The sequence below is a fragment of the Oreochromis aureus genome, linkage group 11 (genome assembly GCF_013358895.1).
Source record: "Oreochromis aureus strain Israel breed Guangdong linkage group 11, ZZ_aureus, whole genome shotgun sequence".
Lineage (NCBI taxonomy): Eukaryota > Metazoa > Chordata > Actinopteri > Cichliformes > Cichlidae > Oreochromis > Oreochromis aureus.
The window spans coordinates 33,210,380-33,352,622 of record NC_052952.1 but is presented as its reverse complement, the minus strand read 5'-3'; the positions used below and the strand labels follow the sequence as shown (position 1 = coordinate 33,352,622).

The following is a 142,243-nucleotide window of genomic DNA, read 5'->3' as shown; positions in this document are numbered from 1 at the left end:
TTTTGTACACGCATATCAAATTTCACACCTCCAATTTGTCACACTTGAGCTTTGAGTTTTGGTCTACACCCATCCAGCCGCACCACCATCCAACCAAATTTTCTCACTTGAGCTCACTTCTTGTCACTTCCAGGCCCATGCTTCAGTATATTCCCATCTTCTGCCTCTTCTCTCAGCATCTTGCTTGATGACATCCTGACACTTCAACAATCTCTATCCTCAAAGTCCACATAGATGAGTCATCTGAACTCTCAGCCTGATCACGTTTGGATAGGACTCAAATTACAGTTCTTAAAACCTTATTAACAGCTTGTTCATCGAGTTCTGCCCACACACTGCAGAGGCGAGAAGCAGCAGATAGAGAGAAGGGTGGTAAGGCTGTATAATACAGGGATAAATATCCAATTAAATTGGAGGCTAAAGTGGCAAAAACCTCTTGGAGAACTTGATGATGCTCCTCAACTTGACAGCGCTGTGATAAAAGGTTGATTGAACAAAATTACAAATCATTCCCTACTGGTACAAAGTCAGTCATTTTAAGATTTCAGCTTTCACTCCAGCATTATGGAGAAAGGAGTTTACTTTTGCTTCTCACAGTATTTCTATAAAGTCTTGTCAGTCCACTGAACTGTCAGAAGTTCTCAGAAGCACTGTTTCTCCAATTGTAGTAAAATTTGAAACAATGTATATTTTAAGATATTCCTGCAGGAGGTAGAACAAAGCACAGCCACATTTTTGCATATTCTCAAAGGTGTCCGAAGGAATTTTAAACAAATTGTCATATAAAAATATTTTGCTGTACAATCAGTTGCATCAACAGATATTACAAAAAAAGAAAAGAAAAAAAGAATAATAGATAAATACATATAAAGTACAAAATATTGCCAAGCTGTTATGATGTGCTCCGTCTGAACTCATGTTAAAAATGTGGATAAACCAAATGATTCACACCGCATTATGTCATTTCTAGTATACTAATTATACACTAGTTATGTATTTTACATCATGTAGTAAATTATTTCCTCAACTAATGTATAAGCTAAGTAATAGTTGGTTCATCTTTCGATTGGCTTTCAGAAGACGGGCAAGAAAGTAACTTGTCCATAGTGTTGGCAGCAGAATTGAGTCCAACAGCGCGGAAAAGTAGAACTTAAAGAATAGACTAGAATCCCAAATACAAAAAAGACATGCAGGCAGACAAGTGAATATAGATCATCACTGAATATGTTTTATAACTTTCCAGATTGAGCACAGTCGGGCCTTTCAGCAAACACTGATTGGTGTTTCTGAGACAATTCCTGTGAAAAACAGTCCAAAAGTATAAAAATACTTCATCACAGATTCTCATATTTGAAGCTTCTGCCTTTTGTACCTGTATGTTTGTGCTGCTGCATTCCCTCATGGATTTTTTTTATTACATTCTGGAGTTATCAGCTCAGGCGTATTGTCTATATCTATCAATATATCCACTTATGCAGTAAAATATTTTTATTCAAGAATACATTTCATAGTTATTATAAGTTGAAAAATGTATCCGTTAAAAAAAAAAATTATGTGCTTTGTTCTGCTTCTGTTGGGGTTTCTCTTCATTTCTAGAAGCATTGCACTAAACCTTATTTACTTCACTGAAATGCTTCAACTCAAGTATTGATTTAGAAAAATAAAACAAAAATGATTTTTTAATATTGCATCCTCATCAGCCAAAGGAAAGTCCTCCGAAATAAAAAAAAAAGGTCTATAAATCTATGACATCTGAAGGAACTCAGTCTGCTGATGAAGTCTGATTGTTTATTCGATCAACGCCTGTATGACTGCTAGTGAAGGGACTGAGACTGCAGCTTCCAATGGCACAAATTCACTTGAACAAAACTGTCGATATGGATAAATACAACTTTTTTTTACAACACATATATAAAGCTTCCCATATTTTAAAGCTTAATCTTCTAATAATCTTTGAGTATTATGCTCATCATTAGAAATTCGTGACGTTTTCTGTTTCTTGTCGATATGCCCCTTTCATGTTAAAAAACACCATTACCGACAAAGATGAGTGGCATTCTGCTCTTGTCGCAGCGAAGCCTCAAGCTTTGCCAGAAAATCCTCAAACAAATGTTGGTCCAGGATGTGAGTCACCATGTCACATTCTGCTTCGCTGGAAAAGCTGTCGATACACTTCATCCAGAAAGTTAAATCCGAGCCCTTTGATGAAAAGTTCAAACACAAAATGAATATTGACCACAGTTTGTGATTGCAATCTTTCCGCTGGGAGATTCTCACTCCTGACCTTCCACTGTCAATCAAGCCCACCAGATGATTCTGGAAAATTTATTTATGTCCAGGGAAATAACTTGAATCATCCTATGGAAGGAAGTTTCTCCCTCTCTGACTGAATTAACATGGACTTGTTACTGGTTCTCTGAGCTCTCCCTTTGAACAGGCCTTTTTAAGTGGGCCAGAATCTCTCTGGTGGTTTTCTTAGGAGAGGAAGTTTTGCAAAACTGGTCACTTCGCTTGGAATGGTATTCATAGCAGAGGGCCTTCCTTCAGTGGGTTACATCTTCAGTGAACCAAAGGGTTGTTTGGTTTCAGTTTTCAGTCTAAGAAAGCAGCAATTTTCACTCAAAAGCTGAGCACCAACCACCTGGGCTGAAAAATGAAGCCAACAGAGAAAAATGCAGTACCTCAAATGGCCATGTGAGGCTCACTCTAAACAACACGATTAAAGACTTACAAAAAGAGTTTTGGCTACTTGAAGTGAAGCAAACGTTCTTTCTTTTTTAGTTACCCCTAACAGGCAGCAGGATGAACTACAAAAAGAATTCCAGTTGTACTGAAGTCTATACTCACTCTCAGTGCTTACTTTCATGATGAGTACATCGTGTCAGTTGTTAGTTTCAAGCATGGCGTTCCCCTAAAGAACAGCAGGGTTTGCTTTAGGGGACGGCTACTTTGTGATTGACAGTGATCATCGGATGTCTTCTGAGTTAGAGCCATGTCTCGCTCCTCACATCAGGTTTGTAAACCCAAAGATGGTGACAGCCAAAATGTGGAACTCATAGATTCTCATAGAAGTTCTCTTTTGAATCTGCATTCCTGTCTAAATACTGAAAAATCACTCCACGTCATGCCTGAATTGATTCCCTGGATCCAGTCCATATTAGCCTGTGATGTTTTCTCAAGAACTTATTTTTATTTCATGTATATTTGTGAAGATATGATAGAAAATATCAAGTTTGTATCATGTATTGATAAAGGAGTCTTCCAAATTTGTGCATTCAGATCTAGAACAAATGTATTGTTACATTTTCATGCAAATCAGTCCTTCAAAAACAGCTTTTTTAAACGAACCACTATCAATATTGTAGCAGGTGAAACGTGAAGGTGATGTTGGGACTGGTTTTTGTATCTACAGATATAATGCTCACTTCTCTGGCTTCAGTGAGGTACATTTCTTCTTGCCTAAAGACGTCAAAGTTTTTAAAACTGAATTTAGCTGTCAACCTTTTCACAGCAAAAATCACTTTGTGAACCATGTAGGATGTGACTGTCTGCAGATTTCCAAAGTAGTAAATAAAGAAGAAGTAAAATCTTGGCCACAAACCTAAACAACATGTATTAAAGACTCTAGAACTCCACTGGCCCAACAGACGTACTAGTTTTTAGTGCTATCTGTAAGAATGTGAACTGATTGCAAATGATCCAAATCTGGCCCGTCATATTCTTTGGCACTGCTCCTAAGGTGGAAATGGAAACTACTGTTCCATTCAGTAACAGGGAAAACAGCTTCTTCTTATTTATTCAGATAATGGATTTATTCAGTGATGGATACTGGAAATAAAACTCAATTTGAGTGTAAACATTTAATTCACAAGTGCATTAAACTATGTCAACAAAAAATGTGTCTTTTAATGAAAACAAAGAAATGCACATATAGTTTTACTTTGTTCACCAATTTACTTTTTAGCCTTTGAAATGGAAAGCAGCAAAATGAATCAGAGAAATGTATTTAATAAAAAAAGATCAATAATCAGTGGAAACCTTGCTCCACAATATCTTAATGTTTAACTTCCCTCAGTTGAACATCTCCAGTTAAATTTAAAAAGAAATGTCACATAAAACAACCAAACGATCTTGTATCTGAAGGATGAATGTGGGATTAAAAGAAAATCTTGCTGATTTAAAAACAGATCGATCCCCACACCAAACGGCTTCTATATAAGCTTTTTATTTGGTGTCTAACGTTTAGAGCACAAGGCCCACCCTTAGACGTCTCTGAAGTCTGTTCTTTTGACATTTCATGAAGGGAAAAAAACACTTCAGAGAGGCCAATTTCAGGACCATATCTGGTAATCACAGCAAAAGTATGTGATCTGGGAAACAGAAAAATCCACAGCTCTCATAGGTATGTCCATCCCACACAAATGATCCTGTAAATGATTGAACCTGTTATGGTAATTTTCAGCTCCATCTATTTTTATTCTTTCTCTCTAATAGAGTAGCTTTGGATGATTCTTCTTTAACCATACGGAAAAAAACCAAACAATTTTAGCTCCCTTCCCTCCTTTTAACTTCCCTGCCAGAGATGACTATATCTAGATATAGCTGACTTGCAATCATCCCTCCGCATATGCATATCTTATTATTTTAAACCATGTTTATTATTCTTACAGATACCAAGAACAACGACAATATCAGGAAGAAGAAACATGAGAAGCTCAAGAAGTACCAAGGGCTGAGAGAGGAGCTAGAGAAGATGTGGAGTGTGAGGCAACAGTGGTCCCCATGGTAATCGGAGCACTCGGGGCGGACCCCCAAACTAGGTGAAAGGCTTCGAGGACAAAGATTCCCTTCAGGGCCAATGGGGAATTATACAGGTCTGCAAAAGTATTTAGCACACAATATTCATACATCAACTCGTTTTGTTTTCATTCAGTTAGCCACATGCAGCCTTTCTCCCAAAATATATAAAAATATTTTTCCAGTTCATCTTTTACCACTTTCATCCAGTACTGTCTTTCATGCTGGTGACCATGTGGGGGCAGCAATGCACTGTATTTATTTGCCATTATCGTCAGTCCACACATCCAAAAGGAACATTTGAAAATAAATACATTTACTGCATTGATATTCACTTCAGAGGCAATCTGTTTTAGGATACATTACGTCTGTAGTTTTTAAGTTGAGTAATTTACCGGAGCAATCACTCAACATTAGAAAGTCAACAAGTACCTGCAACGAGTTCATTTTTCACAAGACATCTGAATTTATCAATAAGTGAAAAGACAGTATGATCATATTGGGAAATTGCACATAAGTCCAGAGGAACACAAGTCATTGCATGTCCTGGCTGCACTCATGGAGCAGGACGGTTTTGTCTACTATGTGTAGGTAAAGAATAAAAAACGATAGGCAAGTCTATTTGGTGCTGAGCCCAAGAGAAATCGGCCATTAAATTAGTCAGTGAGTTTGTTTATACAAGCCATAACTTGATACCGGTTTAGCAGCAACTTTGATTGACTTTGATTATTAACACTGTATCAAATATCACCTTTTGGTGCTATTGGTGTTTCCAGAAATATTAGTTTTCCCAGGGAAAATGTTTAGAAATGCAAAAGCTTGATGCCCTGACTGAGGCAACATTTTCATTAAACCGGTCACTGCAGTGAACAGCTAAAGAGAAATATGAAAATGTTATGAAATATAATAGCAACCTTTTTCACCTTTTCCTGCCAATTAACAGAAATGTCATCAGACAGGAAACATCAAAGTGTTGTTTTCTTGCCCGCATTTCATATGCTGAGGCAGAGCACAAGGTGAGACCTCCTGAAAGTCACGGCTGTTGCCTGCTGTGATCTCCATAGCCGACGGCATGCGTCACCTGTCCTGGCTGTCACCGGTAACCCCGGGATGTCGCCACGGTGACAGCCTCATTACAGTGATAACTGTGCTGACTGAAAATATTTCCGTTATGTTCCTGGTGATGTTGTGATGTGCAGTGTTCCAGTGATGGCCGGGAGGGGCACTTCTGCAAACTTTTAAGTCCTCGGCTACAGGCTGTGAGATATTTCATCCACGTACAACCTGCAGGCTAAAGAGGGTGCAGACGAAACCGTTACCACAGCGACAAACCACAGCAGCCCCGGCTCATAAGCGCCTGTGGTTTATCACTATGTGGATAGCGCTTATCTAATCCACCCAGCTCTCCAGTGTCTCCCACCTTGGTTACACACGGGCCACACGGTGACATATTTCCATGCAAGGAAAAAAAAAGTGTTTCATAACGAGACTGATTTGTTCTACCCGAGATAGAGTTTGCAAAATGTGTTCTGTCATAAGCTGAGATGGGTTTGGACAGAGTTAAGGGTTTGAGAGATGGAGAAAATGTATATATTATAGAGTACTTTTGAGAGATACATTTTTTGGTTTCTGCTTTAATTTGAAAGATGGCAATTGAGAGAAACTGTCATGATCGTGGGATTTTAGATTCTGTTAAAGTTTAGATTTTCCTGTTTTGGTAAGCTGAGTTATGGGTTCCTGTTTTGATGCCTTATCATTCTATTACTCTTCAACTTAAGTTGAGCTTAAGTTTGATTATTTCTCTAATTTCTCCTCCTCACTTCACCTGTTTCCAATCGGCAGTTAGTCCTCAGTGTATAAATAGCCCTGCCCTCCCCTTTTGTCTTTGTCAGACCTATCATCGTGTTTCTGATCATGGTCCTGTTTCTCATGGTTATTGTATTTTCATGAACTTTATGTTTCAAACTAAACAAACGTGTACTAGAGTCCTCTTCACATCACTTCATAACAGAAGCAGGAATATGGTTATAAAGGTTATGTCACTTTATGGACATGGCATAACTTATTGCAACCATGCGCAATAACCTGTGATTTGGTCAAGATGGAGATCACATTACCACCACAATAATGATAATAAAACTGACTCAGTCTGCTATTATTTTGAGATTTAATGGAGTCAAGCTGCCAAATACACGCAGTCAGTTACAGTCAATATTAGCAAGCCCAGCCAAAGTTAAACAGCGCTGGTAAGTTTGGCTAAGTTGTATGGTTGGGTAATGGGTAATGCTGCTAAACTGTGTACATACACATTCATTCATACATACATGTTATTAGCTGAAAATTTAGTTTCATCGAGTAAATATAGATTTCACAATTAACTGTGAAGCTAATTAACATCCCTCCCATCGGGGAGGGGCTCAGAGTAGAGCTGCTACTCCTCCACATTGAAGGGAGCCAGTTGAGGTGGTTCGGACATCTGACAAACATTCCCCCCTGGGTGCCTGCTGGTGAGGTGGTCCGGGCATGTCCCACCAGGAGACCCCCAGGTACAGATACAGGGCACGGTGGAGAGATTATATCTTTTGGCTGGCCTAGGGGTTGGTTAGGGAGAGGGAGATTTGGGCTTCTCTGCTTAATCAGCTGCTTCTGTGACCCAGCCCGATCATGTAGAAGAAAATGGATGGATGGATTAAGTTTATCTTTAACTTTTAAGATTTAATTTAAAATGTAGACTGAACTGAAAAATTTAAATTTTTGATTTAGACTGTAAGACTTTGAACAAATATTGCTGTAAAGTTAAGTAAAACTTTGGACCCAAATGTGATCAGATGTTCCAGTAAATTATTAGCATGCTTTGGTTTACAGTCTGCCCTGTGATTGTTAGGGTTCGCTTATTAATATTGTAGAGTCTTTGACCTAAAACATAAAGCTAAGAACTGCTACCTGATAAATAAAAAGTTTAAAACTAAACTTTGGACAGTGGAATAACTGTGCTGCCCAATGACCAAATGCCCCAAAAGGTTATTTCTTAAGAAACAAACATTGTTAATGACATATGCTTTTTTGCTAATGAAGCAAAAAAACAAACAACAACCCATAAGCAGATTGCTACCACTCCCACACCTGTGACTATAACTTTGTGCAAAACGAAGTCAAATTGTTTCTTGCTAAAGACTGAAAAAAAGAAGAATCGGTAGACAAGATATCAGATTTTCACTTAGTGATTATTGGTGTCAACCATTTTTCACAGTGATACTGGAGTATCTACAGGACTTTTGAAAACCAAATGGCTAGCTAACCAAAGCTAACCATATAAAATACATTAAAACATAAAAAATACTTTACTGTTCCTTATAAAGGAAAAATGCAGCATACATTGGAGATAAAGAGAGCTGTGGTTATTCAGCCAGACCAGCCACAACCTGCAGAAACCTGAGATTACAGACACAACTCACAGTAGCTCTCTTTAACAGAGCAGCTAACCTTAGCTCGGAGAGTAGAGGCAGCAAGCTGACCACAAATGGGTTATTAAATTAGCAATTAAGTTCTCAACAGTTCACTCAACTTCAGTGCTTCTCTCAACAAGCCTAACTGCACCTCTGTCACTCAGTCAGGTTTAGTGAGTTTGCTGTGGGAAATGAGTCTCTCCTGCTGTGTGAGAAAAGTTGCTGCAGCAACAGAAAAGTGGATGCCTTTAGTGGTAATCGCTTTACTTTAGTCAACCAGAAAGTGTGTAGAGAAGCTGAGGGTGCACTAAAGTCTTCACTGAAAGAGAAAAAGACAAACTAGGAAGATGAGAATTGTTGACATGTGTTTATTAAAATTCTTTAACTATCACAATTATCATTAATACAGATGTATTATAACAAAGGCGATGATATAAAGCAATCTTTGCTTGTTCGATCGTCAGAATTTTTAAGGTAAGAGACACTGAAAGATTTAGTGTAAAGTAGGTGCTACTATAATATATGAACACCAGAGTAAAAAGAAATACAGTGGCTAATTGCAAAATATTAATTCCCTCTTTAGTGGCATTTTTATTAAGCAAAAACAAGACCATTAGTGTGAAAATTCTTTTGTTTTCCCAAAGAAATCTTCATTCAGCAACAACATCTTCAGGTGTGTCTGTAAGACTGTATAACGGTTACAACTTAATGTCCACTTTTACCCAAAACTCCACAAATTTGAAAGATGAGTACTCACTCCAGGAGGAATAAAAGCCTGAACTCTGAGAGCTTTAGTCCATCTCTCCACCAACTGACCTGACTGAAATAAGCTCCATAAGCCTTACCAGAAGATAAAATCGCTCTCTAAGCTGAGCTGTTTTCACTCCGCAGGAAGGTTTTATTAAGAGATTGTAATCTCGCCGCCACCACCCGCCACTGCCACCTTGCATAGTACCAGTAGATCTTTCATCAAGTATTCCCAGCTCCTTAACAGATACTTTCCCTCCATATGGGCCAAATTAAATCCGCTAATGTCTTCTACCTGGGTGCTTATTTGGTTCCTTGAGGTGAAATGGAGCAGTGTAAGTATTTATACCCATCCTACAGGCTGATGTATGAGCCAGTCATTGTCATGAAAGCTCTCCTTTTACTAGTTCCCTGTCCTTGAAATTTATAGCACCTCGCAAATGTGTTCATACACGACTGCTCATGGTCGGACGGTCAGACACACTCGCCGTGTGTTTATAGCTCTGTTATTCATCAGGGTCAAAGTATCCGTCTCGCTTGACTGACATCTGCTTGAGCCAATTATTAATGGCTTGATAATTGATGTGCACATCATATAGGCAGGGATATTACTGAGGGGCTTAGGTCACTCAGTAATGCACGCTAATGGTTACCAAATAACCTCTGCAGTACTTGATACTGAATACTCAGGCATCCCAGAAATGATGACTGTTTCATGTTGAATGGAATAAAATAGCCTTTTATTGTCATTGTACATGGACAATGAAATTGTGGATTCAATAAATCATTGAATCATGTCAAATAATAACTCTTTATGTTCAACACTGAAAGCCATGAAGGACTAAAAGTGATAGGCTTGATTTTCAGTAATTTGTGATCATTTACTTTGAGTACTCATGCCATAACTGCAGTGTACCACAGATAACTCCAACTATAAACGCTTCATTTACTAAATTCCTTAGTTTTAAAACAGTTTCATTTGATATTTTTCCTACTGCTTGTGATTGTGTCCGTGATCCAGAATATCCATATTTAGATGAAAGGTTGGGATGCAAAGCTGCCGCTAACAAGCTTAGTGACCAACGTATTTTTTTTAAACTGACGGTGCACATACACCATCTTACTGCGTCCTACTGCTGGTGCTAAGCAACGGTCTAATAAAATAATATAATTTCACTCATCTAAACTGGAGCCCAGACTTCCTCGGACAAACAAGTTCACAGGAAGTCATATTATTCATCCAATAATTAAATTACAAATAATCCAAAAGATATCAAAACCAAAACACAGCCAAGAGTTCGAGTTATCTCCCACTGTTGACTCACATGTCTATTAAAGTAGCCAGGTCCCTAACTTTTACACTTAACAAAACCAAAAATCAGGAAATCGAGACGATCGGTGGTTTGAGCACTTTCTCCTCCAGTCCACATGTGTCCTCGGGCAAGATACTGAAATATCCAAGCTGCATCCATTGGAGTGTGTCTCTATGTGGATAATTAAAGTAGAAAATGCTTGGGTAGAAAAGTTCTTTAGAAGTGCCCGTCTATTTACCTATAGAGAGTAAAACTGTGAAACTGTCCGTTTAATGAATGAAGCTGGAGATTGCGGGATCTTTGGGGACTGATCTGGTGTTGTTACTCCAAAAAAAGAATATTTTACATATTACTTCTTACTTTTTAGAAAATTAATGCATTGCATTCATGACTTTAGCATTGGTCTGTTACACAGCCTAAAATATATTGTTAATTTCTAGTTAGCAATATAAACCCAGAGGTAAACTAGCACACACTGACACAACCTCCTAAGATAGTGTATTAAACTATCACTATTGTAGAAACAGATAAAGGTAAAAAGGAGGCTACAGTGTTACATGTGACACGGTCCCTCTGTCATCGCCAGTCGAGTCACCAGTCTTTCTCTTTCGCTCCTCTTGTCACTCTCACTCTTCCTGTGTGTGTGTATCCTGGTTTTGGTGCAGAAGGGTTCCCACTGCTCTGCCTCCACACACCTGCTTTAATCATGCACCTGTTCCAGATAAGCTAATTATGGCCTCTTCTAAAAGGAATGGCAGATCTTCAGTCCTCACTGGATCCTTGTCTCACAACAGTTAGTGCAACCTGGCTTGAGTTTATGTTTCCGCTTCCCTGTGAGAGAGATCCTTACCTGTTATTTGAGATTTTGAAAACTGTGGAGAGCCACAGGCGAGTCTGGGAGTGTGACAGCTGCTCTGATCATTTGGAAACTTTTGTTATTAACTGTAAATAAACACACTGCACTTTGACTCGGAGCCCCGTGTGTGAGTCCTACCTGTGTGTCCAATTCTTGATAACAACACTGACTCCTCATTACTGTTTCCTGTTGAAGATCAGGTTCTGGCTGTTTAGCAGGGTTCAACATACACTGAGCTTTAACGTCACTCTGGGTTCTTTGCTAACTTTGTTTTTGTATACTGTATGTAGTTACTTTAATGTGGTGACGTCCAGTAAAAACAAAACTAATGCCTCAAGTCTTCGAAAGTTGTAGATTGTTCTGTCAGCTTCCTCCTCCCAGTGAGCTGATTGTATGTGTAAGGATTTTTGTTTCTATCCACCCATCCTGCAGATAATTAAGTAAACTTTGCAACGCAGGTAATAATCTAGCCTTGTAACCGTGATGTGATTACTGATTTTAGCACAATAATGGATTATATTACTGTGTTGTAGCAGTGGAGCTGAAGCTGCCTGTTAGAGAAGATGATCATCTGCTTGTCCATTCAGGGGATAACAGTTTGTTTAATGACCTCCTCTCCACCACAGCTTCATAATTGTCCTGATTGAAGCCAATCACAAAGCCCAATCAGTAAGGGTGTTCCAATCACCAGCTTTGTTACATTGTTTTGTGTGGCACTTCCTACTGAGGGACCTCATCTGGACTACTTGGGTCCACTCTCATTAGCTACAAAGTTACCATGCCTGACATACATGTGAAATGAAATCCAAGGTAAAATTTAATAAATAAATAAAGTTTCTTTAGACAGTTGTTGTATGGTGTAAGTTCAGCAGGCATTACACACACACGCAGGTAGGAACAGAGGATCACCGGAGATAACTCCTTTCTTTATTTTTTCTTTTCTCTTCTTCTCAAAAGCCACAACAACAACAACATACTCACTAGCGCCCTCTAGCGCTTCTGGTAAATGCATCACAGAACAAATGCAATAGTATGTGGACACAACATCTTCCCCCTTTGAACAAGGATTTCTTACATGAACCTGACTTCATCATTCTGATGTATGTCACCTAATACACATTTAACATATTTCACAGTACTCTATAACATTCACTTCCCCATGACAAAGTCTTGGGTCCAGCAAGGTGGATTCCTCATCCTGGTGGGCCTAAGCCTACTATCAGACTCATCAGAGTTAGATGCTAGATCAGTTCCTGGTTTATAACAGTCCATTGTTGTGTCAGATTCAGTACCTGTGTTCAGCTCTGACAGAGCAGATAAGTGTGAGGCGTTCCAGGTCCTTCCATCATCCAGCAAATAAGTATTTGGTCCTTTCCTTGTCATGACAGTCCTTGGTTTAGAAAACTTTAACTCGCCTTTCTTTACCTTCCATGGCTTCCTAACCCGTACCTTGTCACCAGGCTGGAAGTTGGACGGTTTAGCGTGTCTCATGAGCATCGGTGTATTCTTTCATTTTCCTTTGCTTATTCTTAACTGTTTCGCACATGGTATGCCTCTCTGTCTGAGGAACAGGCATATCCATTACCTGTAACTTTGTTCTCATTCGTCGTCCGTGGAGCAGTTCTGAAGGGGAAACTCCAGTTGTTGAATGAGGTGTTGCTCTGTAATCCATCAGGTAAGTTCTCAGGAACGACTTCCAGGGTTGTCCTTGAATTGAAGCAGTCTGTAGGCAATCTTTAACGCATCTATTAAATCTCTCAACTTCCCCATTAGCTCTTGGGTAATACACTGAGGATCTCAGGTGTTGGATTCCCCTGCTTTTGAGGAAGTCAGCGAACTCAGCAGAGAGAAATTGGGAGCCATTGTCACTTATCAATGTCTTTGGATTCCCTTCACGAGAGAAAACTACAGAAAGGAACTGAATGATAGTAGCTGCATCAGCTCGGGGAGCAAAAGCTACTTCAGGCCACTTACTAAAATAGTCTACCAATGTGATGGCAAATCTACAGTCAGAAGGGGCTATTTCAAAAGGGCCTATGATGTCCACAGACACCTTTTCCCACGCGGCAGCTGGGAAAGGAATGGGTTGAAGTGGAGCATCATGGGTGACAGTGGACTTGTCATTCTGTCTGCATGTTGCACAGTTCTTTATCATTGTCTCTATGTGACAATCCATTTTGGGCCACCAGTACAATTCCCTCAGGCGTTGTTTGGTACGTACAATGCCTTGGTGAGTTTCATGAGCTATATCAGTGAGTTTTTTCTGCAACGACTCAGGCACTAGCAAGCGATGTGTACCTCTGACGATGCACTCGTTCATGACCGCAAGTTCATGGCGGATTGGGAAGTACGGCTGTAAGTCAGGTTCCAGTGACGTCTTCCTTGCAGGCTAGCCTTTCTGTATCTGCACACGGAGCTTTGTGAACACTGGACAGGCTTTGCACGCTGACTGGAAGTCATCCTCAGACACAGCACTTAGATCAGTGAGGATGGCTGCAACTGACTCCACATCCCCTGCACATGCCATGTCTGTCTCTGGAAGCGGGAGCCTAGAAAGACAGTCAGCAACATGGTTTAACGACCCGGTTCTATATTCCACTTCATAGTCAAACTCCAACAGGCGAGCTGACCATCTGGCTATGCGTAGACCAGCTCTGTTATTGCCCTTAGTAGTCAGCAGTGTTGTGAGTGCTTGGTGATCTGTTCGTGGGAGGAATTTTCTGCCCCAGAGCCATGTGCGCCATTTTTCAGCAGCCCAGACGCAAGCTAGGGCTTCCTTCTCGACGATTGAGTATTTCCTCTCTGCATCAGACAGGCTCCGAGAGGCAAATGCAACAGTCTGTTCTGCATTATTACCATCAAGTTGAGTCAAAACAGCACCTACGCCGTAGTCTGAGGCATCTGTCGAGACTATGGTTGGCTTACTGGGGTCAAACATCACCAGAGCAGGGCTGTGCACGATTAAGCGCTTGACTTGATCAAATGCTACTTGAGCTGCTTTGTTCCAGTGGAATGAACAGTCCTTACGCAGAAGAGCTCTCATAGGTTCAACAACAGTCGCATAATTTGGCACAAACTTGCTGTACCATGCACTCAAGCCAAGAAATGAGCGCAGGGTTGCAGGGTCAGTAGGGGGCGGAGCATGCAGGATAGCAGTGACATGAGAGTCATCTGGCAGCAGACCTTCTGGACCAATCTTTTGACCCAGAAAGCTCAGAGTAGTTTGACGGAGTTGACATTTGTCCACATTGAGTTTCAGTCCTGCATTGTTGATTCTGTGTAACACAGCACGCAGGTTGGCCTCATGTTCGGCTTCTGAAGTCCCATATATGATGACATCATCAAGATAGCATTGCACCCCTTTCTGGTCACGTAGGATTTGTGTCATCATCTTTTGGAACACTGCAGGCGCTGAACTCAACCCGTGGGGACTCTGCAGTACTGGTACAGTCCTTCATGTGTAATAAAAGCAGTGAGCCCTCTACTCTCTTCATGTAGTGTCAGCTGATGGTAGGCGGATTTAAGATCCAGGGTGGAGAACATGACAGCCCCACGCAGCTCAGACAGTATGTCCTCTATCAGTGGCAAGGGATGACTGTCAACAACCACCGCTTTGTTAGGTTCTCTCAAATCAACGCACATGCGTATTCCACCAGTCTTCCTTCTAGTGACTACAATCGGGAGACCCATTCAGATGCATCAATTTTCTCTATGATGCCATGTTCCTCAAGGTTCTTGAGTTCTGCGGAAACAGCCTCGCGGACTGACAGGGGTAAGCGTCGAAGTTTCTGCTGTATTGGCTTCACTTCAGGTCGCACCTTCACTTTATGTACAAAGTCCTTTGCACATCCAAATGCAGATGGAGACTCACATTCCTGTTTGCAGTGAGCGGGCAGAGCAGAGGTTTGCTGAAGTGTAGCACAGACCTTGGGACTCTCAAGGACTAATTGTCCCCTTTTATGTGTAGCTGGAGGGCAGTGACCAAGTCCATACCCAGTATGGGTGTTCCTGTTCTCACAATGTAGAGATCTGTGGAGGCACTCTTGCCATTGTAAGTAATGTCAGCTCTAAGACATCCTAATACATCCAGTTTCTCTTTTGAATATGTAATAAGCTGAACAGCTGGATTACTTAACTTAACTGAGCCAAAGTTTGTGCTGTAAACATGTTCAGGCAGTATAGAAACACCAGATCCTGTGTCTACTAGTAGTTTAACAGTACATGCCTGTGCAGTATTTGGTACAGTGACAGTAACAGGGCACATCAGTTTAGCTGGATCACTACTGACACAACTGTCAACAGTTAAAACACACATTTCAGGCACAGTCACTTCATTAACAGGCTTATGGGAAGATTTACACACTCTCGAAAAATGTCCGATTTTCCCACACGTATTACATTTGCAGTCTTTTGCGGGCAGGATTTATCATTGGCTTTGTGATCAGCTGAACCACAACGGTAGCACGTCAGAGCTGTATCCGCTTTTTTAGCTGCTTTGTATTTTGGCTTGCGCATCTTCTTTTGTACTTGAACAGCGGCAACAGGCTTTGTTTCACCAACAGCAATGGCCTTTGCATCAGCTATTGCAGCCTCTGTACGCCTAGCAATTTCCAAAGCTCTATCAAGGGTCAAATCCTCCTCCATTAGCAGTCTTTCACGTATCTGAGCATTATTTGTCTTCTCTACAAGTTGATCCCGCAACATTTCGTTTTCCATAGCTCCGAACTTACATTGTTTTACGAGCTCACGCAGTGCTGCGACGTAGTGATCTGTAGACTCACCGACAGCTTGAGCTCGTTGCCTGAAGCGGTATCTCTCGGCGACAACATTGACTTTAGGATGAAAGTACGTTTCCAGAGCCTTTACGGATCCCTCGTAATCATCCGTAGCGAGTGGCAAGGCGCTGTAGATTCGTTGTCCCTCCGTTCCCAAGCAGTGAATGAGCAGGGCCCTCTTCCTCTCCGCAGCAAAGTCATCACCCCCGATCGCAAGCAACTAGTTATCAAACAACTTTTTCCACGCAGTAAATGGAATTTTCGGTTCGCCTGGACAATCCAGGAACACAGCCGGGGGTTGCAAAGAGAGCAGAGCCATGACTGAATCACCACTACTCTCGTCGCCACTTGTTGTATGGTGTAAGTTCAGCAGGCATTACACACACACGCAGGTAGGAACAGAGGATCACCGGAGATAACTCCTTTCTTTATTTTTTCTTTTCTCTTCTTCTCAAAAGCCACAACAACAACAACATACTCACTAGCGCCCTCTAGCGCTTCTGGTAAATGCATCACAGAACAAATGCAATAGTATGTGGACACAACAACAGTCCAGTCATGTTTTTTTAATGGTCACAAAAAAATCAAACAACCATCAGTTTTAAGTTCTTGCACTGGGTTTCTGTATGCCTTTGGTTCACCTTCAGTAATTATAAATTCTGAGAGTCTGAATTGAACATTGAAAGATCAACAATATCTGGATCCTGCAATTCCCTCAATTTCAGCTCAGGTTCAATTTTTGTTAAAGCCTCTTTCCTGGTCTCTATCTTTCAGCTCCACATTATATCTTGTTCTTTCTGTTAAAATTTGATGACTCCAAGTTGAGATTCCTCAGCGGAGTCATTCAAGTTAGGCATCAACGGGTAAAACATTTCCCTGTCATAAGGTTCGCTGATTGGGTGAATCAGTGCCCTTTCTTTAGATTTTTCTCAGTAACCAGAGCAGCTTAGAAATAAAATCGTATGTTTTTCTATAAAATCCTCACACGGATGCATTAGCTCTGGGGGAGCTGGCTCATTCATTTTCCATTTTGTAAAGATCATATGCTTCTCAGTTTTATTTCGTTCCTTTTCCAGCTGGATGCCATTGTAAAGTCATCACTAAGAACTTCCATTCAAAGTCAGGAAGAATTCAACAGCAGCATTTGGAGCTGTTAGAGGATTTCTCATTCACTGCCCTCAGCAGGATCTGTGCAGCTCTTTTAGGCACCTTCAACATTGATTCACAGAAGAGCACAAAGCTTTCTTTACACTGCCGTGTGGAAAAGATCTCGTATGTGCTATGCAGCCATCATTGGTTGATTCTGTGCTATTATGAATGTATAGTTCGTGGGCTGCAAACACCACCAGAGTCAAAGGGAGGAACGTGGTTACCTGTGTCAGTCACAGTAACGAGAGCAGGCAATGCTGTCTATATTCATGAGCACTGTGATAACATAGCTGTCAGACTAGTCCTTGAAACTTTTTTGATTGCACTCGTAGTGTTCATGTAGCTGCGTTGTCAGCAGAGATTTTTCAAGAGCCAAATGGAAGGTAATATCCAACGGGGAGACACTTCAGTACCTGTATGTTATTAAATTTAATCTGCAAGTCGGGTCTGTTTTTCAGTCTGGTTACTTTAACCAAAACACAATTGAGTTCATTTTAATTTATGCTAAATGAAAACAAACAACACAAAACAAAACATTTACACTTTCCTGAGAGCAAATTATAAAATTGATACAGGGTTAAAAAAAATTATGATTTTGGGTCAAAATGTGTAATCTGTGATCATAAACATTTGTAATCTGACTGATTGTGACTGATGAAAAATAGAAGTATGCACTGCTGACTTCTGCTTCTTTCTAAATTTATATTTTCCACATAAACATTTATGTTGTGCTTCGTGTTTGAGCGGTTGAAGTCACGAGAAGCCAAAAAATCGTAAATATATCATTAGTTTTTAAGCTGATTGCTTCTGGTCATGAATTATTAAGTTTTGCTTTTACAAAGTTGAGCAAACCCTGTCAGTGGGTCATTCAAATGAACTCAAGCATCATTAACACAGCCTATTTAAAGCAATCAGTGATACAACTTCCAGCCCTAGAAACAAATGTAAACACTTCTCTGTTTATAGAGTAAAACTGAGGCTTTGTCAGTGATGGAGAGGTTGGAAAGCCCCTGGAGTCAATGATACACAGCAAGGAAACCACACAAAAACAGCAACTATGCTGTTCATTGACAGCTTGGAGGCTCTCCTCTCCAAGGACATTTCCAGGACTTTTTTTTTTTTTTTAAATGGCATGAAAAATGTTTTGTATTGAATACATTGGCAAAGTGGTGCAGCAAGTACAGTGTATGCAGGCACAGTACACAGGCTTTAGCACAGACATATACTTAAATGTACACTATTTCAAATGCAAGGATGAAAACACTTCAAAATATACATAAACATAAAGAAACAACAAACTTTGTCATTATGTTCAGGCTAACCAATCATGTTATTATTGTGCGACAAAGACATAAACAGAAGTTAACAGCTAATCAGTATCACCAAAGGTTGTGCCTGATTTTATTAAGTATGTATGAGTGTGATAAACTTTTCTTATCCTATAAGCGTGGTGATCTGTACATGACGCTGCTCCCTTCTACAACTTCTACACCAAAAAACTTTGACAGCAGTGGCCTAAATTAGCTTCTTGGTACCATGGGAATTTGTTTTCATGGAAGGCTGGTGAACCCAACTCAAAATGAATGTATATAGGATGTTCTTATTGCAAATCTACCGTTGAATACCGCAGGTGCTGCTATTAAAAATCATTCCAGTGTGACTGTGTGTGGGTGGATATGGATGGGTAGATGGTTAGTGTGTGTGTGTGTGTGTGTGTGTGTGCATGTGTTGTGCATTTCTGTGTTTGTACAGTGTGAGTGTGCGTATATTAAGTCACCTACCGTTTGCACTGAGCCTATTTTGAGCTTTAGTGAGTCTCTTGAAAAAACTGCAAAGGTGCTCTGAAAGCAAACCTTTCAGCGACTCCTCTGCACACCTCCCCTCTCGTTAAATCTTTATCTTTTGTTACTGGAGCCTAAAAGCACTCATCAAAAACACACAGGACACTAAAACCAGGGCGCTTTTAACGCAGGTGTTCTTTCAAATTCACAAGCGGGACCGTGTTTCAAGAGGATCGCTGGCCGGGAGCGAGTCTCTTTGTAAACCGTGAATGTCCAGATGAAGTAAAAATGTCAAAGCCTTAATGGACTGGAATGTTAATTGAGGCATTTATCACAATGTTGAATCAAAGCTCTTACACGGACATGGAAATGGGCTGCCCGGACCTGCCTGGCCCTGCCTGGAGTCCTCGAGGGATTGTCAGCGCAGCTCATTTTGAGTATGTGTTACAACATCCTGAGTGCTGTGGCCTTTAGGGGTTCTCCTCTCAACCAGCTGCAAATGAAAAATGAAAAACAATTCAATACAACTAATGAAAAGTAATGAACTTCTTTCGTGTCGGAGTGACAGAAAAACACAAAGTGATGAATCTGACAGCGTAACCTGGCCAGCGAACGCACTCCAACTGTGCCAAGCAGGTAGCCTGGCTATAAATCACTTCCCTGTAGAGAGAATTGAAATAAGAGCTGAAGACCACATGCAGCTGGAGATGAAATCATCAGTTTAACAATTCCAAAAACCCTGAATGTTTAGTTTGAAATTTCACTGTAATTAGTACCACCGATGTGATTCAGTTTAACACTTCCCTTTGTCATTATTAACTTATGTTTATTGTTAACTTTGTGTTTTATTGCCTTTCTTGGTGCCCCTTCTGTATTCCTGCTGTTTTTGTGCCATGACACTTCCTGTTTTATTTTGTGAATCCCTTTATGTGGGCATCTTTGGTTGTTTTCTTTCCTTTGTTTTTCTGCTCCACCCTAATCGTTTCCTCGTGTATAAATAGTCCTTGATTTTTGTTCGCCAGCTATATGAACCTATTCTGTGTATACAGGATGGACAAAGCTAACATGACAACACCCACTGGTTTGTGAAAAGACCATTGAAAGCAGGGGTGGGGGAAGTCCAGGCCTCGAGGGCCGGTGTCCCGTTCTCACTCCCGAGGCGTAACATCCCGACGATTTGTCACGTCCCGTGGCGTACCCGAGAAACGCGAAAGGTGACCTTCTGCGTTCTTATGCTATGCGCCGGGTTATGGGTGAAATCCAGTAGAATGACGGTCCCGCGGTAATACACGTTCCAGGCATGTATTACAGCCCTAACCACAACCTTATCCCTAACCTTAACCAGCACTTTAATGATGTTAAATAGTGTTTTCCAAAGCAATTTAAGTAAAATGAATGAACATGTGTAGATTGATTCCAAACGGTTGTCATGATTCCTCTTTTTTCCGATCTCGTCATTTAGGGACGTGCTGGGTGCCTGGAAGCGTCATATGTTGACGATTTGTCGCCTAGCGTGACAAATCGTATTACACTTTGGGAATGAGGAGGTGTTGGGTGTCCTGCAGGTTTTAGATGTGTCCTTGATCCAACACAACTGATTTAAATGGCTAAATTACCTCCTCAACATGTCTTGAAGTTCTCCAGAGGCCTGGTAATGAACTAATCATTTGATTCAGGTGTGTTGACCCAGAGTGATATCTAAAACCTGCAGGACACCGGTCCTGGAGGCCTGAAGTTCCCCACCCCTCATTTAAAGCCTCAGCTTTGCTGCTATGACCATCACCACTTTGAACAATGATTGACTGTTGGTACAATTAACATCAAAGTTACTGTAAAAATGTTTTTCATCAGATATTTGCATTAAAATTCTCCAAAAGGGACAAACACGGTAGTGAGATCAACTTCAGTGCCTGCTGCTGGCTTATCTGTCTCCTTGTGTGCCGCATTTAGGTCGTCTGTAAAACATCTCTTTCTGCTAAGATTTGTGTGTAAAAATACTGGGCAACAGATAACTGGTCAAGTTATCTGTTGCCCAGTATTTAAAAACCAGATGTCTACAAACTTCTAAAAGTTACTGCGGGCTTGTAACTTTGGCGACAGCCATAAATAACTGTGTGGTTATTATTTTTTATAGGCTGAGCAGTCAGTACTTGTTGTAATTCAGTCATAAGCAGATAACCAAGTCGATGAGCTGATTCTTTAACTCTATTGTTCTCTTTGTATGACACTGTGAATACGGAAATGTCAAATCTATCAAGGATAGCACTTTTTTTTTTAATCACAGGAGCTGAAAATGTCACATCATTATGACTCAAGAGCCATGACAACAGCCTTGCTGGAAAAGAATCCCTTTTATATTGTAGGATCATAATGAGCTGTGTGTTTTGCCTACAGCTTCATCAGGCCTGATGATAATGACATACAGGTTTTGCCCATTAAAAACTAATGAAACAAAGCAGATTTTTCTTTGCCAGTTCAGTTTTTCCAGGTTCTTAAGCTATAAATGTTCTAACCATTCTTGTTTCTGGTACCAGCACCTTATGGCTGTTAATTTCTGCATCAACGAAAAGTGAAAAGTATATTTACCTCAACTAAATGCCAGTCATATTTTTAAAAACTATAATTACAGCCAGATAATCAGAGCAAATTACCATTTTATTTCTACCCAGTAGTCAGCTGACACACAAAAAATCATCAGCAGCAGCTCAGAGGAATATAACAGTTTGTGTTTCTTTCTATTTAGTGACTTATTGCAGCGTTGTTTAAATTTAATCCCATGCACTTTGCTGTTTTTGTGGCATTTTGTTCTTGACATTTTTGTGTGCAGAAGAGAAAAAAGATGTCCTCATTGTTAATGCTCCAAACAAAGCTCAGACTGTGCAGCACAAGCCCTGAGGGGCAAGTTCACAGGCAGGGTTTCCTTGTGTTAGCTGGCTTAATACAACCTAAAATCAGAAGTAATGGATATCATAGTTTGTGGTTATCCCCGTCTTTGCTAACCCAGGCTGTCTGTTCCAGGCTCTGTTTGTGGTCACATGTAGCGACGCACAGTGCACCCTGTGCTTCAGCTGAGAGGAACACGTCACACTATGAAAAATCCAAAACAATAATAATATGTCACAAATAAGGCAAGAAAGCATAATTTATTCATACTTTCCCCCTGAGTGCATGCTCAGTGCTGCTGTTCTAAAGCTGCCACGTTAAAGCTCTGAGACTTTAAACTTGATACATTTGAATTTGTTACTCCAGAAGTTCATTTAAGTCTGGCATTGTCCCAAAGTGAAGAGCACCCACAAAATAAAGTAAAATTAAAGTGAAATCAATTTTCTGCCCCCTGTTCGGTTTGCTGCAGTAAAAGCGTTGTATTGTTATCAGGATGAAGCATAGAAATCTATACAGTACATGCATTTTCTGCATAATTACTCAACACATGTGAATTCCTGCAGCAACCATTTGTGGTGTTGTGCTGAAGTCACCAATCTGTGTGTAACATGGGAGACTGGTATCACCTGCAGTTTGACTCCCATGTCTTTGCTGCGGGACATTGGCACTAAGGCTACGTCCACACGTACACGGGTATTTTTGAAAACGGAGATTTTCCGTTTTCGTTTTAAAAAATAATCCCGTCCACACGTAAAGGCAGAAATGAAGGAAAACGCTGCTAGGAACATGCCAAAGCAGCAGGTGGCGCTATATTCCTAACCGTGTAGAAATGTTGGCCAATCAGAAGTCTAGAAGCCTCGGTGGGAAATAGTAAACAAAGATGGGGCATAGAAGCAGAACCGAGTGGTATGTGTGGAGGGACAGTAACTGTGTGTGTATATGTAAGCATTTAAACACTGCAGAGAGTACAATTAACAGTAACAGTATTGTAGAAATTCATTTCACCGAAACAACAACGTGGCGCACACTGTGACGTCAAAAAGGCGCACACCTTTGACGCTGCGTTTTCTCCGTTTTCTCGTCCACACGTAAATGCAAAACGGAGTTTTAGAAAATATCCACCCTAGCCGGAGTTTTTAGAAATCTCCGTTTTCAGTGACCGAAAACGGCGTTTACGTGTGGACGAAAGGTGCAAACGCATAGAAAAATCTGCGTTTTCAAAAATACCCGGGTACGTGTGGACATAGCCTAATATGGCTGTGATTGGTTGGGTTAATTGAAGGCAGGTGTATTTAATTGTACTTCTACTTATATTTCACACAGGAAACACTGCTGCTACATTTCCCTGTCTTTCTGCACAGGCCAGGACCTTCCTCATGCTGCCGCCTAAAGGTGGAGTTGGCGGCCTGCTCCGAATGGGGTGTGGGAAAACAGCTGCTGATCCCTGTTGCAGGTGTCAGCGTGTTAGAGAGCATAGTTGACCTGTTGCATAGCTGATCCTTGCCTTGGACTGTGTGTTGTTCTTTTTGGAAGTGGGACAGTGAAGTGAACTATTCTGCTTTTCAGTATCAAGGCAACTGTTTCCCCTTAATGTCAGGTGTTCTCCTGAATGTTGGCCAGGACTAGAACCAGTGTGTTATCTGTGGGTCAGCTGGTTTTCTCATAAGGTAGTGCAGCTGCTGACAATCTATCCCACTCTATATAGGGGCCACTCTTAAAGCATACTGACAGGACGAGTATTAATGAAACGCTGGTGCTGATTTTAAACTCAAACAACAGCAGGCACTGGAGCAGGTTAGGTGTTCAGCATGGGTTACAATGGTGATTAAACCAGGTTAATACAGAGACTTTGTGACATTCAAATCTAGCTTTAGGCTCTAAATACAAGTTGGGTCACCTGCCACTTTATTAGGTACATTTGTTCATCTGCTTATTCACTTAAATATCTGTTAATCTAGTAACGTAGTGCATGTAAACATGCAGGATGAAGTTCAAACTGAGAATCAGAATGGGGAAGAAAAGTGATTTAAGTGACTTTGAACGTGGCATGACTGATGGTGCCAGATGGGCTGGTCTGAGCACTTCTAAAAGTGCTGAACTGCTGGAATTTTCCCACAAACCATTACTGGGGTTTACAGAGAATGGTCCGAAATGGAGAAAATGTCCAATGAGCAGCAGTTCTAAGTTAAAAATGCCTTGTTGATGCCAGAGGTCAGAGGAGAATGGCCAGACTGTGTCGAGCTGATAGGAAGGCAGTAGAAACTCAAGTAACCACTTTTTATAGTCAAGGTATGCAGAACAGCATCTCTGAATGCACAACACGTTGAATCTTGAGGCAGATGAGCTACAAAAGACCACACCAGGTGCTACTCCTGTCAGCTAAGAACAGCAGACTGATGCTACAGTTCACACAGATTCATCAAAGTTGGACAATGTAAGACTTTGACCTTTTCCGCCGAAACATTCAGAGTTTGGACAAATAGCATTAAAATGTGGACCCATCCTCCCAAATTGTGCCATTCTTGGCACACTTTGGGCTCCTTATTTCTAACTGAGCGTTGTTTAATGCCATGATGGCTTGGTGACCATGCAGATCCCTCTATGACCACAGTGCACCCACCTCCTGATGGTTGCTTTCAGCAGGATAATGCACCGTGTCACAAAGCTCAAATCATCAAACTGGTTTCTTGAACATGGATTTAAATCTCTGAGGAATGTCTCCAGCACCTTGTTGCTGAAGAACACCATGAAGAATTGAGGTAGTTCTGAAGGCATAAGGAGGTCCAACCAGATCCTAGCAAGGTGTACCTAACAAAGTGGTTTTATGATCTTGTGGCTTCTGTTATTTTCAATAATTTATTCTGTTTAAGTTCTCCGACTTTCAGGCAATTAAGTGCAAAAATAAATAAAACATGTCTCCTGCAATAGTTAGTGTAGAAAGGATCATTTGGGATGCATTAAATTTAATTTTTGGCAAAAATGGAATTATGAGTAATGTATTGTTTTATTAAAGATAATATTTTATAGAAAGTTTAAAGGTATGAAAACTGGAGAAACTGGTTGATTACTTATTCCTGATTTTCTTTTTTGACATTGAATAACAAATAAAAACAATCCCGTTGCTGGGTTCACTTCCTCAGCCTGATGAGAAATGAAAATAAATAGATGCCGAGAGCTTGGATAAAAACAAATACAGAGGATGTTGTTTTCCCATTTTTATGCTAATTATAGAGTGTGCAGTGAATTATTAAAAATTCACTTCATGTCACTGTTTGTTGCTCATTATTGAATTCATTGTCTTGAAACAAGCCTTAGATAAGGTTCACTTGGTTTCAATCTGGTCATCAGCTAGAGCAGATTTTCTCTTTTCTGAGTCACACTCAGACCTAATCTACATTCCAGTGCTCGCTTGGTTGGACATCCAGCTGTTCGCAGCATTTTCCCCGCTGACAGAGAAGGAGCCAGGCGCTGTTTTCTGCTGATAGCTCTCTCTTACAGCAGATAGAAAAGCTGAGCATCCCACTTACAGATGTTTGTGATCATCGCTCCAGTGAGATTAAATGGAAGCGAGACGGTGGCCAGAGATTCAACTCGCAGAGCAGCGGCCGGGTCCTCAGGCGGCCTGCTGTATTGGTTTTGGAGGGCGAGCAGAGCTTTGGTGAAAAGAAGCTCCCTCGTCTGGGTAGAGAGCCAGTTTTCATGCGTCAGGGAGTTTGGGGCTAGATGTGCTACAAACGAGGGGTGAACGAATGAGCTTATGGGCCTATGGAAAAGTTCACACACTGAACAACTGAGTTTAATACCTAGTGCAAGAGTTATGGTGTTGTCGTGAGTTGCAGTCTCTCCAAAATGTTAAAACTCTCAGCCCTGCTTTGGCCAGTGATTTTGTTTCTTGGATGGAAGAAAGCCATCGGGGCTTTGAGATGTCAGACCTCATTGGTGTATTTATGGTGTGTGTGCATGCATGCCACGCTGTCTGTGAATTCTGCACGCTCACTTGTTAATGTTTGTCTGCCACGTCTATGAGTTTTTATTAAAGGATGCATTCATTTTTATCACGCTGTAAAATGTATTTGCCATGTTTATTTTGACAGAACCAGATTAATGTCGGCAGAAAAATGTTAATGGCCAGTTACTGTGGCTTTTAAGAACGTTGCAGAGAATAAAGATGGAGAAGTCTTGTCCAAAAGGAGAGATTTAGCTCAGTAAGCCACAGCATTGCACTGGCTGACATATTCCTTCATTACCATAAGCACGCACACTCGAGTTTGTTTTGACTCATTCCCACATTCGCCGCCCTGCTGCCACTAATAGTTAGCAGAGTACCAAATGTCTAATTATTCATGGCTGACAATAGTCCCTTAAGGTGTCTGCACACAGTAAGACTTCAGAATTTTGCTTAGTTTACTGCAAGCTCTGTGCGGCACAGGTCTGATAAACTTGTACATGTAGGCTGCACAATGATCATTTCTACTGAATGCTAGACTACGATGACGTCACACAAACATAGCTCCTGCTGCTACAACTCAACTTTTTTTCTTTTTTAAACATCCAGTCCGTGTGGTGTTGTTTTGGGCTGTTTGTTCTCAAGACCATTACAAATGACATGGGCTCAAAGTGGGCTCTGGCAGGTGGAGGAACCAAGATCAGTTTTCAGTGGGGAAAAAAATGAGTCATCTCAAAATAACTACCAAACTTGTGAGCTCCAATTCACCCAGACTCTGAACAGGCTGTAGTCAGCTGACCTTTGCTGCTCCCATGGATTGGCTGCTGGCTGGAGGTTTAGTTCTCTTTGTGGATTTAGCCAAATACATTTCACGATATATAAGCAGATGTTACATGAGCTATCGTGGCTACTTTCCGATTGGCAAGTACTTCTTGTGAGCATCATCAGTTTAAATTCATTCTGACGTCTGCCGCCCTTGAACTAACCCGGTATGAGCGACACCAGGCTGTGATGGCTCAGACGGTCGAGCAGGTTGTGTGCTAATTGGACGGTTTGTGGTTTGATCCCTGAGTGTGATTTTTCACAGTGCTTAAAGGCATAGAACACATACATATTTGTCTGAACACGGCTTATTCTCACACAGCATGAAGTTATTATCATTCAGTTTGCTGTGTATGTGTGAAATAACCAGCTCATTTTAGCGAAACATATGCAGAGCCGTGCAATATATGCTTGGTGATACTTACTGAGAGAAAAGTTGCGTGTTAAATTACTTTGTGCTTTTGCTCCTGTGCCCTATCTAGATGCTGAAGTGAGCACAACTTTATTGACAACTGAATGAACACAGAACAAGTATGAGGGGGAAAAACAGATGTGTGTATAGCTTGCAGGTGGGACCATGAGATGAATTTACTTTCTGATCTCTATGACGTCCTAGAAGGATGTCTGAGTAGAAGCACATACAAAAGGAACTCAGTTTATATTGTTATGTATTAAACTGCCTGATTTGATTTATTTGTTATTAATTCATTAATTGCTCCCTTTAACTCCAGACAGTGATCATTTTTTACCCTCATTCACAGTATTCGTCACAGCCAAGAGCATCACCAAGATCCTTGCGCGCCTCTGGACTAACCAAGAAATTGCAAAGTGTATACTTTGCTTAACACGTCCTAAACTCACTAATGTTTCATTAGCATTTTATCTGAACTACAGTTTTAAAGTTTTAAAGTTTTCCATTTTAAATGACAAGAAATGGCTCTGTGCCTGACTGGCTGGACTTTACATAACTACATTCAACTAATTATCAAGATCATGAGCTTTGCTGTGTTACTAGTCCAATTAATCATCTGTCAGTCACACCATAGCAGCCTGTTTGGGCAAATTTTTGCACTGAATTAATAAGTTTCATGTCACTTAAAAATAAATCAACTCTGCTTGCTAACCCTGGATAAAAGCAGCATTATATTTCTGATATTTCAGCAGAATGCAAATGTGCCGGTAGCATATTTACCCTCAGGATTATAGATTTGTGTCTGCAGTAACATGCTGTGATACAAATAAGGTGAACAAACATTCTTCAGAAACATATTTGTTTTTTGTGGGGATGGTGCTCTGCGATGAATTTTAATTCTATGTTTTCACTTTGATTTTTGTATTCTGACTGTGTATGCATGTGCATTACTGTCGCTCTGTGTATCCAAACCTTGCAAAAACTAAACAATAATAGAGTGAATATCCTTCATTGCACCAGAGTATATATGTGGTGTTTGTTTTTTAGGTACAGTGATTTGGGATTTCCATTTACTAATTTTTGCTGTCTCTAGATCATGTGTTCTGAACTTGACCTTTGCTCAGAAGAGATAAAAATAAAGCGTAGAATTAGTTTTAAACAGCCACAAAGTGAAGCTTAGCCCACAATCCCAACACATAAGGTGATGACAGTTCCAACCAACATCAGCTCAAGCTTCAGGTAGAATATTTTTTTGTTGGTACATTTAATTCAAGGCATACTATTTAAGCTGTTTACCCTGCCTACAGTTGCTGCGGCAACCGCAAGCCACTTTGTAACCCCACTCATCTTCTTCATGTTGTGTTTGGATCTTCTATGCTCTCCAAGCCTTGCACACTTTTCACATAGAATTCTACTGCAGCCAGGCTACTTGACACCATTTCTCTCGCAAGCATCAGTCAGCTGCAAGATGGAATCAACTTAGCAACACTGTTGAGTCTGACAACATGAAATAGCTGCATTTCCTGCTTTGTTCCTTAAAAACTGTTCGCTGTTTTTCAGGTTTCTCCAACACTATCGGCTCATAAATAACCTCTTTATGTCCCTGTAAATTTTAATATGCGCACTATACAGCAGTGGCTGTTCTGCCAGAGCCAGAATTAAATTTTCCCCATTTTGTCACCTTGAAGTTTAGCATGATCTCATATTTTAGTTCCATGTCTCCAACTCAAATGTCCAATATTCTTGATCTTCAACGTGGGTGGGCGTGTTCTCGACTCGTGCGCATAAACTGCAAGTCGCTGTCAGGACCGCGCCCACTGGCTCTAGCACCACTCATCTCACCCACCTGCTTTTTATTAAAAATGAATTAAATGCTCGTGACACTTTCCATGTGAGAATCCCATTATGCTCGTATGTGTGTGGAAGGCCTGGAAGGTCTCAGAACAGAGCCATAGCAGCACATATAAATTATTGCACATGGAAATAATCTTCTTTTCACTTTTGTGGTGTTCTTTAGAAATGTTTGAAAACTGGATGAATATTATTGAAATTACCCAGCTGTACACTGGTTGATCAAATATTGTTAAAAATTATTCAGAACTTGCTGATGTAATTCAATGTTGTAAGCTCATATGAGTACCATGACTGTAACACGTGTGATTTTATCCAATGAATTGGTCATGGCCACCAGCATTAACAAATTAGGGCTCTTTTATTTGAAACTGTTCACCTTTTACACATTGACAGTTAACACAGACAAGCCTTTGTGGTCCCTCTGGCCCGAGACATGGTCAGTGACAACGTGTGCTGGATATCGACTGGGATGGCTTATGGTGGATGGCAAGCTTTCTCTCTCTCTCGCTCTCTCTCTCACACTCACACACACTCACTCACTCACTCACTCACTCACACACACACACACACACACACACACACACACACACACACACACGAGGACGGATACAAAAAACACACAGTACGACATATACTAACCATCTAACATAGTCTAACCATCTAATGTAGACATCAACGGAGGAGGGGCTTAAAGTGCATACAGGAACAGAGGAGGGCTTTGCTCACTCCTACAATTTGTAACAACCTTTTAAATTATGAGTGACAGTAATCCTCCACCAAAGCAGTGATCTAAGTGCCACGCTGCATCTTTACAGAAAGCATATCCCCACCATATTTTAGCTCAAACTGCGCCTCGCTTCATGAAATAATGACACTGCATAGTTCACGGGGTTAGTCTTATATATTATTGCGGTACAATGTAGGTTCAAGTCCGGGGGCTAGGCATGAGCCATGGGCAGCAGGATGGCACAGAAAGCATGTAAAGTCCAGTGAGATTAGAGAAATCCAGCATGAGAAAGCACCCGGTGCTCTGTATGGAGGTTAATCCACATGAGGAGAGGTGAGAAACAGTACACGTCCGATCATGACACGATGATGTTCAGTATTCTGGATGCATAGAAGGAGTACGGTTGCCGAAAGCACTCCTTGGCCTGGTCTGGGTGACCCGTATGGTCAGTTCCTTGAGCAGAGGCAGAGTAGCTCCAGCTGGGTCGAACGGGTCAATAAGGGGCAAATAGGACTTGCGGATGGGAGGTCCTGATAGGCCCGGGGGCTGGGCGGAGCAGTGCAGCAGGCAGGGTTTGTGTCTGAAAGAGCGCAGGGGTCGGGGTGTGATTAGTGGCGCTGTTCGTGCGGTGCGTGAAAGAGTTGCCGATGGCTGCGGCAGCTGCTGCCACTGCCGCCAGGTGAGCAGGTATGATCTGTGTGGTCAGAGGCTGACACTGGCGCTCCTTCCCCAAAATCAATTTTATCTGGTGGAGACAGGGGAAAAGACAGTTAATACAGCCTTATATGTGCACAGGATTGAGAGAGCAATGGAACGGTATAATCAAGACATCTCTGCAAAGCTGTCACACAAAGTATACGTATACTTTAAACTTAATTGACATACTAAGAATTGTATCTGAAGTTCTAGATTATATCCTGCCTGGTTCAAACAGCGATACAAGAATGTAATATTCTTTTATTTTAAAAAACAAGATGGCTTTTGAATGTGATCTTAAGTTAGAGCAAATAGGTGTCCAGGACAGGAACATAAATCTAAATTAAACTGCTAAAATCAAGACAAGTTTTGGTGTTTGTAAATTAGACAAACTACCAATCCTGCTCGGTCTGCTTGGACCGACATTTTGCAACGTTCAAACATTTTATTCAACAATCAACGGAGCACACTGCGGGATAATTAAAATACGTCCTACATACTACATCAGAAACGCTTTGAAATGATTTGTTCACTGAACGTACTACATTTACTTTTTCCTGCTTAAGTTTGTCTGTTTTCGTTTACAAGTTGGTTTTGAGACCAGAGGCCTTTATTATGAAACAGGATTTTCTCTTCTCCAGGTAACTTTAGGGTTAACCCGGGATTTCCTGTAATAGAAGGGGGTTCTAGCCCCAAGTTACATTCCAGATTAATGATAGGTATGAAATCATGTCCTGTTGACTAATCAGTTCTCCAGAAAATAGCATCAATTCTCAGATCTCTGTGCATGGATAGTGGATGTTTTTTCACAGATGAAAAAAAGTACAAATTTATTCCTTGATATTTTTTCCTCTGTTGGCTGGAAATGATTTTTTGTTGGATAAACATGAACGTGATCCCAAAGCCGGACATCTATTTGTGCCTCCTGAATTTGCACATTGACTAAAGTCTAATTATTTGATGAAATATTCAGTATTAATTAGATTCTCCCAGAGTTTAATGATAGAGTTGTGATATTGATAACTTCCACATTCAGCATTTATGCTGGATTTCTTTTGTGGCTTAGAATAGGGCAAACCTTATCAAGCTAATAGAGCTCTTCCAGTGTTACTGACCAAACTGTTTAAAGGTCTCACACATTTATACAGCAATAGGCTAAATAAACTAAATGTGCAGTGCTTTTCCTCTCACACACTCACACCGCTGTTCTCTCTCTGTCCTTTCAGTCTGTATTCTGTGTTTAAGCTCTTTATATTTTTCTAATATTCCAGTTTTATCTTCCTTTGTAAAATCAGCTGCTTTGCTGCCAGGAGGCAGAGCTGAAGGTGGCTTGAGTTGAAGATGCTAAGATTCTAGTTGGGAACGACATGGAGAGACAGGATTTTCAGAAATGAGAATATCAGAGGGGCAGCTCAGGTCGAACAGTTTGGATTTAAAGTTAGAGAGGCAAGGCTGAGATGGTCTGAACATGTACTGAGCAGGGAGAGTGGGTATGTTGGGCAAAGGATATTAATTATGGAGCAAGGAAGGTTCATGGAGCTATAGCGATGGAGAACAAGCAGAGGGGCAGCGCAACAAAAAGAGAGGGTGAGATGGAGGCAGATGATGTGCTGTGGTGTCTGCAACATACTCAAGCTCTAAACTGGGATAAACTTAACTGTAGTAAATAAAACACATAAGCAGAAAACTGACAGCACTGCTCCGGCTGTGAGGTGGGGCAAGAGAGTTCAATGGGGCATCAAAGAAGTGCCAGAAATCAGCTGCTAATTGAAACAGTTTTGTTTGATAGGCATTTGTTAGGCATTTGCCAGCTGAAATGAGAGTGTGTCCAATATTATTGAGCAGCATGAGAATAATTCAATGGCAGTGTTTCATATAGTAGAGTTTATGTCCAAAATGAGATAACTGCTTTAATAATATACTCTCACAGTTTTAACAGAGGAAGGAAAAGGCCAAAAAAAATTAAAGACAAATGTAAAACTCATGATGTGACAGGGACACAAACTGTGCCTGACCTCCAACAAAAACCTAAAAAAAAAAAAAAAAAAAGGTTTAAAGGTCACCAAAGTTATCTGGCTTAATCTTCTATATCAGTATTCTCATGGCACCAGTATGGCAGCACTTGTCATGGATTATCAATCACTGATTCAGGCACCGAAGCCCTGTGGGATGCATTCTTTACTCTGTGCTCATCAGAGAAGCTCCTCTCCGTTAACTCAGTCAATGATGGGTTTCAGAAAAAGTCATTTCCCCCACACTGGTAACCCCCATGCTTCGTCTCACCAAACAGTGGGTGTGATGAATGCGCTTTTCTGGTGCCTCTTTTGTAAGATGAAAAGTTCGGCTGTCCTTTATCTTCCCCACTTTGATTCCATATGGCTCCTTATTGCATGCTGCTAATCATGTGTCATATGACACTCAAAAATCCTTTAGCAGTTGTCTCAACTCGCCGGGAGTGCGAGAGAGATCGGGTTTTCTACAGAACGCCAGAAAGTTAAACAATGACCTCAAGAAAGTATTTGGAAGTTTTCTTTTCAATGCATTTCTCTTGCTCTGCGGTTTGTCAGCTTGCCTGACTCTAATATGAACTGCTGTGATGCTGAAGACCACAGTCTGGGGCACTCCAAATAAGTTAAAACTGACATTTACAATCAACTCTAAACAGCGTTCAACGCGAGCCTGCATTCCACCTCCAGCACGCTGGCTCAGAAAAGCCTTCAGCCGTGCCATTTTTGTCAATAAAATATCAAGTTTTCAAATTAAATGGCATTGCACACTGTCACAGGTTTTTAATAAAAGCTGGATAACGGGTGATCCGGTTATGAGAGCTGACATTTTACTGAAACAGGTACCGTCGAGTGGACTGAGCGTGCTTAATCAAAAAACACTTTAGTAGAGATATGCAGGATTTTGTGCTGACAAACAAAGAATTTCGGAGTGTTGATTTGTTTTCTGTTCTTTCCCACAAAAACAAACTACGACCACTAGAAGCTGCAGCACCTGGAAGAAGCAGGAAAAGAAGAGAAAGACAAAGGATCTACAAACTGCTGCGCGTGGGTTGATGAGTCTGTCTTCCAGGAGCCCATTAGCTGTGAGTCACTTTGCCTGTTGTGTTGATACCGATGGCCTTTACAACAAAGCAAGATCAACATACCCCGAGGGGTTAGTTGGAGATTAATGGGGTAGTAAGGTGTGCCGAACCTAAAGCCAGAGATTTCACGATAACAGCTTTTATTTATTTGCCTGGCTAGGTCGCCATGGTGACCTATGTTAAGCATGTGACATGGTCAAGAGCAGGTTCTGCTCATAGTTTTGTGTGATATGTTTTTTTTTTATTTTACAGGGAGCTTGGTGGGCTGCATGTTAGTAACACTGCTAAATAAAGCCATGCAGTAAAATCTGTGCAGCGCAAACTGTCTGGAATTTGCATGCATTCGGCTGGTGATGCAGAAAATTCCCAATCTGCTGCCACGTCTGTTCTACGCTGCTGAAGTCGCAGCCAACAGAGCACAGATTAGAAAAATCAATTAGTCTATTATTTGTTGCAGAGAACATTCAGTCAATAAAATGTATTTCACTTTAATCTTGGGAGAAACTAGATGAAGTGTTTTGACACCTTTGTCATTGGGCTAAAGGAGTGTGTCAGACCTGAACGCACAGTGTAGGTTTCACACCTTTAATATGCAGCTATCATGTATCAGAAATAAATATATTCTTTATACACATATATATATATATATATATATATATATATATATATATATATATATATATATATATATATATATATATATATATATATATATATATATATATATATATATATATATATATATATATATATATATATATATATATATATATATATATATATATATATATATATATATATATATATATATATATATATATATATATATATATATATGTGTGTGTGTGTGTGTGTGTGTGTGTGTGTGTGTGTGTCCCAGCTAAGATACTGCGCAGGACCCTCAAGTTCCCAGGCCTCTGGTAGAGGACCCGAGCTTGTAGGATAAACCGCCCGCAGGGGCGTGCTGGGTGGTTTTTTTTTAAAAATATATATCTCTCTCTCTATATACATATATACATATATAGATCTCCATCACTTGTTGCTCTATGTCCGAAGCGAGCAACACTTCAGTCCATTTTTACAGAGACTGAAATGACACAACAAACACACCTTTTTTTAAGGTGGATTAACAAAGCAAGCTGATAACTGCTGTAGTGATAACCACAATCTCAAACTGGGGTTTTAGGTTGTTAACACAAAGAAAGCTCCGTTGGTCAGCGTCAGATGTATCGGCCTATAAGCTGAGCTTTGAATGCTGCAACCTGCCATTGTTACACTTGGTAGTAATGTGCTGTGTAAACACCTAAATCGATATAAAAAAAATGAATGGCACACAGATATTCCATAAAAAACATGTAATACATAATAGTCTGTTAACGTCAATGCAGAAACATTCAGTTTCTGCAGCTCGACCAATTTGTGTTTGACCTGCGTCCGCTCATAGAAGACTTCTGTTATTTGTATTCCAGTAATTTCAGGTACAGTAAGTGTTATTCAACATTTATCAGCTGTAACTCTGACATGTTCTGTGAGGCTCAGTCAGTAACACCACCACAGAGTAGCAAACAAACATGTAAAGTATGTTAGATCAGTTAGTTGCAGTTACTTCTTTTCTGCTCTGACCATTAACCAGAATCAGTTTATACTGAGTTTTGTTTGAGTGAGAATGATAAAAGTTCCTCTAACCTGGAGCACAATTGGAGAAAAACTGATATGTTATGACATGATTAGTGTTTTACTGTGAATATAAATTAGAAATTCCCACAAAGAAAAGAATAGTGTACGCTGTAAGTTATATTTCCTAAAATTAGAATCGGCCCAGAAAATTGAAATTGGTGTATCTCTGCTAAAAAACCCAGGGCTAAATCTGGCTAAATCCTGCTTTGTAATGCAGCAGTCTGGACTCATGTTGCTGATAAGATAACCGAGGTGTGCAGTGACTCACCGGCTGCTTGGTCTGGCCTTTCTGTGGTTTGCTGTAGGGGCTATATTTCGGTTTGGCTGGTTTACCTGCTGCTCGGTCTTTATGACGCCGGCTGCTGATGTGCTGGAAATGAGACACAGATTCAAAACGAGTCACACTTTAATGTTGTTCTTTTACTGCGGTTATTCCAGTATGAAATTTCTGACATGAAAATAACACAAACAGATTGATAATTTGGGATTTCTAACAGGGAACTCGTATAAATGAATTAAAAAAAATATGTTTATGCTACAGAGCAGTTTCGGTAAGACTAGTAAGTCATTTGTTTTTCTGACTTAATCATTAAACCACCTCCAACACAGAGCAGGGAGTCCTCTTCATGCTCTACTGAAAAATATCCACATTCAGTTTCATAACAATCTGTCTGAGACAGCCTCTTACCCTACAACTGCAGTACTGCAGCAATAAAATGTGCAAATGTGGTAAAGTGTTTTGAATGTGTGCAACAATCTGTTAATGTGAATACGGTTTGTACAGAAACAGTCAAATCAAAATAGATTGGGAGGCATCACTGAGATGGAAATGTACATTTATTTTTTTCTTCTTAACCCTGTAAAGTCTGAACCATGAAATAGTTTCCAGAAAATTCCCATTTTTAAAAACTGGTTTGTTTATTGAACCTCCTGACAAATGTAGAAATCTAGAAACGGAATATTAATTTGCATATATGTGTTTTAATTTGTCATCTGGCATTTATTGCTTATAGTTTATCTAAAACAAACAAAATTGAACCCACACATAGGGTTTAAAAAAAAAAAAAAAATCACGCTAATGAGATAAATGTAAATCCACGTTTAAAGGTTTCTGATGTGTGCTCAGAGTTGAGCAGACGCTTCGAGGTTTCTTTACACCTAAACAAACCAGACAACGCACACACAGAGTGCAGATTCAGAATAGGCACACAGTTGCAAATGATACTGCTACACTAATACCCCCATAAACGGGCCACTGCTCAGAAAAAGCTAGAAAAATTGAGCTCTTTTCATCATCATCACCTCTGTTTTTTTCACATCCTTTTGAACCGAAGAGTGAACACGGGGAACAGAAAAGGAGGTATGAGGACCAAAAATATATCTCTTGACTCATGGCAAAAGATCTTACAGCTTTATGGTTTTCACACCTGTGGTGAAAATGTCTGCACTTCTATCGCTGCAAGTTACACTGCAGAGCTTTTTACTAAATGCCACAGTATATTCCATTGTTAAATACAATTCATTTTGAATGCCTCAGAGCATCGGGCGTTCAAAATGAAATAGAATAAAATAGAAGACAGAGAAATACAGTCTGACCTAAAGCCAGCAAATTCAGAGTGGGTACATGCTGACAACAAAAGGCAAATTTCTGGCTGTGTCTACATTTCACAAGTCCTTGCAGTGGGCTTAACAATCACACGTTTCTTCTGCTTTCAGCTCTAACTAAAACGTGTCATGCTGGATTCTTTTCACAGAGAATTGCTGCTGTTCAGAAGTACTCGGCAAAAGTCCTCGCATGAAAAATTCATACACATCCCATCTGTCTTCAGGGAGAAACTCGAGGTTAGCTCAGACAAAACAGAGTGGTCTTCAGCTACTGTAGAAGACATTCCCCCACATGACAGAATGATCAGCACTACAAGAAAAGAAGATTTGCACAGTGTCCCGCAGGAGCTATAAAGATACACACGAAGCTATTTCAGTCACAGTTACATCTTTGTCACCTCTTATCGTACCTCACTTAATCTTGAATTAAAACAGGCAACTCCTTGACCGCACACTTCAACCAGCTTTTTTTAAGGATTTCTGCATTCATAAAGACCTCAGACAGATATCCAACAGGAATAAAGGTAAAACTCATTTCTAGTTGCTCTTTAAATCCAGTCTGGCTCTGACGTAACTTTAAATAAGTTTGTTTTCAAAGATGAACAAAATACCATTTTTTTTCAGATTCAGACAGTCAAACATCACTACAGAATCTAAAATAATCCATAATCTAAAAAAAAAAAAAACCTGAAAGAAACATCCATAAGAGGCAGGTTTATATCTCCAGGCGAGGATTAATTTGCTCTCCCAAAAGCTGCAGATAAATGCGAGTTTTATAGGAATACGTTTAGTATAATAATGTAGGGTACTGTGCTTTTCTGCCTTCAAAAACAGGCACTCATACCTGCGGCCAAGTTAAAGATCACAAATTAACCAAACAAGGACTTGTTATTTAATATATTCAAGTTCAAGATTGGTAGATGGCAGGACTGCATTTCACACCAAGACATACCAAGCATATTCTGCCTGTTGATCCCATGCTGCCTGCGTTGGTTGGGGTATGTTTGTCACATGGAGGATAAGAGGCTACCAATGCTATGTGGACAGCTAGCTCAGAGCATCAGAAAAGTCAGTCATCCCACACTATGTTTTAAGGAGAAGGACAAAGGAAAAGCTCTTGTGCTGCCTGGCGATCTTTGGAGAGGTCAGATCGCTGCAGAGAGGACGCGTCCTTTGGCAACCACCGAAACCAGGACCTCCCAATTGATTTGTACCAACTGCAACACAGACTTCATGCGTCAGCCTGCAGTGCAGTAGCAGATGGTGTCAAGGCCCAACCACCTGAAGACATCTCGGTTTCTTAAGACTGAGATGCCAATGGTAATTACTTTGTAGTCGTAGTTTTCCCAGAGTTTCTCACTCTCATACTGTGCTCATGCCTCGGTCCTGTTTGTTTCCTGTCCTCGCATATGTTTGTTTAGAGTTGGTATTCATGTCTTCTTTGGTTAGTTCCTGTTTTCCTTCATGTTTGGTGTCACTTTTGTTTCCTTTCTGCCTTCCCCTGATTCCCTGACTGTTTTTTCCTGTTGTTAATTGTGTTCACCTGTTTTCCTCTCCCTCCTGTTTCTCATAAGTAATCAGTCCACTGTGTGCTGTATGTAAAGCCTCCTTTCCTTTTGTCCTTGTCGAGCTGTCTGTGAACGCTTCTCCATGCTACCTTGCTTACTATTTATAATCTGAGTTCTTGTGTTTATCTTCTAGGATTTTCTGCTCTTGTGTTGTTCTTTGTAGTTTGGTTTTTGTTTGAGTTATCTGCATTCTGTGTTTCAGATCTTCAACAGTCCATACGACACTGAAGGCACAAGGAGAAAATGGAAACTACACACAAGCTCACCAGGAGAGTCAAACCACTGACAGTAACCACAATACTACTGTGGTACCCTTAGTGAAAGGCAGTCATAGAAAAATTGCACTTACAAGTTTAATGTTTGTGTCAGTTTTCCAGTCTAGCCGTTCTACTTTCCCCTATACTGTGAAATGACTCATTTGAATGCATTTATTCAATCAAACATATTGTTTTTACTTTAACTTATTATATCCCCCCCCCAGTCTGATCTAATAAAATCACAATGGCCCAAAACAAAGTGGTAAACCTCCAAACAGACCTTTTTAAATAATAGCAATGCAAATATGAAGCTAAGCTTCATTTAGCTATTGTATGTCAGGCACTGGGTTTTATTTCCATTTCCAAATGCAGGGAATGTGGTTGACAGATATGGAAATAAAATCAATCCTTTCAATATTTTCCAAAAAGCTAGACTGCTCCCTCAAAAGCCAAATGATTCACTGAATAATAAAAAAAAAAGTTAGATGATGACTTTTAATTTTCTTTGATATTTATAATGCACGATGAACATGAGTAAAATGCCACATTATTACAAACATCTTGATTTTATGTCAGTCTAATCCGTATACGGCTTTGCTTGTTTAATAAGATCTTGTGACCAATTTTACACAGAAATCTATTTTCCAGTTTACTTCTGAGTGAGTGTCTCGGTCTCTGTTTATATCTCTCACCTGTTTTAGCTGAGTCTCTGAGTTGACGTGCACGTCACATGTCTCACAGTAAAACGTTTTGTTCTGCAGGCCTGTGGATGATTTGGAAGATGTAGCCAGTTTGCTTTTGACTCCTGCTCGAGGAAAAGACTTGATGGAACCCACGCCGCTCCTGGCCTCGAGCATCGTCTTGTGCTTCGTACCTGCAGGTTCAAATAGGAAGCAGTTTGGTCAGTACATGAATCTGACTCAACAGAGGGCACCTGAGGGAAAAGGGGTCAAATTTTATATTATCCTTATGTCACAGATCAAAGTAAGTGAACAGTCCTATTAAACTCACTGAGGAAAAAGTTGACCTTTTGACCAAATACTCTTCAGGGCAAGGGAGTAAGGGCCCAATTGTAGGTCACTTCCTGGAACGATACCTCCCCGAGCACTTAGCTGCAAGGGCCAAGACTGGTTCACTGGTTCATCCAAAAACTCTGCTGAACTTGTTTCAGTTTCACTCAAACAGAAGCTCAAGTCACCAACATAGATGTCATAGGCGTACCCCGCCTCTCGCCCTATGACAGCTGGGATAGGCTCCAGTGCCCCCCGCGACCCTGAAAAGGATAAGCGGAAGCGAATGGATGGATGGATGGAAGATTTTTGGGCAAACTTCAGGCAAACGATGCAACTGCAACTGCTAGTTGAAAGCCATTCGTTTAATCCGGATATATTTAGGTCCAGCTCTTGTAGCACCATGGTGTAATCCAACAGGTTGAAGAGCTAAAGGAGATCCAAGTTTATGCAAAACTGTCACTGCCAATTGAACTCAAGCACTGAACCCAAAGACGGACTTTTCCCTAACTGAAAGCAAATGGAATATTTTAGCTATTACAACTGCTTAAAAAAATACTGCTGACAACAATGGGCTGCAAAGCTGGTCGAATGTTTATGAGATGACCAAATACTCTGTAATGAAGAAGCTTGATTTGTGTGATTTCGTGTAGAGCTTTGTGGTCACTTGCGAAATCCAGCTGCCTGATGAGTGTTTCAGTAGGTGTTCAGTGTTTTTCATGGTGGAAAAACGGTTTAGAAATCTTTATTTGACTGTTTTATGTTGTTGAAACTTTAATGAAAAAGTCAAAACACAAAGATATTGCGGGCAGAAGCAGAGGAACAACCTCAGACTGAAAGCAAAGATGACTCAGTGTACTGTCATTTCCCTGTGTTATGTCTCTGTGTGTGTTTGTGTGTGAATGCAGTATGAGAAATTAGTTTGAAACAATGACTGCTTTGTTTTCAAAAGCAAGGATGTCTCACAATACCTGATCAAAGTTTGATAAAAGGTTCCTATGGAAACTACCGAAGGATAATTGAAGAATTGTGTTTTTTCAAGCCCCGGAATGATTGTTGAAGACAGCGGAGATAACTCTACAATAATGACAAACAAACGCTTGAACACTGAAGGAACCCAGCAGATAACAACCTTCCTCACAAAAAGCACTGACTCACTGAAAAAATCATTTCAACACAGATGCTGTCATGGAAATTGCACAACATGGAATGAAACAATCATGCAGAGTCCGTGTTCACTGAGAAAAACACAACCAGCAGGTAAACGCATCATTCGTACAGCAGAGCCAACCTTATTTCTGTTGTTTTGTTTCAAGTTGGGGGAAAAAAAGGTCTGTCATCCACTCAAACTCTCCACATTTGCGGCAAATCTTGGCACACATCTCTCACCGCTATTGTGAGCCTCCAGCTGTGACGCGGAGTTGACTGCCACTTTGCAGAGGGAGCAGTAGAGAAGACGACGAGCTTTCTCCTCCTCCGTTTCTGTGTCTGTCTCCGCTTCGGGTTCGGCATCGGGCTCCGGGAGGTCGGGTTCTGACGGGGAATTTAGCTTCGAGTGCCCCTCGTCTCCCCCAGCAGCTGAGGTAGTCTCTGGGGCTGCGGCCGCCGTGCTGCTCGGCACTGTCAGCGAGGCCACAGGTGCAGGCGTTGGCGTGGTAGGGGTCGCCAAGGATGCCAGGGGTTGTGCTGTTCTGAGCACGGGGGAAAGCACTAGGGGCGCTGTTCCAGGGAGGCCATCTGTAGGGAAAAATAAATCACACAGAGAAATGCATTTGATTTGAATCATATTGCTCCATCCATCATTCACGGACAGAAATGTTTTATTCATGTGTTCACCCAACAGGTGGCTTAATGTGTTTTTATTGAGACTTCACAGGATCATTTCTATTTTATTTGTTTGCTTTATTAAAGAACATAACATGAAATATTGATCTAAAGTAAAAGAGGTACTGCTGTACACTGTCATGCAGCCCATGCCTGCAGTGCTGCCCTACTTGTTTTGCCTCCGTCTCTCACTCTTCTCCTTTCCCATGTTCATGAGCTTTGTTTCTTTTCTCTATCCTCTTGCCTCCTGTCCAGCCAGAAATCAGTCTCAGTGTGCCATCCTTAAGGATAACACCCCTTGCAGAATATACACAAACTAGGGATACATTATTAGAGTATCTCCTAACTCCAAACAATATTTCATAACTCATTAAATTACCACTGAAACTGGTTCAGCACTAGTAGTGACTGATACTTGAAGGCAAGGCATCTGTATCATATTGCAAATGGAAAAAGCTGCATCTCAAATAAAAACCACAGTGGGAGGGGGAGTCTGCAGATATGCATTCATGAGCTGTTTCAGGTATTTAAGATGATCAGCTGTGTAATCAAACTGTCTGCCCTTCACTGTTTGTGTGTCTAGGCTATATGTGTGTTTGATAAATTAAGAGCATGAATATATCATAGCTCAATCTTCTTGTCACAATTAGCCACGCTGTGAATTTCATTCACTGCAGGCCTAATTATATTCAGACATGAACTGTGCTACTCACAGTGGTAGATGAGCCACACGTCATATTTAATAGATTCACCTGAATCACTTTAAAATGATGTCTGAGAAGCTAGCACAGTTCGTTTTGTTAAACGCATTAAAGCTCGACTCCTCTCTCCTTGCATCTCTTCCTCTACTGAGTCTTTGGTGAGAGGAACTAACAGAAATGGAGATGAGGTGAGGAAAGGAGTCAAGGATGCACAATCTGAGAAGGTAGGCTAGTGTTTGTGTGCAGCCCTGGGTGTGGCCTTCTCCCACCGGCACTAGGACTGTCGCACATGGCTTCAATCAACTACTCATCAAGCTGCAGTGTTTATATTCCTTTCACTCACTTCCTGCCAAACTGTTTGCATCACCGGTGTGGTAGCAACTCCTGGCCCTTTTATAAAGATTTTCTTAGTTGTAACTTGGCTCTGTCCTTCTTCACAGCTCGCTGCCCGCTCCAGTCTCACACCAAAACAACACCGTTCATGTGCCCGTCCACTCTCCACCAGTTACTCCAGCTTCTTCCCCCTACTTGCTCCTGCTTTGCCAGCTCAAGGCTCCAACATGGTCTGTTTTTGGGGCATGCTAGCTTTTAGTTATAAAACCTCAAAGTATATTCAATTTATGAAAGCCGAGATTTGGAAATGATGGCTGGATTCAGATCAAGTTATTTTTTTCGATTAATTATGTAATAAAGCTGAACGGTACAAACTATATACAAGCTGATCCTTGAAAACCAAACATCCAAAAGCTTTTCCATCCAGACATGTTAGTTGCTTAGGAGCAGACAGACGTCATTTTGCAAAATCAGCACATACGGAGCGGTTGAGAAGCTACAAACACAACATGTTTTGTTGCTAAAACTTGGAGAGACAAACTGCACTGAAAGCAACAGCTCCACAGTCACAACAGCCTTAAACATATACTGCAGATAAACATGGCAACGTCACTTTGGCAACATAAACCCTGCTCGGTTTCGAGACATCTGTCATGAAACAGAATGGAAACGTGCACTTCCCAACACTTGTGCGAGTTGATGCATGTGCATCACCATCCAGTAACACACAGAACGCAAGTGCAAGAGTTTCAAATGGCAGCCATCAGACTTGCTCATGTCACTTGTTCCAGTGTTTCTCTCAGAAAAACACCATCACACTCACTGGAGACTCTGACATGATAACACAAATAGTGCCCTGAAGGATAAAACAAAAAGAGATTTTAACTGATGAATGAAAGCGACAAGATGTGAACTTCATAGCTGAGGGAATGTGTAACAGTTTACAAGGGGTGTCAACCTCAGTTTCACTACAGGCCACAGTGGGAAATAAGAATCACATGAAGGCACAGATGTGCACAGACGTTTGTTGACTTGCTTTAACTTTATCGAAAGAGTAAACGCAACTGAAGTCCTAAAGCTTGTTATACAAGTTGGCTACCATACAGCCAACTCATAACACACAAGCCTGGATATGACTCCTGGGTCATTTATTAAACCAAAATGCATCCATCCATCCAGGTGTAAAGCAAAGCAGAGAATCTTTTCATTTTGTTCCTGCATGTGTGTCTGCAAGTTTGTTTCACAGGCCTGAACATGACAACTCTGTGTGGTAAATTTTATTTAAAAAAAAGACCTTTGATAACATAGATTATATGTACCATGCAGCCTTCTGCCATTAAAATAGACTGCTCATAAAATTTAAACTGCCTTTTGCTCCATCGCTTTATTAATCTGAGCTGATTGTCATATTGTGCTGTAGTCAGTTTTTTTAAAACCTCGAACATCAATATGATGGCTCAGACTGTGTTCCTGCAAAACAGAGATGTGTCATACAAATACATCACTCTTTCAGCTTCTCAATGGAAGCTTATTTCCAACACTAAACATTTGTTCTTGTTTCTTTCTTTCCTTTTTTTGGTCAAAATTTGGGATTATTGCAAAATTTAGACTTTTTTGTGGATTTTGTGTTATTTTCTCAGCATTTGGAGTGAGAAATTTTCAGACCAACCCTAACACTATTTTGAGGTAATAACCCAAAACGATCAAGCGTTTACTGAGGTTACAGATCAACGGAGCCGTAGACTTCTTTATGATCCTTATTCTTTTTGCAAACACAGCAGTTATCCACTGCTGGCAAATGATTTCACTCCTTACATGTGGAACTGATATCCATTTCTCATATACAGGGTATGCTTACAATTAGGGGGACCAAAACATAAAGTGATATACAGACTGGATTAAAAATTTTCAAAGGGCTGAATTTAGCTCTGAAGGACTAAGTTTGATGTCTCTGATTTACACAGTCAGCTCTTCTGGTTGTTTTTAGGTTAGCCTCTGTAAAGAAGGACCTGAAACACTGTCATGATTATGGGTTTTTAATAGCACTTTCACAGGTTGAGTCTCTCTGTTCGTAGCCAGTCTCAGCACACACACCTCCCACTCCAGTCTCTGGCTTCACTATAAGAAAAGAGACGTCTCATTAAGCAGATCGTCACCACCTGTGGCCTCACCTGCCTTCCCGGCACCGCCCCCTTAAGGTCTCTGCACCACCCCTCCCCTGCAGCTGAGCCAGGGACCACAACTCCACCACAGTCTCTAAGCTCAGTAACCAGGAATGTAAATTTTATTGTTATATATTAGTACAGCCAACACTGTAAATATATCACATTCTTCTAAACATGGAAAAACTTAAGTAGAAAATGAAGACTAAATCAAAAGAAATAAAGTACTAAAGTTTTAAAAAATGTTTACTTCATCGGCACAAGAACTGATTCAAGCCGTACAATCAGACTCAAAAGAACACACATGACTTTCTAGACCAAAGGCAAGAAGGTCTGATTTCTATCTAAGGTGTTGAAATTGCTCCAAGATGAGTTGTTCAGGCGATTACTGATTACATGCCAGATCAGGCACATAAATATGAAACAAACTGTGCAAACAGTCACACCTCTAATCTGCTATTTGTATGAGAGATCACATTAACGTGTACAAAGAGGCTGCTGAAAGAAATGTCTGATATTTTTAGGAACAAACACAGCAGCAGATCAATTTATTTGACTCCTAAAACAACACCACGTGTCACAGTATGGAATACAGAAGACTGCTGCCACATCTGCGAAAATGAAATTTTGCCTTGGCGGCTCCGTCTGATCGATGCCAATGCCTCACAGTTCCCCGCACTCCAGTGTCACAAAATGAAGATCAGCCAGCCAGGAGAGCAAATCAATAGTGAATTATGTCATGCTATTTTTGTGGGCCATTATATATGGTTCTTATTTATCCCAGTGGAGATGTCGCCAGTCGGCGCCACAAAACCCTCCGAAAGTACATCGTGACTGAGATCGCTTCAGCCAAAGGTTACAAAATATATCAGAGTTGAAAGCAGCAGACCTCCAGCGACAGAGCTTTATATGCTTTACATCTAAAATGATTGCATCAGGTGAATACTGCCTATAATTGGTGAGTGCTGAACGGTTTCTAACTGTATATTTTAGACAGTACACTTTTGTCCATTAAAGTATTGATTGGAAACCACACTAATTTTCCTGGCATTGACTGTATTCATGCAGCATGTCTGTCTTCTCTGAACCGCCAACAAAAACACAGACCACTCCATGAATCTACTTCTCCACAGCCACAAGGAACATCTATTTTTAAAACTGTATTTTTTTTTTTAAATAAATGCTTCATCCAACCACTTTTCTCCACATTTTCACAGTTGTCCAGAGTGGCAGCCAGCAAAGCAAAGTGGCCAATATTTCCTTCCCCTGAGCCACATCTCTCAGCTCTTGCTGGGATGTGTAGCCCTTCCGGTGTTTGCTGCCTGAAGGATTTTCTTCTTCTCCTTGAACATGCCTGGAATACTTTTGCAGGAAAGCATCCGAGAATCCGCTCGATCCTGAAGCACCTCAACAGATCAACACGAAAGGGCAATCTCCCTCCAGATGTCTGACCTCATTACCTTACTAACAGGGTTTTTGCACACCGACTCAACACTGTGCAGAGAAAAGCCTCTAATTTTACACAGGCTGTGTTACATTTCCTCCTAATTTTACAGAAAAATGAACAAAATGAGGGGATTTAGAGCAAAATAGGGGATTTTAGAATTTATAAAACGTGGAAGTTGTTGATCTTGCTGAAGAAAGAGAAGAAAAGTTAATTTTATGTTTCTGGATTCAGAGTTTTAGAAATCATCTTTCCCATTTTACAAGGAAAAATGCTTAGTGTAGGATCCCAGTCAGCCATTTTGTGCTGGTGTTCAACCTCCACGCCATTTCAGTATCCTACGAAAACTATCGGCTCATTCTCGTTTCCATGGTGCCAAATCCTGCCATTCTGTAAAAGCTGCTTGTGTCTTTTTAGCATTGTTCCTGCACAACAGTGCACCGTGGGTAAACATGTTTTTTTCCACTGAGCAGATTTAATGTCATAAAAGATCACATTTCAACCTGAACCACACACAGCCAAGCAGCTTTCAGCGCCTAAAGATAACCAACAAATGACAGTGCAATCTTCAGTCACATGCCGGGGCGGTATTTGACGCCGTGAGATGAGAACACATTGAAGCTATTTTTTCTCGGGCGTCTGCTCTGAAGCCGTACACTGTTTGAAACTCATTACAGCTGCTCAGACCTTTGATCTCATTCTTTGGTTTTGATCAGCTCGTGACGGACAGATTGACACTGAAACTAAAAGCTTTGCCTGAGACTGGATTTATTCTTTACCCCGGCAGTCTAACCGAGCCGCTGACAACTCAGAACCAATCTGCTTATCAATCTCACACTCCTCAGACTCCTTCGCGTATAAATAAGACCCTGCAAAATTCAAAGCAGTCACTCATTTTTAAAACAGTGTTTTCCAAAAAGCCACGCAGAACATCATTTAGATGCGCATCGTTAGCAGCTTTTGCTGTTAACAAATATCTATCCATTAATTTCTGTGAACCAGGAGGATGGGTGATGGGTTGAGCTGCTATCATTGGTACACCCAATCCATCACAGCATTAACAATTAAATGATAAGAATTTTACTTTTTTATTTCTATTTAATTTTGTATACTCAAATTATTTTAGGAATTTCATTTTGTAGTACGCCTTTTATCAGATCTGTTAAGAAAGAATAAGAATTACATACAAGCCTGTTCTCACTGCATGGGCCTCAGATAATACTGTTAGTCGATGGTTTAGTCAAAGCTCTGTGCGATTTGCACAAAGTCGTTTGATGCAAGTGTCACGGAATTCTGAGACCATTGTCATGACATCATATGAGTAGTTAAAAACCAGCCAACCAGTTAGTAAACCGAAAGAAAGCAATGAGTGAAAGTCAAACTCAACATGAATCAGTTTCCAGGTGCACAATTGTGTGATTTGCATCACTGGCACATAGGGCTGGGTATCGTCACTGATTTCTAGAATCCTTGATTCCGATTCACAAGGTTTCGATTCGATCCACGATTCGATTTAATTCAATTCGATTCGATTTGAATCGGGGAAATTTAGCCTCAGACAGTCAGAAATATTATAATTCTGATTATTTATGATTACATATCCATTTTTCTATATCTATGAAACGAAAGCTGACACTTGTAAGACTTCATCAGAGATGTAAGCATCACAGCAGATGCCTTTGTGTCAAAGTAACAGAGCATAAAACACAAGAAGATTTTCCTGTTCCAACTTTATTTTTACCCTTCAAATATTTGTTGAACAGTTATCCATCCATCCATTCATCCAGTTCCAGTGGAGCCTATCCTAGCTACCGTTAGAGAAGTGGGGCACACTCAGGATAGGTTACCAGACTATTGTAGGGCCAGCACATAGAGACAGACAACCATTTACACCTACAGGTAATTTATAATCCGATCCCACTAACTGTGGGAGGAAGCCCACAGAGAACCCACACATGCATGGGGAGAATATGCAGCCTTCACAAGGAAAGGCCACAGCCAAAAGGTGGATTCAAACCCACAACCTTCTTTCTGTGAGGCAGCGATACTAACCACCGTGCTGCCACCACATGCTTGTTAAACATGTGTACATCGTATTTTAAACATATTTAACAACTTTAGACATCAGCTAACAGTCTTATACAACCAATACTTATAAATTAATAAACAATTTTTCATGAATAAAGTTTAAATGATAAAAGTGCTATTGATTAATTATAGCTATTATAAAGTGATACAGACTTAAGCTGCTGATTTTCAGCATTTTAATCACTTTCGTGTTGCTGCGGTTCTTTTATCTGATCTGTCCTCTCAGATCTCAATGGATACCCTGGTTAGAGGCTATTGCTATTGCTTACTGACTATACTGACTTAATATTTTTTGAGCATGGCACAGTGTGCACGTGAGGATATCTAAACTCTTCTATTATGTCAGTAGATGCTTTGGATGCCTGCGCACTGATTTAAGGAAGAACATTTGGCATTAAAAGAGTATCATATCCAGCTTCTGCAGTTAGAACCATGACTGAAACATTTACTTACTTTAAACTCAACTTGATAGGGGGAAATAACTTCACCAATTAGCTGTGTGTAACTTATATCCTATTTTCATTCGCGTTGAAGCAGACTTTCTACAGACAAGGGCGAGAAAATCTACCCAGTCCCGTCAATCACAGCACAGTCAAAACACCACCATACCTAAAGAAGTAATTAATTTGTCAAAGAAGAAAAAGTCGATCCTGGAAGGAGACAAAAAATCCCTTTGGAGTAGGGTGAGTAAGGGCATCCGCTGCTAAATTAAACACAAGGAGCTTCAACTGGTTTAACAGCAATTTTCAGCATGAATGTGGCTTTACATTGCATCCCATCAAGCCATTACTACAAGAACAATAATTAATCAGTTAACTATTTATGATACGGCTGACCCTCCCAGTCCAGATAAGTAATGTTTATGCCACAAGCAGAACAGAAAAGCGACCTCTTTGCCCCCTGCAATTACCCACCACTTTCTCCCAGTCCGCTTGGGTTTGCCAAGCGTCAAAACAACCTGAAATCACAGCGATTAACTCGGGCAGCCTCGCTGGGCTCACCAGCCACCAAAAGTCTGCCATCACACCTGCTTCTCTGGGCAGATTTTCAATGGCGTGGTGAGCAGTTTCAAAACAAGTTCACGTAAAGGTTTTAGTATTCTTGCGAGCCAGCAATTCTATGCCTGTGAGTTATCATTTAACTGATTTTGGCAGGCGTTCTCACAATTAGAGAGCTGAACTGGATGCACCACCAGAATCAGAGATTCTCGGGTCCATACTGGGGATTTTCTGTCCTTTGTGTATCAGAAGTAACATCGTAGGAGAATAAATCTCTGTATCAGTCAGAAAACTGACAGGCTAATGAACAGCTTTGCGGGGTGCTTTTGTTGAACAAAACTTCAACATTTTGGCAACATCCTTGTTTTTTGATACCTCAGAGAGACATCAACGAATTCTCTTTGTGAAGTTGGTAAAGAGACAGATCTGTTTAATATAGTTTAAAACAGCGGCTGCAAGCAGAGGGAAATAATTAGCTTCCACGAGATAAAGCGCTCCTTTATAGAGTTACAGTATTATGAGGTAGTGAATAGTGAGTGTCAGCTTGCTAACATCAGTCAACACCACATTAAAGAACTACTAGGGGGGTTATTCAGATGAAGGAGAAAAAGTAAAGCCAAAACGTCCTCATGAGGTGAGGATGCTGATGTTCAGTGATTTCCACAGATGTATTTGTTGTGTTTCAACATAAACTAGTTCTCCACCTGGTGCAGGTTCAGGCTGGTGTGGACCTCCACTTAGAGAGACTTTACTACATGCAAGCTTCATTCAGGAACAGTGGCTTTGGAGTGCAGCCCCAGGTTAATGCTACCACAACAATTGGTAGATTAATACAAGATGTTATTGGCCAGGACTATCTACTTAGCAGCAACTGAACTTTCAAAATAAGAGTGTTTTCAAGTACATAAATCACATACAATGTTATTTTCTCCATAGAAAAGGAAAACAATGCTAAAACATACACCAATATACTTGAGTGGCCATACCTGGGGAAACATAATATCTCATTAAGGATTTTACTTTTCTGAAGTAATTTAAAGCTTTGGGTTGGCTCATTTCTGTGTACACAGCTAGTGAGCTCCAGAGATGTTGTTAGGCATATGTTTTAATTTGCACAGATGATAGAAGTTTCCACCTGCTTCCAGTCTTTACGCTAAGCCCACTTAATCAAATCCATTGATACATTAAATTTTACTTAGCTGTGTGAATTATAGCTCGTGCATATATTTAACCATTAATGTTTGATAAAAATGCAAAGGAAATCTGTGAGAAGGTTCTTCTTCATCTGCTTGCTATAGAAGCTGGTTGGTGAGCCCATCTCATGTTAAGTCATGCATGTATTTGCCCTTGTGTTGGGGTGAACTCATCTACCACGGTGTCATTAAAGAGCCATTTGCTGTTCGAGGGGCAGGTGATTAAAGTGTACTTTGGCTGGCCTAGGACGCCCTGCTCTCTGGGAAGCCTCTTGTAATCCATATCCCCAGTCAGTGTGACCTAACTGGCTGTGCAAGGCCCAGTTAAGAACTCAATCCCATCTCATTAATGGAGGTAATGACTGTGATCAATCTAAAGTTGGTATGGGCGAGCTGGGCAGGGTATGTGGGAGAGAAAGAGAGAGATAAATATTGAGGGCCAGGTAAAAGGAAGAGAGAAGAAACAAAAGGGCTGAAGACACAGAAAGATTGAGTTGAAGCGAGAGAAAAATAAGTTAAATAAAAAGCGAAATGAGAAAAGTAAGCAACCTGTGAGACCAAAACAATGGGAGACAAAGTGTGTGAAAGAAGGAGGACGAATGACAGAAGGGGGTAGATAGAGGGGCGTGTGAAGGTGAGAGGAAAGAGATAACATTAAAAGGGAGCAATCGAGTAAAGGACACAATTAAAGCGGGAGAATCTGAGAGGCTGAGAGTGGTGAAGGCAACAATGATAAAGAGAACTGAGCGAAAGGCAGATGGGGAAAGGAGCCGCGACCCTTCGAGACAGGACACAGCCTCTTTTCTTTCCTCTGTTTGTACCCCAACCTCTCCCGACTCCCCTGACATTTCCTGTGGCGATAGAGGAGAAACGTGGCTCGGAAAACTTTCCGCCCTGTTTAAGCTTCCGGGCAGTCACAAGACTCCCCAGAGATCTGATTACCTTCCTCAATGAAGCTGGATTAAGCTCTTTAATTAAAATGATTGGGCCTTATTATATGCTGTCACAATTTAAAGGACATAAATCCCTCATGGCCCTTAAGTTCTGTCAAATTTCATTTGACATCCATGATTTTTTTTCCTCCCCTCTTGTCAGTATTCAAAGTGAGTAAGTGAGCAAGGCTGAATATTTGCAGCACAGAAGACTGATAAGATGACAAATTTGCATTTACAAATAAGTGTGCGTCGATGCTTGCAGTCATCTTTTTTTGTTGTTTTTGTCGAAGGGGAAAAAAGCTGCATTATCTCAGACACTTAAACACAGCAGGGGTTATTGATTTGAATTCACACAGATTTATCTCTTTCCAGTTTCATTCCAAAGCAAATGATCCGTATCTAATTTCTATTGGGAAGTTCCTGTGGTTACACGTTGGCGCGCAGAAACCTCACAAATGAGAACATTTGCAGCACTGCGCAGGTATGGAGCCAATCTGGTCACACGCTCATCAGGTATGCTGCTGCCTCTGACGTCTGTTAGAGGCTTTTTCCGAGCTTGCGCGTGTACACGGACGCACAAAGGCTAGAGCGGGGTGGGGTGGAAGGGCGGTGGAGGGTGTCAGATGCCGGTGGGAACTTGAGGAGAGAGAGCCTGTAGAGGAAAAATGCCTGAGCTAGCCTCCTGCCTCCCTGCAGCCTGCCCCATTGTACAGCTGCTGTCAGTGCTGGCATGGCTCCCCTGACAATCTGCTCTTTAATAGCTAATATCAGGGTACATTTCCTCAGGCACTGGACTGGAACTGAGAGATGGCGGGCTGTGCTATGGGCATTTCTCTCTCTCTCTCCCACGTTGCCTTTCTCGCTTTACCTCCGCTCTCTCTGGTGCTGGTGTAAGGACGCGCACAAACACACTTGACAGGCAGCGGCTGAGTCATCTGGCTAATCTGCTATCTTACAGTGTCCAGTTGCACATTCTTCTCATAGAGCACGCAGGTACAGTAATATTATGATGTAAAGAATTTAGATGCTATAAATGTAAGTACACACTTTGAAGCAGACCCATAAACGATGGGCTGATGTTCTTTGAAATGTATTTTTTAAGTGGTGTTTGTTTGCAGTGGTTATTAGAGAGGCTTTCAAAAAGCCTGGAAAATGTTATCCCTAAACTGCAAATACATTTAGCTAAACCAGTGAATTATAATCACTAAATATACAAACATGCTTTTGCAATTTCACAGTAATTCAGTGTAATATTTAGAGTTTTTAGAAAGATCTAAACATTGGTTAACCTGACCTAATTTGAAATTAGCAGTTGAATTATTGCACTGTTTAAAAAGAATATTTTCTTACATGCTGAAGGATGAAGAAACCCTATGCTCTCAAGGTTTAGTGCGTACAGATTGATGACAGAATTATTGTTTTTTGCTGGATAACAGCCTCCAGTCGTCTCACACACGTCTCCTGAACAATCCCAGCCCATTCTTCTCTGGCAAATCTGAGCTCCTCCACATTTGATGGTTTTATAGCATGGTTCTTTGTCCTCGGTTCAACACAAAGACTTTCAGAAGGATTAAAGTCAGGACTTTGTGCAGGTCAGTCAACAATGTTTCGGGTCGCTGTTGTGTTGGACACCAGAACAACGACCCAAAGCCAGTTTGGGTCGTTGACTTCTTTCAGGTTTTCTTTCAGAATATTTACTTCCTTGTTTCTTTAGGATTTTGTCCACCGTCATGAGATTACCATGTTACAGAGGCACTGAAGCGTCCCTGCAGGATAATACTCCCACCACCGTGCTTCACTGTGGGGAAAGTGTTCTCTGGGTTGTATTTCTCTCCCTTATTTCTCCAAACATTGGCAGTGTCTCTGGACAAAGAGCTCTTGTTTTGTCTACCCAAAGACCAGCTTACATTATGCATAATCATTATGCATTTTGCATAATCCTTCTTCAGGTTGTTTTTAGCAAACACTAGTCTAGCTTGAAGGTGTCTCTTCTGCAGATGTGCAGTTTTTCTTGGTCCAGGGTTCTACTTATTCTCCTCTTTTAAGATGACAATTCCTGCCTTGGCTGTGTCATTCACCGGTGTCTTGGCAGTTGTTCTGGGGTCTTTAGACACATCTCTCACTAGTTTTCTTTCCAGAATCTTTGAAATTTTTCACATCCTTCCTCTGCCAGGTTTGTCTGTACAGTGTGGCTCTCTTTGAGTTTATTGACGATACTTCTTACTTCTTAACAACTGGAAACGCTGTTATTACTTTGCGTCTCCATCTCCTGCTTTGTGAGCATTAACATTTTTTTCTTATGTTTAAACTCATTTATTTCAAGTGACAGCTCAAACCCTTTCTGAAGTTTATATACAGTTAAATCACAGCAGTGGTTTGTGCTGTCGATCAGTAAAAAAAGTTAATAATACTGATTATGTTATTTTTTGTTTTTCTTTTATAATTCTGTCATTGTGTGCAAACAGAAATAATTTATGCTTTTAAAGAAGACTAGTGTTTTTATAAATGTTGTCTTAAAAATCACTTGCTCTGTTAAAAAAAACAAAAAACAAACCAGGAATGTTTTGAAAAATATTTAAATTTCATAGGGAGGCTAATCATTTTATCCTCATCTGTTTGTAGAAGGGAGTTATTTACTTTTATTTACTGATAAAATCTTAATTCACATAACACAACTGAAATGCTGTTAACTTCATGCAAAACCAGCAGGTAGGGATGAAGCCCCTTACCATGTTGGCCAATCAGAAACACTGACACTTTTGGTCTTAGTCACGCCCACCCAAGAAGCACAGGAGGCCAGGATGAGATAAGAGGAAAGCGGAGCGTTTACTGCAGTGCCGTCAGTTTAAATCAATGTCAATTAAATGTGATGTGGACCACAGCTGCATTACCTGTTGTTTTGTTAAGCCTACTGCTGCTTATTTTTAATTAAATCCACAACATGGCAGAATGTGACGGATATCACAGAGTTTTTGTTTTAACACCCACCCACACGCGCACCAAAGGTGAAGGGAGAAAAGTGTGATTTTTGCAGTAAATGATGTTAATAGCAAAAACAGCTTATGAATACAAATGCAAAGCTTGTTCGTGGAGTCCTCCTCCCACTATTATTTGTATATTCCAGCTGTGCGTGATGTCTTTTGTGTATCCACACTCATAGCTCCTTCAGCATGCCTCCTCTATCCTTGAGAAGCATTTTTGGATTTGAGATATCCTTTGAGATGAGCAGTGAGATCAATTTCTGGGTCAGAGGAATCCAGAGAAATGGGGGCAGAGGAGAGAAATATCAAGGAGGGAGAAAACTGAAAATGGACTTTTTTTGGAAAATTCTTGCAGGATGAAGATTTTCAGCTCTGACTCCTCATTTTCCTGCTATTTAAAGTTTGTGGGCAACAGGCAGAAACATGAAGAACAGGTGCTGTAAAAATAACCCGGTGCATAAGTCGACAAGTTTAACCAGCTTCAAAAGTTTCATATTGTATTCGCAAACAAAACAAAACAGCAAAAAACACTCGGGATTAATTAAATAGTCACCCAACTGCAGAGCTCTCATTACAGAACACTCTCAATCAGATGTATTTCTACCAAACACAAATGAGCAATCAGATTACATTGTTTCCACCATGGACCTGTTGTACTGAAATTATAATGGAAATCATATATTTTTTCACTTGTAGTTAATAGAGCAAAACAATCTAATTGAAAGCCCACTCTGCAAACGTGCACCGAGCTCTGCCTCCCTTTTTTCCACCGACTCTCACCACGGCCATTACTCTTCTGCGATCTCGGCATTTCATTAGTGCCAGCTTTGTGACCCTGATATACCATCAAATACTTCAGCCTTACAGATAATGCAGCATTTACCCGCCTCGACAATTAATTCTTTTGACATCTGAGTACATTAATATTCATTACCCCGTGCCACTTGTGACAAACCACCACCCCCACAAGCTGTAGATATGATAGTGAGATGCTGTATAGAAATATAGTTGTTGTTTTTTTCTCCTCTCTCTTTTTTTAAGGGCACTGAAATGATTAATAGCCATTTGTCTGTGTGGTTATGACAGCTTGTTGTTTAAGGTCCCAGAGGTCTCTGCCTGTGTATAATGTGTTTACAATTTCCCCCAGGCATGAGTGTAAGTTTAATGTCAGAGCTGTGTAGAGTCCATTACAGATGAGTATCTCAGTTCAGGTGCAGTGGGAGGAGGTCAATGTCTGAGCTCTACCTTTGTTGTTTGGCCTTTTATGTTTTTTTTATCTCAAGAAAACGTGTTTTTCCCCCTGGCGTGCGGCGCTATTTCGCGCTTTAAATTGTTTCAGTGTCAGTTGCCCAGTTTTTAGAGATCCCTTTCTTCCCTTAACTATAATGCAACTGAATGATGTTTGCCTTGTGATGTTCAAAGCATAAAATATATAAGTTTGAAGAACTTTCTGATGACTACCAGCTGCACACTTCTTTTCAGCCAGCGCAAAAAAATGTACAGCTGGCGAACATTAGTAGGACAACTCATGTCAACGAGCCATCATCGATGCTTTCGTCGTGTCTCAGTGTCAGGAACATGAGACTGTTGATGCACACTTTCTTTTGCACAGCAGATCAGCTCTCACTGTAAGGTCGGTGGGGAAAATGGCTCATTGCAGAGATTAAGACCTCAAAAATCTGCGAACTTTGTGGCTTAATTGTATCAGCAAATGTTTTTTTCTTTTTGTTTCATTTTACTACTGTTGCAACTTTAAGCACCGCAACACAAACGATATTTAGTTTAATCTTATTCAAGAGAAGGCGGCCATTTTTACAGAGATATCTGCAAAACTGACATCAAAGCAATCCAGATGGCTTTTCAGGGGGAACTGTTCCTTTAAGGTCTGAATGTCTTCACATCTATCAGCTTTTTCCACTAAAGGCTGTATGATTTTATAGAAAAATATTCAATCACCGTCGCTGCCTAGCTGACTTTCATAGTTACTGTATCTTTGGAAATATTTCAGTCAGATTGAGTTATATTGGTTTGATATGCTGTGTAGCAGGGCTCTGCACTGAGATTGAGGAGGTAAATTAGAAGTCATCTTTTCATTTCAAACTTGCTGAAGAAAGAATGAATCACAGACGTGTCACTTCTAAATTACTTTCTACAGGCTCATTTTCTACTTCACAGAAAAAAAACACTGACTTTGATGATGTTAGACAATGATGGACACAAACGCACAGCAAGGAAACGGGCTAGTGTGGCTAAAATGGTCTTTAGCAAGCATACGTGAAAAATATTACGAATGGTCAAACTGCTCTTACTTCAAAAGGCAACTTTTACTATAAAAAAGTCCTTTTTGTTTGTTTTTTGGAGCCAGTTTGACCAAAAAAATGTGTTGGAGCCACAAAATTTATTTGGGCCTTATAATGAAGGTGATACAGCCTATTAAGTATGAATTAGCCTATCACCATCACTAATAGGTGTAAATAATTAAGATCATTAACCACATGAGACTACTCTGCAGTGGGCTATTTACTACTGAACTACTAATGTTGAAGGCAAAGCTCTTCTGTTTTCCTCAGCTGCACATTGCATTCAACCTTTAGGTCTGTAAAAAACGATATTCTGCTTGTTCTGGAAACGTCTCACCACATTACTTTTTTCTGTTGTTTGCTAATTTCTCATTGTGGGTCAAGCGTGAGAGTAAGTCAGCAGCATTAGCACACAACTCTGTCCAAACACACTGTTAAAGTCTCTGTTTTTCCTCCCTGGATTTTCTTTTTGTGGATTAGGAATCCACAGCTAGAGGGACTCAGGACCAGCCATTTATTTGTATCCATCCATGCGATCCACCAGTGTTGAGGTATATCAAACCTAACAGAATGTGGATAGCTATGGACATTTCAACTGACAAAATATGAAAACAATTGGTAAAATTTAGGCTACATGTTTTTACAGCTGGATAAACACGAGGAGTCATGTACAGAGATGATAAATAAAGTCAAGAGATTGGACTCACTGAAAAGATTAGCATGTCTAAACTTTTGGATGCTAGTGTATAATACAAAAAATAAATAACAACTTTTCCACAATCACATGAGCCAAAGACAGCTCCATAATCACAAGTGGTCTATGGATACAGTCTATTAAAAATCTTATTGTCTAATTAAAAGAGCAACATAAATAATCAGTGTTTAAAGACAATCTCATCTTATTTCAGTCCAACATTTATTGTTTCATGTTGATTCCAGCTGTGTCTATTTTAAAATTCCAAATTGTTTATTTTACAGTTTAATTCTTCCTCGGTGGCCATTACATTTCAGAAGACACGTTTCATTGTGACATTTCATCAACGGAGCTTTAGTGCCTCTGTCTGCTGCTTTACTCAGATAACTCTCATAAACGCGGCTGCCATGTTTGTCCTGAATGACTGACAGAAATGCTCAAGAGGAAAAATTGTGTTGTGAAATAAAAGTGACAAGCAATTAAGTCGAAATGTTTGTCACAATTACATGTTGATGAATTCATTATCTAATGTGGGATTCGTTCAAGATGATATTTAAAAATTCAATGGAAGCAAAAGATGACGGGAGATGTTTCGGAACATAACTGTGTAAACATTATTTTCAAACATATCTGCTATTAATCACAAAAACTCTACTGTAAAGCCTGATGTCTTACAAGCTGGTTAATTACTGAGTCCTAAATGCTCAAAGGTCTCACTAAATATGAACTTCCCACAGTTCACATGAAAAGAGTAAACAGTGAATAACTATTTAATTAAAATTTAATTCTCAGCAGCAGCCGGGGGGAAAAAACACATTCAGTGCATTAAATATTTAGGAATATTAGATATAACATGTTCCTATGTTGGTCAGAGTGCGTCGACTCTTTTGTGACATAAATACACGAGAAACTTATATTATGCGCTAAGTAAATTTACTTTGAGCTAAAAATCTAAGTATTGTAAATTTAGCCATAATTTCTGAAATGCATTTAAGATTTAATAACTAAGGTCCCTTCAGATGTGTGACCTCCAAAGTCATAGCTCGACTTAGCATTACATCACATCACATTCCCTCTCTTACGGTAAATGTCGATAGACTGCAGTGTGGGTTGGCTTCAGGGAAGCTTGAGTGCAAATTGCTTCTGTTAATGGTTTGACATTTGTATAGTAGCTAAGTAACTCTGCGGGGTACGAGACAGACTGCAGCCAGGTGTGAAGCTCTTAATATAACTTAAAGACTAACACATGATGTGCACAATGTGAAATATATAAGATTAAATTGCCTGTTTGTTAATGCTCTTTTATGATACTGTTTTAGGGGATACAGAAGAAAATTGTTATCCGGCTTATTTGAGCAACCTGGATATTCCACTCATCCATTTTCTTAACTACCCATCCAATTCAAATGCCACGAGGGGGTTGGAGCTTACGCAGACTATCATGGGGCCAAACGCTAGACAGATTCACAGGATATTCCCCCTGAGAATTGACACAGCTTTCAAACACTGATATATAACCTTTCACCTCAAGTATTCTTTAAAATGCCCATATGTGGCTTTACAGGTTCATTTTTTTGTGAGTCTACTATAATATGTGCAACAAAAACATTGCTGCAGCTCTTTTTTTTAAAAAAATTTGTAATCTCTTCCTTAAATGCTCAGTTTTAGCTGTTGTGCCCTTAAGACCTCCCTCTGCTCTCCATGAGCGCAGTCAACTCTAATTGGTCAGTTGGCCAAGTAAAATTAGGTGTTAGTTTCTACAAGGTCTAGTCAGTCAGGTCAGTTTGAACTCAAATCAGACCCAGAAAAAGAAGAAGAATCCTGCATTCATGTAATCCTTACATTACAGATTTTACAAAGATTTCATTCAATACTGTTTCTGAAATTACTTATTGTGACCGTTAAATCTGTATTTCTTTGTGTTTATGTTGTTTTGAAAAACAACTTAAATTTCATGTGACCTGGTTGAGAGGCAGGAAGGAGCCACTAAATTTAAATTAAATGTTCTTCTTCTAGTTTTTAACATGTACCATCAACGAATGCTAACAAAAAAGTTAAAAGGTTCCACAATTTGTGGTTGGCCCTAAGCATTACAGCTTTAACTCACCTCTGATGTGTAGGAAAGGGATTCAAATTGGGGTTGGGTTGTGGCTGAGATGTAAAGTTGAGGAAATGGCTCTGTCAAGTCATCTAAGGATCTTGGAAAAAAGCTGAACTGGACTTTTCATCTTTTATCTGAGAAGCTTCTTCAGTTCTACAACCAAATGGTGGAGAATCTCAGGCATAAAAACCTGGTATAAATAGAAGTCCAGTCACTGTCCCTCCAAGCTCCTTAGAACACCATGACCTCGATGAATGAGAACCCACAGACTCTGTCAAGTAACCAAAAATGATGGGCCGTGAGGAAGCTTCTTTTTGAGGGTATCTCAAAGTAACTGCAAGTTAGATGCAGATGTGTGAGGCAGTGATGAGGCAAACTCTGGGCTTTGTAATTTTGCAAATCTTTACATGCTAAAAAACAGACTAAGGGAAAAACCCCAAACATGTCACATGGGTGCTTTAAACTGCAGGCGTCAGGGCTGTATAAGGTTCTACATATGTATAGGTCACAATGCAAAATGCACTCCAGAAATGTGCTCCTAATTTAAATACTTTGGAACATTGGAAGAAGACATGGTTGGAGTTTGAAATTAATCCCAGAGCAGAATAGCTCAATGTGTTTCTAATTACTCTAAAAAACTTCTATTGTTACAGTTGAAGGGGAAGACTTTCATTGGGCCAATTTTATGACATAATAATAGGCAGCTTAAGGAATATTACGCTTCAGAAGACAGAGAGGGCAGGGCTCCTCGGCAGTGCTTTCAGGTGCCAAAAACGTTATCCTCCACAGGACCAATATGGGACACAGAAGATAAAACCATTTAATATATTGTGCATCTGGTTTCTGTCAGGCGCTGAAAGTTGCAGTTAGTTTGTGTTTACCTTTTAAACATGTTTTAAGCAAGCGAATACCACAGAGACCCAGAATCTTTTTTAGTAAACACCTGGCCAAGATAACTGGATTTAGAAAGCCACCTGGCTGCAACATGATGAATATTAAGATACACAGAGTCAGCACACAATAATGTGGACCAGAAAATTGGAATTAAAAATGGAGTAAGGGCAGATGCAAAGTAGAAAGCCAGAAGAGGAAGATGCAAAAAAAGCAACAGGGTGCTTTGTACCAGGAAGTGAGGTGTAATCCAGAAATTATAGTCTAGATTCATCTATTAGAAGTGCCCAAACACCTCACATCTGTTTGTAATGTATCAGAGAGGATATTACAGCAGTGGAAAGTTATGGTGCAAGTCATTTCAGCTTTGGTTAATATATTGCCAGGTAAACAGCAGGAATACTGGTGTGCACGTAACAAAGCGCCTGAGCTTGATGTTTTCTTCTTTTCTTTTTTTTTTTTTGCCAGATTACCATGTAATGATTTCCAGTTGCCCAGCACGTTGCATCAATGGAATCATCTCATGCAAATGAGCGGGCATAACATGTTTTGTCACAAAGTGTTGTTGCCTGTCAGCACTAGATAACACAAAAAGCACACTTAGGCCCTACCTCATCCCTCCCATTGCCAACCCAGCCAACACAGGGCTGATATAATCAACAGTGAGTCTATCCAGGTCCTAAAGTGATTACAAGTTGACTGCAGCAAATAAAAAATGCCAAACAGGAAGGCTTGGAGGTTTAATAACGATTCCCAACAGAAGGGCTCCATCTACATAAAGAACAGCAACAAGGTTCTTGCGTTAGGAATATGCAGGCAGGAAAATACAAACCTTTCCTCTCAGTGTTGTTGGGGACCTGTGAGATGTTGATGCCCTTGGCCATCTCCTGGTTGGCGGTTTCCTTGGTGACCACTGAGCCTTTGAGCTTACTCTTCGGGGTGTCCAGGGCTTTTAGCTTCTTGGCATGTTTGGTGCCCTTGTAGTGGGCCAGGGCCTGGCTCTGTGAGAAGAACAAATAACAGGCTGTGGGAAAGCGGCTACAAAGTCTGGATGAATTAAAATATGAAAACTAAAAGAACACAGTCAGGGTCAATGAAGCAGACAAAACATAATTAGCAGGCTCAATATCCCTTGCAGTCCAGCAAAAAGTGTTGATTTTGTTTCAGCCAATTTTAGAAAATAAGTATTAAAGCTAAATGTTTAATACACCCAGGTACCACTGACTTTCAAAGTTATTTATGTGGTTTATGACTGACTGAATAGCTACTACCTTTCCTCCACATATGCTAGTAAAGGGAGCATTTTTGGATCAAATGTTAATTTGTTGTTCCACAGCCAATGACTAGTTTATAAGGCCTGGATGTCAAATATTTTTCCTATAAGAGGAATTTTGCTAAATCAGCTCATTATATCAACAATATATTTGCTGTTGCACCTCCTGGATAGCTGCTAAAGCTGAATTTTTCTGGCTACTCCAGCTATAAAAGTTTGCATGAAATGATCATTAAGTCTAAATATGAGGCTAATTTCTCCAAATGGGACCTGTTATGATTATTTCCAGCTCCACATTTGTATTTTGAGGAATCTACTAGAGCAACTTTGCACAAGTCACAGATCAAAACAATTTTTGTTTATCCTAAACTGAGCCTTGCTGCAGCCCTTTAATTCACCCTCTCTCCGAATTCAATTTCAGTTCAGTTCAATTTGTTTATAAAGCACTAAATTCCAACAGTGGTCACCTCAAAGTGCTTTATATAGTAATGTATACAGAGAAATCCCCACCAATCAAACAAGCCCCTGTGAGCAAGCACTTGGTGACAGGGGGAAAGAAAAACTTCCGAATAACAGGAAGAAACAAGCTCAGGGAAGGGCAACCATCTGCCATGATCGGCTGGGGGGTGAGGGGAGGAAGACAGGAGTGAAACAAGATGTTTTAGTTCCTCTGCTCTCCCTTGGAGCCATCTTTCATTTGATTTGCTGGACTTGCAAACAGAAGGTTTGAACAGCAGGTGGGTGGGGCTCTGTGCTCAACCACACCTGTGTACCTAATATGATCATATTCGGGACATCCATTTTCACTGACATATAGAGTCACAATGGGGAGGAAAACTGGGCATTTAGATCAGCTATTTATATCTAAATCCATGCATTTACATATCTACTCTATATATTTTCAAGAATAATATCTTAATGTCAGTGATTAAGAAATCTTTGTGACCCATGAAGTTTAATTTATGCAGTGGCCATTTGTTTTGAAGTCTGAGCACGTAACGCCACCAAGATTCACCTTCACAACAGATTCATCAAGTCGCACAGAAGGGGGACATATGCAAAGACTTTGAGCTGCCCTTGTTTACCTCTGCGCACTTTGCCTGTGGCAGGAATGAAGGTTTCAGGACGGATCCAATTGGAATAAATAAATACGCCAAGCATGCATCCCCAGAAGACACCGGTAAGCAGTTTTATTTATGCACCGCGGTGGGGATATTTACCAAAGACTGCTGGGATAGAAAGCCCTTTCCAGGTAGTATCTCTGGATTAGCATATTGTTTCTTTCTGTCCTTTTCAGTAATTAGTGTGCAGCGGTTTGGATTATTTTTAAATGAAAGAAAAACAAGAACTCGGGATCACATAACAAAGTTCTTGTAACATGGCTTTTGGGCATTCAGTATATTACCTAAAATGGTCCACAATATAGTGTGCAGACTGTGAACTTTGGCGAATAACACGAGAAGGTGCACTAGAGTATGTGACAAGTTAATAGGATGAGACAAGTAAAGAGGTTTCATTACACTAGGTGCATAAAGTTGCCAAGAACTCATAGTTCAGTAATTTTGTTGGCAAAGGAAATTGCTGGAGTGCCTCGAACATTCCCCCTTCATCCTAGGAACCACTTTTGGATGAAGCCTCACTTTTTCAAAGAGCGTGTGCATCTTGTTCTGGCAAGAAACCATTCATTTTAGCCCGCATTCATCACCCTCCAGGTATCAAAGACATAAGTTACCGTTTGTCATGAGACACAGCTGATATGGATGGGTATTTAATGCAACCACAGAAATAATTCATCTTTCATTAAAGCAATGAAGTGGAAGAATTGCCTGAACTCCGAGTCTGGCACATGCATGATTAAAACTAGAATGGAAATCATTTGTTTCCCTTTCAGGTGCTCTGCGAGGGGTGAAAACACATCAAACAAACCAGCGTTGCAGGGTTTCTTTAGGATTTAGAGAGGCTGCTGGAAACCGAAAGGTCACAGTTTAAATTCCAGTGTATCCATCAACAGCCATGAACAATTCAGCCCCCTTGTGCATCATAAGTAAACCTCAATAAAAGTGCTGGCAAAATAAAACGGAAACTCTAAGCTTTGTTTTGCCGTGACATTAGGCTGGCATGTTGCCTTTTGTCTACATAGAGCCTGAATAAGGTTCAGAGTCACGATAGGAAAAGTTATGACGAGAATTTGGCAACTTTTCTGTGAAAGGTGCAGGGGCGGATCTAGAAGGGTGGCATGGGGTGGCAAGTGCCACCCTAAAATGATCCCTTGCCACCCCAAGTGCCACCCCAGTTTTGCATATGACAGTGTTGTTTATTAAAATAAGATAGCATTAACAGTTTGAGCGTAGTTACAGTCAACAGTGAATATAAATGCTAAAACTGAATATATTGCATAGTGTCCCCCCCTCCACCAGTAGCAAATGGTTCAGCCCATAGCAGGACGGCTTTTTTCTTGTTTTCAGTAGCAAGCGATGCTTATGATTGTGCCAGAGCACATTTTGAACAACACCATGGGAATTTCGGATTTTACACAGGTGGTTGGATGTTACACTGTGGAAATGGAAGGAAGGTGAGTGTTATTAACCCTCTGTGGTCCACGGACACGCTGCACCTCCAAATCACATGACTGATGTAAGCTGACATAGCAACAAGCTGCAGCCACGCTGAGTCTCTATTTCAGCCCACATTGAAAGTTCGGACTTCAAAGTTTTTACATTTTAATTACAGCCCAGTAAATCCAGAGTTATGATGATATATATCAGCCACGCTTTTTTCTAAATACTGTCGTCACGTTTCTGTGTGTGTGTGTTTTAAGCGTTTTTCTAAGGACAGCGCGAAAACAGTAAAGGAAGGGGAAAAAGCCACCTCTTTCCTATCGGTGGAAAAATGTACCATGTCGACCAATTTAAAAAAAAAAAAAGTCAACATGTGGGATTTGGTTGTTTAGGAAGAGGGGAGAGTTTTGGGAGCGACGGTAACGGCAGCGAGATAGAGCGAGTGAGAGAGAGGGAGAGAGAGAGTTTTTAGATGTGGGAGATTTGTGACGTTTAGTGTGGAGTGTATAGTTAGTGTGTTGTGTTGTCTTGTGTAGCTGTTCTGTTGTGTAGTTGTTGTTTTATTTTGTGTGTCAGTGAGGGCACTAATGAATGTGACAGAGGCACATTTGTAAACACTGTCACTAAGTAGAAAACCAGCGGAGTGATACACCTCCTGTTGTCAGGCCTGCAGGTTTCTCCCTGTGCTGCTCTCCTCTGTCTTTTGGTGGACAAACTTTTTTTTTTTTTTACTGGCACACATCATTTGTGGGGCATCTTATTGCGACACCTGATTGTTCTCTCATTTTAGTTTTAGTAATATTTTTAAATGGTTGTTGAAAATGAAAAAAACGGCAGGTGTATTGGCTGCATTTTTAGATAAATAGTTGTATATGTTTACAAAATGTACAATTTATATTTGCATTTCAAGTTATAAAAATTTACTCAACATGTCTGTGGTTTTTTTCACAGTAAAAAAAATACCACTAGGATTTTAAGTTCTTTGTGTGATTTCAGATCAGTAATACTAATGCAGTATGTCAGTGAAAAAAACAACTAAATTCAGTTGAGCTGGAAAGAATGATACCAAACAAGGCAAGGGGGAAAAAATAAAATGAAACAATTTGAGGGTGAAATACAAACGTAAACTCAAAAGGAGTCAAAAATAGCCGGTTGTATTTCAGACCTCAGTGAATTCATTCAACAAATCATGAAAAATTTGGTTTAAATTTTTGTTCATGACAGTGCAGATTTCTGACATTTCGTGTAATTTAAGCTGTAACAATGTGACTGTTTTCTAACAAAGAACAGTGTGAAACTTAAGTTAGACTTGTGTTTGTAAATGAACCACCCCATGTTGTGTAGCTTTCTGGATTTTATACTTATTGGGCTACATATTTATTTATTATACAGGCTATACTGTACATAAGATCAAAACTCACATGTTTTATGTAACTAAAGTGTGTAATTATGTGGGCTACAGACAATAATTAAGTTATAGACTATAACGTGTATACTTACTGCATTTGAATCATTTTAACCATATGTAACCACCTGCATATGTGTTTGCGGGGGGGGGGGCGCTTTTATTTTGCCACCCCATTTCATTTGTTTGCCACCCTCATGCCACCCTAAGAAAATTTCTCTAGATCCGCCCCTGGAAAGGTGTGCAACCATATTAATGGAAAAACCACAGCAGTAAAGGGTCAAAACACAAAGACACATCACAGTACAACTACTTTAACCAGTGTTTACACATTACACACGTTTTTCTTTTCTAAATATGTATATTTTGAAAAGTACTCCTTCTTATTAAATGCCTTGTTGACCCAATTAAGGGCAGCTTGAATAGCTAACTCACACTAATGAAAAGCCATCTCATTGTAGTTGTATAAAAGATCTTAATTTTACTTAGTTTTGGTTTATTCTCAGACCTCAAATTAGTTTCATTTCCAGTTTTATTTTTACTCCAATGTAAAATTCCCATTTAACTTTAAATGGTGCATTTAACCTCTAAAGGCCCAATTATCTCCTTTATTTGTTAGTGTAGTGTAAAATGAGAGTGAATATCGGTCCGGGTGACCAGAAATGTGATTTAAGATAAATGTCATTGCTATCTGTAGCTACTAGATTTGTAGCCTAAATAAGAAACCAGTTGATAAAATTTTAGAAACTTTAGAACAGTTTTAACATTCCCTTTGTGAGGAAAACAGACAAAAACATAACCCACATCTCAAAGATACTATAAATGTTCTTTTCATTCCCTTTTTGTGTTATAGTAATGCTATTTTGATTACGTGTATGTCTATGCATTTAAAGCAATTTTAAATAAATCCTATGACGTAACTGTTATTTCAGCTACTGCAGTGTTTCAGTCATGTATGGGACATTTAAAAAGTTCAGTTGATTCAATTAAACATTTGTACAGAAGTCAGGAAATTCAAAGGAAAATAACCAGAATCCTTATACTGGCCACTGTCTTGCTGAAGAAGAAGATTAGTTGGTTTTGACTTCACAATTCAATTAATTTAATATCATTTAAATAAGACTATGACCCATTTCTTCCATAAACAGAAAAGCTGTTTTTGGTTATTCAGAGCAGATGAAACTTTCAATACAGGGGAAAGTTCACAATCCAACATTAATTTAATATTTAAATAAAATTATCTCCAAAGCCCAAAACTGATGCAATGGAGAGTAAATCTGCTTATTGTATTTTTTTCATATGTAGATTTCTTTTTTAATGGAGATGGAACCATCTACCACTTTTATATGTAGTATTAAGTTTATACACCATTTTTAGCCTGCCATAAATCTTTATGATTTACACAGTGTGTATACAAACCTTTCTAGCCAGTAGTATCATGACAGTGCAAGCTACGGAAATAGAACTCAGAAAGTCTGTAGTGATGTTGTTTTAGGGGATTTTAAGTTCTTATTTTGAAAAGATCTGAGTCTCTTACACAGTCCGTCTGCATGCAACCAGAAACCCACCCATTCACATTCCTGTGGATGAGTTAAGACCCCAGTAAATGACTCCAAGTCACAACAAAGAAGCACCAGTCGTTGTTTTAACCCATAACAGCCAGTGTGCGGGCCTCAGTCTGATGGGGAGCAAGGGCAAGTCTCACAGCAAGAAGCGGCTCGCAAGTCTGATTCATAGTGTGACTCAAATGTGTTGTGACTTACGTCAAAACCAAATGAAAATAAACACATTCTTAAAACACATTTTCATCTGGTACCAGCCTGCAGCCAACACCTGGTTGCTGTTGAGTTATTATTAGATTTCCCTCAATAAAGTTAAATCCAACTCGATGGTTCCTGCACAGATTGTTGCTGTAGGGTCATAAATTTCTAACGATTAAACTGATTTGTGAATAAATGTTTAATCCAAAGTAAAATATCTGTATGACATTCTTATGTATTATTTACTGTACTACATGTACAGGTCATCAGTAACTTTAACTACTGAAGTTAAACTTTTATTTTTGTAAGAAAAAATAGGTTTATGTTAATAAATTATTCTAATACATCAGTAAATTGTGTTTCACTCTTGTAGCTTGTAACTATGAAGCCGTTTTTTAAGACTAAAATAATGACTTTTTCCTTAGACACCAACTCATGTCAACCTCGGCCCTCATGATGAACAAAATGTGGCTGTTATTACTGGTCTTAATCAGGCAAAGCAAGATCAATGAAAAACAATGACACCCAGGATTATTAATATATATATATGTGAGGGAGTCTCTTTCCAGTCATATATGTCATACATGAAGAAATCTGTCCAAAACTGTGCAGATGCTGAGCGTGACTGAATGAAGAGTTGTCCCAATCAAGATGTCCAACCAGCAATCCAAAACAAATCCCTTTTTTCTTCCCAACTCTTAGAACAACTCCTGAAGCTTCTTCATTTGTTCGCTAAGCAGAAGAAGCTGCTTCATGTGTTTCCTCACCAAATCCTGGGCAGCTGCAGTTCTTGATTTCACTCCCAGTGCTGCTGGAGCCAACACCATGAAGAACACTAAGAGCAGGTCCAGGAAGAACAGAGCCAGCAGGCAATGATTCTCTTGAATCACTCCACACCAGCCCAGGAGCCAAAAATCAGAGTCACGGCACCAATAAATAACTCAATGTTTATGGTGTGGGTTTTGGGTTGTTTTTTGTTCTTTACTCCTGATATGGATTAACACAACCCCCGGGAGGAGACACACATCCCTTTCGTGTTGTGTCAGAAAGGACTTTGGGGTAAAAATCTCAAACGGGTAGATCTACCCGCTGTGGCAAACTTTGTGAATAAGGAATCGACCGAAAGCAGCAAAGTATTGATAAAGTACTGAAACGTAAAGTTGAAGGGGGAAGCAGGTATTTTATGACACATTGTATAAAACCACTTGAAGCCAAAGTAAGTCAGCTACTGTTTGATTAAAAACAGGTGTTCACCTGTTCCACAGGTGGGTCTTGCTTTGTGTTTCTGATGTCCTTTTTCTGTGCCCGTTTCTGTCAGTGGATGCAGTCAAGTAGTCAGATTTGTTGTAGAAGGTTTTTAACGGAGTGATGTGACCTAAATGTATCTGGATGACAGTCATAGGAAGAACTGCTTAAATGAGCTAAGTACTAAGGAAAAGTGCTTTAATGGTTTCTTTCTTACGTCCTTTAGCACTTTGTTTACAAAAACAATCAGCATAACTGATGAGTGGCACAAATCTAATCTATAAATATTAATTAAAGGTGTGCTTTCCATTTAACTTGTTGACAGGTTTTAAATTTTCACCGGCAGAATGTTAAATCAGCAGCTGAACTGTGAACATTATGCTGCTGTAAAAAATCTCCTTCTTATCAAGGCGGTTTCTTCATTGCCTTCTCTGTCTGCTGTTGTATTACCGGCCTTTAGAATTATCATGAAATTAATTTTTACCTCAGGTCAGCTGGGATGAGAATAAAATGCTCTATTGGGATAATATCATACTCTCAGATCTCGCAGATATGATGGGTCTGATGAGTCAGGATTTTGTATGTGAGAAGAAGGATTTTAAATTAAATTCTGGTTTCAATATGGAGCCAATTAAAGACCTCTGGTACTAACTAAACCCCCCTACTGCTAGTTAGTACTTTTGCTGCAATGTTTTCAGAGAATGTTTAAAACAGCCAGATAAGAAGGAATTACAATAATCTACCAAAGAAGTAACAAATACATGAAATTGTTTTTCATTATCATTCTGAAGAAGGATGTTTCTAAATTTAGGAATATCATACAGATGAAAGAGTGCGTCTTGATTTGTTTAATGTGCCCACCGAAGAGAATATGCTGGTCAAAAATAACTTTAAGATTCCTCATACTGTTGCTGTGGAATGCCAAAGTAATGCCATCCGGAGTAAGCATGTGGTTGGACACCTTTCTGAGGTTTTTAGGGCAAAATATTATAACCTCAGGTTTAAGTACTCAAGTACTGCTCATCCTTTTCTATTTAATACATGCCTGATAGTAGTTTAACTAACTGATCTCTGTCATCTGGCGTCATTGTTTCCATTGCACAGCAATGGAAATGTAAAAACTGTCTTTTTTCATGCATCCCTAAGAGAAGGAAAAAAAATATTGGTCCCAACACGGAACCCTGTGGAACTCCAAGAATAACATCTGTATTCAAGGGAGACTCCCTTGAACTAGTCAGATGGATATGACTCAAAACAGTGCAACGTGTTTCCTTTAATACTGCGTCATTTAGTCTTTGTAGGAAAATGTTGTGAATAGCACTATCGAATGCTGTATTAAGGTCTATGAGGACAAGCAGAGAGATGAGCCCACTGTCAGTGACCACAAGAAGATCATTATTTCACTAGTGTTGTTTTTGTTCTATGATGAACTTTAAATCTAGACTGAAAGTCTTCAAATAAAGTAATATATTTATATACTTATCACTGATTTGGGAAATTCTTTTGTTACAGCATTTAAAAAAATAAACACAACAAATATAACAATTAGCTTTAAGAAGCAGAATGATGTATGTCAGTAAATAATACAATGTAGCAACAATATCTGAGTCAGGTAACAACTAGTCAGAAACCAAAATAAATATGATAAAGTAAACTAACCTGGGTTTAAATGACAAATATTAAGTGTATATAATTAGCTAAAAGAGCTGGAATTTAAGATCCTGTGCTCCGCTTTTAGTCGCCATTCTGTTTTCCACCTCTCACTATTTCCAGTTATATTTCATTTGGTTTTTATCAGCCTTCTGGAGTTTGTGTTTTCTCTGACTTTCTATAAGTTCAGTGGGCTTTGTATTAAAGCTCACTTTTTGTTAAGTAGTCTGCATTTGGGTCTTCATTTTGGTAAATTATAATTGCTTTCCATTTTCCTGAAGCTACATAATAGTATTTCTTCAGGCGTTATGGCTGCTTGTTATTCAAACTACGGAAAAACATGGAAGGGGAAAAAAAGAACAGGCTTGAGATTATTAAGCAAGGTCTCCGGAGAGGAAATTATTTCTCTTTTCCACAAAATAATGCCGATACAACTAATAACACAATAATGATAAAAACACTATTAAAGTGGTGACAATTCATGTTGCCAGAGCAGTGAATTAAAAATGTCACTGATAGCTCAGAGGCTGCATTACTGATAGTTTTTTAAAACTTGTTTTGCCATTAAAGCCTTAATTAATTGTCATCATGAGCACAAGGAACATTAAGCCGAGTTTTAATTCATATGCTGTGTGCAAAGGTTTTTGGTGGATTTGCAATAACTTGCAAAAAAAGTAAAAGCAATAAGTAGATGTTCCAGATTTCCTGTTTTTGTCTTCTTCTGCTATGATGGGAATATTATTTTTATTCACTGACGTGATATTCAAAAAAGTCTTATACCAGTTCATTCACATCTTTTCACCAATATTATTTTTGTTGTGCACATGCATGATAAAATGTCAAATAAAAAATCCATTGTAATAATAATCACAGAGAACCATCCAAATTGTAGAGTTGTATTTCTCTGCATTTATTAGAACTAGCACAGCTGCAGCTTTACATTAATCTGAGAGAGTGCAATTCCATCTCATCTCCTGCTGAACTGCTTATGGAAATATTATTATTGTTGTGTTGCACCTAAAGAGACCACGGTGTTTATTCCAACATGAGACCGACATGTTAACTTGTCATAATATTAACATGAAAAGGTACATGTCTAAAGATGAAGTCAGGGTTTGTCAGTACTAATTTTGAAGAAAACAGTAGCTACACAGGGTGGACTGAAACGCTTTGTCCTTCATACTCAGAAAAGAAAGAAGATGCCATAATTATTTAAACTCTGGGATACCACACATTTTCAGACAGCCTCTTGATGAATGCATTTATAGTGTTGCTTCGGGTTTAATAAAAAATGAAAACGTTAAGATCAAAACACAAATATAAAGCCTGACTCATCATCACAGCTGGACTTTCATGGCATGGAGTGAGTGTGAATGTCGGAGCGTTGGTTTCTGAAAGTGACAGATGATGGGCGACACAGGCTGACCATACAACACGCAGTCCAGACACAACAACAGAGAGAGCATCCTGCTTAACCCTCTGTTATAAAATACCAAAAGCACAAACCCAAATAGACTTATTGGGGAATTGGGACAGCACCAGTGCTGAGTAAAAAATCCCAATCAATGCCACTCACAGATTTAAAGAATGAAAATGCACTTGATTTAGCAACAGCATATTCTTTGGCTAGAGTCCATTGATGATGCTTAATTTTCTGCATCCAACTGACACATTATCAGTTAAAACTCATTTTCAGTATGCCTCATAAACCTGGGAAAAGTGGTATCGTAATAACACGACAAAACATTAGGTTTGTTCTTTAGAACTGTGAAAGCTGTATTCTGTACACCCAAGGCTTTAGGGCCTTGGGTGTACAGAATACAGCTTTCACGAGATCAGGGTCAAAAAACAATCTTCTGTTTACTTAAAAGCAAGCAACACAGAATCACTGTGTTGTCTGTGAAAAAAGGAGAGAAAAGAGCTCCAGAAGTGGAAAATAAGAGTGACCTCCACAGCATGACTATTTAATTATGCTTTAGGACATAAACGCTAGGAAACAATGGGCTCATCAGCATTTCCTAGCCTTTTTCTTCCATGTACTGATTTTGAGGAATATGTGTATACATGTACACACATCAGCACACCTTTCTTGCAGGTTATGTCTTTGTGCTTGTTTCCTAGGTTATATATTGGCAACCTGTCCAGACAACAACCTCCCCAAAACCCCGAGATAGATACACTGTTAAGAAAATAAATCAGTGGATGCATGAATGAATGTCCAAAAATGTTTTTTCCCCTCACCAAGGCCTTCACCTGGTTAAAGAAAGGATTCCTTTTCCAATCAAATAAATCATTCACAACCTTTACTTCAGTCAGGACCACTTTAAGAAGATTGTGGTTTCCATCATATGTGTGCAAAGGCAGAAAGCTGGAGGTGAGGACAGCCAGCACAGAACACAGAAGAGTACTGACTAAGCAACGGTTCACATCAACAGGGTTCGAGGTTTGAATCCTGCCTGCAGCCTGTCTGTGTGGAGTTTGCATGTTCTCCCTGTGTCTCTGTGGTTACTCTGGCTTCCTCCCACAGTCCAAAGACATCCATGTGGTTAACTGGGGATTTAAAATTGCCTACAAGCAGGTGGACTGCTTGATTTCCTTGCTTCTCATTTTTTTAAGGCTTCAAGGAGGCAAGCTCAACATATCTTTTGTATTACATACGTGAAGCTCTCATTAAAAGAAACAGCCACCCTTATTCAAATGTTGCTCAATGTTTGTGTTTGACTGTTGAGACAAAGTTCTCAGACCATCAAATCGTATGATGCTGGCGCCCAATAAGTGAATTTACTCTGGTTTCTATGTAGGTCTGTTCCTGAGTGACTCCTGCTTTTATCTGAGCTCCCAAACACAAAAAGTCACCCTGGTCACAAGGCAGGCAGGCAATGAGCGAGACAAGAACCTAATAATTATTAAAACAGGCCATCCTCAGAGCTTGACAAATAACATTTGTCGTGTGGTCAGACAGATTTGGGTAACCTAAATGGAACAAATTAATCAAAACAAGGAAGTAAAATGTACTGTGCACACAACAGCATTCGTGCACTGTGTAGTAAAACAAGGTCGCAACATACATAAAGTGTTTATTTCTCCTTAGTGCAAATAGCAGGATTTATAGATGTGAGAACGGGTGTGTGTGTGTGTGTGTGTGTGTGTGTGTGTGTGTGTGTGTGTGTGTGTGTGTGTGTGTGTAGCTGTTCTGTAACAGCCTGCACATCATCACTTGCACATCACTGAAAAAGGTAAACAATGTGGAACATCATGTGTAATGTTACAGCACTTTGGCATGACACTTCTCAGGCCAGAGGCTGCAGACTTATCAACATGTGTTCTTCAGATGGCTGCAGGAATTTAATGAAGTAAAGGAGAGCGGTTTTCATTAAGCAGCAGTGGACAACAAATACCAAAATACCAGCGATTCTCTCTTCATTACCTTATTTGATTAAACCTCCCACCCCTTTGTTCCCTCCCTTTGCACTTGGCACCAAAATTCTGCACAGGTTGGCAAAGCAATTTTCAGTGGAAATTTTTTCTGCTTATGTAAACACCATCATCATATGAATTAATAATCAGCAGCTTCTCTCTGTGTGTGTTTGGCTCACATTCTTTCTCGCTTGCTCTCTCTGTATCACACACACAAAACAGTAACTAATGTCACTCATGATCATTTTGGTCTCAGCCTCTCCTGATGTGCTTACTGTGACGTGTACATTTGTTCCTTTGTGTTTCAAGAAAGAATATTGAGAAAGAAAACCTTGTAGCTTGTAAAAGGGCTAAAACGTTAACTGGATAAAATCCACAAAAACAAAAGTCAAGGTAAATAAATGAAGGACTTATTTGAAATGCATCCGATGTAAACTGGAAATAAAGTGTTTCTTGTGATGGAGAAGATGAGACTATCTGGTGACTCACTCGCACTTAACAAATTGCAGACTTGAGGCATGTTTATGACCCTAACTCATAAACATGACTGCAAAGTAAAGCAGGAAGATCTTAAAATCCATTAAAGCTGAGAAGTGTTTTTTTCTTTTTGAGATCTCAGGCCATTAACTGGTTTTTAACCCGACTTTCTTCCCTCCTCAGAATGTTTCAGTATTGAGTATGAAGGACAGGTCGAGCTTCCCCCCTGCATCATCTCACATTTATGATAAATGATCACTGGAGAAAATTAAAACAATTCCCTGTTGTATCCTTGAATAAAGTAGAAGAAAACAGCCCCTGAGTTCATTTTCAACCCCCTCTGTCTCTCACAGTGCTACATGTCCACTGACAGCTAAACACAGGCTCTATTTCTCTAATGAAACTTTAAATTAGCAGCTGATGGATAGTAAATATATACTAAGGCAGATTTCCCCATGTAAAACATAATAATCTCATTCTGAGTAATCACCTACCCATTCAGTGTTTGAAAAGGATTGATTACTCATTTAATCATGGAGCCACGACACTGCTATTTGGGGATACAGCTGATTTAACGGCATGCAGCAGGAGCCGTGATTTTCCTTTTAAATTTTTTGATTACTTTGAAAATGGTATGGAAATCAGGTGCAGGAAGAACTGAAACCCATCTGCCTGTCCGTCATTTAAATTTAGCGAGCTAATAGCATTGCCATGCATTTCATTACAGCATATTAGAGCGAGCACATATAATCTAATAAAGGCAAAAATACATTCAGTTTGGAACATATGATATATATTACTGAAACTCAGTGTGATGATGACAAATGTAAGGACAAGAAATCCTATCATACTGAAGCTGTTATGAGCTTTGTAGAGCCAAAGAGAGCTACACGGCATTCTGAAACTCCTCAAAGTGTAGAGACACTAAAGTTTTGTATCCAATCTCTCCTGATGATCTGGAAACACAAATTTAATGGCTACCCGTTTTAAAAAGGACCGTTCCTATCCATATTTCTAATTTTGTGTTGATATTTTTTGGACCACAAAAACTTTGCATGAATCACTTTAAATTATGTACATTACTTCACCCTCTGTCCATTAAAGCTATTTTATTTCACTTTAAAACAACTTTACTGTGACTGGCCATAATAAAGATTCCTCTGATGTTATTAAGATCCAAAAACAGAAAAAAACAGTTAGAAACCATTAGCACCTCTGTAGCCGGATATAGTTAGATCCATAATTAGATATTGATGCAATTTTTGTAATTTTACCTCTGTACACCACCACAAAATATTCAAGATCTGATTAAAGTGCAGACTTTCAACTTTAATACAAGAGTTTTATCAAAAGTATTGAATTAACTGTTTCACAGGCTCAAAAGTAACTGAACAGTTGACTGATAGATTGTTTTACAGCCAAATGAGGCCTGTTCCCGTGTTATTCCATGACAGATAGAACAGATTCAAGATTTGAAGTTTATTCCAAGTATTAAATTAGGCATTTGGCATATTTTCATTGGGCTTCTTTCTATGAGTTCTAAAGATATGTTGATGTAAGTGAAGTACGTGAAGTGAAGTGAAGTACGCTGGAAAACCAAAATAAACTATCAGAGAGTCAGCAAAAACTTTCAAAATAACCAAATCAACAATCTGTTACATTGTAAAAAGAAGGAATGCACCGTCCTGCTCAGCAACCCGGCCACAACAATCCAGTTCAGCGACATCAGAAGACCACAGAAAACAACAACACTGAATAATCACAAAATCCTTTTGTTGTTAACAAAGTCTAGAACACTTTCAAGCAGGTCCAGTTATCATTGTTGATGTCTACAATTAAAAGATGCCTTCATCAGTGTAATCACAGAGAGTTTACAACAAGGTGAAAGCCACTGGTTGCACTCAAGAACAAGGTTGGATTAAACTGTCAAAAAACACCAAAAAGAGCGCCACACTTCTCAAACCAAGATTGACTAGTACGAGAATGATGGAAAGAGAAATGCATGAAGAAACGCCAGCCTGGTCTCATAACCAAAATCAGTCCATAAAATGAACACAATTCTCTGTTAAATAAGGATTCAACTTATGATAGCGATCATGAACTCATTAGGAAATGTTCTTGAGGCAATAATCAAGTGTTACCCTCTGCTGTCGCCCTCTAATGTTGGCTTCACTTTTTAGATCTATGTGCAGTCTATGGGCCAGACTTACTAACATGTTACACCAGTACAAACTGAGTTTTGGTGTAAAAAAATAATGGTCGGTATTTACAAAAAACCCCACAGTGACAAGGTTGTGTGTCCGAGGTGAGAGATCATTTTTGCAATGACCTTGTGCAAAATGTAGGAAGGAGAATATTTAAATCAAGCGTTGAGACTGATTTACTAATGTTTGCACCCATTTTATTGATGAGAGCACTGATATTTAAGGCCAATGAATGTCAACTGTAAATGTCCATGACAGTTTTATCTGTACATGTTCTGTTTCATAGGTGAGCACAATGCTTTTTTCATTTTTGGTTGGCATACAAATTGTTTTCTCTCCTTCTCTTCCTCACTATTTCTCACCTCTCTCACAACAAGGTAGTGAGGCTTTTAATTGTGTTTTTCAGTGGATAAATGGAGACTCTCCTGGGGTGTGAAGAGGACATTTCCTCCACCAGGTGTGCCGTGGATTCCAGCAAGTTTTCCCCACACAGGAGACAAGCCTGACAGGAATTATTATCAGGATTTAATCACAGGAACTCAGCTGCAGTTTTAGCTGCTGAACTGTAGGTCAAACATGATCCAGAAGAGTGTCAGGTGGCTCTGACTCCGTGTTTCGAGTGTGTTGATTTTGAATATAAATATGCTTTACAAAACATTATAGGCCAACTGTTGTTGTTGTGGATGGTACACCCTATTTCAGCTGACATAGGACAAAAATCACCCCCTGTTCTATCAGATTTAGAAATATTCCATAAACCCTTTAAATTCATGCTCTCCATAGAGCTAAAGATGATCCACTGATGCAGGCTGTTTGTAAAGCAACGACGTGTAGATGTAGCTTTTTTCTGTTTTTTTGCAGAATTAAAGCCCGGCTCAGAGAGTAACACTGGACTATGATTTACAAAATAAATGCCATGTTGTAGAAAAAAATAATGCTTACAACTCTAAACTCATCCTGGTAGGCATTAATTAAGAGTCAATTTATCATAGACAATCTGGGCTCCATCTGCAAACCAAGATGAAACCTCCAGGGCTGAAAAATGAAGAAACATGGAAGCAGAAAAAAAAGCAGTTCCTCTTGGTGCAACTTGAGGATGACTTCAAAAGACACCATCGAGCTGTATGTTAAAATGCAACTGAAATATTTACAGCCTGGTTAGGAGAGTGGTTGCTTCAACTGATGGGCAGTTGTCGCCACCTGGTAAGTCTCATCTGCACTAACTGGACTCACTGACATGGACCTTTCCACCATGTTCGTCCTATTGATGCAATTAATATCGCCTGCTCTGCAGTACCAACTATACAAGAAGCTTGTACTTTCTCTACTATAGAGAAAATGAGAAAGTACAGTATGATAAGAGGGGCATCTTAGTGCCAGCCATATATATTTAAATTGAGCAATATACTGGAATAATCATAATTAGAGCTATTTGTATCTATTAGACATGTTTTGTTAAATTTTGTAACTTTATAATATATTTTATTATTTAATATGGTTCCGTTAGTTTCTGTTCTTACTGTCATGGAGATACTGTGACCACATAATTTCCTCAGGTATTGATAAATTATTCTGATTTTGATTGGTGACATGACTTCACTTGTACTGCATTGGACCCATACAGTTCATGCAGCTTGCTAACCCAGCGGTTCCCCACTGAAGTGCATTTAAAAGAAAGCAGGTTTTAGGCACACCAACACTGACTTCACTTTTCAGACCCTAAGATCAAGGCCATCTTTTTATATGCAGTCTATAATGATTTAATAATAAGTACGCAGTGGCTTGTAAGGTTATTAGAAGGCTGAGTTCCTGTCATTCTGTCCTGTTTCATTCATTTACATCACAAAGATATATTTTTATATCTATCATCTTTTTGTCTGGTTCACAGCTAACACCAAACCCTAACAGAGCACGAAATGCACACACATTTAATGCACTGCTAAATCTTCCTTTGACTGTCCCCACGCAGTGAATGAAGAAAATTCCACTTTTTCTCTTAAAAACTTCCCTATTACCCTTTAATCTTACCCTTTAGCCACTGTGACAGTATGTGTTACCGTGTGCAATAGAATACCTTCAGCTTCAACAGAGCATTAAGAGAGTATGGCTGACACCAGGGCAGGAAGAGTTTTCAACTTTCTCCTTTGCAGGTTGTGATGTGATGCCATTTTTCTCATTTCTTTCTTTTTCTTTTCAGTGTTCATCTCTTGCAGGAGTACTTGTGACTTTTGAACTTTCTTTCCTCTTCAGAAGAAAACTTCCTCACCTGTGAGTTGAACCTCAGCTGGCAAACGCTGCAGGAGACATGCTTCCTCTTGGCGGTGGGAGGGAGTCCGAGGGTGTGATGGAGGACGGCTTTCTGCACCGGGTCCATCTGGAGGATGGAGAGAGACACACAGAGAGAGGATAATTAAAACAGTGCTAAAGCCGACCTGTAAATCAGCTTCATTCCGCTCGCTCGCTTGACTGTGAAAAGAAAACAGGCTGCCTGGGGCTTTCTAGAAAGCCAGACATCCATCTTTCCCTTCAACAGGTGATTTCTGGCTCAAACATTAAAACAGAATTAATGGTCTATTTGCTTACTTTAGGCATACGCCACCACTCTTTACTAATCTTACAGTAATGGCTTTTGGCAAACTCCCTCAAGGGAACAGTTAAAGGACACCTGTGGCTTTTTTTATACTATTTTTAACAGCATGTTCTCACCTGAAAGCACATTAAATTTAACTTGCTAAAAGGTGAGTGAGATCTTTCCTATGCCTACCACATCTCAGATAATGTACTGTCCAGTGGCAGGCTCTCTTGCAGTTCGTTGAATGGCCACTTGAGCTTGGCTCCAAATTCAAGCCAATCTCTGTAGATGATCATAACATGCACAATTTATAAGCAAAAATAAACATAGTGGCTGTGTAGTGGTTAACACATTTGCCCAACAATCAAAAGTCCCAGGTTTGATTCTGGGAAGAGACACAAATACCTTTGGCGCTGCCTCAGGAAGAACATCTGGTAAAATAATCTGCCAAATCAAACGTGGAACTACCTGCTGTGGTGATCGCTTGAGAATAAAGGAGCTAACACCAGAAATAAACATGTTCACAGCCTCCTGGTCTCCATGGGTTATTTCTGCCTTTATGACAACTATTCACTGTGTGATGACCCTGCAGTAGATTTGCGACCTGTCCAGGGTATATCCTGCCTCGTGCCCTACAACAGCTGGGATAGGCTCCAGCTTCCAACATTGCTGCTGCTTTCTCTACTTTCCATGTACTGTACACATGTGAAAGAGACCAGAAAAAAGCAAATCGCTCTTTCACTTTCAGCTCAACTCATTAAACCCCAAAAGCACTGTAAAAACAAAGCAGTGTGCGTTACTCTCTGGATACTGGAAATGCAGCTGCTCTATTGTGAACTGCAATTCTTTAGTGTGTAGGCATAAGTTATATCAAGCTGTGCACAGATAATAACTGTTAGCATGATCAATTCTTTGTACATTTGACAGAAGATAGAATACCGGTGCCCAAACCCCACAAATATGAGCAAAAGCCCTTCAGCTGCACAGCGACTGCGAACACTCTCCGCTTTAGAACTTGCACAGCTTCGTGTTGCTTGTCTGTTTGGTGTGTGTGTGCCTCCCTCCGTGTGCTGACAGAGCTTTGGGGAATGAACAAACACATCTGCCTCTCTCATGAAAAAGTCTGAATAGGCACCACTTGGCTGGGGAAAGTGGAAAGGTGCCGGCTCCGCGTGGGAGGATTAACTAACACACCTCGACAATTGTGCTGCAGAAGGTGGGCACAGTGATGTTACACTGTCGCTTTCTGTGGAAGCTGTTCAGCTGAACTGAAGCATTACTTTAAAAGTATTTGTGTGCAGAGGTAGAAAAAGAAGCTTGATGTATTTTTTATTGGGATTAGAAAAAAAAGAAAAAGACGAACAGCGGTGCCACAAAGTGGAACCAGGCAGTTGGCTTTTTTTAAAATTCAAATCTTTGGTCAACTTTAAAGTTTTACCTCTTATTGGTCTATACTGACAATGATTACTGACATTTTGATCTTCACCCACGTCAGCCATGGGCAGGCAGCAGGAGTCAGACAAACAACTTGAAAAGGACTAAAACAGGAAGGGCAGTAATTGTGTGCAGGTGACACCAATGACTGGAACGTTACAGCAGCTTGGCAGCAACAATCTGGAAAAGACCGGCTAAAAACTGTGTCTCTGCTGGGACTCAACGAATGCCTAGTGGGTGGGCAGAGTAACCGCAAGGTCTCAAGGTCTCAAGAGGAGGTAAACTCTCTGAGGGCAACTTGAGTCTAGCTGACGTAAGACAGGGAATGGAAAATTCCAGGGAAGACACAGGAAAAGTGGGAGAAGAAAACAGTTGAACAAAAGAGGGGAGGAGGAGTTCAGACATCATCCTGACAGAAATCCTGCTCTGATGATAGAGATCCCTCCAGGAACCTAGACACAGGATGAGCAGGTTCACACTGACCTAATGGTGAAGCAAATATTCTGGAGCAGAGTAAAGCACTTTGGAGCAGCACATTATACTTCTGATTTCTAACCTAGTTCTGTGAATTATTTCTTATTGATTAAAACCCAAGACAATGTCTGGGAAGCATGATTTGTTGAAGCTTCGCCAGAGGCAACAGGCTCAGAGCAGAATCAGATGTGCTGCTTTAATGAAAGACTATTGTAATGGGAGTTTGGTGCTTTCAGTATAGTTTTATAAAGTCACCAAAACCACAACAGAGAAATGAAAAAACAAGTGTATACCCCAGAGTTGTGTGTTAAAAGATATGCCCTTGAAGTAAACTGTGAGGTCATGATCCAAAGATTTTCCTGGAAGAGAAAAGAACTTTAGCGAGTGGCTACAAATGCACAACAGTAAGCACGACTGGGCTGTCAACAGCGAAGAGAATGAATCTGTGTTGCCTTATTTGACAGAAATCTTATCAGAAATGTTGTTTTTGTTCATTTGAAATGCAAATATTTGCATTATCCTAGAGGAAATGCAAACTCAATCACCAAAAGTTAAAAATACAAATAAGAAAACTGCAGTGGATTTTCCTTTGGCTCTAACTTACACGTCTTACAGATTTGTCCTGTCTGTATGCAGGACAAATCTGTAAGTATTGGGGAGACCAAGACTACGGACATAGAAATGTCAAGACTATCATGAAGCCTAATGTAAGAAGCGCTTCACAATTGCCATCTTGGTGGAGATAATTGTAATACTGAAAAGTACAGCTTATTACCCACTGTATCACAAACAGAAGCAATATTAAAAGCAGTCATATTACTGTAACTGTATGTACTTGCATAGCTTTAAAATATTTAGCCTACAGACTGTCAAATTTGTTTAGATGTTGGGCAGCCTGAGCATTCAAGGCAAAAATCTCTATTTTTCCATAAGATTTAACAACTATTCTAGTCATGACTAGATTTTAATTCTATTATGAAGTTAATAATATGTCTGACTCAAATGCCCTAATGACGTGTTACACTCATGTTACAATCGTGTATTCTAGAGAACATCAGTATTAGATGGGGTAATTACTGGTTCACTTGTTCAGTGTGTCTTTTGCTGCGTCTCCCTCCCCCTTACCCCCAACCGCTCAGCCTGGTTCTCCCAGACGGTTCTTCCTGTTAAAAGGGAGTTTTTCCTTGCCACTGTTGCCAAGTGCTTGCTCATAGGGGGTCATGTGCGGGTCATGTGATCATCGGAGGTTTCTCTGTATTACTGCAAGGTTTTTAACTTAGTAGTATAAAGCACAGATGACCAGATGACCGCAAGATAAAAGAAAAGTTTAAACACAACCATCTAAAGTTTAGGTAGCAAATAAAAAAAAAAAAAACTGCAGACCCCAGTCTTACATCAAAATCCATTTTGATTGCAGAGTACGTGTAATAACACATGCTTGCTTTTACTTTGACAAATTCAGTATTTGTTGCCCTGGTCTGGCCTGCCTTTGTAAATATAGTTTGTGTTGTTTGTGTTTTCATGAAATGTTTGTCTCAAATAGAGTTGAAATCGGTTATTATTCTCGCTTTGGCAATCAAAGTCTTGCAATAATAATACAAGAAAAATTATACCAGTTGAGCTGTCACAGAAATGAGGGTGTCTCTGACAAATTACTCACTATTGTTCACAGACAATCAGCAGTATCACAAAGTAATCCTCAATCCACTGTAGCAATCATCAGCGAGGGGTGCAACTGTTTCATCATTATCATGATCAGACTCTGCACTTTACCTGTATTGTCTTTGAACATCCTGTTTTGGGGTTAATGAGATTTTTTGGTCAACTTACACTGCCCTTATTTACTTAATTTCAAACCAGGGGCACTCTAACTGTACACTATTAAATATCAGGGAATCAAAATTAGGGACAAGGCGGTAAACACTGGGAAACAGTTAGGATACAGCCAAAAGGAAAGTGAATAATGAACTTTAAAAGTTCCCACACTTTCCTTGTTTCAGGCTTTAGTGTATTTACAGAGCGTCCCCAAGGAGTTTGAAACATTTAATGTTGCCTAAAGATGAATGTGACACTTTAAGTGTGTTTGGTTGTTTAAAAGTGCTTCCAGATTGGCTGGAAAACAAAATGCAAACAGTCTAAGGTGGGAGAAACCTAGACAAAGTTGCTTTTCTTGTGTAGAAAAATACTTACATTTACATTAAAATATGCAGCTTTTCTGAGTTCCATGACTTCTGATTATTCTGTGACAGAAGCAGAGAAGAGGGCAGACTAATAAAAGCTTTTCCGTCTCCACCAGTATTTTCAGCAGGTAGAATGACCTAACACGCCTACTCAACAGATGGGAAACTGGAATATGTTATCAGCTTTAATGAAGAGTGTACTGACAGAAAATAAAAAGAAAATTACATGTTAGAAACACAAAGGCGGTTCTAACGTATCTGATATCAAGAAAGAAACTCTTTAACATCCTGCAGCTACACAGTCTACACTGGCCACTTCAATACATACACCTATTCAGCTGTTAGTTAACACAAGTATGTAATCAGCCACTTGGTTGGAACTTAATGGAAGAAAGGGGATTCAAGTAACTGTGAACATGGATGGAATGGTTGCTGGCGCCACAGTGGCTGGCCTAACTATTTCCAAAAAAGCAGATCTACTGGGATTTTCCTGCACAACAATCTGTAGAATTTACAGAAAATGAACTGAAAAAGAGAAAATATCCTACGTCAGGTCTATGGGTGAAAATGCCTTGTTGATACCAGAGGTCAGAGAATAGCCAGACAGCTTCAAGCTGACTGGAAGCTAACAGTAACTCACATAATGACTCATTACAACCAACGTATGAAATCCAAACAACTCGAACTTCAAAGCAGATGAGCTACAGCAGCAGAAGACCATGCTCGGTGACGCTCCTATCAGCTAAGAACAGAAAACTGAGGCTACGATTCACAATGTATCCGTCTTCTGATTGGTGCTTCCAGCAGGATAACATCTCATGTCACAAAGCTCAGACTGGTTTCTTGAACATGACCATGATTTCACTGTCCTCAAACAGTTTCCACAATCACCAGATCTCAAATGGGCAGAGCACCTTTGGGATGTGGTGCAGAAGGAGAATTGCAAACCTGCTGCATCTTTGTGATGCTATCTTGTCAGTATGGAGCAAGTGAAACCAAAATATTCTTAGGAATGTTTCCAGCATTAGTGGGAGATCGACAAATGGGCGAACGCTGTACCTGTCCGTCGTGGAGAAGAAAGAGCTGAGTGCAAAAGTGAAGCTCTCACGTCGATCTACGTCCCTACCCTCACCTGTGGTCACGAGCTGTGGGTAGCGACCGAAAGAACGAGATCGCGGATACAAGCGGAAATGGGCTTCCTCCGAAGGGTGGCTGGCCTCTCCCTTAGACATGGGGTGAGGAGTTCAGCCATCCAGGAGGAGGCTCAGAGTAGGGCTGCTGCTACTCCACATCAAAAGGAGCCAGTTGAGGTGGTTCTGGCATCTGATAAGGATACCTCCTGGGCGCACTCGTGGGTGAGGTGTTCTGGGCATGCCCCACCGGGAGGAGGCCCAGGGCAGACCCAGGATATGCTGGAGAGATTATATCTCTGTTGACCTGGGAACGCCTTGGGAGGTCTGGGCTTCTGTGCTTAGGCTGCTGCCCCCGTGACCTGTCCCCAGATAAATGGAAGAAGTTGGCTGGATGGATGGATGGATGGATAGTTGAATCTATGCCATGACGAATTACAGCAGTTTTGTAAGGACTTCTGAGCATTTTTTCTGGATGTCGAGTCTAAAACTAGTTCCTAAATGAAAATTGGATCATTTACATGATGTCTGTCTGACGTCCACAATGGACTTTGTAGCTAGGGCAAGTCTGTGTAACTTATATTTTTCTATAAAAAAGGTATTCCATCATGAAGCATCGTTGAACCTGTGATTCTGCAAACCAGTATGGGGATCAACATATCAGCATATAACAAGTATATTGTTAACATGGGACAGACAGATGAACGCTGTCATAGACTAATAAAGGAAACACACAAAAACACAGGTGCAAATGGTCACAAGTGAACATCATATTAAAAACCAAATTTTCATGAATTTGCTTCCATTATTGCAATAATATCAACATTTATTGATTTATAAAAGAGGGTCTGACTGAACTACTGTTGTAGGTAGAATTAACATTAACATCTACAGTGCAGTGTTTGCAAACAGTCTTGACTGGGAAGAAAATGTCAACATTAAAGGCATGTTTGCTGAATTGCATTAGTCGTGTAGGCAATGTCAAGCAGGTAAAAGAAAATAATGGCGGCTTTTTTAACCAAAACACACTCGGTATTACGCAGTGAAATGTGAAGCCTGGCGAAGATCAGACTGGAAACATTAAAACAATGTCTCTGCACTGCATTAACAGAGAAGGGACTCTCCTCAGCCTTTGCCCTGACACACTTTGTTGCTGAATTGGACAGAAAGATAGAGTTATGCAACCGTCTACCTTTGTACTGTAAATCTCGCCCAAGTTATTTGGAAAGAGAGAAGAGGATGACACACGGATCTGGCGAGGCTCTCTGGCTCAGGAAACTCTACAGCAGAGAACCACACTCGCTGCAGCCCACTGGGAAAGTGGAGCCTGTGCTGTGGAAAGCTAACGACAGTTAAAAACATCTGGGCCATAAGAGAATGGGTGACCTCTTACTAGAAACATGCACTGGGCGAGAAACATGTTATTCCTCTTTCATTCTGGCGCAGATACTGTGAAATGAATCCGCAGTGACAAGGCCACAAAAAGTAGCATAATCAGTGAAGATTTTTGTAGCTATTCGTGGAAATATCATTAATCATCGGGCATAAAGTGGTGAAAAGGAGACTCGGGACTCTCTATCTGAATTTATTCCTCTGTGCTGTTCTTGGCTGGGCTGTTAATTTATCAACAATTCTCCATCGAAAACCGCACCGCCACTGCGCACGTATCTTTTTAAGAAATCCCCCTGTCATGTATCATTTAATTCCTCCCCACGCCGATGTGTACGGGGCTCGTCTGCAGAGAGCAGCTGCAATGCCAGAGCTGTTATTCCCCGAGCTTTGCTCCCTTCAACCACCCACTGAGTCACACACTCCACATGGACCACGCCTGCCAGAGACCGAAATGTTGCCGGAGCAAATGTACCACGACCCACATATAATCCACTTGCAAAGCACAAACACCCACACACCAAAGGCATATCAGAGACTCCCATTCTGAAGCCTGCAGCAGTGTGCAGTGCACCATCTCCAGCTGCAGCAAATTCAGTGTCATCTTTCAAATCACTTCCTAAAGCTCTAATATGCAGTTTTTCCTCAGCTGGTCGAGTTCCAGCACCAAAACCTGTCAATCATCCTGAGCTGTCTGCCTCGAAACAGCCTCTCGCCCCGGGCTGAGGTAACCGTAAAGCCACCACAGCCGATCAGTGAGCAGATGGCGAACACAACCAATCTGCAATTAGAGAAAAAGAAATGTTTGCGGTGCTTTTTGAATAGGTCTTGCAGTCACGTAAACATCCCTAACAGGGTTGATAACGCAAATTTAGGTGAATGTTGCAGATTTAAGATTGCAAGTCTAATGGGAGATTAAACATATCTATATTTAAGTTTAAGAAAAGCCTTTTCTGTTTCTTTCTCCTGTTTATAAAAAAAAAGTAAATGTATTTTTCTCCCCCCCGGCGCTCTGTCTGTTGGTGTCTCCTTTCATTCCTCGGACTGTGTTTGATTTCCACTGATGTGTCTGTGTCAGGGGAGACGTCGGCAGAGTGTCGACAGCGAGGGAGAATAAGCAGGTCATTTGCTGGATGCTATCTGACAGCCCACAGAAGGCCTGTCCATCTCAAAGTTCAGCACAGCATCCGCCGCTGACGCTACCCCACTCAGCGCTGCCGGATAATGTGACAGGACACGACAGTGATGAGCTGAGATGGCGGTCGACACTGGCTGACGTTTACAGCGGACGGCTGGTAAAAGGGTCAGAAACACACACTGAGTGCTGTCTTTTCTGGCTTCGCAAGGATTCAAATCCCATTACTCGCCGATATGGGTTTGTGTGTGACAGCAGGAGTTAGTGCCAGTCAAATAGGCTGGATTTGAAATACACACACAGAGCATCACATAATCAATTATTTGACATTTTGGATTAATTTGTCCCTCTGAGTTGTTTTCAGGGAGATTATAATCACTTTGAAGCAGCAGTATGTCACATTTTTACTGATCTACACCGTAAAATGGCTGCAGTGTAACTGCAGGAGGCTGGTTAGTCAATACCAATAACTTAATAATGGCCCAGCAGGGAGATTCTTACATTTAATGTAATGTTTTTGTCACTGTTCTCGTGAGCAACAGCATTTGTATATGTACCTTTATGTTGGATTTGAATCCTCACAACTGAGATAAATGAGTTTGTTGCATTTGTATTTTTTGGAGTTTTTTCATCTTTATTATGACAAGACGGTTGAGAACTAGCATTGTTTTCACATGTGGTTCATTGCTGCCACCTGTGTCTGTGTTCACTTATATGAAAAGAGATTCAAATTCAAATTCAATTTTATTTATATAGCGCCAAATCACAACATCAGTCACCCCAAGGCGCTTTATATTGTACAGCAGATACAGAGAAAATCCCAACAATCATATGACCCCCTATGAGCAAGCACTTTGGCGACAGTGGGAAGGAAAAACTCCCTTTTAACAGGAAGAAACCTCCGGCAGAACCAGGCTCAGGGAGGGGCGGCCATCTGCTGTGACCGGTTGGGGTGAGAGAAGGAAAGCAGGATAAAGACATGCTGTGGAAGAGACACAGAGATTAATAACAGATATGATTCGATGCAGAGAGGTCTATTAACACATAGTGAGTGAGAAAGGTGACTGGAAAGGAAAAACTCAATGCATCATGGGAATCCCCGGCAGCCTACGTCTATTGCAGCATAACTAAGGGAGGATTCAGGGTCACCTGGTCCAGACTAACTATATGCTTTAGCAAAAAGGAAAGTTTTAAGCCTAATCTTAAAAGTAGAGATAGTGTCTGTCTCCTGAATCCAAACTGGAAGCTGGTTCCACAGAAGAGGGGCCTGAAAACTGAAGGCTCTGCCTCCCATTCTACTTTTAAATACTCCAGGAACAACAAGTAAGCCAGCAGTGTGAGAGCGAAGTGCTCTAATAGGGTGATATGGTACTAGAGATGGACCGATCCGATATTACGTATCGGTATCGGTCCGATACTGACGTAAATTACTGGATCGGATATCGGTGAGAAATAAAAAATGTAATCCGATCCATTAAATATCAAAAAAGCACCTCACAAAACTTGCGACATGGCGTAACTCGGCTCATAACCGTAGCACGTGGGAGCAGTGCGCATCAATAGAGCGGCTGTGTGTATTTGTAGCCTGCTACCAAACCAGCATTTCATCTCTGAGGAAGTTATCCCAGAGAGACGTAAAGCAAGTGTGTAAGTTCATCTCTGAATGTTTGTAAAGCGTTCCCACGTTAAGCTTAACAACCCATATATGGAGCGACTGCCTCTTCTTGCTGCTACTTCAATCGTGAAACTGCTTAATGATCAGCTGATCGGCTTTTCTGTCGGGAGTCCGTCTCTCTTCTTTGTTTTTGGCCCACTTTGCACCAGAAAGAGCAAAACAGCGGCTGAACAACAGCAGCACGTTTAAGCTTGATAAGCTGTTGTTAGAATTTAGTTATTATTACTTTCTACACCAGGATCCTTTTCTACATAGCTGACGGCTGGTAACTGTGCAGGGGCGGATCTAGCAAAGTTTAGCCAGGGGGACCGATAGGGCATTAACAGGGAAAAGGGGGCACAAAGACATACTTTTCTTTCTTATTCTCATTTAAAATGTCTAGCTTTTAATAAATAATTATCTGAATCTTACACCCAAAGTTTTAATCTGATGTAAAATGTATAGAAGTCCATTACTGTATATAGTAACTGTAGTCTATAGTCTAATCTAACCTAGTAAGCTATAGTACTTTTTCCTTTGGGAAAGTACCATTTGTGAATTCTGCAATTCTGTTGAAGAAAGATGTTGAATCTATTTAATTATTCTTGAAAAATAATTTATCTGTGCATTTTTTTTTCACACTGCATCAAATTTAAGTTGATTACATCGATTAAGCGTCATGAGGTGGAGGGTGGGGGTGGTTCCCTATTTTTTTTTTGGGGGGTTTGCAACCCTATTAGTTAGGTTGCTTAATATTTCTGCTAAGTACTCTTTAAAATACCAGAATAGGGAGGATGGAGCAGGTTTAAGTTTATTAGATTGATCAGTGTTGCTGAACTATGAAATATTTTGGGTGCAGTGTATTTTTTACATACAAGGTATAACAGAATAGTGTTGTTGTTCATTTAAACTTGAGTATGAACTTATACAAAATGCAGCAAGATATTAAAAAACAGTTTTATTGATTAAAATACACTATATCGGATTCATATCGGTATCGGCAGATATCCAAATTTATGATATCGGTATCGGTATCGGACATAAAAAAGTGGTATCGTGCCATCTCTATATGGTACTACAAGGTCATTAAGGTAAGATGGGGCCTGATTATTTAAGACCTTGTATGTGAGGAGCAGGATTTTGAATTCAATTCTGGATTTAACAGGAAGCCAATGAAGGGAAGCCAAAACAGGAGAAATCTGCTCTCTCTTTCTAGTCCCTGTCAGGACTCTTGCTGCAGCATTTTGGATTAACTGAAGGCTTTTCAGCGAGTTTTTAGGACATCCTGATAATAATGAATTACAGTAGTCCAGCCTGGAAGTAATGAATGCATGAACTAGTTTTTCAGCATCACTCTGAGACAGGATATTTCTAACTTTAGAGATGTTGCGCAAATGGAAGAAAGCAGTCTTACATATTTGTTTAATATGTGCATTGAAGGACATGTCCTGGTCAAAATGACTCAAGGTTCCTCACAGCATTACTGGAGGCCAAGGTAATGCCATCCAGAGTAAGAATCTGCTTAGATACCATATTTCTAAGATTTTCAGGGCTGAGTACAATAACCTCAGTTTGATCTGAATTAAGAAGCAGAAAGTTAGCGGCCATCCAGGTCTTTATGTCTTTAAGACATTCCTGCAGTTTAACTCATTGGTGTGTGTTACCTGGCTTCATGGATAGATAGAGCTGCGTGTCTGCATAGCAGTGAAAATTTATGCTATGTCTTCTAATGATGCTGCCTAAGGGAAGCATGTATAATGTAAACAGAATTGGTCCTAGCACTGAACCCTGTGGAACACCATAATTGACCTTAGTGTGTGAAGAGGACTCTCCATTTACATGTACAAATTGGAGTCTATTAGATAGATATGATACAAACCACTGCAGCGCAGTACCTGTAATACCTACAGCATGTTCTAATCGCTCTAATAGGATATTATGGTCAACAGTATCAAACGCAGCACTAAGGTCTAGCAGGACAAGGACAGAGATGAGTCCACTGTCAGGGGCCATAAGAAGATCATTTGTAACCTTCACTAAAGCTGTTTCTGTGCTGTGATGAGCTCTGAAACCTGACTGAAACTCTTCAAATAAGCCATTCCTCTGCAGATGATCTGTTAGTTGTTTGACAACTACTCTTTCAAGGATGTTTGATATGAAAGGAAGGTTGGAGATTGGCCTATAATTAGCTAAGACAGCTGGGTCTAGAGATGGCTTTTTAACCCTAGAACACTATCGCTGGGTGATTTACACCCGGGAAAATACATTTACATGATTTCTCTCTCCTGCAGCTGTTTGCGTGTCGAGGAGCCTGTGCCTTCACCAGGGAAGTCTCAAATTTCCCAGGAATGGGTGGACCAAAGACCAGCTTTCCAGTGTCATTATTTTGTTTTAGGAGGGATTTTTTTCATTTTGTTAGACATGGCACAGTTGAAAGTAAAAGAAGACCACTCTAATTTGTCATGTGTTGTCATATTTTGATATATTTGATTACTTTTTATTGGTTATATTATATCGGGTAAAAATCACCCGGCATTAGTGATTGTGTTACTATTTATAGCGATAGTGTTCTAGGGTTAAGTAAAGGTTTAACTACGGCTACGTGTTTGAGAATTACACCATGGAGTCAGGTACTTCTGATTTGAGGCCTTAGTTTTCACTGTTGTTTTGCAGGTCATCTGATTTGCATACAAAATGATCCCTATGAATGCCACTGATTCAGATGTTGATAATGTTGATAAAACGATTAAAAATATTTTAAGAACATAGAAATTTAACAGTAAAATGCAACACTGTTGCAAATAAAATGGAAGTGTAATGCTGCAGAAAATCATTAATCTGGTGATTAGGTGCACAGAGCAATAAAAGAAAGATTTTTTTTTAGCTCTGAGTCCTCCTACTTGTTTCTAAGTATGAACACATTACAGCTCTGAAGTGACCAATCATTTAAAATGCACACTTTAAATTTTATATTACTCTACAGTGCTTTTACTCTCACACAAGCTCACTGTCTTCTGCTTTGTCTGCAGCGACTGTGTTGCTTCAGTCTCTGTTTCAATTGTGTTTTTAATCTCTTGATTTTTTTCCATAATATAGTTTCATCTTCCTCTGTACAATTAGCCACTTTGTTGCCAGAAAGCTTCTCAATAACTGCGACTGATCAGATGCTCCCAACAACATTGCATTAGAATGCAGAGGGGAAACCCTGGTTTAACTTAGTGAGTGGATAACCAGCTCTATTTCCCCGCTAATCTTGATCTCCAATGTTAGGGTAACTAAAAATTACCTGGAGTATATTAGCTTGCTTCAAAGTACACGTACCAGCTGTATAAAATACAGAAATATGTGGAATAGATAGACTGCTAATAGGAAGTGCAGAGGACTGTGAGAAATACAAAACATAATGACCAGAACGTAAAGAAATCACATATGAACAATAGAAATAATAAAATAAAAATATATTGAAACATATGAAACAAATGAAGGAAAAAGAGAAGCAAAAATGATAAAAGCTGTACTCTAACTCCATAAACCGCAGCTGAATTCCAAAAAGCTGATGTTGTTCATCTGGACTCAGGGTTTTCATCTAGATGAACAGAATCAACTTTTTGGGATTTTCTTACCTGGATGATTGAGCATGCATCAATACACCGAACAACCAAAATATAAGGCCAGTGTGTCAAGGTGTAGGGCACAGAGGTGCTCTTTAAGAGAGCAGCTCGCTGTAGCTCAATGATGAGAAGCCTCAGCAAGGCCAGAGAACAAACTGGTAATTACATTAAGAAGTCCACAGTGCCTCACAGCCTAACTGCACCTGTGTGACTCATTTTAGCAGATTTGTTGCTGGAGGTGAGTCTTTCCCATTGTGTGTGTGTGCGTGCACGACTGTATGCATGTTTGTGTGTGTGTGTGTGTGTGTGAAAGTAGTACTCACAGCCACAGAAAACTGAATGCTGTGAGTGGTAGTCACTTTACTGTAGTCAGCCATAAAGTGTGCAGATAAGCTGAGGCTGCAGTAAAGTAGTTACTGAAAGGGAAGAGAGCCGTCATAAACTGGAACGCGGCTCCCAGCTGCACCTGATTGTTTACTATAATATTATGTGAACATAATGTGATCATTTCTTTTATTTTAATTTGCATGATTATCATTATTATGGGTATAATACAATACCCCATTACAAAAAAACCAAACACACACACAGAGTACATATAAACAAAAAGTTTCTTTCTTTCCAAATTTTTTCTTTGAAACTGATACTTTGTTAACACAAACAGATTACGTATGTTTGTAAGCTTTATTTCAGATGTGTTGCAGTTCTGGCTGATTTACACCAGTAGAGCACGTCTCTATTTTGCTTTATCATCTTGTAAGCAAAAAACAAAATGTTGGTTTACTATGCACTATAGCTCAGACCTTTTCATTATGCATGTGGATGTATATACATAATTTATGTGAGCAAACAAATTACAGATTGGGGCTTAGCGGTTCTTACAGGTGGAAATCTGCTCTCTGTGCACACAACTGGAAGCAGCATTCCTGGTTTTCAAATCCACCGACTCTTTGGACAGAAAAAGAATCGACTCTTCTGACATTACAGGCTCAATATTCCATACATGACTTGGAAGCTTTTGGATTTAGTGCGTAACATTAAAATACCTGATTATGGCTTGGAAAACATCACTGTCCTAGTTAAAAGAAACTAGAGCTCAACAGACAGGACTGGATCTGAATCTGCAGTGTCCCAAATTTTTGTGGTATCCCACTTAGTTTCTTAATGCTTAAAAGAACACATCATGTATTAACACATGAGTACACACACATGGGGATTGTTAAATCTTAACAGCTATAGTTTTACATTTTGCAAAGGAAGTAACAGATTAATTTTTATTTCGGAGTTTTGATATTACCACTATTTTCACTATATTTGTAGCAGTTGTAGATGTGGAGTCTTTACAGTGATCTATATGCATATTCTTTAAACAGCAAGAAAGCACAAAAAATGTCCAATCCCACATACACAGTGCATACATAACAGAGGACAGGAGCTCTATGCACACAGTGTGCTGTATTTTAAATATGTTTATATGTTTAACATGGTGTTTAAACATGATACAGAGCGGGAGAGAGAATGACTGGTCAATGAGGTCTAAATGCTCTGTTCACCATCATTCAACTCGCTTACTATTTACTAAAGTGGAATGAATGACCTGTCAAACCTAATTCTTTCCTCTATGTGTCTCCCAATTACATCCAGCACCTGACCCAGTCCGTTACTTCATCATTAGACAACACTGTAGATGGCTGCGACACGGAAAGGACTCCACTCCAGGCGCTCATAAAAAAATCAAAACAAAACAAGCAAAGGTGAAGCACCTAAAAATAATGTTGTTTGGTAAATTAATTAAAATGTGTAAATAGAAATATTAAGCGGTATCATTTTTCTTTATCTTCCAGTCATTTTTCATGCATGGGCATGCCCATTATCATTAGGTATGCATAAGGGAAATAGAAATGTGACGAAGAAAGGACATGCTTTGCAGAGAAAATGAATAAGCAACTAAATGTGAGTGAGTGGAGACAAAAATATATATTTTTTATTTTATTATTTTTTATTATTAAAATGGAACACTAAAGAGACACGATAACCTTTTACTATATGTTTTGAAAACATAAAATTTATAAATATAGCAATTGCTGAGAAGGAGCAGAAAAAGTCGCTCACACAGCTGGTGGGTAACAGACGGCCAAACCTGCAGAAGAAACTCCACCAACCTAAGCTAGCTAACTTACAAAATAGTCCAGTAGCTTCTCACTCCAAAACAGAGCAATACACAATGAGACTTTAGACCATAACACACCAAACACGTTTCTTTTTTGAGGAAAAATTTGTCCTCAAAAACACACTGAAAAAATTGAAGACTAAGCCACGATGAGCTGGTCCTCATGTTTCTAAACAAGAAAATGTAAGAAACTGAGAATCTGGCTTCATCCTATTCTCAAAAGAAAACAGCAGCAGGGAGAATTTCATGGTTTAATCCAGGCAGAGAGCAGCGTCTATGTGTGTTTAGTACCGTATGGGTGGGCTTGTTGCCAAATGCAGTGATCTGATTGGTCAGATCTGTTTATTTAGATGTGAAACATCAGAAAAATCAAGCTTGACGGAAAAAAAAATATAAGTTTGATTCTGTTCATCTGAACGTAGCGTTTTCAGTGGGAGAAACGTTTCGTCACTCATCCAAGTGACTTCTTCAGTCTGAGCTGACTGCAGGTTTCCCCAATCTTATAAACAGGACGTTTGAATAATGACTCAAACTAGCACCCCTGAAGGAACGATGGGCTGGGAGGTCAGTTCCTTGATCATTAATATGCAAATTCTCATGACCATTGATCAACAACCACTGATCAATGGCCATGAGTACCTTTCACAGGGAGTTTGTATGCCGCAAAGTCATTCAGTGAGTCCAAAAAATATTGTTAATGCATGAAATATTTGCAGGGATTTTACATGACTGGTATCTAAAGGACTTTGCACCAATGTACGCACAAGCCAGGCTACACTGCAGACCTGCAGTACTGTTTGTACTGACCAGAGCCGGCTTGGGTTTTCTCCCAAATAACAAACACTTGGTCTGGACACATGGACACATGGACAAAATGGACGATATTTGACGCCACCTGATTCACAAACTCCTCCATGCATCTAAGTATAATCAGCCATTCCAAACTAAAGTCATCCCTTACTTGCCTTTCATCAAATAACATCTGTGTTACTATGTTTAATTATCAGAGCATTTACTATAAAGTAGATCTGTGCCCACTGGCTGGTGGTCATTCGTTTAATAAGCTACTGTTTGCATAAGTTTACATGGCTCCCTAGATAGACTGACTTTGGCAGTCTGACTTTGCCCAGTGGCACTGTAGTGTTTCTGTTAAAGATGTCACTTGCCCACTGCACTATGTTCCATTAACTTCTCCGACTTGTTAAATGAAGTAAAAAGAGCACTATTCAAACGATCTTATTTATAATTTAATAACGAAAAAGCAGAGAGTTTTACATGCTTTCATTCTTTAGATTAAAGTTATCTTTGTTCCTCCCAATTATGTGGAAGGCCGGGTGGCTGTAATGTTTCTGCCTGCATCTTTCTGCTGTATACATGCTCCATTTACTTATGCGAGCAATTATGTGAAGTCTAATGAATATAATGACTCCAACATACATTCACTGTAGATAGATAAAAGAACAATTTCATTGTTGAGGGCTTCACTGAGCAGGAAAATTCACACTTTGAATAATATTCATAAAAGCCACTTTCTGCCTTGATACTCTTTGTACATATTCTGATGGGATTAAACGGGTTACTAAAAATCTATTTGATCTTGTTAAAACTTTAAGCTTGCCTCTTTAAAGCCTTTGGGGAAAGTCTGTTTCCACTTGGTGATTATATTTTTTTACCTGCTTTTCATTTGAGTGTAGACTCTTCAGACGGTAAAATCTCAACAATGTGAGTAAACTGTAATTTTCCAGATTTATTCTGCAAGTCAAATTGATGAAAATGGATTAACAGAAGTACAAGTAACTAAAGGTTCAGTTCTTCTAATGAACTCATCACAGTTTTTAAAGCAAAGTTCCTTATTGATGGGATTTAAGCAGTGCAATTATGGAAAAGAAAGGCTCTCTGTGAGTGGATGAGTTTTACAGTGAAGGTCGAACACTGCACTCTCTTTGGTTTCACTCTCCAAGACATATTTTTGCTTTTTCTTTGCTTCTGCTTGAACATATCTCCACCTTCCATTACTTCAGCTTTTTTCTCCATTTATCGCTAACCCTGAACCTCGGTTTTTTCGAACTCTTGTTCTTCCTCCCTGCATTCTCTTTGCAGTTCTCTCTGACAGACATGGTGTTATTCAGCAGGTATGTATGTTCCCTTCACATTTTCCCATTGCTCTTCCCCACTGACCCCTCTCAAACCACTGGCCACCATCAGGATGAAATATTGAACTGGGCAAGCTCTCAGCAGGCATTTGGCAGCCTCACACTCCCTCGTGAGTCCAGGTGAGATGAAATATAAAAATGTAACACCATAACCCCTTCTGTGCCAGGTCCTCCCACAGCCTTCAGCCATTACATCCCATTCAGTATTATCACAGTATTCTAGATTTCGGCTCTTGTGGCTATTTAAAGTAATTATGTATAAATTTGGTTTTATTAGAGCTTTATTTGTATTTCTCTTGGGCCAACAAGCCGATGAGCTTCCCTGTCTTTTAAATCAAAGCTTTTAAAAATGATTTCCATGTAAACCATGTAAGTGTGAAATTTTTTTTTCAAATATTTGGGCAACGTTATTGCATTGTGAGAAAACAAAAACCTTTGTTTCTGCGCAGGTTCTGCAGGATCAATACTTAATCTTGGTCCTTGAATCAATGACGGTCCTACTTTCATCTGCACATGAGTTTTTAAACCTATAATCTTTCAGCACTGAGCTTTACTGGTCAAACAATTGGGTGGGCTCACATGTTGGCATTTTGATTGTTTACAGGTTTGAGTTTTTGTAGAAAAATATTAAATGCTCCCATGTACTTTTAAGAAATACGCATGGCATGGCTCCACCTCTTCTTTAAGGCTTAAACAGCTTGTTGCATTGCCTTTAACTACATGTCTACAGATATCATAATTTCTTTTCACAGAGGCCTCCACTGTAACCAGATTTAATTTAATTGCATGTTTAGTATTTAAATACCTACAAAAAATATATTGTGACTGTGTTTAGCATTGATTGACAGCTTGCTAATGCTAACAAAGATACTAAACAGCTGATGGATTTTAGCTCAAATCACTGAAACGTCATGTAGGGCTACTAGACTGACTGCAGACCTTTTTTTTAAGAAGACCAGACAAATTCCAAAATTGTCTTCATTTAAATCTTTTTCACCATTTTTTGCTTTTTTACCATTAGACACAAACACACCTGTATCATGAGTAAAATTCTAGATTTAATAGCAATGGCATCTCAGACAGCCAATGTGAAGAAAACTACAAACATAAAATGTTCAATATTTATCACTGAGATATATTTATTCAGTACCACCACAGTACCGATATGTAAATATGAAACATCTGTTAAAATATGTGGGCAGGGTTAGCTGCCATTTCAGTTTTGGAGCCTGACTAACACTGCACTGTATTTTGGGGCTGAAAGCGAGACCAAGAATCTTTAAATACACATTCATCACATATAGTACTGCAGGGACACATGTATATAAGGAAAGGTTTCATTCTCAAAGAACAGTGAACTGTCTACAAGCTAGTAAGCAGCTTACATGAAGATACCACTTACTCTGCACTGGCCTCAGCTGTGGTGCTTCTTTAGCACATTTGCTTCAGAGCTGACAGTATCATAAGCAGTGAGAGCCACTCTTCAACAAACTATGTTACTATTCAGTTCAAGTCAATTTTATTTATGTAGACCAGATTCACAACAACAATCACCTCAAAGCACTTACTACTACTACTAAATGACCCTAATAAAAAGTAAAAGCACAGACTTTATCGTCACTGTGACATGACTCTCGGTTTACGCACGCACATTTTAAAGTCTTGAGTTTGGCATTATCTCTGTCGACGTCGTTTTATAAACCCTGCCTGTAAATGTGTCTCTTTTTTTGAGTAAAGCTGTAAATTTTAGGGGAACACAATTTCAGTCCAGATGCAATTTTTAAATAAAAACAATGAAAACCTTATTGGTCCATATCAGCTAACGTATATGCTAATACTGAAAAGTCAGCGATGGAAAATTATCATCCAGAATCATCAGCCATAGATACACCAGATATGCTTCAGTGAAAAAGGGTTGCATTAAGACTGTCACTGAAAAAACTGTATGAAGACGCCGTAGAATAAGTGCGTTCTCAAAAACTGCATGTATTTACCTTGTAATATGCATCTTATTAAGCTAAAGAAAAGTGCAGCGTCAGGACAATGAAAGTCTTTTTTGCATATAAATGACCAAACTGGAACTGCTGTTCGATTGTGTTTTTGCTAAATTCCCTCGCAGGCTAATTTCTAATCCGTCATTCTGTCAAACTGCTTCAGCTACTCCCACAGAATGAAGGGGAGTGTCTCACTCATGACAGCGTTCAATAAAATCTAAGATTAAACGATTTATCTTCTAATAATATTCCACCATGAATATCAAACAAGGCGGATTCTGTGGTAATGAGAGAGGAGCCCGAGGAGCGTGGCTATCTATTGGATTTCCAAAATCGATGCCCTCCAATAGAAAAATGCATGAGCCACCTGCAGACACTGAATCTTAACAACGCAACAAATGCGCCGTATTCCCTGTAACTCCTCAAAGGGCCTGTAGGGATTCAACTTTCTAATCCTACTTTCACCGATGTTGGTATTCATTAGCGTTGCTTAATGCTGGGAACATTTGCTGAGCAAGCATGCTCTTTATCAAAGCCTCCCTGCTTCTCATTTATCCAGGTCTACATGTTATCTGTTACAGTAAAGCCTGGTGCTATTAAATATGGACTGTGTTCGCTCAGAAGTTCAAATCTGGGGGCCTCCCCTGTGGTTATGTGTTCTTCTCAAACTGCACACAATGTCAGCTGAGTATTGTAATTTCCCAGGCAAAGCAGGAATTTAAACCACTCAGTGTCTCAGCCCAGTTTCTTTAACTCCATAGCGACTGCCACCCTCCGATAGGAGCTTCGCAGTATGAATGATTTATTGTTGGCCTTTGTTTGAGTTCTCTGGGTCCGCAGGGGACACATTTTTGTGAGCTCATGGAGAGAAAAACAGTGCTCAAAATTTATGTATGAGAACGGAGGGGAACTATTGCTACAGACGAACAGGGTGTGTTCTAGGACCTCGTGTTGTTGGCACGAGGCTGTGCGAGCCGCAGGCTCCCTCATCAAAATTATGATTTAGTCCTGGGAGTCCGTCACACTCGTAAATCCCCAGTCAACCTTGTCTGCGTGCAAAAAAAGACACCGCTGAATTCTCCCTCTGGAACTCGTGTGCTTTTCATTAAGGGAACGATGGTGTTGCAGGTGCAAACTGTTCCCACTAGCGCTCCAGCTGGTTCTGCTTTGACGATGAAACACGGTAAAGCACGAAGCTAACGCTAACACACACTGTGGAGGGACGGATGTTTGAATGACTGAATCTAAGAGGATGTTCAGTTCTTGGAAACTGAAAAACAGCTGTCTTTAAGAGCAGTAGCACTTGATTTACCAATGCTGTGTTTGCAGTGTTTGAATTAATAACGCTTCAATGATACAAACACTTCTGTGAGGCAGAATCTCTGGTTAAGTTTGAGTTCAGAGAGCAAAGAAAAAAACTCAAGTTTTCTGGCTAATTAACATCAGATTTAGGTCTGCAGGGAGAACCACTGTTAACGTGAGAGAGAATAATACTGTGACATGAATGCTCTTCCTTATAAGCTGATAAAATTTAATCGGGCTGTATCCAATCGTTTGGTATTTTCCACATTTAATACAGCTGTGCTGAATCAGTCATCCACTGCAGGTCAGTGGTTTCTAAACTTTTTAGATCGAAAGGAGCAGGTTGCAGTGAGAGCTGTGAGAAGTTAAACCAATTATGTATCTACCGTATTTGAATATTTTGAATAAGAGTAAATTAAAAAATATCATATTCTATAAGCAAACGATAAAACACAGAACTACCTACATAAAGAGCTGAAATATTTAAAAAAGTCTTCAAATCAAATAAGTTATTGATATAAATTATTTAGCCAGCTTGCTGTGATGAAAAAAAAATAAAGTTTTACTTTTTGTTATCTACAAAAATCCAGTTGTTGTTCCTCAGTAGTATTTTCCCCAGTGACACCATTAGTTCCTGTCAGTTTTCATTTTCTAATGTCACCGTTAAAAATAGCTCACGCTGTGAAGAGGAACCCCAGCAGATGAGCGGGCCATAGTCACTATGGCAACTTGATCTGATAATGTGAAAAACGTGGCTGTAGGTATCGATAGTAAGACATCCCCAGTCGATTCATAAAGTTCATGTACTTTTTTTTTCACTTTGCCACAGATTTCAGTTGCTGTTGCTGCCAAATTATTCTGAAAACTTTAAAAGAAGAAAAAAAGATGATCAGTGCCAAATTTGACGAAGCTCTGGCTATGTTTAAAGTATTTATGGTTTCAGACTAAGTGCAACAGAGTGGCCACATAAATCTCGTCCACATGAGAGGCTGTCAGGCCCAATCTGGATTTCCAGATTGGGGGGGGGGGGGTTACTGTAGTGCCTCCCAGTGGGAAAACTGACTGAACTAGATAGATGTAGACATTATGACATCACCCACTGGTTAGTTAACTGTAAAGCCTTAAACTGAGTGTTTTGGCTTTCTTGACATAAGGGGTAAATCTGACACTGCATGCTCATACAGCGGTGACTTTATAATCATAACAAAGGACTGCCTTAAATCTTTATTATTCTTTTTGACTCTAATTGGGATGGAAAAAGGACCAAAATAATTTAAAAAAAATCTTTAAAAATTTATCTTGCAATGAGTAAGACAAGAGTCCATAAAGTGACAGAGAAAGGGAGCCAAGGAGTCTTTTTATTTTCCTGTACAATCTGACATCTTTTTCCATCCAGAGGTTTGACCCCCTGCTGATTATTAGAATGAATGCAGATTTAAGGTGCAGCCTTTAGTTTTGTGATTAGGAGTGACTGCAGCTCAGCTCACAGGTAGTCTACTAGTACGAAGGCTGATGGTTTGATCCTTTGCTGCTCTAGTCTGCACGGGCACAAGCTGATCTCTGATGCATCTATTGCAAAAGTATAGAAAAAAGCGCTTGTATGATTAGTTGAATTCATAATGGTATATATACCATTATGAATACTCGAGTAGAAAAGCAGTTGGTATACAGTCCATGAAACTGACTTAATGACCTCGGGAACTCCTCTGAGGCTAACAAACAGGAATTATTTGTTCCAGGAAAGCACCTGTCAGAAGATTGTTGGTGCCAGTTTTATTAAAGATTAGATGAAAAAAAGTACTGTGAAAATGTTTAAATGTTTTTATAAATTCTAATATGGGGGAAGATTAAAAATGTCATTCAGAACCACCTGAATTCGCCACCAATTTCACCAAGCCACTCATACCATGAAGAGCTGAAAGTGCATGAAACCTGGTGAAAAGAATCAGGACTTTCACCAATCAGTGACACAAAACTCAAAGTGGTGGTGTAGTGGTTAGGATTGCTGCCTCACAGCAAGAGCGTCTGGGATTGAGCCCTTAGTGGGGCCTGCATATTATCCCTGTAGCCCCTCTGGTTGCTCCAGCTTCCTCCCACAATCCTAATGTTAGGTTAACTGGTGGTTTTAAATTGTCAGTGGATGTCAGATTGCTTATATGATAATTTATTTTATATATGAATCAGTTAAACATTGGCCAAGCATTCTTTCTGCTTATTATAACAGTCTAATTCTGTAAAATGAAATTCTTCAGCTGCTTTTTGTCCTTGATGTAGTTGGGTGGTTGTGTGCCTTTTTGAGAGCTAGTTTAACTATTAACTGAACCATAGCATGGTCACATAGTTAAGACAGTAAAGTTTAATGTAGCTTAGTTAGTTGAAGCTAATCATGATTAAATTTTAACTACATCCCCCGAGTCATGAAGAGGGTTGGGTAAGCACACTGCTGCAATAATGATCCAAAACTGTAAGCATTCCCGCCTCCCAAAACAGCTGTGTCAGCATCGTGATAATCTGGTCTAGATTTGTGGTCATGCGTGCAATAACTAGAAATACAGACTTTGAAAAGGACTGCGGCATATCAAGGTGCTTTTGTTGCACAAACATGAGCTCTTTTAAAACTAGTCAGGCTATGAGATGACAGTTTCAATGAACCTCAAATCTCTACATGTCTATTGCTTTTACTGTTGTTTACTGAAAGCCAGATACTCTCTGTGACCAACTTCCTCTAAAATCCAAATCAGAAACACACTCTGCCTTTTTTAACTGCTACATACGGTCTTGAATTCTCAAATTGAGTAGTATTCCTGCTTTTTAAGATGACCAGCTGGGCAGTTAAAGTTGACATATTTTTGTTATCGCCTCAAAGAGCCCAGGCACATGGCACCACCATCAAATCAGAAACAGATTGTTCCCGTCTTCCATTTCTTTCCATTTATATCCTGAACTCTAAAACACAGGAGGAGAAACTGTCCTTCTTCTCAAACCCTGGCATTCAGTTGTTAAACAGTTGATACTTCCCAGAATTTAAACATTCGGAATTTAAACACTCGGATGAGCGTTGAGAGCTGTTAGCCCGACTGTAGTGTACAGCACGAGCAGGTCACTCAGACAACGAGGAGACGCTGCACTATAGCATCAGCTCTCCTGGGAAGCTGGCACTAAACACCTCCATAAAAAATCATCTTGAGCTCTTTGCATTCCACCAGAGAGAGCGATGAGCTGGCAGCCACCCAAAAAGAGTGAAATATTATCGTGGGAGAACACATCGAGACAAGCTCTGCCAACATAAAGCTTCCACTCAGTTCAGGGGGTTAAAAAGCCCCAGAGCACGAGCTAAATGATAAGGACCGCTGTGCCACGCATTAAACAGATATGCACTCCACTCTGCTCCAGGTGTGACTGGCTGGAAGGCAGCGGCTGGCACTGTGGTGGTCCGCTCACTCTCTACCTTTGATCATTCGCTATTGTTTTGCAGCCTTGCATGCTTCCCCCAGGAATACAATTTATAGAGTCCATTAGATGTTTATAGGACATGTATAAATCAAATGAGAGTCTGCAAAGCAGGCTTAACTCACCCTTTGTTCTTTTTATTTTTTATCATCATACAAAGCCTGCTTTGAACAATTGTTTGTCATTTATGAGGCAACAATTTTAATGAAAGTTGCAGAGTTGGAGTGGATGCTGGATCTTTAAGTGTGTTTTATCCCTATAATTTCCTTTTTTTTTGTTTTTGAGTCCCCTATGGAACAATACCACAGTTTAGATTAGGGTAGATTATAACCTAACCCTTATAACCTAACCTAAGAAATAACATAGTTGTTATTTTTTAAATTATTTGTACCCCAAAGCAGAATGTTGTTGTTAAATTGCTCAGGGAGAGCATAAGTAGCTGTAAACACCACAATATTATGACCTTAGAAGTTGTTCTAGCTAAGGCTCCTCTGCAGATGTGCACATGGACATCACCTGTACTTGTTCTTATCATACCACTGAAGGAGTTTCTGTTCCAACAAATTTGAGGGTGAGCAAACATCAAGAGTGGAATTCTCATTCTGTGTAAGTTCGGGGTCCTTGGTGAAATTGCAGGCAGACGCTTTTTTAATGTCAAATGCTGTGTGCACATGGTTTCTTTTGCCAGTATTAGATGGAGAGAAAGCTTTAACATTTCTTAAACATTCTTCCCTAATCTGTATATTTGCACAGGATTGTTTTTTAATGAAATTATCTGTGCAGCTGCTTCACAATCAGCAGTTAAAAAGAGTAAATTAACACCAGGCTGAAATACAGTTTTGCTGCTGCTGATGATGATTTTTTTTTACAATCTACAGATGCACCCAGCAGTGATGTCACAGGTTCCTGGAGTGGACCTGTACGACACTGCAGCAAGGTGAAAAGGTCAGCAAAGATGGAGATTATGTATAAGCTGATAAAATGCAATTTGCAAATCTGAAATATGTGCAGAGATTTGGAGCTCGGGCTGGTTTGGAAGTCTTCCACTTGTCAGTCACCAAAAAACTATGCAGAAAATAAAGAGGACTTTTGCCCAAATAAACAAAAGAACTCCTCCAGCTTTACTGCTCACTGTGTTATGTGCTTTGTCAAAGAGCACATTTCCATTACAGCCACTGATGCTAACATTGACTTAGCGAGGGTAGGTACACATTGAAATGGACTGTGATGTTGTCTTGGATGCAGACGGAGGCCGGTGTGTCACTGCAGCTGCAGGACTACAAAGCAATTTCCCAGCGTGCAGATCTGTGCCCAGAATCGATAAATCACATTCCTGATTACTCTGCAGGGGGAAATAGAGTTTGTATTGTTTCTCCAAGACAAATGTAAGCTCCAGGCAAGATAGATCTTATTTCCAGGGCCAAAGAAAGACAACCCAAATGCACACACACTGGCACACACACACCTCTTCTTCGACAGGGCCTTCCACTCTGTTAAACCGAAAACTGCTTCTCCCTCTTTCACTTTTCTCTTTCATTACGCTCCAAAACTCTCCCGTTTCTGTCAAGCTCTCCCTCCTTTTCCCCCCTTTTCTTCTCTGGTTTGCTCCATTTCTTTCAAGGTAGCAATTTCAATAACTTCTCCGTGATTGAATCAATTGAAAGTTGCAGAGCAATTCCAAAAACTTCTTCAAAGCTGTTTGCAAACTGGCCTTTTTGCTGAAAAGGAACTGTGTGTTATCTTCAACACATCTGTGTGTGTGTGTGTCAAGTATTGAGAGGTGTCAGCTGTAACAAACAAACATAACAAGTGTACATTTGTGGAGAAAAAAATGTGTTTGTGTTTTCAATTTGGGTGACATTTCTAAAGTTTCATATCAGTAAGAATGGTTAATAAATTTCAGTGACAATTGGATGCAATGAAATTCTAAAGTGTAGCTTTGTTCTATTAAAAAAACACAGAGGTGCCAAGAGTCCTTCCAAAGTCGTTTTCCTCCTTTTAATCTGGGCCAAGGTGAGCATGGTGGTAGAGTACTTAGGACTGTGGCTTCACAGCGAGATGATTCTGACTTCAGTCCTTCTGGCTGGTTAGGGTCTTTCTGTGTGGAGTTTGCATGTTCTGTTATTTCCTCCTACTGTACACAGAAATGCACCAGTGACTTTGGGTTCCCAATCATGGATGGACTGATGGATGTTGCACCATGTCTTACCACTGATAAGGATCAGACAAAAGACAAACTGGATCATTCACATAATATCTTGAGCAGTAACTACAAACTACACTGCTCAAAACGACAATGGGATGAAATCCTTGGAGCCTACACTGGTGCAGTGGATCCTGGGATTCTCCTAATGCATGACAATGCGTGGCCTCATGTGGCGAGAGTATGCAGGCAGTTCCTGGAGGATGAAAGAACTGATATCACTGACTGTCCCCCACATCTTCCCTGACCTAAATCCAATAGAACACCTCTGGGACGTTGTGTTTCAGTCCATCTGACGCCGCCAGGTTGCACCTCAGAGTGTCCAGGAGCTCAAGGATGCTGTGATCCCGATCTGGGAGGAAATTCCCCAGGACACCATCTGTCATCTCATTATGAGAATATCAGACATGCACACAAGGATGTAGGGACCATATGAACTGCTGAGTACCATTTTGAGTAGGATGGACTCGTCTGCTGCATATTTTTTCCACTTTCTTTTAAATTCAGCCCTCTGATTGTTAATAATTTTCATTACCATCAACCAGTGTGGCGTCCTTTCATTCCTTACACATTATCCAAACCATATCAGTATAGATATCAAGCATGATATGTTCCCCATTAATATCTGATGTTTTCAAAGTGTTCCTTTAATTTTTTGGAGCGTGTAATGACAATGCACCAGCTAAAACCTCAAAGAGTGACCGCATCTTTCACAATTTTGTCTGCAGACAGGCAGACAGAAACACCTCTCAGACTATTCAAAACCATCTCTTTGTTAGGTACTGGTATAGTAGGGGATCTGCAGAACCACATTTTTTAAAACACACACACGTACATACAGGCACAGATATGGACAGCCCCAGGAAGGTAAAACAATTTGTTATATAGCAAGAAAACTCTCATGATAGAAAGAAAAACGAATCTTTTCTCTGAAATGCATCAATATACTGAACAATTAAATAATCTCATACGTGATTGTATTCAGAATAATCTTGGATATATTTGAATTATCATGCTGTATTAATAACTGCAGCAAAACAACGTTGAAAAACTTTTATATTTCACAAGCAAAATCAATAAAGAACTTTACTACTTGTGCACAATTTTTGCAGTTTTTGGATAATCAAGTAAATCACATCTGTATAGAATAAATGAAAAATTCTGTATGCAAAATCAGTAATACGTATTAATTGTTGTTGCAACTTTACTCACAATGGTACAAAAACCAACAGTTATATTCAAAGAAATAGCAGCTTTACCTAAGTGGGAATAGTGTAGTAAAATATTATGTAAGGTGCCGTATATTATTACACCATAACAACATCCTCATTTTCACCCTTTTCCGAACTACTAACATCACTGTGTGTGTCTTAAAGCTCCTTATGAACTGGAAAACTTGTCCTAATAGAATTTCTCCCCCGTGCGTTTCTGAGCACATGTAGTTGCATGCATGAAGTCGTCTTCTATGGCTTGAAGCCACATATTTCCTGTTACATTTTATTGTATCAAGGCGCCCCACTGGGGGAAAAGAAAGTAGACGAGAGAGAGAAAACAAACGCTGTTTCTTCCCCTCTGGCTAAGGACTTCCTGAATGTGTCACTCATCCCAGAACAAGAATATACAAAGCCCCAGCAAGAGACTTTGGTATTATTCCCTCTGCATGCAGGTGTGGACACGCAAACACTTACACAATTTCTTTTTTTACTCCACCACAATGCATCCAATAATACAAATCCTACCAAGAATGAGTGTGCTCCTACTGCTGCAGTGCGTTAATGGAAGAACTGTCATCATCACCTATAGGATCATGTGGCTTTTTTTTTTTTTTTGAAACGGGGAGCTCAAATGTTTATTGAGCCCCGGTGGCGCATAAGAAGATCTGACCTCATCTGGGCAGATATAAAGCGTCTGCTTTCAGTGGGAGTACAGATGGAAACTAGCTTCAGCTTGATCCGTAACTCACTAAATCTGCTCCGCCGAATCAAACAGCTGTTTGGTTTCTGTGCACAATTAAAATCCGAGCTCCTCTAATAATCTGCTTGAGTGAAGACATATCGTACATGTGCAGAAGGGGGAAAGCAACTTCTTAGTTAATCCTAACAAAGTTGCTTATGTGATTTACTTCTTTTTAAATTTCCACTTGTGCAGCTTAGTACTTAAAGTCTACGACTTTAGGCGGAAATGTTGTATTTTTACTCTTGATTTCACAGTAAATGCAAAACAAATAAAGGCAAGCATTATAGAAAAGTGTTTGTGCTTGTATTTCAGAAACTACTTGAATTCAGAACTTTCCTTCTTCTTCTTCGATATTTCCAGCACTGTTTGTATAAGTTGAAAAATATCTCTTCCCACTCAGCACACCGCCTGCTGTGTGACACATAAAGAAATCTGATCAGACCTGTGAGCTGGCAAACAGGCTCCTTTGTTGCACCTTTGAATCCAAACTTACACCGGTGCTGAAAGTGCTACAAAGCGCTTGTATAGGCAGAACAACAGCATGCAGAACAGTATATGCATGAACTTTCTACTTGTGCACGAACTTTTAAAAGCGCACCACATTCTTCTGGTGATTAAGAAATCAGGAGCTCAGAGCAAAGTCTGAAAGAACATGAGACAAGGAGGGAAACAAAAGCTCGCAAAAGAAAAGAAGAAGGTTGAAAGACTGAGATGGTGTGTGTTAGTGTGTCTGTGCGACAGAGTGCAAGAGGTGATTACTTTGTGTTAATCTAGTATCAGCTTTCCACCATTTGGAGGCTTCCCAGTGTATTACTCATTATCTGCAGACAAGTCTGTTAAATACAGATTAGACAGGGCGAGTAAAGGGACACAGTATTCCTGAACTTTCTCATGAAACTCTCCTTGCAGAAACAATCTGTCTTCCCATGGGTTATCTGGGCTTTTCTCTGTGATGTCCCACTTTTTTCACCCTTCATGTTTTTTTCCTCACTCTTATCCAGCTGTGCTCCATATTTCAGCCCTTTTCGTTTCAGCACATTTTGAATTGAGCTATCCCAGTGTTTCAAAGGGGCAGCGGGGTGAAAAAAGAAAAGTAAGAAATTAGGCTAGGTTATCTATTTGAGTTTTTTTCTTTTCTTCCAGAAGTCAACGTATTTTTGTGATGACCTCGTTGATTTGAGCTGGTGAGGCCGCATTTTTTTTCTCATGATTACTTTCTACTTTCAAAAAGAAAAATCAATAGATCCATACGGGTGTACACATCCTGCTACAGTAAGTGCACATCGGGTGAGTGCTCCATTTAGAAGGTGGCTCCTCACAGGTCACAAATCTAATAAGGTCTGTGCAGCCACATGCTATCACTGCATTACAGAAAGCTGTTTACTACTGTTACTGTTTAAAAAGATGAGCTGTAAAGGAAAAGTATTAACAGATAAATATAGAGAATAGGTATACAGCAAAACAATCACTGAAGAGATTAGAAAGTGCTTTGAGTACCTGGATATAAATTATATATTGTGTTAAGGTTTTGATGTGCTTTAGTTTGTCAAAGCTAAACCTACAACCGCAACAAAAAACATTACTGATGAACAGCAATCCTAAACCCAGAGATAATCAGTTTAACATCATCATAGAATTTCAAATTATGACTTGTTTTCAGGATTTCTGCTTGAAAATTTACTTCAAACCCAATATATTGTTGAAATAGTTGTTCTTGCATTTTCTTATGTTAATGTAATAATAATTCAGATTAGCATTATTCCTTGCAGATAGTAGGAACTCTGTACACAAGCTACTAGATTCACTGTCATAAAACAAAAGGCTACACAATTCCCTTCACATCAGGAGCCTGTGTTTCACTTTCAAACTAAGTGAAAGAGAGGCTGGTTTAAAGGCACAGTATGTAATTTCTGCCTCTGGGGCTCTTTCAATCAGAAGTATGGGCAACAACATAAGCTGTTTTTGTGACAAAGGAGAGACATTACCAAAGGATTATATTCCTTTGTGAATTTAACTGAAATGAATGTCTTCATTTTCACTGTACATAGTACAATGAGATTCAATGTGCAACTTCTTCAAAGAGCCACGTGTGGATACAGACCCTTACTCCAGGTCTGGGACATGCAGACAGCAGAAATAGTGACCACCTGTCACTATTTATGGTTGAGGTAGGCAGTGCATTGTAGGGATCTGTAACATTTGTGTATTTGCTCAGCGTGTTTGATCCCCTGGTGAGGTATTGCAACTGGTAGAAAAAAAATGTATGACCAAGGCTCAGCAACTGATATAGTGGAAGTCCATGTAAGGCTGTGCTAGCTTAGCATTAGCTTGAGTTAGAATGTAGATAAGAACAGAAAACTCCCTCAGGAAGTAAAATCGCCTGTATCTGGGAATTACGTATACCAAATCTGGGGAGCAGTAAGTCCCTATAGTGACTTGGTTTGTGTACTACTCAGTATTTAAATAAACATAGAGCCCTCCGCCATTGCTCTTGTCAGAGTTCACTGCTGTATCGACTAGTTAGCGCCACAACTCCATGGAGCTACTGAGACAAAATAACATGTTTTTTGTAACAGTCTGCATTGCTTTGCCATCCATTCATCCATTTTCCTCCACTTTTTTCATTTTAGAGTCGTGAAGTACATTTTGTGTCTGCAGTATATACTTTGTAGAGATGTGTCACCATGGTAACCAGGAAACCACAGCTTTACAAGGAAGTGGAAACTACTGTGTTTTAACTTTGTTATCTGGTATTAAAAGTGCATTGGTTCACCCCACCAGCAACCCTCCAGCTTCCAAATCTAGATTTTTTTCCCCTACTTTTTAGAAAACATTAATGTCATGTACAGTACTCTGCTGTCATGTCTTTATATTTTGCCTCCAAGCAGCCAGCAATAGTTCTCCAGGCTCTCTGAAGGTCTTCCAAAGTTTATCTTTGGACATTAGTGGCTTCATCCCTTATTTTAAAATCTCTTCATATCTGTCCTTAATAAAATTTGTGGAACAGGTACAGGACAAACAAGACTAAAAAAACATCTACAGCAGATGAACTGTATATGAAAGTCACATCTTTAAGAAACTGTAAAGAATCCAGCGAAGACCCGACACAGGACCCGGGAGATGCTTCTGGCCCTGCAGCTGATCCATCTGCTGCTCACCAAAGCATCATCAGAAATGGTTTCAGAAGAAGGATGGCTGTCAAGAAGCCATTCTTTAAGAAAGGAAACGTGGAGAAAAGGTTGAGGTATGCTAAGTTACACAAGAACTGGGCCAAAAATCTGTGGCAACAGATCTTATAGAATGATGAATCAAATTTTTCATTCAAGTCATCAACAGCAAGTGTCTATAGCATCTGTAAAACATGATGAAGGGCCTGTCATGGTTTGGAAATCTTGCCAAAACCGACTGAATTGTGAACATAAAAAAGTATCAACAATGCAATACCATCTGGAAAGTATCGGGCAATAGCTTCATTTTTCAGCATGACAATGATCCCAAACACACTGCCAATGAAGTAAAAGCATATCTAGACAGAAAAGCACACAATGGAAGACTATCAGTCATGGACTGGCCTCCCCAGAGCCCGGACATCAATATTATTGAAGCAGTGTGGGATCATCTTGCCAAAATAATAGAACAAAAGGCAGCTAACGCTAAAGAAGGGTTTTGGAAAGCTCTTCAAGAAGCCTGGAGAACTATTTTTGAAGACTTCTTAAAGAAATTACAACATAGCCACAGAGTTCAGGCTATGTTGAAGAGCAAAGGATGTTATACCAAATATTGACTTCCAAGATCGTTAAAATTCTACAAACTCTGTTTTTGATTTATTCATAGTGCTGTTCATGGACTCAGAATAGTACATGTGAGACTGGACAGATGAAAAATCACATTCAGCTACATGAAAATAAGGATGGAAAATAGATTATAGGTTGTGAGTGTTTGACAAACTGCCATGAGACTGCATTGTGGGATCTTAACTGTTTTTTGTTTTTTTTTACCACTTATGCAATAAAAAACGTAAATCATGTTCACACAAGAGGTGCCATATATTGTCATATATTCAGGTTATATTGTTTAAATGCATATCTATGTAACAGTTTGTGGTATTTCAGTTGTGTTGCAACCAAGCACTGTTATCTGAGTTCAAAATAATACTGCCAATGGCAGCCAAATAAAATAGCACTGCCCATTACAGTGAATGAAAGTACACATTTATCTTGTTTTCATCACTGTTGAAAACATTTCTTGGAAAAGAGGTACAGTATACAAGTCTACAAGTATATAACATTGGTCAAAAATGTTAGATGCTTTGAAGTTTTAGAAGCCTTCTATGGGGTGTTATGGGTGTAGCCAGCACTGATTAAGAACAACAAAGAAAGAATGTGAGCCAAACACATTAGTGAAAAATGGACAATGTGAAAAACGATTGGAAACACTTTGAGTGTAAAGTCTTAATATTTTCTCTGAAGTTTTCTGTGAGTGATTCTGTAAGAAGTTACTAATTAGAGAGAAATTTCATGTTTGTCTGCTTCTAAACAAATTTAACAGTTTTTGATGTTCAGCTGACCAGCTGTGCACTGACTCTCGATCTGACAGCAATTACTCACAAATACAAGTCTGAAAAAGTGACCTCTGAACACTGCGTCTGTTTTCCTGTAATTAATAGCGAACTACACAGTTCTTTCCAGGAAACATCTTGGTGATTATCAGCAAATTATTTGGACAAAGACAGACACATAAAATGAAGCCAAATTATTTGCAACATTTCTGCAGCCGGACCTTTGCTACCATCATGAGTGCATCTTGAAGCATACTTGCGCAGGCTCACTTTGGACTAATAATTACTTAAGAAGCCATATTTTGAAAAGAAGCAATGGCTGATTTTGAAGACACATTTTGGATTGTGCCATTTACACTGCTTGGATGAACACTAGTTTTCAGCATTTTCTACAGTAAGCTACATCGTCTTCTGCGTCTGGGTTCAAAATAAAAACAGATGTGAATGTTAACAAGGAGATGAGTTGTCCTCTGCAGACAAATTCCTCCAAGAGAAGTAACCTGCTCTGTTTTTATGAGTTTTGAACTTGGAGCTTAAAGGCAGAACTGTCTATAAATCACATAAAGATAAAACAGATTAGGTTAACTCTCCGCAGAGTAAGTGCACAATAATCACAATAATCACACATACAGAAATGCAGAAACACATTAGTGGAGCACTGAGAAAAGACAAAATGTGTGCTTCTATAATAGATATACAACGAAATGGTTGGAGATCAACGTAAATGGCTTCTATCTAAATGTGTGCATAAGAAAGCATTCATTAATCCATAGAAAGACATAGGCCTTTTCAGAGAAGTGTCAGCCACATTATACATACTCCTTCCCTTTCAAACTCACATTCAAGCTTTGAAAGAATCATCCTAATTAAATGGTTTATGCACAACTGTGTGAAAGAGTGTTTGATAAAAAGACATGGAAAAAAAGGTTGGACCTCCCTGCCTCAAAGCTAAAAGCTTCTCATTGTATCTTTTTGAGGCAGTAATAACAGCTTAAACAAACATGCTGACAAATATGGCAAAAACACCACTGAAATGCAAAATCTGTCTACTCTGCTGCTGAGATCACAGAGGGTGTCCTTCACTGTGACCTTAGCAGGAGTCAGAGAGAATCTGAAAACCAACAAGCCAATCACATGACACAAGGAGATAAGGATGACACTCACTGTGTTGAATCCTGGAAAGAGGCTGACCGCTGAGGCTGTATCCAAAGGAATAGGTAGAAACTGCTTCATGGCCAGCGAGGTCTGGACAGCAGGCAGGGTGGGACGCACCAATGCAGGCATGAGGCCATTTTGACATGTGTTACCTGCAGGAGGGAGAGCAAAGACAACATGTTGAACTGCAGACAGCAACAGGGCAAGATGCACAAGCCGAAATCTGAAAGCGTACATTTAAATTAACCTTCAGTGCTTGTTTTATTCAGGTCTACGACATCACGATGTCCCTGCCTTCTGTTTGTACAAATCATTTAATCTACTACTTAAGCACCTCAGCCACCACGACTGCCAAGGCAAGACATTCCTTACATTGGCTCCAGAGCTTACAGTGAAAATTGATTGAACTTAAATTAATGCCAGAAGTAAAAAAGTATTTTTGGCAGCTTGTGAAATACATTGTAATTCATCTGATGGCATGGAAATCCCCCAAATCTCCACTTGGGATCGTTTTAATGTTTCAAAGCTGGAAAAACCTTGATGCCCTTTGGGGGATTTCCATTATTTCAAAGTAATTTTTTTCATCATTTTCTAGCAATGGTTTTATTATTGTAGTGCAAACTCATCATAATCTAATTTCCTCTCTCCAGTTTTGAGGATTTTTATATTTTAACACTGAACTGTGATTACATTATTTTAACTTCAGGTCCAATTGCAACCTTCTTCTGGAACTTTTAATCACATCTCAACTGAAGAAGAATATGAAAGTCTTCTGCCGTTCTGTGCCGAAGAACACACATTTTTTAACCTCCGGGGGAAAAATGAAGACAGTCCAAAAGTGCTAAAAAGTGCAGTTCCTCCGATGGCTATTGAGGCAAAAGATGTTTTGAGCCTGGTACTTTATAACCCCTTTTCCACTAGCGTGCAATGGACTCGACTCAACTTACTCTTGGTTTATAGAGTTTTCCATTAGATTGTACTACCTGGTACCGGGTATTTTTTAGTACCCTTTTGGCAGCGTTTCCAGGTGAGCAGAGTTGAGCCAAAAATCAACAAACTGCCACTAATTCACCAGGGAGTGACAACACTGGATGGGGTCATGAGAGGAACTCCTTCACAAGAATCATTTTTGAAAACTGTCACTAACAGAAATGCCTACACACAAACAAAAACTGTGGTCCAGCGATGAGGTGAACACACTTTTGTGCTTGGCGGCTAACGACAGAATCCAGAGTAGGGATGGGTATCGAAACCACTGTTCCCACTGTTTCAATTCCTTGGAATTGTTTGCCATTTTTGCAAACGATTCCCTTACCGATTCCAGTCGCCCCGAATGACGTCACCACGTTGCGGAGCGTCATTTACCTGGCAGGGCGCCTAAGCGGCTCAAACGCTCAAAAGTTTGGTTATACTTTACGAGAACGGATGACAACGGGGCAACTTGCAATACTTGCAAAGTAGATATTTCATTTAAGGGAGGAAACACTACGAATATGCAAAAGCATTTGCTCACAAAACACGCGATGAACTTAAATGAATGTCGTGTTTTTAATTCCGCTCCGGACTCGTGAATCTCAACCCAGCAGCAGCGGTAACGTTTGCACGTCCTCTCCCGTTAATGCGGCAGGTAAATAATCAACTAACAGTGCATATTATGTTAGCGCGATCTGCCTTATTACAAAACCTGCCATTACTGTGCATTTAGGCGACCATGATGAGACAGACAGAGTCTGGCTGGCTCAGATCGCTGCAGTCTACCGGTAGCGTCTCCTTTCAGGCCAGGACAGACGAATGTCACCGAGCAGTGACTAAGTTTGTGGTCAAAGGCTTGCACCCATTTGCCACAGCAGATGCCCCCGATTTTCGGTAAGTGAATGTGTTTAATTGTAGGCAGGGACATTACTGGATATGCTTGTGTAATTGCTACAGAATAATTTATGTTATGTTAAGAATATTTATTTTATTATTTTACATTTACAATTTTTTTCCTGGGGACCCTGTGACACCCCATTGAAGAGCCGTAGGCTGTGGATCTCTTAAGATCTCACTGTTGGGTTTGTAAGGCCATGTTACTCCTAAATTTCTATCTTGTTCAAAGAGAAGATATAAAACAAAGTTCTAAGCTAATCGACCTGTGTGTTCTGCTTTTTTAAAAAAAAGGAATCGATAAGAGAATTGATAAAGAATCGAATCGTTAAACAGAATCGAAAATGGAATCGTGAAAATCTTATCAATACCCATCCCTAATCCAGAGAGAGCTAAACAAGGCGACTGAAACGAGAAAGTGTACCAGGAGTTCATAGGAGAGTTTGTTTTTAGAACTTATCCATTTAAATCCCAATAAACTTTAAAGTTAGGGCTGTGGCTGTTTTTGTTGGTTGGTTGCTCAACACAGAGATCTGTAACCAACGCCTGGGAATGATGATGGCTTACAGTAGAACTCCACCTTCTCATCTAAATATAGTATCGTCTAGGTCAAGAAATCCGATATCGCTGTTGGATTTCATATATTGTCAATAGTGAAGACTGAACAATTTTTGAAAGAAAAACAAACTAATAAGATTTACGATTTCATTCTTTGGCAGGGCGTGGTTTGTTGCACGGCTGCAGGGGAGGCTGACACACCGGAGCTGCATCAGCTCATCACACCTCCCTTGTATAAAACGTGCCGGGACCTGAGGTTGGGGTTGTTGTTGTTGTTGTTGTTGTTGTGTGTGGGACGCAGCTGAAAAGCTGTGGCCGTGTGTTAGAGGAAGATCAACCAGAATAAAAAAAGAACAAACTATGTGGTCAGGTCCGTCACTCATGCCACACATTCAGTTTAAAAATTTTTATAAATATATACAGCATAATTCTCTATATCATTTTGTTTTAAATCTTAAGTCAGCATTTTTCTTTTTCTTCAGCCAAAGCTGATGAAACTGTTGCTACATGTCCCGGCAGTTTTTGCACAAGGGAGGTCATGCTCCTTGGATTCTTGATCAGTAAGCCACTAAATAGCTTAACGTCATATGACTGACAGGTACTTGCCATGCCCTACAGCCTCTTCTACAATTGCACCTGATTGGATGAATGCATCTCATAGACTCTCTGCTCCTGAAATTCAAACTTAAACTAACACCGTGGCTGTTTCACAGATTTTCTCTGTCACTGCAAAGAAAGTGTTCTTGAAAATCTTCAACATGAGAAATAATCCATGCTGATGCTGAAGTTATAGTTGTCAGAGGCAAGTCAAGTAGTGTAAACCTCACATTATACAACTCTTTGCTCTATTGTTCAGAAATAAAATGCAACTGGACCACAATTGCTCTGCTGGTTGCACAGATTATAAACTCAGCGTGGAAATGATGGATCCTGTGGAAACGTACCATTAGGTATATGCCTGTTGATTTCAGAGTCAAGAACTCACCTCCATACTCAATATCATATCTACAATTCACCAATAACCATCACAAGTTATATCATTATAGAATTGTTCATTCTAACTGTTTTACTTACTCTAATCTTGCAAACGCAGTCATGCATGTGCGTTACTACACGGTTAAGAGAACACTCTGAGTTGTTTCAGTGATTCATTTTCCTCATTCAGGTTGCAGTCTTGTGAATTCCCTGAATTCATTTCCTTCTTGTAATCACAATAAGACCCAAACTGTCTACCGAGAGCAAGCTTTATATGCAGATAACCGCCGTGTGATTCTACAATGATGTTTATCTCTTCAAAACAGATGTTCTCGTTCTGAAATCGTCACCACAAATAGCTGACGTGGAATGACTGCAGCGAGCGCAACGTTTCAATGAGTCAATGGCAAGTGAGGTCTGGCCCACACATCTCTAGGAAAAACAAAAGTAAATATTTCATTTTTATTGTCATGTGAGCGCGCCACGCCAGCAGAGTGCTTTTAAAACCACCAATTAGAAACAGCACAGGACTGATTTCAGTACAGCCAGGACCGAATGAAAAAGAGCAGAAAAAACGGTCACAAGCTTCCAAAACATTAGGAATTAAAGAAGCTATTCCGTAAAGCTATAATGAAAACCAGAGGGATGATTTTTTTTTAAATCACTGCACATTTAACAACAGTGGAACTCCGGGCCAGCATGGCTCTAAAGCGCTGGCAGATACGATATCAAACCACTGTCTTGAGACAAATAAAAACAAGTTTTGCCACGTTTCAGTCCCCAGGCAGTGGTTAGGGGTAAATAAAAAGCAAAAGTCATAAAGATGAGAGGAGAAGAGGGGAAAAAAAAAACCCCACAATTTGTCCCCCCTTCTCCCACTCTGTCTTCTGTCTTTTCCCTCCAGTCGCCGGAGTGTTGCCATCTGTTGGAAAAAAGAGCACATGCCGTCTCTCATGTGGAGGCACGTCCTAGTCCTTCTGTAGGGATCATTCAACTGTGCCATCTCTCAACATGCCGGCCTGACGTCAGCCTGCAGGCTCGCTTCACCTCTCTCTCAGCCAAAATCCGCCATTCATCAGCTCGACGCGCACAGTCAAAACAGCCCGCTCAAAGACACCGGGGATGTGTCAGATTAGTCTGCAGTGAGATGAGGAGTGACAAACTGAAAAGTGAATTTGTTTGATAGGGTCACGTTTGGTTTGCTGAGTGATAGGATATGAAATCTGACATCCCACCATGGTTGAAGTCTGCGATTTTTTTATATACAAGTAACTGATTTGTTCCATCACTGAACAGGAAATCGCAATAAAGTTGTGTTATTTTATTGACACTGTTACTAGTGGGAAAAAAATAGCAATTTTATTTCGAGACACATAAAACATCTCCATTAAAAGCCTTTCGTAAGTGGTCACTTTTAGAGTGTTTTATAGCTCAAGATTTTTGAATTATTATTACTTAATTAAGAGTAACAGCTTTAATATTTTGAACTGTAGCTTTATGCACTGTTGTGAAATTAAATCAGTGGCACTGCCTTCTATTACTCGACCTTAAATGTTGAAGGGAAAAAAAGACGGAAATGGATAAAAGCGAAATACTTTCAAAGGTGAGTAATTGTACATAGCTTTCTTTCCACCATTCGAGATAGAATCTGTTGATTATAAATAAAGCATGTTTAATCTGAGGCCACACTATTCACACGCCTCACAATAAAAACAATATTTATTTTTCATGCAGTATTTTTCAATCTCTTTAGTTTTCTTAAATTTATTCTGTTTTATTTTTGCCAACAATCTCTAGTATTCTACTGGTTTTTATTATTATCATTATTATCCCTCTCCTCAGCCTTAACTGGTTGACCAGATTCAGTTCAATTCAAATCAGTTTTATTTTTATAAATCACAACAGTCACCTCAATACTTTTTAAATTGTAAGGTAACAACACTACAATAAAAGAGAGAAACCCCGACAATTAAACAACTCTCTGTGAGCAAGCACTTGATGACAGTGGGAAAGAAAAACTCCCTTTTAACAGGAAGAAACCTCCGGTAGAACCAGGCTCAGGGAGGGACAGCCATCTCATCATCCCCTATGGGTCGTGGCAAATGGCCGCCCCTCCCTGAGCCTGGTTCTACCGGAGGTTTCTTCCTGTTAAAAGGGAGTTTTTCCTTCCCACTGTCGCCAAGTGCTTGCATATAGGGGGTAGCTGGAATTTTCTCTGTATTACTGCGGGGTGTTTACCTTACAAATGAAAAGTCTTGAGGCAACAGGTATTCTGTTTTGGCACTATACTGATAAAGCAGAATTATTATTAGTAGTAGAAGTAGTAAAGGAATTTAAAGGCACTTTTTGGGTGTCAACTTCTTGGTTATTTGAAAACAAGAGTGAGGGGTTTGACTTAGAAATCAAGGGCATTTGATATTCAGTCACCTAAAAGAATATACTGATTCTGACATGATAGACTGCTTTATTTTTTCAAAACATTAACACATCATGAAAGTGACAAATGATGTCATAAACATTAAAAAGTAGTTATTTTCTGTTAGACATTTACAGAATCAGACTTCTCTTCATAACCGCTGGGGTCACTGCCTGCTGGAAATTAGAAACAATATGGGTCCAGCCATGGCTAGTCAATAACTTAACATTGCAGTGCTTTCAGCTATACTGACGTCAGGGTCCAAACCATTTAATTTAATTTGTGTAATATTCACAATCTCCCTTTAGCATGCTAGCATACAGGCAAATATTCATTTTTCTGGACTTTCACTTATTGTGTAGGATTCTGTTTCCAAATCTGGGATTCAGATATTTTGGAAATATAAACTTTCTCAGCTTCTTCACCTGACATCCATCTGGTTCACAGCAGTAATAATCACGCTTCATTTCACCTGTTTGTTGCTATCTTAGCAACTTTGTCACAAGATTTCGTCACTTTTTCATACACCTTTAGCAGATCACGTCTCTTCAACCAAGGCCTAGCAACAGCTCTAAAGCTGCACATCATCATGCTCTCCGGGCACAGTAACGATGCGCTCTCGCTCTCTCCCCGTCTGATGTGTTCATGGGGAGGAGCGAGTGACAGACAGCAGCGGTGCACAGAGTGAGACATAAAAAGTAGAGACCTCCTGCTGCTCTCTGAGGGCTCACTTTACATGTAAATGTAAAACGTCTTTAACGTGTGTGTACAGTGATTTTAGAGAATCAGACATGAGTACTTGTCCCGCATTTGAATAGCTGTAAATTTTACAGGAACTGATGCAATTATTCTGAGATATTTCTCACTGTGGTGCAATATGAACAGTCACAGGATCACCAAGGTCACTGGACTAATTCCCTGGGTTTTTTGTGCAAAAATTCATGCCAATAAATTAAATAAACGTTTTATCTGGTCCACAGCATTGGATTGGTTTTCAGCCATATTCCCACACATGTTGTAGATCAATGCGACTTGTATGGCTAATAATCTAAAGAGCTCTGAGAGTAAAGAGTTAAGGTCTGCCATAGTTTCCTAAGCCTGAGGTGTAAACAGGTAAAAGGTAATGCAACAGTCGGAACCTGGCCAACATGTCCAAACACATGTAAACATGCCTGCATTCCTTCTTAAACCTGATCTTCTGTCACCACCAGCAAAAGGTCACCATAAAAGGAAACAAGGAAAGGAAACTTTGACCCCAGCTACTGAGCACCATACTCATTTCATGATACTTTAACACAGTGACAGAAAAAGTCAGGTACAGGAGGCTGTAAAAGCACAAATGGGATACATGTTTGATACATGTTAGAGAACTTATGTGTGCCTGACTTAGTGCCTGAGTAAATCCAGGTGACGGTGTCATCTACTTTGCATCAAGACTCTCTCGGGAGAGTCACTCCACTCTGAAAGGTCATTGGGTCACACTCATTATATTGAAGCAGAAGACTGCCTGAAAAGCCTGCAAGTCAGAAATGACGAACTTTGAGTTCTCTCTTCAGCCCGGGCCCAGTCGCCTATTTTTCTGTCAGGAGTATCTGCTGAAATCATCACAACTAAAGTAAACAAGCAAAGGCAAAACAAACAGAACAGTAAAGGTCACTGGAATAAGAAGCCTGGTTATATGTCAGGACAGTGGCCTCCAAACAATCTCTCCGGTACTGATCTGTTTACATAGTGAGGGAAGTGCTGGAGCTGAATGAAGACCTCTCTGTGAGCTTCTCGTGCAGCCAATGGCACCAAGTATGCGAGAGCTAAATGTAAGATTTATGAGTTGTTGAGGTTGCAAAATGTTTGTTTATGAAATGTAACCACAAATTTGTACTTCATGCCACACAGAAAACTGCAAAGAGAGCTTACTGTCTCCCTCTGCAAAATCTGAAACCAATGAAATCAATCAAATAAATATGAAATAAGATGCAATCGTAGTTTAAATTAAGTCTCAGCAAAGATCTGATAATAGGCTTCATTTACAGTGTTTCTTTGCAATTTTGCTTTAATTAGACCAAAACTACTTTTTTATTTGTACCCAGCTATTGGTGCGCTCGATTTTTGGTTCTTCGATATTAAAATGGAAACGTTTAGCTTTCTTAGCTTGTCCACCTGACATCGCTCTCGCTCTCAGCAGTGACCGTCACGCTTCAGTTCACTTGATTGTTGTTAATTTAGTATCTCTATCACCAGATTTAGCCGCTGTTCATCCTTTGCCACTTCTTGCTCTTTCTCTGTTGCTTCAACATCTGGCACCGGGGGAGTGGCAGCCTGTTACAGCAGCTCCTGCTTATTACTGAGATTTTTTTCTATTCATAGGTTATGTAATATTATTTATTCATTCTAGTCTATGGGACACATAAAGGCTATTTTATCTCATGCATGAGAGATCATTTTACATGTGAATGTAGCTGAAATCACAGTACAGCCATTGGAGTTGGATTTTTTCCAGTCCAAAGAGAAAAAACTGAATCCAGGAACTACGTTTTTTTTTTCTCATTTATATTTTAAATTAACCATATGTAAATGGATAAGTGTCACTTACTGCATAGTGATAATCTCACAGAGATTTGGCACTTGACGCTGCTTCCTCGAGCTCAACAAAGTGTTCATTGTTTTTTTTTATCACAGCCCATTGCTTTACTGTTTGGATTCACTGGGTCTCATCAAATCATTTCCAGCCACAACAGACAGTTGTGTTCACCACAGAAGGCCATGATAAACACACTCGATGCTGCCCAGTGCCAAAATCCAAGCAGACAAAGTCAGTGATTTGTACGGGAACATAACAATTAAAAAACCCAGAGATTTCCCTAAAGAGTAGGCAGTGACCAAAGCTGAGCTAAAAGAAAAATAATATCACAGCTGTCATTTTTTCCCACATCATGAGTGCAATCCAATGCTAATGATGCTCTGTGTCTGCAGGACATGCAAACACATCAGCATAATGCAGCTTGATAACATTTTAATGTCAGCTGAAGGCATGTTTCAGGGCTTATTTTATTAAAACATAATTCTAATGAATCAAATTAGGCACAATCCAGCTGATACGCACTCAACCTCGGGCTTTTGGAGAAGCTTTTTTGCCCGCTTGGCCCACAAGCATAAGGATGTGGAGCTGAGATGAGATCTGACTTCTGGAAACAAGATCGGAATAGATTCAAGTTTTCACCCACCGGCCTTTGCTTATCCATTCCTTTTGAGACCGTGTTGCAGCACACACAGTATGAGATGTTAAGAGCAGCTCATTGAACGAGATGTGTGTGTGTGTTTGTGTGGTTACTGTATCGTACTGTGCTTCAGACTCTGACTGTCCTCTGCACTGCCCTTCCTGAAGGATTCGCGTATCTGGGGCTCAAGCTTTTTTTACTCCTGCGGCACTATGTCGAGAGAGGGAGAGAGTAAAAATGATGTCTGGAGGACGCCGACTGGCATTAATAATGAATCATCTCGTGCTCGCTCTCCTCCACCTTCTGCCTCCTCTTACTGTCCTGAACGTGGCAGTTCCTCCGATAAGATCTGCCCAGAGAGACCGAGAGTCCGCGCAGCCAGAGAGTCTCAAAATAACAAGCTCGCTCTCGCCCAGCCATCTAGTTCTCTCAGCAAATATAAATCCAATTATTAGATAAATCTGAATTCCTCTAAAAACTCATTCATATGCTGATGATGTTCCAGATGTGATTAACACTTTTGTGTTTTCGCGGAGTTTCCTGATTGTATTCTGTGACCCTTAACATGCTGTGAGATCAGCAATTGCCTTCAAGCACGCAGCATAAAATCATTTCACCCCCATTAAAATGAACAAAGTGAGTACAAAGGGTAGATTTAGAACATTCTTACTTTTTGAAAGCTACACGTTCACCCATTTTCCAATTAACCTTTACAGGATAAACTCTGTACTCTTGAAATTTCATAAATCTCAGCGGCGTGTGGCGTAAATCTGGCTTCCAGCTACATAACACATGCTACCTCTAGTCCCCTCAGATTAGCATACAGTAGCTCTCTATGTTGTCATGAGTGTAGCCCACTGATAAACACAGCTGTCTATGAATTGGCTCCAACAATCACTTCCCATGCACTCTGTAATCTGAGGTTAACCAAAAAGACGTTTATGTGAGGCTAAACGCCGACCGCAGTGGCAAACACAACGTCTAGATATCTTCTGGGCCTCTGACTCAACAGTGCTAATAGCTTGTATGATTGCAGCCCACACTCAGCACCTATTACCCCACTCAGAGTTCATTTACTGATTGTGATGTATGAGAGATTAGCGTTTGTTTCTGCTCTGTTTATTTTTATTCCTACACTACTGGAATCTTGTTTCGAAGAGGTCAGCATAAGTCACTTGATATTAATCACCTCAATGGAAAACAAGCTCCAGTTAAAACTGCAGCAATGCAGAGCGAGAGTACAAACAGCGTTATTAATCTTTTAAGAGATACCATCCATTTTCTCCATACAGTGCACTCAGGATTGCGTTCGTAAATGCTAAACCGATGCACATCCACTATGCAGTGACCTTTACCCTTTCATTTGTTTTACACTGAGCAGTGGCGATGAGGTGCCTCTTAGTATTCCACCTGATGAGAATGAAGAGAAAACAAGCGTGACCTTCTGACGAAACCTCTGAGTTCTTCTCTGCGTTTTCACTTTCACTTCTTATGATTTTGGGTTAAACGGGCCCAAACTTGTAACCCACTCATCCAGCCCGACCTGCACCACCTTTATTTTTTCTTTGCTTTCCAGCAGTTTCACACCTGACCGACATCGACTGTGGATCTCAAAGAGCTCAAGCTGTCTCTGCACCTGACAGCTTATTCATTTATAAGCTTCCAGCTCTCCTTTCCTCCCTCCCTCCCTCCCTCCCTCCTCCTCTGTGTATGGCATAACAAGAGAAAATCCTTCTGATGCTTACAAGCCACGGTCTGTAACTTCAGATCGCTTTAATCCCTTGAATAGAAAAAAGTATTTCATTTAACAAATCGCCCCCTTAGAACTCCGGATCCCTGTGTAATTATTCCTCCGATGTGACTGTAAGCCAGCCGTGAGAAGAGCACTTGACTTGAAGTCGCTCGCGCATTAAGTCTTCCAAAGCCTCCTTCAGTCTTCTCCATAAAAACTAATGGAAGAGGCCTTTCGTCAATTTCTCTAACTAACCTACATTGAATATCAAGTGGTGCCCAAGCCAGGAGACTCCAGTCTTATTTAGATTCCTCCAGAGTGTCAGCTGGTTAAACATCCACAATGAAATCCAAAGCGTGGATTCTCAGCCACCCAGGATTGACTCCAATAAACTCATACATGAGCTTGAGGAAGGCGTTTTCCTGATGAGCAGGTTCATTCAACATTTTTAGGAGCCCTCCGTGAGCAACTTCACGCTTTCAGCGAGCAGCTCCCCTATCCACCTTTTTTTTAGTTTCCAGAACAAGTAACAGGCAGGCTGTAACATATTTACATTTTGGAGAGGAGAAAATGTGCACTTTCACTCTGCATCTGACTGCGATAAAGCAGCGAAAACACACACACAGACAAAAAGAGGTCTCTTAGGTGTGTAACTTCACGCTCTTTTCCTGTAAAGGAAACCTGTGCTTTTACTCTCATGCTTTTAAAGGAAGGACTTTGCACTGATTCTCACACAAGATGAGGAGGTGCTCTGTGTAAACACTCCACAACCACACATAAATATAGACACTCACCAAAGAACATGCTGCTCTCCATAGCTCCTCAGGCTCGGGGGTTTGCTGTATTTCCTCTCTGTTGCCCTGCCAGTGTGTGTGTGTCCATGGACAGCAGCCTGGGCATGTCTCATACACTCCTCAGGGGTGTGTGTGTGTCCGCATGTGTGTTCAATCCAACAGCAGTGTCAGTGGCCAGTCTGCATGCTGCACTCTGCACGCTGCTGCTGTCTGTGGACCTCCGTATCTGCCTCTCTCTCCCTCTCTCCTCGTACTGGTCCTCCCTTGCCTCTTTCGTCCCCTCCCCTCCTCTTTAGCGCTTCCCTTCCCTCCTCCTCCTCTTATCTTCCTCCTCCTTCTCCTCTCTGGCCCCTCCACGAGCTAAATCCCTGCGCTTCTTTCTTTTCTCTCTCCGAGGTGTGTATCTACATTTTCCAGCAACAGCTTCTTCTCCACAAATGCCTCTTTCGCTCTCTGTAGTTGTCTCATCTTTGTTTTATGTGTCAACCAAGCCTCTCCCTCTCCTGCGCTTTCTCACTTCTGGTTTCCCCCGCTGTCACTCCTTTATTTGATCGTATTCTCCTTTCCATGCTTCCATCTCCAGCTCGCTTCTTTTCCTTTTACTTTACTCTGACTTTTCCCATCTCTCTTTTGTCTTTCTCTTCATATCTCTCTCAGTGTTTCCACCTCTTTTAATATCTTTGCCCCTTGTTTTTTATTTTATTTCCCTTTCTTGTTGCTTTTCTTCACTTTTTGTCTTTTATCAACATCTTTTTCTTACGCCGCACATTTGCATGCATACAAAAAACTTGGGAGAAATCAGGTTATGAAGGAGGTTGAGCAACACGGAAGCAGATAAAAATGTCAGCCATCAAACTTCTCGATAAGCATTTCACGGAAGCATTTCAGTCATTCAAGCATTAAGAACAAACTTTGCGATATGAACTAAATTGTGGTAGTCAAATTTCGTTAAACCAACGGTATTTTTTTTTCATATAAACAACAGTAAAATGCATGGGAAATATTTCAATCAAGGCAGAATTAAAGCTCTGCAGAACATTTTATTATCTTTTAGCTCATGTTTTGGCTTTTTTCCCCACCTTTTTCTTATTATCTTTGTTTTCTTTACTCTGCTGGTGAACAAAGTAACTCCTCAGCAGAGCTATACAAGCCAAGTGCAAACTCTTTTCTGTATTTTGAAGGATACCAACATATAAATGAATACAAACTGTGTAAATACAACCACAAAGCATTCAGTGTATAAACCATTTTAAGATACCAATATCACAGCCAGTGGGATTTTTCTGGATGGAGCACCCGGTTACATTTTTTTCTAGAATAGAGATAAAGTAATTTTATAATTCTTGATGTGTAAATACAATCATGTAAGTTAAAAAACACTTTCTCTAAATGAGATTGCAGGCGTGCATGAAACGTCATACACACTAAATAAAGAAACTGGATTTATGCAGTATTTTCTTTTCTAGGACTGCACCTGCTGCACAATGGCATGTGCATGGACTCACACCAGTCACTACAACAAAGTTCCCGTGCCAATACTTTATCTAGAGCGATGCAAGAAGTAGTTACTTGTGCATTATGATGTCGAACATAACATGAAGACATATGAAGCTTATGTTAAAGTCCCACAGACAACTAAAAAAATACTAATTAATATCCAAGTTTTAGGACTAATTTCTGCAACTCTATACAGATGTGGTAGTTTCCTACTTTGTTTTTTATTCTATTAATCATGAAGCCATTGTGACCTACTGAAGTGCTGATTTGATTTTAACACTATTTCATTGTTTTTTGGAGTCATAAGTCATTACATTTAATGGGAAGATGGAGTGCTAAGTTATCAGATAACATTAATAGGCTTCATTAGCAAGCTGCATCCATAAACTGTGTGGGTGCATGCCACAAACACAGACATCTGCTAATTAGTAATAAGCAACATGCAAATGAAATGCTTTTATGTGACTCACCAAGACTGATGCACAGCCATCTTGGGCAAGCTGTTAAGAGCACAGCAATCCATAATATTAATTATTAAAAATGCTTCAAAAGGCACCAACACGCACAACAAACCAGCAAACCCGATCGAGAGTCCAGTTTAAGGATCCAGGTTAGCTGTGGTTAAGTTTAGCAGGCAGCTAACTGCTACAGCCAGTCATAGGGTTAGCTTCCCCTCAAAGCAGCTAAACGCCTAACAATGCAAACTTTAATTCTTTATGCAGTTTAAAGAGGTGAGGTATAAAATAAAAATACCCAGAACAGTTAAGATAAAACCTTGCTATTGAAATAAAACAGCTTTTGTACCAGTAACCATATTTTGTTTTTCTGCTGTAAAGTTGATAATTATAATATTGACGTCTATCAAGAATGATTCACTTTTGGAGCCAAACTCAATGGCAAGACTTGCTTTAAACTTTATTTCCCACTCATTGAGATTGACACATTATCTAATCAGCATATTACATCATATCAGCACTCAAGAGTTAAAATGTACCAGACTTTTTGGACATTTTGTAAAATAACAACAACAACAAAATTTGCAGGTGGTTAAATATCCAGAGATTTTTCTCTGGGTTTTAGTTGCCTCATATCTGTCTAATGTTAAATAGGCCATTGTGTGCTAACATGTTTACCATGGCAACTTAATGAGGTGATAACATGTTGATGCTATGTTTACAGCTTGTTTGTTTTGACCTGCGAGTGAAAGAATGAATTAATGCAGGATTACCAGGATAAAAATGTTTGGCTGATGTAAAGCAGCAAAAAACATTATTTATTCTGACTTCCATTAACGTCAGACCTTATCAAATCAAAGACAGTGGGAAGGGATTTCTTTCTCTCACACTGACTGGCTCAGCAGTGCTCATTGCTGCCATGGGTGGCTAATTTATTTTAATCACAAGCTGAGTGCACTACACTTTTTTTCACTTCTTGTTTTTTCTCTCCAAGTTCCAAGGAAGATTAGCTACCACCTGGAGAGTTTGTATTTTTGTAACTGTTAGGATTCTCAACACCTCCCATGTGCTGTGTTTATTTTTAGTTTGAATTTTCATTTAAAAAGGATATGAGGCCTTGTAGTAACATAGTTAGACAGGCCATTAGTTAAAAACACACATGCATGCAGCAGGTCAGTAATTAGATTTCTTCCATATCCTTAGATCTGTTGTGTTCTTTTTTTGGATGATTTGGACTAATGGTACAGGAAGCTCAAAAGTACTCCTTTCAGTTTACAATTTTACAAACAGCTAAGATTCAAAGACTTCCCTTTGTATCTATTTCAGCATTATTATTCACATGGAGCATAAATGATTTTGAAACATTTTGCCTTGGTTCTAATGATGTCTCCACTCTGAAGTCCCAAAAGTCTGATTTACCGATTTCTTAGTGTTCTGCATATTTGTCACACTTACGTGTTTACGATCGTCAAACAAATTGTAATATTAGACAAAGATCATCTGAGTAAATATACAATGGAATTTTTAAATGATGATTTCAATGTTTAAGGGATAAAGGTAATCCAAACATACCTGGTAATTGCTCCTCTTGCTAACCATGAATTAACTGTCATTTACCACATTTTTTGGAAAGCCGAGGTCAGTGTCACTAAACACACTAGGGTCTGATTACTGGCAGACCTGTTGAATCAAGAAATCACTTGATTCAACAGAACCTGTCTGAACATCAGACAGGTTCAACATCATGCCACGAGCCAAAGAAACACTGGAGAAACAAACATCTATGATATTAACTAACATCTAACAGTGGTGAAGCTTCCCAGGAGTGACTGGACTACCAAAATTACTCCAAGATCACATCAGTGGCTTACCAAGAGGTCACAAAAGAACCTAGAGCAACACTGAAGAACCGCAGGCTTCACATGGTTCAGTTAAGGTCAGAGTTCATGATTCAACAATAAGAAAGAGACTGGGCAAAAACGGCATCAAAATGACATCAGTGGGAGAGTTCAAGGAGAAAACCACTACTGACCAAAAGCAACCTGAAGGGTTGTCTCACATTTACCAAAAAAAAGATCTGGAAAATATCCTGTTGACAAGACAAAAGTTTAACTTTCCAGAAGGTTTGATTCCCCTTATATCTGGCATGAAAGTAACACAACATTTCGGAACATCATACTACCAGTGTAATATGATGGTGTGATGGTCTGGGGCTGTTTTGCTGCCTCAGGACTTGGAAGACTTGCTGTGGTCAATGGAACCACGAATTCTGCTGTCTACCAAAACATCCTGAAAGAGAATGTCCAGCCATCCGTTCGTGACCCCAAGCTGAAGCACACTTGGGTTCTGCAGCAGAACAATGATCCAAAACACACCAGCAAGAAAAAAAAAATGAAGACTTCGGAGTGGCCTAGTCAAAGTCCTAACCTGAATCCGATTGAGATGCTGTGGCATGACCTTAAACAGGCGGATCACGCTCAAAAACCCTCCAACGTGGCTAAATTACAACCATTCTGCCAAGATAATGAAGGCCAGAATTCCTCCACAGTGGTGTAAAAGACTCATTGCCAGTTATCGCAAACGCTTGATTGCAGTCATTGCTGCAATCAAGGGTTGCCCAACCAAATGTGGGTTTAGGCAGCAATCACTTTTTCAAACAGGGCCATGAAGGTTTGGATTTTCCTTAATAATAAACATCTTCATTTAGAAAGTGCATTTGGTGTTTATTTGTGTTATCTTTGTTTAATATTTAAATTTGTTTGATGATCTGAAACGTGTGCCAAACACATAAATCCATCCATCCATTCTGTTCCGCTTATTCTTTTCAGGGTTGTGAGGGGGCGCTGGAGCCCATCCCAGCTGTCTTAGAGCAAGAGGCAGGTTACACCCTGGTCATGTTGCAGGGATAACACATATGCACAGACAACCATTCTCACTCACATTCACACCTATTTAGAGTTTCCAATTAACCTGACCCCGCTGACTCCATGTCTTTGGACTGTGGGAGAAAGCCAGAGAACCCACGTAAACAGTTGGGGAACATGTAAACTCCACATAGAAAGACCCCAGTCTGGTGATGGAATTGACCTCAGGACCATCTTGCTGTGAGGCAACAGTGATAACCACTGTGCTGCTCCTCAATCATATAAAAACGCAGAAAAGCAGGAAGGGACAAAGACTTTTTCCCACCACTGTATTGCCTGTTATTCAGGTTTCTCTAATCACCTGCCTTAATTGCAGGCTGTTTATTTTTGTTATGTTAAAGAAATCCGATTACTGCAGTGAGGCAACAGTATCACAGTTACTTATGTGCATTGAGTAGCCAGACTGATTATTGTTTGTCTTTCTCGCTCTCCTCTTTTACACATCCTTTTCAGCCTTTGTTGATGACACTCAGGCTTTTGTTTTCTCTCAGATACCTACACACTCATTCCTAGAAAGTCATTCTGTTGCATTTCTCTCACTTCTCTCTTGTTTTCCTTTCACTTAGTCACTCTCTCGATTACTTTTTTCATGATTTTTCTTTTTCTTCTTCTCCCCTTCTCTCTCTCTCTCTCTGGCTGGTTGTAATCAGACTCAACAGGAGGTGATATGAGGCTGCTGCTCTGCTGCTTTCCTCTTTGCTCTCCACACACGAAAAACACACACACAGGGTCTCTAGAAATGAAACACAGGAACAAAATAATCTATAGATACTCGACCCACAGTCACATATAAAAACAGACTCACTGTGACATATAGAAGGTGCAATCAGAAAGTTCCAGGTCTCCACATACACAGTAGAAAACCTGCCGGTTTTAAGTTTGTCCCCGTCAAGGTCGTCTCCTTGTGTATCGTTGGACCACTTCCAGCACTGCTGGTATTTTTGGATCTCTCACAGGACTTTGTATTGCAGGGGCACCTCTGCAGAGCACCTAAGAACTGAAATTCATTTTAGAGAAATGGCTGTAGTTGCAGGGAACCAAAGATCTACAGTTGCTCCTGAAGGGTCCTTCCAAGGCCAGATGATATATATATATATATATATAATCTCTCCAGGGTGTCCTGGGCATGGGTGGAAATCCTCCAAAGGGAGGCGCCCAGGAACCATCCTACAAGATGCCTAAACCACATCAACTGGTGGCTTTCGACACAGAGGAGCAACAGTTCTACTCCAAGCTCTTTCCAGATGTACGAGCTTCTCTCCCTGTTTCTGAAATGTGAATTATACTTCTTCGTCAGATCTATGTTGGGACTTATGCCATAACTGGAACCCAATTTTAACAGTACAACGCAAATCCACATCGGGTTCACACATACCACAACAACTTGAATGGCGTGGAAGGTTGTAATAAAAAGAAATACATTAAAAAACGGAGTTCCTGGTACTACGAAAGTTAGTGCGTACATTTGCTGCAGAAGTCTAAATCAAGCTTGAGGCTGAGCCCAGCCACCCTACGAAGGAAACTCATTTTGATCGCTTGTTTAGTGACAAGCAGTCAAGCTGCAGAGCTTTGCCCAGAAGTGGGAAACCAAGGCTCTTTTTGGAGGCAGACTATGACAATACTTCAAGTAAAAGTCCCTTTGAGGTCAGGGGTTAAAATTGGACTTTTTAATCTACCTTATGTTTCCACTGTTTTTGAACCCTGTTAACTTACATGAAGGACTGAAAAAGTACATTAAACGCCTGCTGAAAACCACAACCAAATAGTTTTACTGCTACTCCTACTAATTTGAATATCAGTATCAGTTTCAAACCTCCACCAATTTAAAGTCTGTGAAGTAGAACAACAGAAACAAGCATGAATACTCTGGCTGTTTTATCTGTTTTATGATGATTCAGTTGAGAAAACTTTAAAAAAAAATGGCCTTTTGGGTAAGCTTTCAAGAGTCATATCACCATGGTGGTAGGTGGACAGTCAAAACAAGTTATATGAAATGCCTCCCTTTCTGCACTTTGATATCAGATTCATCATCTAGTTTTGATTTCTTAAGTGACAAAGTAACCATGATAATGTTAATGTTAATGATGATAATTTTAATTTTGAGGGGGTCAGTTAAGAACTTTTTCAGATTTGGTTGATTTTATACTTGGGAATATCCACTTGTGAGCATCAGCTGTGTTGGTGTAAGGTTTAATATAAGATTGTGGCTTAGGTTAAAATGTGCCCATTAAGTATGTAAAGATTACTTATTAAGCGCTTTTCACAGGCAGTCACAAAAAGAGTATTAACCCCGAGCACTGAAAGGGATGCTCAATTAATATATCTATATTAACTTAAAGTTAATGAAGTCCTGTTTTGACTGAGCCCATAAACTCATACGGAAAGCATTTACTGAGGTCACACATCAAGGGAGCTGAGGGTCATTTTCTCAAAGACTTCTCTACAACTGAAAGTGTTTGTACAACCCGAGGAGTCACCTCTTGGTGCCATTAGAAAGAAAACAACTTTAAGGTTCTTCTTGGCTCCACTTTTCACACCCAGAGGCTACACCCATCTTTCACATACAGTCTGGCTTAAATGTGCCACAGAGGGGTTCCGACCGAGTGTCCATTTATGACAAGCTGCGAGTAAGGTTGATCTTACGATTGCACAGCACCGACACCAGAAGACACCCTGTGCTTATTTCTGAGATGCCAGCAGCTTAAATAAAACTGGAGTATCTGACCCTGTGGACCTGAGGACAGACACTGCTCTGTTTACTACAGCCCAACCTACAAACACTCATATGTGTTATTTTTACAACCTTTTTTCTGCAGTCCAGGTGTGCTACCGTAAGGCACACACATGCATACACATATACAGGTGTCCAAAAGAACTGTCATCACACACAGACCAAAATATACATAAACAACATGCAGTCAAACTCCGTGCAACATTCAGTTTGGTTAAAGTAACAGAGTTCTACTTTAGCAGCAGCATAAAAGGCTCTGTTAGGTGATGAGAAATCTCTTCTAAACAACAGTAAGTCCTGTCAAACAAAGTGTCTAGCTTTTCAAACTTTGCCTTGCATTTGTGGTGTGGTTCAAATGAAATCATCAGTGCACCCTACAGGCTCAGGGCTGGGTTTTTTTGGTGTTTTTGGTTACTGTCATAAAATTTTGTAGATTTGTCTGTTGTAGGCTTTTTGTCAGCAGCCCTTCATAGGGGAAGTGGCAACAGACTGTTACACCAGAAATGAAACATGGTTCTGAGACATCTGTTCTCAACCCAAGATTCATTTTACACCACAATGTCAACAACTCACTTTACACTGCCTCAGGCAAATTAACCTTCCACTTGTTTGTGTTAGACTACACAGATGAGCCAAGCTCATTTGGAAGCTGGGAAAAGAGAAAACGGTTGGCGCATCTGACATCTGACTCATGGGTCCTGCTTTTACACCTGATGTCAATGTGTAAAAGAGTTAGGCAGGGCTTTCCAACAGTAACAAACACGGCTGTTCCCAGGCTGAGACAAGCTTTGTGAATGAACATTGTTCGCTTTTAATTCGCTTTCTGCTGCTACTTATAGCTTTGCTGCCTGTGTTAGTGGAATAAGGTGGGACTCATCTTCCTTTTTGTCTTGCTAGTGTGTAAAAATGTACATGATGCAGTTACACCTTAGTGATATCACAATGGAAGTCAGAGCTCAGTCTCACCTAATTGAAGACCTGATCTGCAAAACAACTTAATTTGCGCCTCTGTTATTAGTTTCACAAGCTGCCTTAATTCTGATCTGTGAAGCATGTCAACATTAAGAAAGAGAACTGCTGATTGCAGTTTGAGCAAACAAAATGACTCATTCATGCATCTCACAGGGCTCTGAGTAATATTTCATCATTCTTCAGATACTGTTAGCTCTTTAAGTGGCCTTTATTGTTGTTGGTGTTGTTATCGCTCTCAAAGATATTGCCAATGAGTATCCTTCTATACCTGTGTACCTGCATTCATGAATGTTCCCTGCAGCAGAAGTCACTAGAGCCTGATCAATACAGGAGTTTTAAGTCTATTACTGATATCTGGTGATATAAGCCAATATTGAATTTTCTTTCTGACAGATTTCCCCAAAATTTGTAACAAATTTCACACATTTTTTTACTTGTTTATGATGTGGCCAACTTATTTTTCTTCCACACCTAGGTGAGGTAAAACATGACACTGATGATGAAATTAGCAGATAATTAGTTTAACTAACCAAAAGCGAAGCAAATTTTTTGGAGAAGCTTCCCCTCAAAGTAAATCATTTTACTTGCCATTTAAATGCTCCAAAAGACCAAAAAAACATCACAAACGTGTTACAGAGTTGTTGACATCTATCAAAGTGTCCATGCCCTTAACGTTAAGCTTTAACAAAATCCAGATGGGAAGTTTTGTTTTTTAAAGGCTGTAAACATGTTTTTTAGTGGTGCTAACTTAATTGACTCACTGTTGGAGACAACCTTCAGTGGTCAATGCAGGTAACGCAGGAACCTATATTTGTGTTGTCTACATAATCCAGCTCCAGAGGTTGCTTGGTATGGACTTTATAAAATACTTTGTGACTGATGCCACGGTAATATGTTTCACTTACTTGCCTCACTAAACTCATGTGGAAACAATTTTTTGAGCTGTAAAAACATGCCAACAAAGACAAACTGTATATACATGTGCATGTTTGCACGCGTGTGGCTGTGTGTTTGAGCATGGAGTTCATACTGTATACAAGAAGCATGCTTATTTACACCTGTGCTTCCTCACAGATGTGTCGTGTTTGTATGGGTTCACAGCTGAAGTTCAAATGTTCCCTGCGGTCTGAGCAGGACCGTACCAGTGTGTACATGTGTGTTTATGCATGTCATAGTGTAAGTGTGGCTTCTTATTCCCAGACATGCTTAACCTAACCCTGGTTTTGGCTCTGCTCTGGCACACACAGACACACAAACGCAGACTGGCCCACTGTAACGCTGCTGCTGCTGCTGAAGGTCAGACGGCATTGACCGCTCCTGAGCTCCGGCCGCCAGTATCGACTACAAATGAGACACTTTCCTTGATCAAAGCGATATCTGCCCACACACACCCCCACACACTATCTATCCAGACAGACAGACGGTTGGTGACATCATCAGCCGCCTCTTCAAGAGTGAAAAATAAATAAATAAAAACAGAATCAAATATAATAAATGTTCTCGAGTGCTGTGAGAGATTCCTCCCTGCTATCACTGCCTTCAGGCTCTACTGCTGCAGCCATTTTGCACAGCACATATGTTTTCAATTAATCCTGAATTCCCTTTCTCCACGTCCGCCCCCCCACCATCTCCCCGATCCCCCCGCTGAGCCCAGTTACAGAAAATAAGTTTATTCTGTATCTGAAGCTGCTGCTCTCCCTTTCTGTTCGTCTTTGCCCTCCCCTGCCTTCTATCTTCCACCCCTTTAAGCATGTCATCCACAACCGCACGCTGGCTGTGGAGAATGTGTTTTTTAACCTTGACTCGCAGGTGTCGGTGGCAGAATGGGGCATTATTTGTCACCATAAATAGCGGTTAAGCAGTGGCGGCAGCCCTGCAGGAAAAGCCCCAGTGCGCCGCATGCAAGTGCAGCCTGGGATACTTCATTAATCTTGCTGTCACTTCCGTGACGCTTTTCATTAGTCATAAGGCTATCTGATCAACAGGCACACTCTCGACGTTTCAAAGCCGTCCACCAGCAGCCAAGAGAGGAGTGAGGGAGAAGCTGTAGAAACAGAAAGGAGAGAAATGAGACCTCAACTGAATCAAAGGAGGACTTCTGATTGTGTTGGCCTCAAACAAATCAAAGTCTTGTGGGGAATAGACTCATGTGGCGCCACAGAGAAACCGGCTGACTCTTAAATAGAAACATTTTGCCATACACTGAGTTAGTAAGTGAATATTTCGGTCCAAGAGCTGAAATCCATATGTGTGTTATTTGTTATAATTTGTTTGGGCCATTTGTTCTAAAACTATTTATTTTAGCAGAAACAATCTGTGTTTTGAGATTTTCATGAAATCAGACGTTGTTTTCGGTGCTATTTAAGGTCAGCACTTTTTCACCAAAAGCCAGATTTGCATTTACAATATTTATTCATTTTTTACTTTGTGTTGGTGCGGGCCCTCAGTTCATCCACCGTCTGAAACAAGCAGTTTTAGCTCCCGCGTGTTTAAGGCCAGCTTATAGTGTTAGAAATACACCATATAAATAAGACTGAATTGAACAGGGGGAAATTTTTTTTAAATCATGCTGCAATGAAAACCCAAAATGTTAATATTGGGTACACGATGTCCCAGAGTAAACATCCTTTGATTAGGATGTGCAGGATGTTCAAATCAAGGGTCAGTGTTCTTTTTGTTTCTTGTTTTGTGAATCTCTCTGAATCCTCCGTGCTGACAGTCACAGTATCCACGCAGTACTCTGTAACTATCTGTTTCCAATTACTTCAATTGTTAAAAGTGTGGAGTTGGTCGTGGAGGATGTTGAAAGGCGTTGCGAGGACCCTTTGATCCTCTCTGCTGAGAAACTCGAAGGCAAAAAAAACATAGAATCAACAGTTTGGCAAGCGGTCGAGCATTAGAGAGTATGCAGACGCAGCATTTTCAGTCTGATTACCTGAAGCCCCATTTCTATTCCATTTCCAATCTTACAGCAACCGTAAGTGTTGCCGCTGCAGTTTCACGTGTCATTTTATTCCTTAACTGCTGCAGGCTGACAGCCATCGTAGCCGTCCCTCAGAGGAGAAAAACAGCACATACCTTCGGTCAATACCTCATATAATATTGATGATATCCTCAAAAATACAATTATTCTCAGCAAAGAAGCCTTTGTATGACTCATTGCTGTAACTGGAAGCAGTTGTGTGCTTTACTCTCACGCCAGGTTCCCTTCAAAGTACGGCCACTTGTTTTAGATGGTGTATATCAAATTCCAAAATAAAAGCTCCTCCAACTGTTTTGGTTAGCCCCTACAGGTACAAGCAGTTGTCTCCTCCCTGTTTGCTGCTCACGTAATGATGTAAAACACATGGGGAGGAAACGGTGGGAAACCAGATTCAATCCCAGCAGGCTTAGTGGGAGGGACGCAGGCCGCAATGCCTTCGGCGCACATGTCGGTGGGCTACACACAAGCCGCATTTGACATGGTGCAGTTTTATGTAGCCGTGCAGTTCATAAACCCTCTATCACAGTCATACGCTGTCAGCGTAATACTCGGTCTGCAAGCTAGTGCTGGAGTCGACGTGAGCCAGAGCGTTCTCATCTGGAGTTGAGTTTCCACGAGTGCAGTTATGACATTTCTCTCCGTGAATGACTCATAATCGCTCCAAATAAAAATGAAACGCTTCAGCTTATTAATTTCTGTTTTATTTTTTTCAGCTCTCCGTTGTCATGACATTTCAGGTCGGGGCTCTCGATAGGTGTGGCGGCAAAATGGATGTTGCAGATTGTTACAACATATTGCATTACACTGACTTGTCGGGGTGGATGAGTTGACACAAATATTCATCGTGCCTTTGCTGCGTGAGAATAAGAGCTGAACCCTGACACAAATGCAATGCAGAAATGTTGTTTTCAGTCTGCCTTTAAACCCGAGTCAGGTGGTGTGACGACAGCAGTAAACGGATAAATGATCTCCCTTTTTTTAATAAAAAATTGTCCAGTTTGTTTTTGGGAATGTTTCTGTTTGTTTTTGACAGACAAAATATGATTCCCTCCATATAATTTGTATCTTTACATTTTAAAGTACATTTTAAGAGAGTTCCTCCGTCCTTCATATTGTGTATTTTAGAGATGATCGTAAAGGGTCTTCACTGTTAAACTTCCCTTTTTAATTGTTGTATAGTTGTTTCTTATCAAAGTGTGTACATTATAATAACAGTAATCACTCCTAGAGGAGCTAAATCAGGCCATTACTATTGTGACAGCTGCTGTCCTCTGAGGAGGATCACATTTTTCAGAGGATATAAACTCAAAATATATTTCTTCAATTGATTACTCCTATAAGTAGTTCTGAGTCATTTCCTCATCAAATTACCCTAAAATTTTAGGTATACCCAAGTTTGTGACTTTCCACACCCATATCTCATTTGAGAGATACACAGAGTACATCAACACCAAGGCTTTTTATTTAAAACTAAGGCTTTTGGATGTCAGATAGAAAATTCCTGGATTGTGATTTCTTGATAATCACAAATATGGAAAAGATGCTGCAGATAGTCAGCTTAAAATATGCCAGAACATTATTGGTAGTCTGACATTCCTCTTTTCCCATGACTTCTTATGGCCATGCTCTGGTACTGTTCTGACTTCCAATCCATTTTCTACCCACGACTACCTTAAATTCACTACTTAACACAGGAACTCGCTGAGTGTGTCTCCATGACATTGTGTCTTACGCTCAGAGGGTCTCCGAGTGGAGCATTTAGTCAGCACTGGGTTTTTTATTTTGAAAATTGACCAAAGTCACTGCCCTAATCATCTGCTGTATGCACATCAAATGTTTAATTATTTTTCCTTTTAATCAACTTGCGTAAAGAGTTACTTCTGAGTCTGATCAAATCACAAGTGTGGCCTTGAGTGGGTACAATCAGCCTTGAATCTGGAAAAGCCACGCCCAGGTCCACCTTAATATTGGTTCAAGCAAAGAAATCGAGCATTTTTCTGTTTTCAATAAATAACTAACCCTCTATTTTTGAAACAGTCCTAAAACTCTTGCCTGGATGGAGAAAACCAGCGTGGATGTTTGAAACCAGTCAAATCTGGCATCAGCCTTCATCAGCCATCTCATCATATCAACAACCTCTGATACTAGAATGGAGGTTATTAAGTGTGTCATAAAATCTCATGATCTTAATTTGTTCCCTTAATTGTTCACTCCTCTCAGGAAGACTCATGCTGCGTGTGCAGTGATGAGAAAGAAGAAAAAGAAGGTGGAATAAAATAGTTGAGCAAAAGATCTGAATACATAAATAGAGCAGGCGGAAACGAGTCTTCGCTCGGTTCTAGTTGAATGCTTTTATCAGTCTGCAGGAGACTTCTATTACACTGAATGTTTTGGTAGTGAACCCTTCATTTAAGAGCCTAATCTCCTCCAAAGATTCCTTATCATACAATATATGATTCGCCCTCCCTTGACAAGCTCCTTATCTTTGAGGAAAAGAAGAAAAGAAAAAAGAAGTCTGATTTTCAAAGGTTGGCAATTCATAAATGCTTGCTCTCAGAGTTAGAAATCCCCGTTAGTCAGAAACATTTTTCAGGAGCATTTATTTTATAGAATTACAATAGAAGAGAAAGTCCGGTAACCTTGATCTGAAAACATCACATAGTCCAGGCAGAAAACATCAAGGAAGTCATGCTCCAGTAATAAAACCAATTCCAGATTTATTCTGCAGCTTGGCTGTTGTGATTCCCTCCACTTCTGTTTCCCTCTCTCCTTTCAATCTCCCGCTCCCTCTTTCTTTTCACTTTATCTGTCTTTACAGCTTGTAAAGCCGAACAGCCAGAAAGAGACGAGCGGAGGTATTGATCTCTGGGGGAGGGAGAACTGCTGCAGTCTAACGAACACAAATTGATGTCAAAAGCTCATCACTCGCCTAAAAGACAAGTTTGCCTCAGATAAATGTTTACCACTGTTCAAAGGGATCTCACGGAAAAGAGGAGATTAGCCAAAGTGCTTAGACAAAAGGAGGCATCAAAGTTTGAAGATTATTAAGCGGGAAGAGCTTTCTGAGCTCAACAGAGCTCACATCTAAATGTCAGCTCTGGTGTTTTCATCTCGTCTTCCACTTTACTCCTTACTTACGTCTTTAGACATAATACCGACATGCATGGTCATAATGAAGAATACCTGTAATGCGGATACGTGCAGCTCTTTTGCCATGAAGTAACTCAGTGTCAAAGGAAAGTCAAAACAAGGGCTCTAAAATTTCTGTAAAAGCATGGTAAGTCTGAGCCTGATGTGATCTAAGACAACAGGCGTCCAAAATGAATTTTGTTCAACTGCATGTCGACCGCCAGGGCTCGTCTCTCCCCAAGCTACAGCAGGGATTATTCACTCTCCACTCCCCCTTTGACATGAAAGCAGGAAAAAAACGGTTTAACCCCCTACTTCTGCCAAACTCTACACGCAGGGTTCCCAGTTTTAACAGCGTCTAATTGGATACTGATGTGTTCCTGACTTCCTGGCGACCTCCTACTTCATCCAGTCTCTTTTAAAAGCCATTGCCAGTACTAAATCAAGGAAAGTCGCAAAGTGTGCTTGGGATGGCGACTATCTAAACATCTGTTTTTACGAGGAACAGAAAGGGTAAACTGTTTTTGTTGTATTTTTAAAAGCAAGGCCTGCTGTTTGTAACCAGTGGAGATGCAAACACATTACAAACACGGACACTGACGCAAACTGTTGCCTTAATTAAGACAAAGAGCGGGCATTAAGGGTTATTAAAGCAGGTGAGATCTCTTCTGTGGTTGTACGCAGTGAAATATTACTGGAAGGCTGCGTGGCCAATCATCTGACTCTTGTTATCTTAAAAGTAGAGGAGGTATTAGCATTGGAACGCCATTAGCTAGACACTGGAGACGGCTTTACATGCACTCATGACAAAGTGCGTTGTGGTCGTCGTGGCAGCGTCAAGTCAAGCCTAATGACAAAAACTTCAAAGGATTGTCTGAGACGCTGCTCTGTATCTTGCTTGATCTCCGACTGGGACTCCTTGCCCTGTTGTTGTTGGCTGTCTCAGCGCTTAATTAAAGCTGCCAGGAAGAAGGCGTTTCTGTGGGAATAAATCAGAGCCCTCGCTGAGTAATACACAGACCTGTGGCACTAAAGCCGATCTGGTGTGGCCGTATCGATTGCAGCCCGCGCAGCTCAACCGAGCCTTCAGGATGTCGGGTCAATGCAGATCTGATTTGCATCAATGTCTTATAAAACTGAGATGGAAGTTTCCCCCTGAAATCTCCAGATACATGCCTGGTGTGTCTGCTGAGTGTGTACTGAGGCTAAAGGAAATCAGAGCTGAGACAAACTAAGACTTACTTTACTGCACTTACATCTGATTGTGTCGACAGGGCGTTGCTAAGTATCAGGAAGACATTGTGAAATTCCACTTGTTTGGTTGTTTGGCAGGTCACGTTGTTAGCAGGCATCTCGCCAAAAGACAGTTTATCCCTCTTTATGTTCCCTGGAAAAACTTCCTTAGCACGATCTGCTAAGTGAACTGGACAAAATCTTTGACACTCCCAACAACGTCATTGTGATGGAAATAAATTCTAAATTTTGGGTGTTTCTCTTTTAGCTCTTTTTCTCGTCTCTATACGCCACGCCGTATAGAGACACAGCTGCTTATTATTTTACACTGAGCAGTATTAGAAACTAATTAGAGGTAACAGTAAAAACACAATGAGAACATCCTCTACCTAATTAATAATAAATGAGTAAAGGTCTTAGGTTGCCAATAAATTAATGCTGGACACAGACTTATTTTCTCAGAGTAAGTGTCCCATTTTTCAAACTGTGGAAATCTCATTGTGAGACAAAACCCAGTGGATATTTTCCTCACAACTAGTGCAGATCCAGGGCTTTAAAAGATCAATTTTCCTATCAAATCTGTCTTCATTAGATTCTCTAGAACCGAGAATTTCCTTGACACTAGGAATGCACGGGCCTGAGTAAGCACTTCGGGGCCTATACAAGCATGTCATACATCCATTTGCTGTGCTTAAAATGCATTTGTGATCCGATCCAAAATTTTCTTGGCTGGTCAACAAAGGCAGCCTTTGTAAACCGTCTGAGAAAATGTTTGCTGTATTTTCCAGCATCACTGGATTAGTGAGGCGAGAGGAGAGAAGAGGAGCTGCAGAAAATATTGCAGGAGGTCGATACTACAGCGTGCTTAGCTAACTCGTCAGCGAGACCTGCTAATGAGTCATTTTTTCCTCAACAAAGGAGCTCGTGTAACAGATCTCTTTTTATTCCATCAGAGAATTTGTACAGAGGTGCCCCAGAGCTCAGTGTCAAGACTGCTAAAATGTGGGTTTGTATTAGCTTTCATTCGTTGTGTAATTATTATGCTGTGAAACTGTGTAATGTCTGTTTTTCTGCTGAATCCATGATATGCCAGGAGAAATGCTTTGATTGCTTTTGCACACAAATCAGTAACTCGAGAGCCCAAACTAGCAATGAAATAATTGAATTCTTCAATTAACAGTGTCAGGCTCCCGTAGCTACAGTGGGAGAATGATTTTTGTGGCTGCAATGGTCAGTTAACAATTTAAATAAAAGCTTAAGCCAGCAACACAAAACAGATTGCTAAACCAGACCTATTGTCAGTGTGCAGACAGTTTGTGGTAAGACAAGAGTGGATTCATATTTCTGAATTAAAATCACTGAACTATTTTAAACTAAAGCGTGAAAATATAAGCATATTTCATGTTAACAACATGTTACATTTTAAGCTGTTTAGATTACAAACCACAGGCCTAACTATAAAACTTTTGAGTTACATTAGTTTTCTGTTTTTTAAGACCAAATAGAACCACAAAACATGCGGCTTATATTTGAGAATACTACACATGTAACACAATGAAACAAAAGCAAACCAAGCTGAGTTCCTGAAATGCTTTCTGATAAAACACCAGAGACCAACTTGTATGAACTCCCAAGCAGGTTGAGTCATTGCCTTCATGAGAAACATTGATTAGGACCTAAAAATGAGGAAGCAAAGAGGAGGCTCAGCAACCAATCCTGGAAGGAGGCTTAATGCCATCATGCAGCACTGCAGGTTCAATGTTTGCATGATCCGCTGATCCACACCTGCCACAAACAGCTAGAAATTATGTAAATGTGATATGGACAACATAGAAACAGGCAGCGTAACATCCAAAAAATCAAACTTTTCTGTCTATATTGTTATTATGTTGCACTGATGAATAATCAAGCACTGTGGGATTTAATAGTTTCTACTAATATAAATGTGTGAGGTGTTTTATTCACCTTTTGGTCTTTCTCCCTTTCACTGTCTCGTGGTTTTAGTGTTTCAGTAATCCTTGCATACGTCATGTTATCCAGTGTCAACAGTACAAATTAAGTACAAAGTAACCATGGATACACAAATTGAGCTGCTGATAATCAAAATTTTGATTTTGGCAAGAGATGATGCTTGGTTTTGGTATTATTTCACATCAGTTTGTTTTTTTACAGGTCTTCTTGCGTTCCGCTGATCTCT

General features: G+C 40.0%; 1 protein-coding gene across 2 annotated transcripts; it reads right to left on the bottom strand.

The window, feature by feature from the left end:
- Positions 1–29,134: 29,134 nt before the first annotated feature.
- On the bottom strand, positions 29,135–124,392 carry znf385d (zinc finger protein 385D). 2 transcript variants are annotated; one of them, XM_039620144.1, is made up of 9 exons: positions 124,123–124,392; positions 112,576–112,718; positions 80,820–80,885; positions 78,313–78,420; positions 60,890–61,058; positions 40,802–41,149; positions 39,095–39,276; positions 35,241–35,342; positions 29,135–30,253 (listed from the first exon to the last, which is right to left on the bottom strand). In XM_039620144.1, exons 1-9 carry the CDS (start codon positions 124,142–124,144, stop codon positions 30,002–30,004), a joined length of 1,392 nt encoding a protein of 463 aa, XP_039476078.1. In that variant the 5' UTR covers positions 124,145–124,392; the 3' UTR covers positions 29,135–30,001. The 2 variants fall into 2 exon arrangements, with proteins under 2 accessions (XP_039476078.1, XP_031584293.1); XM_031728433.2 differs by lacking the exon at positions 80,820–80,885 and having other exon boundaries at positions 124,123–124,391.
- Between the last annotated feature and the right edge of the window lie 17,851 nt (positions 124,393–142,243).

Excerpts from the sequence above, each read along its gene's own strand:
- znf385d (XM_039620144.1), bottom strand. The coding sequence starts at position 124,144 with ATGGAGAGCAGCATGTTCTTTG. Across the intron at positions 61,059-78,312 it reads AGCTGAGGTTCAACTCACAG|AGCCAGGCCCTGGCCCACTA; the intron begins GTGAGGAAGTTT and ends TTCTTCTCACAG. Across the intron at positions 30,254-35,240 it reads AAGGCCAGACCAAGCAGCCG|ATAAAATTGATTTTGGGGAA; the intron begins GTGAGTCACTGC and ends TGTCTCCACCAG.